The sequence below is a fragment of the Myotis myotis genome, unplaced genomic scaffold (genome assembly GCF_014108235.1).
Source record: "Myotis myotis isolate mMyoMyo1 unplaced genomic scaffold, mMyoMyo1.p scaffold_m19_p_10, whole genome shotgun sequence".
In the NCBI taxonomy this organism is placed as follows: domain Eukaryota; kingdom Metazoa; phylum Chordata; class Mammalia; order Chiroptera; family Vespertilionidae; genus Myotis; species Myotis myotis.
The window spans coordinates 35681675-35803570 of record NW_023416314.1 but is presented as its reverse complement, the minus strand read 5'-3'; the positions used below and the strand labels follow the sequence as shown (position 1 = coordinate 35803570).

General features: G+C 40.6%; 2 protein-coding genes across 4 annotated transcripts; one reads left to right on the top strand and one right to left on the bottom strand.

Annotated features, from left to right (window-relative positions):
* Window positions 1-2766: 2766 nt before the first annotated feature.
* On the bottom strand, window positions 2767-117732 carry NARS2 (asparaginyl-tRNA synthetase 2, mitochondrial). 2 transcript variants are annotated; one of them, XM_036324848.1, is made up of 14 exons: window positions 117281-117732; window positions 112440-112549; window positions 111930-112050; window positions 110167-110307; window positions 104565-104645; window positions 72959-73053; window positions 41610-41742; window positions 37068-37166; window positions 36916-36953; window positions 25808-25874; window positions 24257-24394; window positions 8297-8394; window positions 6328-6354; window positions 2767-3438 (listed from the first exon to the last, which is right to left on the bottom strand). In XM_036324848.1, the coding sequence occupies exons 1-14, from the start codon at window positions 117419-117421 to the stop codon at window positions 3294-3296; spliced, it is 1434 nt and encodes a 477-aa protein (XP_036180741.1). In that variant the 5' UTR covers window positions 117422-117732; the 3' UTR covers window positions 2767-3293. The 2 variants fall into 2 exon arrangements, with proteins under 2 accessions (XP_036180741.1, XP_036180742.1); XM_036324849.1 differs by lacking the exons at window positions 72959-73053; window positions 111930-112050; window positions 112440-112549; window positions 117281-117732 and having other exon boundaries at window positions 110167-110305.
* On the top strand, window positions 84892-88480 carry LOC118664588. Of its 2 annotated transcripts, none has more exons than XR_004970368.1 (2): window positions 84892-85014; window positions 88089-88401. XR_004970368.1 is itself a non-coding variant. In XM_036324850.1 (2 exons), the coding sequence occupies exons 1-2, from the start codon at window positions 84906-84908 to the stop codon at window positions 88465-88467; spliced, it is 678 nt and encodes a 225-aa protein (XP_036180743.1). In that variant the 5' UTR covers window positions 84893-84905; the 3' UTR covers window positions 88468-88480. The 2 variants fall into 2 exon arrangements, 1 of the variants encoding a protein (XP_036180743.1); XM_036324850.1 differs by having other exon boundaries at window positions 84893-85014; window positions 87899-88480.
* Window positions 117733-121896: the final 4164 nt, after the last annotated feature.

Below are 121896 nucleotides of genomic sequence, written 5' to 3'. Positions count from 1 at the left end.
GCAATAATTCATCTTTTCTTATGGCTGAGTAGTATTCCACTGTGTATATGTACCACTTCTTTTTTATCCAATCATCCATCAATGAATACTTAGGTTGTTTCCATTCTTGGCTACCACAAATAATGCCGCAATGAACACAGGGTTACATATTTTTATGAATAAATGTTTTCAACTTTTTCAGTTAGATGCCCAGTAGAGAGATTGCCGGTTATATGGTAACCCTTTTCTTAAATTTTTTGGGAACCTCATATTGTTTTCCATAGAGGCTACACCAATTTACATTCCTATTAGCAGTGAATGAGGATTCCCTCTTCAACACATCCTTTCCAACATTTGTTATTTCCTATCTTATTGATAACAGGCATTTTAACAGGTATGAGGCGGTGATTTATTATGGTTTTGATTTTCATTTCCCTTACAGGCAGTGAAGTTGAGCATCTTTTCAAATATCTGTTGGCCATCTATGTGTCCTTTTGGGGAAAAGGTCTGTTCAGGTCCTTTGCTCATTTTTATTGGATTTTTTGTTGTTGAATTATGTGAGTTTTAAAAAATATATATTTTGGATATTAGCCTGTTATTAGAAATAGCATTTGTACATTTCTTCTCCCATTGGGTTGGCTGCCTTTTTGTTTTGTTGATGCTTTCTTTTGTTGTGCAGAAAGAAGCATTTTAGTTGATATAGTCCCATTCATTTCTTTTTGCTTTTACTTCTGTTGCCTTTGGGGTCAAGTTCACAAAAGTTTTGCATCTATGTTTTCTTCTTTGTATTTTATTGTTTGAGGTAGGTGTTATATTCAAGTCTTTTAATTAATATATATATATTATACTAGAGGCCCGGTGCACAAAATTCGTGCGGGGGGTGGGGTGGGGTGTGTGTCCCTCAGCCCAGCCTGCACCCTCTCCAATCTTGGACATCCCTCTCACAATCCAGGACTGCTGGCTCCCAACCACTCACCTGCCTGCCTGCCTGATTGCCCCTAACCCAGCCGTGGGCAAGCTACGGTCCGCGGGCCGGATCCGGCCCGTTTGAAATGAATAAAACTAAAAAAAAAGAGACCATACCCTTTTATGTAATGATGTTTACTTTGAATTAATATTAGTTCACACAAACACTCCATCCATGCTTTTGTTCCGGCCCTCCGGTCCAGTTTAAGAACCCATTGTGACCCTTGAGTCAAAAAGTTTGCCCACCCCTACCCTAACCGCTTCTGCCTGCCAGCCTGATCACCTCCTAACCACTCCCCTGCCAGCCTGATCGACACCTAACTGCTCCCCTGCTGGCCCAATTGCCCCCAACTGCCCTCCCTTTCAGGCCTGGTCCCCCCCAACTGCCCTCCCTTTCAGGCCTGGTCCCTCCTAATTGCCCTCCCCTGCCAGCCATCTTGTGGTGACCATCTTTGACCACACGGGGGTGGCCATCTTGTGTTGGAGTGATGGTCAATTTGCATATTACCTCTTTATTAGCTAGGATATTAGATAGGATTGATTTCAAAGGGAGAGGGAGAGACAGAAACATCAATGATGAGAGAGAATCACTGATTAGCTGCCTTCTGCACACCCCACACTGAGGATCAAGCCCACAACCTGGGATGTGCCTTGATGGGGAATCGAGCTGTGACCTCCTGGTTAATAGGTCAATGCTCAATCACTGAGCCATGCCGGCTGGGCTATATTCAAGTCTTTAATTAATCCATTTTGAATTAATTTTTGTGTATGGTGTCAGACAGCAATCTAATTCATTCCTTTCCATGTGGCTTTTCCATTTTCCCAACATCATTTATTCAAGAGGTATTCCTTTCTCTATTGTTTTTTGAGTTCCTCTGTTGAAAATTAGTTGCTCATATATGTGTAGGTTTATTTCTGGGCTCTCAATTCTATTCTTTTGGTCTGTGTGTCTATTTTCCTGTCAATCCCACACCGTTTTGATTATTTTAGTTTTGTAGTATAATTTAAAGTCAGAGGGTGTGTTTGGTACCTCTGGTTTTATTTTTCTTAGGATTGTGTGGGCTACTTGGATCTTTTGTAGTTACATACACATTTGAAGATCTTTTTGTTCTATTTCTCTGAAAAATGCCATGGGGATTTTGACAGGGATTGCATTAAATGTGTATATTGCTTTAGATACTATGGCCACTTGAACTATGTTAATTCTTCCAACCCACGAACATAGACTATCTTTCCATTTCTTTGCGTCTTCATTTCTTTCAACAATGTCTTATAGTTTCCAGTATATAGGTCCTTTACTTCCTTTGTTAAGTTTATTCCTAGGTATTTTATTGTCTTTGTTGCAAATGTTAATGGGATTGTTTTCTTTATTTCTTTTACTGGTATTTCATTGATAGTATAAGAAAAGCAATGGATATTTGTACATTGATTTTGTATCCTGCAACTTTGCTGTATTTGTTTATTGTTTCTAAGTCTTTGGTGGAGTCTTTAGGGTTTTCGATATATAGAATCATATCATTTGCAAATAGAGTATTACTTCTTCATTTGCTTTTTGGATACATTTACAGTTTCGATCTCTTGCCTGAATGCTGTGGCTAGCACTTTCAGTACTATGTTGAATAATAGTGGTGAGAGTGGGCACCCTTGTCTTGTCCCTGATCTTAGAGGGAAAGCTTTCAGTTTTTGACTAATGAGTATGATATTAACTGAGGGTTTGTCATATATGGCCTTTATTATATTAAGGTACTTTCCTTCTATATCCATTTTATTGAGGCTCAACAGTTATTAAATGTCATTTTTTTCACCCAGTCTGATAAAAGATTTCAATTCAGAATAGCAGTTTATTAACTTAAGACCCAAAGAAGGAATATTTTCTTCTATAATGTTTAGTAAAACACAGAGAATAAGATGGGCATTTGTCATAGGTTAAATGGTAAGAAAGAAAAGGTCCAACAACATTTTATTTTTAGTTACTGGTTGTTTCTCAAAGGTCACACAAATCAGTGAGCTAATCATTAAAGAAAAAGTACACTATCTCATCCTTTTTTAGAGTTTGAAAGGACCTTTGAAACCATCTAGTTCAATTTCTTCATTTCTTCTTAATTGACATAATTGATTAGAGATTCTACAGTCTATAAGTACCTCTTCTTAGAAGAGTTCATCTTTCTATGAAATGCCTCTACTTTGTAAGAAAATCATGACCACTTATTTTTCATGTTATATGCTATGGTATAACAAGTACATTTTGAAAACTTCTTCACTTCTAAAATCCAAACATGCGTTCTCCTGTAGGCACATGTGTGTACAGCACCTCTGGCTTGCATGATTTCCCTTAACCAGTCTTCCAGTTACAAAATACATGAATGAGTAAATCTTGGAAAAGGGATGACATCTTTTATATTGTCAATTCCCAAGATGCATTGTAGATAGCGTTCAAATCCCATCCCAAAACCTCCATGTGGCACAGATCCAAATCGACGGAGGTCCAGATACCTGATTTTGAGAAACAGAGAATCATAACCTGTAAATGCCATATAGGGTCAGAGTTTATAATAGAATTTATGTTTCAAAGTATTTTGTAATCATTTATCATTCACGTCATTGTGGTAGACCAGTCTTTCCCCTCCACAGACAGATAAAGGACACAGAGAAGCTAAAAATGATCTGTCCACTGTTACCCAGACAAACAGTAGCAAATCCTGTCATTGATTCATTCATGGGCTTTAGTTACTTGACTCTTTTTCTTTTAAGTTACTTATTTAATTATATACAGAAAACTTACCTCATGAGGCCACAGGAAATATTCTAATAACTTTACTAATTTTCTTCAAAATATATTCCTTTCCTCTTTCTTAGTATGTTAATAGTGCTCTTTTTTTTTTTCCTTACCCAAATCATACTGTTCATACACAGAAGAAAGTGAAGAATTTTGCCTGATAAATTACAAAAAGGTATGTTCTACTAGATTAGGCTGTCAGCTACATCAAGGGAAGGACCTGCATTTTATTCACCCTTCCATCTCCAGTGCCTGCTCTGGAGTAGACACTTACTATATGAAGATTTATTGTTTGAAGGTACAAAAATATACTTGTGAGCACTGGAGTGAGGAGAAACTTCCAGTTCTCTGATTCACGCCTAGTGGAAGTTGTTCGGAGTCATTTTTCTGGAAGGTTGGGCAGCCTCTGAAGCCCATTCATAAACATTCTGTGCCCACTTAAGATGGCTAGAAAATGCCAATACGGCAACCTGGGATATGGTTATTTTAGGAAAGAAGAGGAGGAGGAAGATTCTGTAAATCTTATGTCATTTGGTGGGAGAATTCTTGAGTTACATAATATTGATTAAGACAAGTTTAGAACTTCTTGAATGATTTGTAAAATCAGTTCCAGAATAGAACTTCAGTGCCATAGCTGGGAGTCATTTGGCTCCTCCAGGATAAAGACTGTCACTTATTTTCCCACTGTTAACAATCATGGCTACATGTACAGGTATTTTATGTGGTTAAGATTAAGTACTTATCTTTCTAAAATAAAATATGAACTGCAACTAGGTGAGTTAGAACCAAGTGAGAGATCTACACACAAGAGCATCTAGCATAAAACTTCAGATCAGTAAGAGCTGTCAGGAATAATGGATGAACACAGTCTTCAACAATTGAAATGTTTGGTAGCTGGATTAACTTTAAGTTTATAAGACACAGGGGCAGGGTATACTTTGATTTAGTGAGAAAGTGAGATGAAGGGCATATCAAACCACTGCCACAAACACCTGCAGGATCTGAGCTGGCAGCTAGAACTCCAGCAAAGCTTTAGGTGGTTCTAAACTTCTCATAACTTGATGTCAAAACGCTGGTATGAATGTCTGGAAACGGAATTCAGCATTTTTCTTGCCTTTGCTTTATTTATTTGCCTTTGCTTCAATAGATGGAAAAATCCAGTTCTTAGAAACAAGTTTTCTAAAGAATATGTATTTGATGGATTGTTGTCTATTCTAGGGTAGCCAGATTATAAAAGAGATGGTACAGAATTTGTGGAACTAGTTACAGGTTTTACTTGCATATGGCATGTAGAAATAGGAAGTGAGTAAATTCTTAGACACCTGGTGTGGCCACTCAAAGTGGATAGAACACTAGCAGAGGTCACAGACTTGAAGATTTTGAAAACCCCTTCTATCTTTCAAATACTATGGTAACCATTTAAAAGGAAGAAAATTCAAATAATAAATCTTTATATTTAGAGAGCTTAACAGTTTGACAACTTTAGTTGGAAAAAGAATAGTACTGAAATTATCAATAAAGACCAGAAAAGGCCTAAACTTATTTAACCAATAATTAAAATTTGCATTTAGCTCGTTTTCATATACTTGCAGACAGAAACTGAGGTAAAATGCATACGCTTGATCAGTCAGGCTCATCTATCTAATAGCAGAAGTCAGAAGGACGGGGGTGGGGGAAGGGGGTAGCATTTACCGAGCTTCTACTCTATGTAGATACTTAACCTATATTGTCTCATTTCATCCTTACAATACCCTGTGAAATAATATTATCATTCCATCTTTTAGCCAAGAAAACCAAGACTCAGAGAGATTAACCATGCCTAAGGACATTCCTGGTAAAAAACAAGGCATTCAAGGCCCATTACTTAAACCCAATTTTAGGCTTTTTGCATTTCTGAAATTTAGTTCCTTCATTTCCAAAAGACAAGTGTGTAATCAAACCCTTTCTTCTCCTGAGGACAGGTGAAGAATTAATAATATTGTTGATAATATTATACCAATACCATGAAAGAGTCTATTACAGAAATATAAATTAAAATTCTGCATATACAAAAAAGTATCTGAAGAAAGGGTCTGAGGAAAGAAAACCAGAAAATTTTGGAGAAGTAAATGTACGAGTGCAGACAGGTGGTCTTCCCTAAGCAGCTTAGATTTCTAAGGTTGGCGAAGATCACTTAGGGGTCACTTAGTTCAAGCACCCAATTTCACATAGAGAGAAACTGAAGCATAATGGTTAGGAACAAAGTCCCAGCTCTATGCTTCTAACTGCTGTGCTCTTAGTTAAGTTAGTTAACATCTCTAGGCCTCAGGTCTGGAGGCACAGTTAAAAAGGAGCAAGAACAGTACCTAACTCACAGGGTGTTATGCTGTTTACATGACATAATATACACCTAACTGTAACACAGTCATCCAGCACACAATAAGTAATAAATAAACAGCAGCCATTATTATTACTATCTTTCAAGGACTCAAAAAAAAAAAGTAATCTTTTGATAACTTGTTCATTGTTTGTAACACTCTTTCACAGTGCTTTGGGAATACAAGTAAAAACCACGTAATGCTCGAACCAACAGCTAGAAGAAGAATCATTAGGGGCCTCCTTCTTACCATTGGTAGGCTTCTGTCAGTCCTGATCTGTAAAAGGAATACAACAGAATTCTTTCAGAGACTGTCAGTAAGGCAAACATACTAAACCACTAAACACTGTCTGGGTTGTGTGCTCTTGACAGAGAAGTGCACACTAACTTGTGCTCTCAAAGAACATGCAACCTAGCTGAGGGGCTGCACCTTTACTATATGGTCAGAAAGGCGCGTTCAACAAGAGTCCCAGGTGTTATCAAATAAGTGGCCTCGTCAATAAATGCTTTCGGAGGCAAGTAGGACCCCGGGGTTCATTTGGATGAGTGTACTGTCCTGTCACACAAGAAAAGCACTTTTACCGCTCTGAAGGTTGTTGGGAGGCACACACAAACAAAGGACACACAGACACACCTTTCACTCTATAACATTAAAATAATACAGATTCTGAGGCTACCTTCATAGTATGATTGCTAATTGGCTTTTGCCAATTAAGTGTTAAAAGGTTTTAGCTTTCAGTACTCATTAAAAGTAATTTCAGTCCTTTAAAAAAGTGTTTGGGACCAGTATATCTGAAGTGATCAGGACAATGAAAATGCAAATATACAAAAATACAGAACACATACACAGAAGTCACAGACGGATCAGAGAGAGATGGAAATGCATATCCATTTCATTAGAAAAGATTAATTTGGATGTTATCAGATATTAGGTAAACATTTAATGTTATGAGGAAAGGTTTCCTGAAGGAAGGAAGCAAGCAAAGAAAACAGAGCAATTAATCTTTCAACAGATGAGGTTTCTTGCCATGTGTGATTTTATTGTGCTTTAAAAAAGCCCCAAAAAACACACCCAGAGAATCTTTAAATTCTTTCCATCTAAGGAGTTTGACCTTTACTTCAATTCCACGATTTTCCCAGGACTTTCTAACTAACATGTTGGTTATAGTAAGGAGTCAGTACGCTAATAAAAAAGAGTCCTCCCAAAACATACTTATCCCCTTTCTTCTGGAACCTAACCAAATAGAGCAGTTCAAGTAAATAGAGTTACAAAACCAAGTTGCCCAACAGATTTATAGGTTGAGACCTTGGAAAACATCAACTTTTAAAGCATTTTTCCATTAGGTAAAGAAGGCCTTAGAAATGGCTAATTTAGCAGGCTATTTTCAAACAATTAGGGCTTTTCCAGGTTACTTTCCAGGTTACTCTGAAAAGTACCAGTATTATCTGGAGAGAAGGATTATGCCTTCAACATGGGAAAGGCTTTTTAAAAAAAATGTTTGGCACAGCAAAAGTGGAAAACCGTGGTTTATAACCCTGGTTAGTTTAGGAAGTCATTGTGGTGTGTTGGCAGACCATGCATATATGGAAGTGGTAGTTCAATTAGAAACACGATTCCCTATTTCTCTTCTTCAAAACATTTTCTGTGTGTTCACCGATTCACTTCCCAGGCCTTGGCCAGATAGTTAAAGTAAGTTATTCAAATAGCTAAATCAAGACCCTTACACAATGTAGAAAATCTGAGGAAGGGAAAACTGCTTATCCTAAATAGCTTAGCAGATATTTTTAGTATCTTTCTATTTCCATCTTTATCCTTTTCCTGGTTCAGAGTCTGTTTCTTTATGGCCCTACAGGACTCATAATTTATAGTAAATGAAAAGAACATAGAGAAGAGAAAAATAAAAATGAAGGGCAAGCTTTAATGGGGAAATCTTCCTCCTTCCATCATTAACTTTTTAAAAAGCCATTTCCATAGGAAGAGATAAATACAAACAGAGGGCAGTTTTCATTGTGGCCTTGTTTCATGTAATAGTTCCATTTGTTAAGAAAAGGAAGCTGAGAAAGGTCAAGTATCAACTTGCTCAAGGTCACTAGAATCTGAATTTCAGGTCTGCCAGCGGCTGCGGCCTGTGAACTGTCCTCTGTTACTTTGTCATGACTGCCTTTGAGTTTCCTGTCCCCAATTTCTGAATTTTGTTTCTTTTAGGTCTGACCAATACCTGGCCAGCCGCTGCTCTAAGAAATGGTATCGCTCCTCTCGGAGGCTTCCTCCAAAGAGCTCTCCAACTCCAGGAACCAGAAGGTCAACAGCAGCAACCTAAGAAGGAAACAAACAAACAGAACATAGACATTACACTTTCAGGGGCTTCAACAACTGTCACGTTCTCAAGCATGTGGAACTTTTAACATTTTGACAACTGACTAACTGCTCACCAGAATCTTATTTATGTTATTTGTTCATGTTCCTGTTTCAGGATCAAATGTTTAATATCATCTTTAGAATACATGCTACACAAATTGCTGGTGAATAGTTTCCTCTCCTCTCATGTACCCTTTTATGCAGTGTACTTAACAAAAATGTGTTTTCTTCACAAAAGTGATACAAATGTTAATTATAAAAAATGTGGAAAATATTAAAAATTATGAAATATTAAAAATCACCTATCACTACACAGAAGCAATTATATTCTGGCATATTTCCTTTCAGGTTTTCTTCTTCTTAAACATTTAAAGAGTATTGTAGAAATCAAATTACATATAAAAATTTACCATTCTAGTGTCTTTCTAACATTATAGAATAAATATTCTTCCTAAGTAAGTTAAAGTATTTTGCGACTTAATGTTTTAATAGCTGCACAGTTTATTGTTTAGGAGTATCATAGTTTTTATTGAACTGTTTTCCTTTTGTTGAACATGTAGGGGTATGTGCATGTTTGTTTTCTCTTATAAATAATGTGACAATGAAGATTTTTCTTTAATTTGTAGTATTTTGTTAAGACATGTAAAATATGGTCTGATTATTACAAAGAAGTACAAATTAAAACAACAAGATATCATTTTGGAGTTATCAAAGCGGTGAAGATAAGAAAACAACATAAACGAGCTGGACTAGAGAATGCATCAACCAGTGCTCTCGTACATTTGATACAACCTTTCCGTCAGCAATTTGGCAAAAGATAATCAAAAGCCTTAAAAATGCAATATGCTTTGACTCAGCAATAATGGTTGTAGGAACCAGTCCCAACAAAATAATCGGAGATGCAAAAATAAGATTAACAGACAGGACATTTATTGCAGCATTACTTATAATGACAAGAAATTCACGTGCGCATCAATAGAGACTCTTAAATACATTATAGCCATGAATAAGTAAAGAATGACATCTATATCACGAAATGTTAATTGTGTTGCCACTGTGACATCTTTTATCTGTATTTCCTTATTTTCTACAATGAAGATGTGTTATATTTTTGTAATAAAAAAACAAAAATATTTCTTTTCATTTTATGTAAACAGTTTTAGAATTGAAGGCATAGAGAAGCACAACCTTACTTTGTAGTTTATAAATAAATATTAAGAAAAAGTTCAAAAGAAAAAACAACAAAAACTTTTAATAGGAAAAAACAGTAACTTGATATTTTAATTTGTATTTCTTTGATTACTAGTAATGCTTGATTTAAGGTTGTTTATTTGCTATCTCTATTATCTTGTGACTTGACAATTCTTGGGGGGGCGGTCAGGTAGACATTTGTAAGGTCAAGAATACGAAGGCACAAAACTTAGAATGATTTATTGCAACAAACGAAAAATTAGGAATCGGTAAAACACATTTTAATTTTTAAATGCCACATTATAAGTTCTTCTTAAACTTTGCCTCACTTTACTATTAAGCCATCCCCTTGTTTTGATTTCAGAACTTTAAAAAAAAAAAATCCTCACCTGAGGATATGTTTATTGATTTTAAAGAGGAAGAGAGAGAGAGAGAGAGAGAGAGAGAGAGAGAGAGAGAGAGAGACAGGGGAAGAAAGAGAGAAACAGCAACAGGTTACCTCCTGTATGCACCCTGACTGGGGATCTAACTCGAAACCTTTTTGGTGACAGGATGATGCCCCAACTAACTGAGCCACCAGGCCATGGCTGACTTTAGAACTTTTGATTGAGATAAACTTTACAAATAATCGAGATTAATAAAGAATATTATAATTCAAGAATATGCTCTAAATACTATATACCTCATCCTTATCCTATCTAATAAAAGAGAAACATGGTAATTGGCGTACGACCGCTACCCTTCCCATTGGCTAATCAGGGAGATATGCAAATTAACTGCCAGCCAAGATGGCGGCCGGCAGCCAGGCAGCTTGAAACTAACATGAGACTTGCTAGCTTCAGTGACGGAGGACTGCAACATTCCCAGCCTGCCTTGCCGGGCTCTGAGCTGGCAGTTTGAAACATAGTTACAAAAATAGAAGCTAAACAAAACCCCAGAAACCAGCTTTCAGCTAGCCGGGATCTCAGACCTGGAGTTGATACAGAGTTTCGATTGTAGAACCTAAACAAACCAGATACCTGCTTTCAGGAGCAGAGGCCTAAGAGCTGGAGCCTCAGAGCTAAAGCTGGCTCAGAATAAAAAAAAAAAAGAAAGAAAAAAAGGAGCAGTTGGGAGCTTCAGTCCCAGCCTGAAAACAGCCCTTAGCCCCTCACCCAGACTGGCCAGGCACCCCAGTGGGGACCCCAACCCTGATCCGGGACACCCTTCAGGGCAAACCAGCCGGCCCCCACCCATGCACCAGGCCTCTATTCTATATAGTAAAAGGGTAATATGCCTCCCAGCACCGGGATCAGCTGAGCCGCGAGGTCTCCCGGCACCGGGATCAGCATGACAGGGGGCAGCGCCCAAACCCCCTGATCGCCCTGCGGCTGTGTGTGTGACAGGGGGTGGGGCCACAACCTCCCTATCGGCCCTGCTCTGTTCCTGACAGGGGAAGGCGCCCCAACCCCCTGATAGGCCCTGCTCTGTGCCTAATAGGGGGGAGCTCCCCAACCTCCTGATCACCCTGCGGCTCTGTGTGTGACAGGGTGCGGCGCCCCAACCCCTCCACCCCACGGGCCCTGCTCTGTGTGTGACGGGTAAGAGCCATAACCTCCCCATCGGCCCTGCCCTGAGTGTGAGAGTGGCGGCGCCCCAACCTCCCCATCGACCCTGCCTTGAGTGTGACAGGGGGCGGTGCCCCAACCCCCCAATCGGCCCTACCCTGAGCGTGACTGAGGGTGGCATCGCAACCTCCCAATCTGCCCTGCTCTGTGCATGACAGGGGGCGGCGCCCCAATTCCCCAATCGGCCCTGCTCTGAGCCTGACCAGGGGCTGCACCTAGGGATTAGGCCTGCCCTCTGCCATCCGGGAGCAGGCCTAAGCCAGCAGGTCGTTATCTCCTGAGGGATCCCAGACTGCGAGAGGGCACAGGCCGGGCTGAAGGACCCCTCCTTCCCCCCCGAGTGCACAAATTTTTGTGCACCGGGCCTCTAGTTATTATCATAAAAGAGAAAGCATTAGGCAGGATTTTTATCACTCAGCGGAATTAGAGTGAGAGGGAAGAGAAATGGTTCCTCTTACTAAGTCTCCTATACTCAATAAACTGGTGAGGACAAAGTGTACAACAGGCTTGCTGTCATGCTAACACGGCTTGTTGACCACATCTTAGTAATTCTTCTATGAACTTGTGGGGCCTACAATGAACAGGCAGGTATTTTAGAACATGGATTTGGTGACTGAGACATGACAGTAGGTAATGAAACAAACAGCTTTGGATAGGTGGACAAGAGAGGCTTACTAATGTGATGAGGAAATTCTCATAGACTCCAATCAGGACCCTGCAGTTACCCTTTCTATTCTCAGAGAAAGGAGAAGGTTCAAGGGAGTTTTTATGGCTACAGAAAGACTGGCTAATTTATTTCCTAGTATCCTGAATTTAGACATGGCTAAACTATGCTAGGAATTGAGACAAATGATGAAATATTTGTTCTGGACTTCAAGTTTTAAATTTAGAATTATAGGCAATCAGTGCTGGAAGAGGATAGACAACCAAGCAGCTCTCTGGCCTTTGCTTGAAAATACTTTAATTCTGGGAACCACTGCCTCTGAAATATAGCATTCCATCCTTGTGTAGGTCTGAATGTTAAGAAAGGATAAGTGTATCTAAAATCTATCATTTAGCCCTAGCCGATTTGGTTCAGTAGAGTGTTGGCCTGTGGACCGAAGGGTCCGGGGTTCGATTCCAGTCAAGGGCACATACCATGGTTGCAGGCTCCTCCCCGGCCCCAGCCCTGGTTGGGGCCCGTGCAGGAGGTAATCAATCAATGTGTTTCTCTCACATCCATATTTCTCTCTGTCTTTCCCTCTCTAAAAATCAATGGGTGCTCTAGCTGGTTTGGCTGAGTGGATAGAGCGTTGACCTGCAGACTGAAGGGTCCCAGGTTCAATTCCGGTCAAGGGCACATGTCTGGGTTGTGGCTCATCCCCAGTAGGGGGCATGCAGGAGGCAGTTGATCAATGATTCTCTCTCATCATTGATATTTCTATCTTTTTCTCCCTCTTCCTTCCTCTCTGAAATCAATAAAAAATATATTTAAAAAAATAAAAATCAATGGGAAAATATCTTCAGGTGAGGTTTAAAAAAAAAAAGTAATTTCTAAAAATAACAATAAAAAAATAAATAAAATCTATCATTTATTTCCAAAGTTTCAAAGTTGGGGTGATTCCAAGCCACAAAGGAAGGCAGTAATTGCTTGTGATTATAATTCAAGAATGCAAGTACATGCAAAGCTTTCAGAGGCAGAGCTAAAAAGACCCACTGCCTCAAAAAGGCTGCTGGAGAATCAGCTATGGTGGAAGAACAGGAGGTAGGTAGTCCTGCTGAGACTGGTGGCCAGTGAGGAGTAAACAAGGCTACCCTGGATGAGTTGTTCTGCTTTCTCTGTTAGTTCATAAGCATCAAACAAGAGCTCTATTTCTTGCTTGGTCTTGCTTCTGATACAACTAAAACAAGCAAAAAACCCTCTTTGGATCTTAGCACTTTTTGCAGGCCTAAATTTTATTAACTTTGGGACATAGCTTTTCAATGCTATTTTTAGAGGAATGTAGAAGACTCATATTTATCTTTGATTACAAAATCCCCTTATTTTACTATCTGAGTTCACTGGAGAACTCAACCTGACACTATACTAGTTTTTGACCTTTCTGCCTCGTTTTCGTTTATCTTGAATATTTGCATCTGCCCAGTAACAGTGGTGGAACTGGAAGCTTCTGAACCTTCTGAGTCACCTTCACACTCTTATGCCATAGTATGACAGCTACATTTTTATAACCTGGATTTCTTTCAAACCTGTCTTCCTAATAACCAAGGTACCTAACTTGTTAAACCCAACTATTTCTACATTGGCTATCATGAAATTAGTGTGGTAGTTGCTATAGTAGCCAGCATAAGTTAAGTTATGCTGTATTAATAAATTATCCCAGAAGCTTACAACAGGGTTTCTGAATCTTAGCATTAGTGAACTTTTGGGCCAGATAATTGTTGTGAGGGCCTGTCCTGTGCACTGTGAGACATTTAGCAGCATACCCGGCCTCTACCCACCAGATGTCAGGTGCACTCCCCTCATTGTGCCAACCCAAACTGTCTCCTGGGTGAGGACAGAATAACCCCTGATTGGGAACAATTGCTTTGCTTTTAGAAACTTATGCGGGATTCCAAGATGGCTGCAGAGTGGCTAAAAGCTCAGTCCATTTGCGCCCAACACCAGACCAGACTTGTGGCTACACTGCAGAGCATTTGGCTTGAAAAACCAGTAAAAGTGTAGCTGATCTGAAACACTGAGAGGAGGGAGCACGGAGGAGAGAAAGGAGGAGACATGAGAGGGCAAGCCAAGTTGCGTAAGTGCATGGCTAGAAAGCTGAGGCGATATTGTGGCAGTGGAGCCCCACACCATGAGAGTGTGAGGCCTCAGCTCCACCCAGGGATCCCCAATCCAGAGCAACAGAGAGGGAAGGGGAGTCCACATAGCATTGGGTGGAGGGAATCAACGGGGACCTGGTCCACTTGGGAGATTCAGACATAATTCCAGGCAAAGAGCGATTTCTTTGTTACAACACCACTCTGGGAAGTTCACTCTGCTCATTTCCCAGGGCAAAAGAAACAAATGAAAAAATAAACAAATGAGACTACATCAAATTAAAAAGCTTCTGCACAGCAAAAAAACCACCAACAAAATGAAAAGGGAACCCACTGTATGGGAGAACATATTCACCAATGATACATCTGATAAGGGGTTAATTTCTAAAATATACAAAGAACTCATACAACTCAACACCAAGAAGACAAACAATCCAATTAAAAAATGGGCAAAGGACCTGAACAGACACTTCTTCAAAGAGGACATACAGACAGCCAATACATATGAAAAAATGCTCAGTCACTAATCATCAGAGAGATGCTAATTAAAACAATGAGGTATCACCTCACACCTACCAGAATGACTACCATCAATAAGTCAAGTGTGGGCAAGGATATGGAGAAAAGGGAACCCTAGTACTTTGATGGTAGGAATACAGACTTGTGCAGCTACTTTATGGAGTTTCCTCAAAATCTTAAAAGTTTGACTCAGCAATCCCACTTCTGGGAATGTATCTTAAGAATCCTGAAACACCAAACGGAAAGAATATATGCATTCTTATGTTTAGCAGTGTTAGTTATAATTGCTAAGATCTGGAAACAGCCCAAAAGCCCATCAGCAGATGAATTGATAAAGGGATGTCGCACACTTAAACAATGGAATACTATGCAACTGTAATAAAGAAGGAACTCTTACCTTTGAGACAGTATGGAAGGACCTGGAGTTTATTATGCTAAGCAAAATAAATCAAAGACAAATATCACATGATTTCACTTACATGTGGAATCTAATGAACAAAATAAACTGATGAACAAAATAAGACCAGAAGCATGGATACATGGAATAGACTGACAGATCTTAGAGGGTAGGAGGGTGGGCTAAAAGAGATTAGCCAAAGAACATATATGCATATATGAATAGCCCATGGACACATACAATAATGTGGTGAAGGCCTGGGGTGGGGTGGGGGCTGGGTGGAGGGGGAAAGAAGAGTAGAAAATGGGGGACATCTATAATACTGTCAACAATTAAAAACAAACAATACTTATACCACATGTCCTGGCTTGAAGCTATTAAAAAGCTGCTTTCTGAGGTATTGCTGATCTTGTGTCAGATAGAAAAAAAAGGGCATGGATGACGATGTACTAAAGCATTTGTCCAGTAGTAAGGTATGTAGGTCATGTTTGCTTAAAAGCCTTTGGCCAATGCAAGTCACATGCAAGTTGCTCAGCTCCTATCGATGGGGCAGGGCAGTATAATTCCCCTAGGGAGGAGCAAGCAGCAACAATTTATGCATCACAGCGATTTTCAACTGGTGTGCCACAAGAATTTTCAAAACATGCAACACCTGACTATTTAGTCGGGGCACTAACCTCTTTTCCCTTAGATTGTCAAATTAAAAAATGACAACAGCCAACACAACATTAGCTGTTCAGTGTGAATGAATCAAAATTATACCTTTTTCTTTTTTCAGATTGGCAAAAAATAGAATATACTTTTTGGGGTGTTGCAGAATTTTAGTAATTATTTCATGTGTGCCATGAGATGAAAAAGGTTGAAAATCGCTGCTGCATCATAAAACAGTTTACCATGTTGCTTTCCGGCACCTATCTGGACTCTTCCACTTCCACGTGCCCACCAATTCCTTACTGTTAATTAGAATAAGGCCAGACTAATAATCCCCCTATTTTCTTCCTCTGTACTCTGGGAGAGGAACTATCAGTAGGAAAGAACTTCTTACCAAAAGAGTCTATTGTAGTTGAATAAAAATTATAGAAGACATCGAGCTAGTCCTACATCACTATTAGTTTTTTAATAATGAAGAAAGAACGCATATACGTCATCTATGCCCTTTCTCGGTCTAAATGGCTTGAAAATTCACATCCTCAGGCAGCTGAGTTTCCTGTATGTTTTCTGGACCTAGAGAGTAAATAAAGTTGCTCCCCCTCTTCAGAGATATTTCTTTTGAGTACAGCATTCCTTTACAATGCTTCATAACTGTCCCATGGCCAAAGGAAGGACAGATTGATCTCTTGTGAAGCAAGGCCCACCAAGCTTCATTCTCTCCTCTCCCCCCTCATAACCTTCTTCTCCTTTACTTTAGGGTTAGTTTCCTTTCCACCATGCCAGATACTTCCTGCTTTTCCTTCATAATGATATCCTCCTATCTCTCTAGAGATTATGCACACTTTCTGAGGCGCTAGAATATAAAAAATATTCCTCAACTATAAAGACATCTACATTTGGTATACACAGACCTGCACTTTCTTCTGATATGTTATAAAAAGTATTGCACCCGCTAAATATCACAATTTCCATTCCAGATAGGATTCTACTATATTGTGTCTCCCCCTGGTAACTACTGAGCTAATTACTACAGAAACTACCTGCTTCCCCATGGTTCTAGTGAAGGTAAAAGGAACATTGAAATATAATACAAACTATGACATAAAGGAACACAAAACGTAAAATGTAGAGGGACTCACACAACTTTGTTAAGAATGAGAAAAATCTGGGTGTTTGCGAAGTGATGGGCAGTGAGGGGCTTAGAATGCAAACACACTGGAAACAAGCAAGTTGTCTAGAACAGCGGTCGCCAACCTTTCAGACCTCATGGACCACCAATGGTCTGCGGACCACCAGTTGGTGACCTCTGGTCTAGAATGTTAGTTGTTGATCACAATTTGCCCTTATGTGTGGGCAGGTTTGTGGTTTACGGGAGTCTGAGGCTGGCTTACAGAGCCGGGGACTGAGCAATCCCGCCCTTGACTAGGGAAAGTGAGAATTCACTGGCTGCGTAGTCAAAGGTCCTCTTAGACACATTTGAGCATTCCTGGAACTAAAATCAAATCCCTGCTGTGTTCCAATGCAGCTTCAGGAGACTTGAAATAGGTGGAAGTGAAACCATGGGTCCTTATGACTGATCAAATTTAGTCTTAAATCCTAGCTCTAGGAATCATCCCTCTTTCCCTTTCCCTTCCCTCTTCCTTCACTGCCCCCCTTTCTTTCTCCTCCCCCACTTCCTCTCCCCATCACAGACCTAACCTAACAACCTCCCACCCCCGCCACTGACAGAGGCAGCTGAGGACAGGCAGCCTAGACCTGACTAGTGGTCACATGGTCTGTGACTAAAGATAACATTTTTGACCTACGTTATCTTTCAGCTCCTGAGCCCTAAGGTGGTATAGTCCCATGAGACAGGACAGAGGGACTCCAGAAAAGACCCCAGAGCTATCCTCAAGACCTGAAGAAATGATTCATCACCCTTACCTCATCTCTGACCAATTAGTTCCCAACTCAACCCCAAACCCCTAACCCACCGTTTTGTGATTTTGCTCTATACAGGGGTGGGCAAAAGTAGCTTTACAGTTGTTCATATGGAAATGCAATAATAAACAAATAATAATATAAGAATAAACTGTGTTTTACATACTCACAACTGCTAACCTACTTTTGCTCCATCCTGTAAAATTTTTAACCTACGTGCCATCAGGATGCTCAGGCTTTCGAGCACTAACTTCCTCTTCTTTTGGATGGAGCCATTCATAATAAAATACTCAGTATTTCTCCACTGCAATTCTCAGTGTCTAGTGTTAGGCTCTCTCATGCCGGGCGGACAAATCTTTCTGTTCCGTAACAGAAGGACTTCAGTTCTGCTGTCTGTTCACTCTCTTACACAGACAACAGTGAAGGCTAAAAATAATTCTACCACGCTCTCGGCTACCTTCCCTGGTCTTACACACAGCTTGTTTCGCTTTGGGCCCAACTTTTAGGCTGGAATGCTGCCTGGCACATCCTCCCAACTGTGTGTGGGTCTTGATTTGTTTCAGTCACACAGCTGCAGTGGCATGCTGTCTAGAAATAGTCTGTGTGGTATTCAAGCTGAACAAGCTCTGGTCTCTATTTATGACACTCCCTTTTGACTCTTTCTCTCCGATTCCAATCAATGCACTGAAAATAAAACTCAGACCTTGAATTAAAAAACAGACCTTGAATTAAAAACAAGCAGGCTAGATAGGAACAAGGCTTTTCATACATTACCTTTTTTCTATGCTAAGTTCAAAGAGAGGGGAAAATAAGTTTAATGTCCCTTCCTCCGATACCTCTCTTCCTACCTATATTACTGTTTTTAAGTACACAAATTGTATGGGCTGCTCACAGACTGCTACCAACAATGGAGCAATATTACATACTATTATAAAAGAAGAATGTTCCACAAACTAGGGAAACATGTCTGTGGTTTCAGCCGCTACGAGCTTTTTCTCTAACTGCTGACACAGTGTTTTGCCCCTAAAAATAAGGAAGCACAGCTAAGAAAGAGAACCGTCTGTGACAGTGCGAAGATGCAGATGGCTGCAGGTAGCAGTGACTGGAGACAGAATCTGGCCAGTAAAATGGCTAGCCTGGGAGCACGCTGGGTGGACTGAAATGCATACTTTCAACTTGGACTTAATATCCCAGGATAGCCATTAGTCCGAGATATGGGAAAATTGGGCAATTCCCTTCATCACTATTTCTGTTGATTTGAGGTTCAAGCTATTTTGATGCATGTCAATTAATTAGCTCCAGCCCAGAGAAATTCATTAGAACCCCTCATCCAGTATTCTTCCTTCCAAGCTGACTTTACAATATGTACTCTATTGAATGCCCACTAATGCTTAAATGTTCGTGCTTTGCTAAGTAATATTGATAGGATGTAAAAATGAGAACATATCTGGTGATCTTGGAATCTCATCACAAATGTTGAGCAGTCACCTTTTCCTAATCACACACGGTTGGAATTCTTCTCTGTGAAGCCATTTCCCGAGCTAAATATTTGTGACCTGCTTTGGGGGGACTTATTCAGGGACCCAGACTCAGGGGCATAGGGCATTTTTCATATTTGCTTAGATTCATTTTATTTAGGCCCATGATCTGTTTCCTTCAAATTATCAAATATGTTTTGGAATTTACAAGTTGTTCTTATATCCAAATGAGGAAAAACTTAGGCTATCTGAAATCAGAGAATCTTAGATCTGGTTGGTATCTTGGGAGGTTATCTAATCCAATTCTCTGGTTTTATGGAGGGAGAAATTGATGCTCAGAGATTGAACAGACTTGCCTAAGGTCATACAGCTAACTAGTCAGAGGGCTGAATTTCAAACCTATCACTAGTAACTTCTTAGTCCAATGCACTTTTCATTATAACAAAGTGCATACCTTCTCTTGCGTGCGCATGTGTGTGTGTTTGGGAGGGTGGGCGAGAAAGAGAAAAAGAGACTATAATTGTAAAAAGATACCATTTTACTATTTATTACCTCTGGCCAAATATTATAAGTGTAGGTTAAACATTTCCCTATCCTTCTCTTCTGATTCCCTAGAGAAGGCACCTGTGAAATACACCTGTTGTAATTGTTTTAGATTGCATCACACCCACTGGAGAAACTCTTGCAACCCTACCCACAACCTGCTATTACAGCCCTACAAGAGAAACACATAATCTAGGTATCTGGCCCAAAGCTTGTTCATTCACAACTAAAAAAATAAAGTAGGGTAGAAACAGGCACTTTATATAAGAGGGTTGAAAAGAAATCTAGGTAGCTAATGAATCAATGTTATGATCTATGTTTAATGTATATAATTGAAATAAATTATATTTTAATAATTTAGCTCTGAGAAGCTATGTGCTATAGTACTGCATAAATTATAAAATCTACTATAGTCCCGTTATAATGTCTTCAGGTTTCAAGCTGGAAGACATCACTAGAGACTGGTCACAAGGAAGACCTCCTGTGCTTCTAAGGTAAGAAATGCTGGTGGCCACCATCTATGAGAGAAATGCCTGTTAAGGAATCTTAATAGCATGTAAGAGCATGTTATGATATGGCAACACATACAAATATTTTAACATTCTTGTGCTTTATCACAGTAAAGATTTTATCAAAATTTAGGAGGAAAAGAGAGAGGGCTTCATATTTATTTACTACCTACCAACCCAAACACTATGCTCTGCATTTTTCATATATTACCTAATGTAATCCTCACAACTACAGAGAATGTTATCACCTTGTTTTTACAGATTGCAAAACTAAGACTCAAAGAAACTAGATGGTTTACCTGAGGTCACATAGTTTATGACTCACAGACTTGGGACTTGAACCCAAGAGTGCCTGATTCTAAAACCACTGGACTTCCCTTTAGATCAAACGACCCTTTCACAGGGGTCGCCTAAGACCATAGGAAAACACATATATAATTACATACTGTTTTTGTGATTAATCACTATGCTTTAATTATGTTCAATTTGTAACAATGAAAGTGGGGGTCACCACAACATGAGGAACTGTATTAAAGGGTCGCAGCATTAGGAAGGTTGAGAACCACTGCTTTAGATCGTGTTGCTATCACTCAAAAAATTTAGAGTAAAAGCTGCTCTTAAGCTTCCCAGAAATTTCCATAGCAAGCCAAGTCACTCACTCACTACTTGTCCACTGTGTGTCTAAAACTGTGTTGGGCTCCATTCACCCATCCATCCAATCATCTATTTATCATCAAATAGATATGAGGTGCCTGCTATGTCCCAGGCATTGCTAGGTACTATGGTTACATTGGTGAGTGAAAAAGAGGTCCTCAAGTCCTTTGGCATAGAGGAAAGAGTCAGTAATTAAAGCGTCATACAAATAAGTGTAAATTAAAACTGTGTTAAGGATTGTGATAGAGTAAGAGTTAGTAGTTCTGGGACTGAAATTCGATACGGTACCACTATAGTATCTAACAGAGGTGTCTGACTCAGGTTGCAAGGTTGCTCTGGGAAATGAAGACTGCATGGAGATCTGGAGAGTAAGTAAAATTACTTAGGTGAAGAAGAAGGTTGTAGATTGAGGGAATACAAAGATACTGTAGTGAGAGAAAATGCTACAAGTCTGTCTGAAGACATGGAAGAAGGGCAGTGTGGATGCAACAGAGAGAACAAAGGGGAGCACCACAGTGCATCCAGAAAGAGAGACAGGAGCAGCCAGGCTGCACTGGGGCTTGTAGGCCATGTGAAGGATTTTGACTTTTATTCTAAGAACCTGGCCTGGTAGTTCAGTTGGTTAAAGCATCGTCCCGATACACCAAGGTTTCGGGTTGGTAAGGGCACATACAAGAATCAACTAATGAATGCATAAATAAGTAGAACAATAAATAGATATTTTTCTCTCTCTTTCTCTCCCCCGCCCCCTCACCAATTAAAAAAGAAAAAAAAGAGCAGTGAGAGGCCACTGAATGGTTTTAAGAAGGGAGATAAGAAGGGAGATAACATGATCAGATTTACATTTTCTTTTTTCTTTTTTTTTTCTTTTTAAAAAATATATTTCTTTATTGGTTTCAGAGAGGAAAGGAGAAGGAGAGAGAGATAGAAACATCAATGATGAGAGAGAATCATTGATCGGCTGCCTCCTGCATGCACACCACTGGAGATTGAGCCCACAACCCAGGCATGTGCCATTGGCCAGAATCGAACCTGGGACCCTCCAGTCCGCAGGCTGATGCTCTATCCACTGAGCCAAGCCGGCCAGGGCAAGATTTACATTTTCTAAAAGCTCATGCACAACGGGGAAAACTGACCCCAAGGAGGAAGAGTAGATAGATACAGGAAGACCAGCCAGGAGGCTACTGAAGTAAACCAGGCAAGAGATGGTGCTGTCTTAATCTAAAAAGGTAAAAGTGGAAATGCAGAGAAGTGGATGGATTTGAGATACATTTAGGAGCATAAAAATGACAGAATTTAGAAATAACCTCAATATGGAAAGCAAGAGATACTTTGAAAATGTCTTGTTACCTGGCTTATACAATTAGATGAACAGAGGATACAAAAAGAAGATCAAATTTTGTCAGAGGACAGGAGAAGATCAGCAATCATGGGGTCCATTTGCTTATGTTAAGTTTGGGAGGCTTTTGAGATATGTAGATGACAGTAGGAGTCCAGAGCCCAGACAAGTCTGGGTTAGAGAGATACATTTCTGAGTTATCTGAAAATAAATAGCAAATTTGGGCACAGATGAAATCACCTGTGGGGAGAAAAGACCTAGGATGGAGCCTTGGGGAATTCCAACATTTAATGGATTAGTAGGTGAGGAAGAACCTGCATAGGAGACTGAGAAAGAAAAACCTCCTGAGAAGGGAGAAAAACTGGGAGAATGCGATGCCACAGAAGCCAAGGGAGGAGGAAGTTTTAAGAAGAGGAAAGTCAACGATACTGCTGAACAACACTGAGGGGAGAAGTCAGATAAACACTGTTAAAAGTGTGTTGGGCTGAATAACACGGAATTATTACTGACTCTAGAAAGTGCTGCTTCAGAGACAGGGGTGGCCGTGGGAAGGAGGAATGAACTGTAGGTCCCATGGTGGCTATCAGAAACTGACTCGCCATCCCAAAAAAGTTAATTTCGTTTCAGAAAGCAAAACTTATACAGAAGCTACAAAAAATAGACATAATGCTACCAGTTTTACTAATTCTTTAAATGCTATAAAAATCCAGAAAAAGAAGAATCAAGGTGACTGGGTAACCCAGGAAAATCTTTAGAGAAAGAAAATCTTCAGCAGGTTATAAATGGAATCAATGAAAAGGGCTCAATCTAGGGAAATTGCGCAAGAATACATGGTGTGTGTGCATGGGGGGTGGGAGTGGGATGTGATGGAATGATAAGAAAGCCAAGAGACACGGACATAGTCCTCCATTTTGAGATGTGGACTTAATATCGAGTTATTTAGGATCAAATAATATTTGCCCTATGTTTATGCTTTGCTGCCAACCTGTTGGCCAATTCATTTCTCAAAATCAATTATATCAGAGGATTGATAGGGAAAAGAAAAATGAGAATCATAAATCAATTGGGCTGTTCACTGGATTTGGATAATGCCGCGTGAAAGGTGGGGAGGAGTAAAATCACGGGCTAACGTGTAACTCGATGTTTGTGACTCTGAGGCAGTGAGACAGAGTAGAGAACACAGACCTCAGAGCCAGACAGTCAGGTCTGAATGCCAGCTCCATCGCTCACTGCCTTTGTAGTCTCGGGAAATGCAATCAATGCCTTTACACCCCTGTTTTTCATCTCTAAAATGGGACAAAGAGTAAGTTTCTTGGCAGGGTTGTTTCGGTACTTAGAGATGAGATGGTCATGCTTGCCTCATAGGAATCTCCTAATTGGTGGCTACTATTGTTTTACTAGTAGTAAGAGGAAACAGGAAACACATTCAAATAGACAACCTCGTACATTCTGAGATGGGGACGTTTTATTTACTGGTGGGCCCTGATTTACATTTTTCTACTGGCATTTATCTAAAGACAAGTGGAAAGCACCAAGTTTTTGGACCTTTTTTGAGATAAATATATTTATATCATAGACTTTTACAGTTAATGATGTTAAGTATGTAACTATTCAATAAATATATTCTTATTTTATATATTGATAACTTAGTAAAAGAGCAAAGAAGAGGACCCCCCCCCCCAAAGTAAACCAGAAAAATAAAAAAAAAAACAACTAAAGTTAAGGGTGAAAAAGAAGCCATGATGAGAAAGGCTATAGAGAACAGAGACAGTCGAATCAGAAGAGTCACCCAGACCTCCTGGATCCCTCAGAGCCCCTCACTGTCTCTATCAGACAGCCTCCTGCTCTGCCAGCTGGCTCTTCCTTTGCCACTGCAATGGCCTCTCGCCCAGCACACTCCCCCACCTCTATAGTCTCCTATCCAGCACTTAGCCTGGCAGTAGACCTGGCATTGCTATGCAGTGCTCTAGGCTATTTCCTCTTAGTTACTTAAAAAACAAAACACACCTACATGTGCATCTGCCAAATTAAGGACACCTTTGTCATAGATATGAGGGAGTACGTTTATAGAAAATTGGGATCTTCTTTGTGAATACTTTTTTAGAGATGCCTTTGAGAAACTTAATTAAAGAAAATATGCCAAAGGATAAATAAAATTAAGCCAAGGGGAAAACCCAGGCTCTGAGATGACTAATCCGATTTGTTTGGTCGTTCCTTACTGTGTGCGGAGGCCCATCTTCATTGTCCCTCATGTAGAAAGGCTTCAGTGCTAATGGATAATTAATGACAAAGACTGGTATGTTGCCACAGTGCTTCACCAGGTACTTTTCATGTTCAGTATGTAGATCAACACCCCACTGCAATGAGAAAAAAAAATCAACAAAGGAGAAGACAGAGCTGAAATATACAATGCAGGACCCTAAAATAACCTGTATCAGTTCTCTCCCTGAGGATCAGCGATGTGTGGAGCTGTCTGCTGAGCTTGCACAGATAACTAAACTAGAGAGGTATGTGTTAGCAAGAACATCCACAGGCCTGGAAAGATGAAAGCTGAAACGTGTAGATAAACACTATGCTCTCTGCCCCTGTCTGAGGGAGCAGCATTTAGCAGATGAATAGCATCTGCAGGGAAAAAAAAGTGTGCTTTCCACAGTGTATAAAAACTGACCTCAGGATCACAGTTTTATTAATATTGCCTAGAACGTCTTCTATAGTTACTGTTCCTCAGTCTCAGGAAATTAAATGATGGAAGATAATATTTTTAATATTGAGTCCATCTTTGGCTAGATGGCTTCTCTCAGTGAAATTTTTTAAACTAAAAGAGTCAACTGATATATCAGATGCTCCTTGATGAATATTTAATAACACTGTTCATCTATTTATTCAGCAAATACTAATGTGCCTGTTAAATCTCAGGTTCCATGCTAGGTACTGGATATAGTAAGAAAAATAGAACCCTTAACTTCATGAAGCTTGCAGAGTATGAAACAAACACTAAATACAAAATTATGCAAAGAAATTAATTGATTATAAATATAACTACTATAGAGGATCTGACTTAACTGGGGTTGGGACTGGTGTAAGGAATAGTTTGAAGACAAAGATATTACTGTACATTCTGAACATTATCTTATTACTCCCACTTGTCTGGCAATACCTTAATTATCGAGAAGAAGTACTGGCATAGGAATGAGGAGACTTGCCTCTAATATTATGTGCATGCTCACCGATGAATCATGTAGCCTCTCTGTACTTATACCTTTGCCAATAAAATAAAGGCATTCTTAAAAAAACCTACCCAAAAACAATTCAGTGTTTTCCAAAGTGGATCACAAATGGGGAGGCTCTATAAAGTTTAATAGGAAAAGAAACCTGTTCAATGTGTTGCTTAAACTTACTTGATCATTTAACCTCTTTTGTTTGCCACCTGTTAACATCATTCAGAATGTACTTTGGGAAACACTGAAATAGTTGATTTCTATACTAACAGTCTATGGTCGCCATTCTTTTAAAGGATTTTTGTCTTCCTACACTTGGGAAACTTCTGTATAACCCTTTAGTCACTGCTATTACAAATGATACAATTCTACTTCAAAATTATCGTTCATTATAAATATTTCAACAAGGCTGAGCAAATATAAAAAGCCAATGTACAGAGGAGCAAATCCTGCACCCTGCCAATAAGAGAAATAAGACTATTTTAAATAATAATAAGATAAGGATGAGGAAAAACATTTTGATATACACACATACTCAAACATAAATACTACCTCTGGGGTGAAGGTGAAGTTCTGGGACGCCTGCTTTAAGATCTCCACGGCTTCCGTGTAAGAAATGCTGGAGAGAAACCGAAAAGCAGAGGTCAATACAATCGGCTATTGTTAACTAGTCCACCTGAAAATGAGAAAAGATCTATTTCCATAGTCTCCGAGATTTAATATGAGTATTAAATGATTACGGAGTAATCAGGAAGTAAGGTTTACGTAATCCTATGGGCCGCCTATCAGCATGAAGAGAATGGCCATCCAATAACCCTAGTTTTGACCTACTTGTAGTGCACACAGAGCAGATAGTCACTAAGCAAGTAGAGATTTACTCTGAATTCATGCTATGCCAATGCTGTAATGAATGGTGTGAAATATAGAGGCTGGATGAGCAAAAATATTTTCCTAGAGCCATCATTCATTCATTCACCCAAAAACATACTGAGCACCTACTCTGTGCTAGGGATTATTCTAGGTACTGGATATACAGTAACTAAAAATGAAGCTCCTGCCTTTATGTAGATATTCGTGTGTGGTGTGTGTGTGTGTGTTTGTGAGAGAGAAAGAGAGAGAGTGAGAGAGATAGATAGTTAGGTAGATAGATAGAGAGAGAGAGAGACAGATATTGGGGGTACAGGTGGGGAGTGGGGAGAAAGATAAACAAATAAACAGAAATAATATGATGCCAGGGAGCTATTAGTGCTATGAAGAAAAATAAAGCTAGGTAAGAAGACAGAGGATGTTTGAAGGTGCTTTTTTAGAAAAGATGATGAAGAAAGGCTTCACTGAGTTGGCGACATCTTAACAGAAACCTACATGAAGTAAAGGAACCATATAAATATCTGAGGAGGTATTCCAGGCAAAAGGAACAGTGGGTACACAGGCCTGAAGTGAGGCCTGAGTCTGGCTCATTCAAAGAAGGAAAAGGTCAATGTGACCTAGTATTGAACAGGGGAAGAATGCCAGGAAATTAGAAAGGAAAGGTAGTCACAAGTCAGGTCCTATGAACTTTTTCAGGCCATGGTAAGGCCTCTTTAATATATTCTAAGCACTGTTTAAGACTAGGTTAAGAAAAATATCATAGGTTACCTCAGTAAGAAACCTCATGCCTAAAGCAAACCAAGCCAAAAATTTATATACATGATTTGAATAGATAATATATGCACATAGTGGTGTTTTTATTTTTTAAAGAAATCATTATGTATGAAAGAGTATACGACTTTCCATCCTGTCCCATAGAAACCTAATTAGTTCCTCTTCTCACACAATCACTGTTAGTGGTTTTGTGTATCCTTCCAGTGGGGATTTTCCCCCCAGAGGGTTTAAAACATCTGTAAGCAAATATCCTATCTAATAATAGAGACACATGGTAATTAACTGTAACTTCACTACCCTTCCCATTGGCTAATCAGGGTGATATGCAAATTAACTGCCAACCAAGATGGCGGTTAATTTGCATACGTAGGCGCCAAGCCACGGACTGAGGCTTTAGGCCTGGGTCAGGGAGGAACCTGACAGCAATTGTTGAGCCAGCGATGGTTGATGGTGGCGGCGGGGAACAGAGGCGGAGGCAGCCAGCGATCCTTGATGGTGGCTGCGGCAGGGAGCTGGGGGTGCCCTGGCCCAGGCCTAAAACCTCAGCCAGAGGCTTTAAGCCTGGGCGGGGCGGAGCCAGCCAGCGATCATTGAGCCAGTGATCATTGATGGCGGTGGAGGGGAGCTGGGGGTGCCCCGGCCTAGGCCTAACACCTCGGCCTGAGGCTTGGGCCGGGGAGGAGCCAGCTAGTGATCATTGATGGCGGCGGCGGCAGGGAGCTGGGGGTGCCCTGGTCCAGGCCTAAAACCTTGGCCAGAGGCTTTAGGCCTGGGCCGGGGCGGAGCCAGCCAGCGATTGTTGAGCCAGCGATCTTTGATGGCGGCGGTGGTGGGAAGCTAGGGGTGCCCCGGCCCAGGCCTAAAACCTTGGCCAGAGGCTTTAGGCCTGTGCCTGGGCGGAGCCAGCCAGCGATCGTTGATGGCGGCAGCGGGAAGCTGGGGGTGCCCCGGCCCAGGCCTAACGCCTCGGCCAGGGCTTTAGGCTTGGGCTGGGGAGGAGCCAGCCAGCGATCGTTGATGGCGGCAGCGTTGGGGAACCGGGGCGGAGCCAGCCAGCGATCCTTGATGGCCATGGCAGCAGGGGGCTGTGGGTGCCCCAGCCCAGGGCTAATGACTCACCAGAGGCGTTAGGCCTGGGCAGGGGCCAAACCGGCAACTGGTGTGAACTACAGAGGAAACACCTTTTCTGATTGCTGATTGGCTAAGCTCCCTGTATGCCATTGTTAATATTCTTAGTAACTTGGGTAATAAGAGTCCAAGTAGGTGATCTAGGGTTTTTTTTTTTACCACACTCCTGGAGAAAAAAAGGAAGGTCTGCTGCTGGAGAGTTAAGAAATGTCATATCCTGCCCTAGCTGGTTTGGCTCAGTGGATAATGCCTCGGCCTGCCCAATGCAGATTCTGGGTTCAATTCTGACCAAGGGCACGTACCTAGGTTGCAGGCTCCGCCTTGGCCCGGGCCCAGGTCAGGGCTCATGCAGGAGGCAACCAATCAAAGTGTTCCTCTCACTTTGATGTTTCTCTCTATCTTTCCCTTTCTCTTCCACATTCTCTAAAAATCAATGGAAACATATCCTCAGGTGAGGAGAAAAGAAAGAAAAGAAAGGAAAGAAAGGAAATAAAGGAAGAAAGAAAGAGAAAGAGAGAGAAAGAGAGAAAGAAAGAAAGAAAGAGAGAAAGAGAGAAAGAGAGAGAGAAAGAGAGAGAGAGAGAAAGAGAGAGAGAGAAAGAGAGAAAGAAAGAGAGAAAGAAAGAGAGAAAGAGAGAAAGAGAGAGAGAGAAGAGAGAGAGAGAGAGAAGAGAGAGAAGAGAGAGAGAGAGAGAGAGAGAGAGAGAGAAAGAAAGAAAGAAAAAAGAAAGAAAGAAAGGTAGGTGATAGCCTATGAAAGACATTTCTTGAAAATGCCTAAAGAAAGTTGTCATTTTTTCATGGTAAAGGGACTGGAGTCCGTGTTGATGAAAACACCTTGGTGGCTGCGGTGACTGGCAGTGGCTGCAACAGTGCGGTGATGGGGCTGGTGCTTTCCCCTGATCAGCCCAGTTGCCTCCCACAAAGGGAGGCCAGACTGTGGCTTAGGCCCGCTCCCCAAGGGGAGCAGGGAGCAGGTAGTAGGACATCCCCTAGGGCTCCCAGTATGTGATAGGGGGCAAGCTGGGCTGAGGGACCCCCCCGCCCCCTCCAGTGCACAAATTTTTGTGCACCGGGCCTCTAGTCCTATATAATAAAAGCCTAATATGCTAAGTGTCCGGTCGTCCAACCAATCAAAGCATAATATGCTAATGACATGCTAAGGCTGCTCAACTGCTCACTATGATGTGCAATGACCACCAAGGGGCAGACAGTCGACCAGTCGCTATGATGTGCACTGACCACCAGGGAGCAGACGCTCCAACCAATAGGTTAGCTTGCTGCTGGGGTCTGGCTGATCAGGACTGAGTGAGACGGGCATGCCCTGGAGCCCTCCCATAGTCCCTCCCCAGCCCTGATTGTGCACCGGTGGGGTCCTTCGGCCTGGACTGTGCCCTTTCGCAATCCAGGACTCCTTGGGGGATGTCGGAGAGCTGGTTTTGGCCTGATCCTGCAGGCCAGGCCGAGGCACCCCACTGGTGCATGAATTTGTGCACCAGGCCTCTAGTTAATATATAATCTCCCTATAAAAAATAGATGGCAGCCATAGCATACATACCATATACTCTTATATCATTACTTATGCAAAAATATACCTTGCAGATCTTTCCATATCGGAATATGAAAAGTTTCCTCATTTTTTGAACTATTACGTAATATTCTATTTTGTGGATGTATCCTAATTAGTTTTAGCCAGTCATCTACTGGTGGGTAGATATTTTAGCTATTTCCAATCTTTGCTACTATAAATCATTACTACATATACCTATTTTATGCTACAAATGACTCTCATATACTAATTTTGCAAATGAAAAAAAATGAAATTGTTGGATCAAAGTGTGTTGGCATTTGAGTTTTACATATTTTGAAAGATATTGCCAAAGATATTGTTTCCCTTTTATAGAGTTACACCAATTATGTCCACTAATATATGAAAATGTCAGTTTCCCTACGTCTTTTGAAACAGCACTTTGGATGATTAAAAACAAAAATCTATAAAGTTCCTCAAGAATTTCGAGCTCAAAAAATAACTTACCCAACACAAACTTATTCTCTGAAGCAGAAATGAAGTTCATACTATAATAACGAATTAGAAAGTTGTGTCTTACATTCCAAATAAAGCCCCAAAGCTATGCTTTGAGTGATAACTTTTCAAAGATAAAAATTCTATTCAAATTAAAAACCTAGTATTGAATACCAGGTAATTTCTAAGGTAAGAATGATGTTGGTGTTGGCAGTAGGAATAATTTTTAAACAAGCATCCTATAGAGGGGAAACTGAAACTTAGAAAGGATCAGTAAGTTGCCAAAAATGACTCATGTGACTAGTAAACCCTGATGTGCTGACCAGAGTCTAAGCTTCTAACTACTAAGATAATGCCTAAACCACTTGGAGTCTCGTATGTTCAATAAAAACAAGAGATGTGGGTTTTCCCTCTGACTCTACTATCACTTACTAGGTATGTAAATCACCACACCTTAATGGAAGCATTTTATACAATTTTTTGTAATGTGGTATACAAACATTAAAAATTATAGTGTTTTCACTTGTAAGCAAGGAGACTGGGTTATATTACCTAAAGTTCTTTCCTGCTCAGACAGCCTGTTGTTCTATTCTATCGTTACATGGTATGATCTACTTATCACACTGAGAAATGTAAGAGCAATCAAAAAGGATGTTGTGTCATTGCTATGTTACTGTTCCATTTCTAAGAAAAATGGTTCTCATGTCCAAATGTCTCTTGCTTTTTCTGGACATGCTGCCCTACTCCCTCCACACCTCAAGTTGAGGCAGAACTTTCAAGTTCAAATTACAGTTCTGATACTGGATATCTCTAATGGCCCTCTCAACTCTACTAATTTTTCTTGATATGTATACAGGTTATTTCCTCTCCTTCCCAGGAACTTCCCAAAGTGCTTTGAGGAGAGGAGAAGACATTGTGGAATTGCATGGTACAGTATCCAAACATCTTCGTTTCAATGTTTATTGTTGAATGAAGAAAACTACTTTAAAGCTGTAAAACTACTATGCTAAAGAGCTCATCAATAGCATTCTCATCAATAGCCTTAAATTCGCACACATGAATAAAGAGCAAGTAAAAAAAGGTAAGGATTCTATATTTTAAAAACCTCCATACCATAAAGGAAATGTAAAATAACTGAATTCTATTTGTGCTTGATAAAGGCTAAAAATTTAATTACTACATAAATTCCTTAAATAATATATTTTTACATGAAACAATTATAACAAATCATCAAGAATACACTGAAATCTACTGAAAAGATTTTGGTCATACTAGAGACCTGATGCACGAAATTCATGCAAGGTAGGCCTTTCTTTCTTCCTTCCTTCCCTTGACTGCCAGCACAGGCTTCCCTCTGACACCTGGGACCCTGGCTCCCCGCTCCCCACCCCCTTGCCGGCAGGCACCTGGGTCCCGGCTTCCTTCCAGCCCTGGCTTCGTCCGGAGGGCCGTCCAGAATGACATCTGGAATGATGTCCGGTCTAATTAGCATATTACCCTTTTATTATTATAGAAGATAGTATCTTGTGTGTGTGTATTTCAGAAAGTATCTCAATTCTAATTAATTAATCATCATGCCTAGGTCTCCTATCATGTCCTCTTGTGGTTGTTAAAATCCCTGGTTACAAAGACTGGCAACCCCCCTTCACCTCCACCTTGAGAATCCTCAGAATCATATCATTTATGCATATCCCTCTGGTGTTCAGTTCCCTCTTCACTTCTAGCTCCTGGAATTTCTTTTACTTTCTAGTGAACTCAACAATACATTTAAAAGGATTTTATAATACTTTAACTAGGAGTGTTTCCAAGTTATCTTGCCTGACAACTTGCTTCAGCAGTAGTCATTTGACCCTTTCAATAATATAAGACAAGTGACCACTTTACAGATGAGAAAACTAAAGTTCAGGAAGGTTAAAGATTTACTATTAATTAGGTTCATAGTTGTAATTAAATAATTATTCATGCAAATATCAAACTGTTCATCTTTTTCTCTAGATTTTACATTCTATAACAGGACTGATCCATAACTATTTTCACCACACAATCCTCAATGAGTAGCACAGTTTCTAACTCACAGTAGGTAGCTGATAAATATTAATTCATTTATTAATGGCTAATAAGTGGCAGAAGTAGGATTAAAATCCAGGACCTTTGAATCATAATTCACTATACTCAGTGTCTAAAGTAAATAGTGATAGGAGTTAATAGGAAAACTCAAGGAGAGGACCTAGTCTAAAGGAGAATATCCCCCCCCTCCCCCCATGGTTACTCACATGTCATTTATGAATTCACTCAGGTATTCAATAGGTTGCCGAATTCCTATCAGAGGCACTGTGCTAAGCACTGGGGGCATAACAGTAAACAAAATAAACAAGGCTCTGACCACATGGAGGTGACAGGGACTAACAAATAGTCACACATGTAAATTTAAGCCTCAACTATGACTTGTGCTGTGTGGGATGGATGATGGTAATGGCAATGAATGAAATGGCACTGACCATGAGGTTATTTCCTAACTTTAGCATTTTATGGACATAGACTCCAAAGCACGACAGTTAAGTGATACATAAGGGTCTTAAGGACAGTGGGGGAGTTACAACTATTCTAGCACTAACTCTAGAGCCCTTTCAAATACAGGAAGTATAGTGGTTGAAAGCATGAGCTTTGAAATTAAATAAATGAGTTTGAAATAAGTTTTAATCTCCACCTCTTCTTTTACTGGCCTACTCTCTTCGAGTTGATTCTTTATCTATAGAATAGCAATAAGAACTACTCACAGAGTTGTTGTGAAGGTAAAATGAATCATTAATATCTGTGAAATTTATCACAGGCTCATAGTCAATGAATGGTGGATACATTTTTCCCCAATCTAAGATCTAGTTCATTAAGTAGGAGCTACAGTACTTCTCTTAAGATCTTCTCCCTGGTTTTCCATCACCAGCACAAATTCCTTCAGATGTCCAAATTACTTCTTTCCTTATCTACTTAATTACTACTTGTATCAATACGCTTATGTCCAGAACACTCCTATAAACTTCACATCTGTGCATTCAAACGGCCTACCCAGCATCTACAACTGGATGTCTGAAAAGATTCTCAGTCTTAAAATGATTCCCAATGATCAGGATTTTGATACCATCCCCTTTCTCCCCCGAACCTCTGCAACTCTTATGGCTTTCCCAATCTCATTTAATGGCAACTCCAATTTTACAGCAGTATAGGACAAAAGCATTGAAGTCACCCTTGACTCTTCTCTTTCCTTCGCCCTCTCAGCAAATCCTGCTTGCTCTAAATTTAAAATATATCTAGAATAGAAAAACCTCTCTCTACCTCCATTGCCACTATCCTGATCTGTGAATGTTGATTTTATGTGTCAATTTGGCTGGGCTACAGTACCCAGATATTTAATCAAACATTATTCAGGAAGTTTCTGTAAAGGTGTCTTTTGGATGAGATTAACATTTAAATCTGTGGCCTCTGAGTAAAGCAGTTTACCTCCGTCATGTGTGTGGGTCATATCTAGTCAATTGAAGGCCTTAATAGACTACATGTTTAACTTACTTATCTTGTTTTTTAGCTATTATTACCTCCACCAGAAATGTAAGCTTAGTGAAGGCAGGGAGTTTTATCTGCTTTGTTCACTGCTTTAATACAGTTTTTATGGACCTGGCTCTGCTCTTGAGCAAGGAGGTTGTGGCGTCAGCAGGTTCCAGGCGATTCAAGCTCCATAAGGGATGATAGAGGTTGTTTACAACGACCGACCATATGGGGAAGAAAGAGCTCGTGAAAGTGCAACACTGATGACACCATTGGGGTCCTTAAGAAGCTGACTGTAGCCCAAACTGGTAGCCTTTGGAACAAGATTGTACTAAAAAGTGGTACATGATTTTTAAGGACCACATTTTTCTGGGATGAACCTGGAACTTTATTACCAAGAGAGCATAATCCCCCTCCCCGCAACCTGTCCCCTCTCCTCCTACCCTTACCTCCCACAACGGTATGGATGATTGTTTTTAAAAGTCACGTTAATAAAAACTTAAAAGCAGAAGAGACAGTTTTTAGATTCTAAAGCGATGCCTGGTACATAGTAAGTATCCTATCTAATAAAAGAGAAACATGGTAATTAGCCATAACTTTGCTACCCTTCCCATTGGCTAATCAGGGAGATATGCAAATTAACTGCCAACCAAGATGATGGTTGGCAGCCAGGCAACTGATGGGAACAAGAGGCTTGCTTGCTCCAGTGACGGAGGAAGCCAATGTTCCCCGCCTGCCGCTGCCAGCCTCTCAGCTGCTCTCTAAGAAACACTGTTACAAATATAGAAGCTAAACAAACCCCAGAAATCTGGTTTCAGTCAGCCAGGATCTCAGATCTGGAGTCGCAACAAAGTTTCAAATACAGAAGGTAAACAAAGTCCAGAAACCTGCTTTCAGCAGCGGAGGTCTGAACTAAAGCCGGCTCTCAGCTCCAGTGACAGCCATAGAAAGTAAATAAATCCCAGAATTAAAAAAAAAAGGAAAAAAGGAGAGGCTGGGAGCTTCAGTCACCTGCCAGCCTGAAAACGGCTCTCAGCCCCTCATCCAGGCTGGACAGGCACCCAAGCAGGCCCCCCACCCTGAAGGGGGTGTGACCAGCTGCAAACAGCCATCATCCCCTCACCCAGGCTGGCCAGGCACCCAAGCGGGTCCCCCACCCTGATCCAGGACACCCTTTAGGGCAAACCAGCTGACCCCCACCCATGCACCAGGCCTCTATCCTATATAGTAAAATGGTAATATGTCTCCCAGCACCGGGATCAGCGGAGCCATGAGGCCTCCCAAACCTGAGATCAGCGGAGCCGTGAGACCTCCTGGCCCCTGGAGCAGCGTGACAGGGGGCAGTGCCCAAACCCCCTGATTGCCCTGTGGCTCTGTGTGTGACAGGGGTGGGGCCACAACCTCCCTATCCGCTCTGCTCTGTGTGTGAAAGGGGAAGGCACCCCAAACCCCTGATTGGCCCTGCTCTGTGCCTGATAGGGGGGAGCCCCCCAACCCCCTGATCGGCCCTGCTCTGTGTGTGACAGGGTGCGGCGCCCCAACCCCACCATGGGCCCTGCTCTGTGTGTGACGGGATGGAGCCGCAATCTCCCCATTGGCCCTGCCCTGAGTGTGATGGGGGAAGCTCCCCAACACCCCCATGGGCCCTGCTCTGTGACGGGGTGGAGCCGCAAATTCCCCTTTGGCCCTGCCCTGAGTGTGACAGGGGGGAGTGCCCCAACCCCCTGATTGGCCCTGTCTGTGGGTAACGGGGCAGCGCCCCAACCTCCCCATCGACCCTGCCTTGAGTGTGACGGGGGCAGTGCCCCAATCCCCCAATTGGCCCTACCCTGAGCATGACTGAGGGTGGCATCACAACCTCCTGATCCGCCCTGCTCTGTGCATGACAGGGGGCGGCACCCCAACTCCCCAGTCGGCCCTGCTCTGAGCCCGACCAGCAGCTGCGGGGTAGGCACCTAGGGATTGGGCCTGCCCTCTGCCACCTGGGAGTGGGCCTAAACCAGCAGGTTGTTATCTCCCGAGGGGTCCCAGACTGTGAGAGGACACAAGTGGGGCTGAGGGACACCCCTCCCACCAGTGCACAAATTTTTGTGCACTGGGCCTCTAGTTCAATATAAATTTAAGTGAAAGAAAAAACCCTCAAAAGCTCTCACTTATACTTCATTGCCTTTCCATTCTCTATCACAGGATGGCTGACTATTTTCTTCCTTTCTGAGCCCACTTCTGCTGCCTCACTAATCATTCAGCATCAGGGACTCATCATCACTTTTAACTTATAGCCTGAGGGTCTGCCAAGCATGTCAAACTCAAAGACTAACACAGGCCAAATAAACAAGGCATGTGGCCCGCAGGCCTCGAGTTTGACATGCTTGGGCTGACACCTGAAATTCTCAACTCAGTCAATCTGCCAAATTATTATATTCCCCTCCTCAAAGATGGGATGGTGTCTTTATTAAAACAAAAACTTCCCGAACCTAAAGACTGCAAGTGAAGAATGTTATCAATTTATTTTTCAGAAGCAATTTTCTACTCTTCTAATGTCCAATTTCCTATACATACTGTAAACACACTGAATACTAAGTCTTATATGCCTCTCTTATTAATATGGTTGGTGAAATAAGTATCAAGTACTACTTGAATAGAATTATAGTGGAAATAAGGCAATAATATGTTACGCTTTTAAAAAGTGGCAAAAAAGTTTAGAATATATTATCAGATTTTAGCAAGTGATGGTAAAGAAAAGGGAAGACTGAGAGAAAAACAGAGACAGACATTACATGTAAGTATTTGAAGTGTTTTTTTTTTTCTTTTTAATCCTCGCCCGAGGATATTTTTCCATTGATTTTTAGAGAGAGGGAAAGACAGAGAGAAGCATACATGTGAGAGAAACACATCGACTGATTGCCTCCTGCACGAGCCCCAACCAGGGGCCAGGCTGGGGAGAAGCCTGCAACCAAGATACATGCCCTTGACTGGAATCGTACCCGGGACCCTTGGGTCCGCAGGCCGACGCTCTATCCACTGAGCCAAACCAACTAGGGATTAAGTTTGTTTTTAATGAGCCAATTTTGATTACTAAAGTTAGTATTAGTTTGAATTGCATTAATACAGTTAATAATTACTATGTTCATTTATATTGCTATAATTTATTCATGAAACATTGATTATCGACTATGAACCAGAAACAAGAGCTATAAAAATAATTAAAACATAGGTCTTTCATGAGTCTAGGGAGTGTGATAAGCCCGTAGATAAGGAAAAAATTTAGTACAGTGTGATAAATGATGCTAAAGTATGAGTAAAGTTCAGAGAAAGTATAATGTCTACTTACGTTAAAAAGTTGTTTTTTAGCATATGTTCTAATCTGTCCTTGGTAAGAAAAGAGAAAAAGAAAATTTATTATTAACTGTAATTGTATTCATTAGATGTCATTAACATATATAAAGAGTGGATGTTCTGGGCTTTATCCACCAAACGAATTACCTTTTGGCCCGGAGCAATGAACCTGTGGCAGAGCGCAACATCCTCGGGACAGCTGGCGAGAACCATCGCTGTTACGGACTTGAAGAGCCCCTCCATGACCTGAGAGCAATGACAGAACAGCCTGACTTGGGAGCCACTTTCTGTGAAGGACCTGTTGAGGGTATTGGAAGGCTTGCCTCCAGATTTAGCAACTATAAATTGTCAGGCCTCCTCATCCTGAATGCACTACAGCAAGTTCAGTTTCTCAGATTAATTAGAGGAGGAATTGCAAATTCTCAGAGGGGGCAAAATGAGAAAGAAAAACGCTTACATCTTTTGTCAACAGTTTCAATACTGATAATAAAGTCGGATGTCAAATAAACAGCTAAAACTGATTGATGCCTCTCTAAATTTCAATATTCTCACTTATGGAATCATTGCAATAACAGTACTTAGCTTACAGGATTGTTGTGAGAGCTAAATGAAGTAATACATGTAGAAGATTTAGCTTAGTACCCAGCCCACAGAAGCACACAACAAGTACTAGTTATGAAGAGTGGGGCACTTTGAAAAGTGTTTCATTCAGTCACTGGTAAAGGAAAGTAAGCCTTAAAAGCAGAGAGGCCATGAGATATGTCTGCACCTAAAGTATATATACATTTTTGCTTTTCTAAAGCATAAAGCAAAAAATAACACTAATCATTATATAACACAAACCAGCATATACAACTGTAAACCTACTTTTGCCTACCCCGTGTAAGAATTCATTCCACCAGAAGTGTCCATAGAAATCTCATAGGGAAAACTTGTTCGTAGAAGAAGAAAGTGATTGAAATGGAAAATATTTCTAAAATATTTTTAACCCAAACTAAAATTTTTGGCTTAAAGTCAATGAAATCATAATAGGCCCTCCAAATGTCATACTCGTAAAGATACATGCATTTATTCAGCACAGGCTGCCACAGAGGCAGGCTCCTTCCTTGAATCCTCTCTTGCATCACTGGTGAACCCTATCAGGGCTGCAAATGCAGGGAGTTTGTGTGTGTGTGGGGGGGAGCATAAGCGTTTACTGAAGTAATCTAATATGACCGGATGTAAGAAAGTACTTAATTACCAGTGACAACCAGATATATTTATATATACATAATACTTTTATATTTACATATACTTTACATTTTTATATTTGGAAATATATATGGATATATAATATAGAAGTAAGGAATAATTGGATAAAAGAAGAGCAAAAGGAGGCCAAAGATCTTTTACCTTGAGGCTGTATCTCCTTCAATCTAGCAGCGAGATAAAGAAATAACTAAGTAATTAAATGATTTATGAAGAGTCATATCTTCAATTACTAAAAGAAGCCGATGCATATTGGGAGGAAAAAAGAACAGGTAGGTTGGACAGTGCACCTGCACCGTTGAGGGACACAGTATACCTATCAGTAAGATGAAGACTTTGACCACTGGAGCTGTTAAATCGGTGTCTTTCATGAGCAGTAAATTTCCATTTGAAGAAGTAAATCATTGGCTTCTCTAACCTTGACTTTCAGACTATGCTCTATAAATATATTTGAAGGAAAAAGAAACTTAACTGAAGGGTCAGCATAACCTTCAGATGTTTTTAAAGGTATATTACTTAATGGCTCTAAAACAGTAACATGTAATTGCTATACCTCATGAGGAGAAAATCCTTTGTTACAATATTTTAATTTAATATTTAAGAGACTGCTCTTCATCAGGATAATAATTCCCACAGAATGTAATTTATAAAAGGAAGAAAAGGCCCTGACCGGTTTGGCTCAGTGGATAGAGCGCCGGCCTATGAACTGAAGGGTCCCGGGTTCGATTCCGGTCAAGGGCATGTGCCTTGGTTGCGGGCACATCCCCAGTAGGAGGTGTGCAGGAGGCAGCTGATCGATGTTTCTCTCTCATCCATGTTTCTAACTCTCTATCCTTCTCCCTTCCTCTCTGTAAAAAAATTAATAAAAAATATTAAAAAAATGATAAAAGTTAAAAAAAGCAGGAGATCACTTTTGAGGGAGCATATTTTTTTCACCTATATTTAGGAGAAAAGCTTATATTTTAAATAATCAAATCATTGAACAGTATATGTGCTAAGTCCCACTCAGTGTAGTACCAAATATATGTTATTTAATTATAGAATATATATATACATAAAAGGCTAAGAGACCATCTGACCATCCGACAGTCCTGACCACCGGGGGCAGATGCTGAACGCACGAGCTGCCAAGCTGTGGTGGCAGCAGTGGTTCTTGGGTGACACACCTTAGAACCAGAGAGGTGGGAGCCCGATTCCTCCCGGGGCCACGTGACTCCACCTTCGGTCGGGCCATGGGTTACATTGTTGCTGGGGCACTGTTAGCCCAGAACTGGTTTACTGCCAAGCTGCAGTGACTTGGCAGCGGTGGTTCTCGGGCAACGCACCCTGGAACCATAGAGGAGGGAACACGGCCCCGCTTCCTTTCAATGTGCACGAATTCGTGCACAGGGCCACTAGTAGAATATATAATTATGAAGCAAAGATTATAATGTTTAATAAATTCTAACATAATTTATGTATTGTTTTTGTAGCTGTTCCCTCTGGACTCTATTTAGGGGCAGTAGAGACAGGGTCAAGGCAGAAGAAATAGGAAGGTAAAAAGTATGGTTCTGTTCCTTATCATACTCTCATTGCCCAAGTGAAAGAGTAAGACAGAATTGGGTTGTGGGCTCAAACTGAAAGCAACTTAAGGAATTTACTGACTCCATGTGAGGCTCAGACCTGAATCTCTATAATCTAGAAAGGGGTTACTCAACAGTTTTAATATTGATATTCTTGGCCAGAGAATTCTTTGTTGGGGGGAGAGGGCTGTGCACTGTGGGATGCTGAACAGCATTCCTAGTCTTTAGTCACTAGGTATCATTAGCAACCGCTCCCAAACCACTCCTAGTGATCTAGAACAATAGTGGGAGATGTTAATGGGGTAGGGAAATGGCTACTACGGCATGTGGCCAGAACACCCCTTCAGAACCAAGAGCTTTCTCTGCTGGGAATATTAACTGCTGTTGGTTCATGGTCGAGTTCCTCTTCAGGAATGGTCCAGGCCAAGAGTGCTCTCTTACTGTGGTTACACCTCTTCCCAAGGATGGCCCACGTCCAATGACTGGTTGATGGGGGGAAGCACAAAAGCCCACCTCTTGCCTTCATATGGGACAACTATGAAGGACCATTCCAGCTCCAAAGCTCCTCACAGAGCTGGCTAAGGCCTCTAAAAGCATCACAGTTCAACTTCTCCCTCTGCCCAGTGCTGCCTTCTTCCTTTCCCTACAGGTGTTGTTCTCTAGAGCATTCCTCAATAATTCCCTGATGCTAATCTCTGCTTTAGAGCTTGCTTACTACAAAATACAACCTAAATCAAATAGTGAGTCCATTCTGTTTGGTGGTATATTTAGTATTTATGTTTTAAGTGGAATTGGGTCATTTACTGGGTGAATAAGAAGAGAATATAAATGAATGGAAGTGATAGCTGATAAAAACTGCTAAAATAAACATCTTGTAATTACAAATCCAAACTAAGATGTTAACCAAAATGCTACTGAGTAGAGAATTCATAATAACAATAGTAAATAATTTCTGGGTCCTAAGTAAGTGCCATGAACTATGCTAAGTACCTTACATATATTATCTGTCTAATCCTCTGAACCAGCGGTCGCCAACCATTCCAACCTCATGGACCACAGGTTGGTGACCGCTGTTCTGAACTATCCTATGAAGTAAGCATTATTATTCCCATTTTATAGATGAGGAAACTGAGGCTCAGAGAAATTAAGTCCCTTGCTTAAAGTCACATAGCAAGGAACTGATGAACAAATCCTGGTGCATTCCACTCCAGAACTTGTGTTTTCTATCTGGATTATGGCCACAACCTCCTAAAAGGACTCCCACCGCTGTTTTTATCTCACTCTAAATCATTTTTCATATTGCTGCTAGAGAGAATTTTCTAAATTATAACTTTGACCATGGCCTTTCCTACTGAGAACTCCTTCTCCTTTATCTTTTGGATTAAATTCAAACTCCTTAGCATGGCATTTCTCCATCCTCATCCCCTGCCTCCTGTGGATGCTTTCTAATACAGTTATATAGAAATTTCCCTAACCATAAAGATGTTTTATTTGTTTGCCTAGGAAATGACAAGGGCTACTATTTACTGAGCCTGCAATATGTCAGACTGTGTGCTTTACATTGTATACATTGTTTCTTTTACTCCTCACAATAACCTTATGAAATAGGTACTATTATTCTCATTTTACAGTTGAGGAAGTTAAAGATCACCAAGGTTAGGTAACATCAAAACAACGTTAAGGGCAAACCTGAGATATGAACTTAAATGTCTGGCTCTTGTACTAAAGGCATTCTAAGATGTTTATTAAATTAAGTAGTTCTCTATCTTCTTCATCCTATGAACACCTTGCGATGCACAGATGTAAAAATGTATACAGAAGCATTTTAATGTCACAGATGCCTGACATTTAGAATCTATTTTAAAATTTGTGTACCTACCTGCATGAGATCTTGAAGACTCTCAACAAAAGAGATCTCGGCTTCTACCATATAAAACTCTGCCAGGTGTCTCCGGCTCTGAGAATTCTCAGCTCGAAATGTTGGACCAAAGGTAAACACTTGAGTAAAAGCTCTGCAATTCAAGATTAAGAGTATAAAAATAGGATTCACATGATTAATTTTAAGTATTTAAAATACTCAGTGAGCTCTTAAAGAAAAAGAAAGTTTTGGGCCTCTGTCTTGTCCACAAATGCATACATATTAGCTGCTGTATTTCCTTAATGGTTGATAATAATAGTTTCATTAAAAGGGTTACATTTATAGAAACTATTTTATCCTGACGGAATTTGCAAATGCTTTACAAGCCCTATGGCTCACTAAATATAAAATGATAACCACCTCTGGGTGCACTCTACTGCAGCTGCCTTAAACAGCAGGCAACTACATTTCACAGCAATCAAGAGCAAAGTAAACAAAAAATACCACAGCCCACGAAGCTACACAGAGAATCTAGATAGTAACAGTTAAAATGAGAATTTCATGTAGATAAAATGGGTTTATTATTTTTTAAATATGTGAAAAAAGAGTATCAGATATGTATGGTGATTTGCCTTGTTCAAAGTCTACCCAACCACCCAAGTTTCAATTAATGCCAAGTGAGCACTAAAATGTGGAGGTAAGGGTAGATTTTGAAGAACTGTCTACTTGATCCACTGGTTTTCAAAAAGAACTATAGCTCAATAATGCCAACATGAAAAAGGTATTTTTAAATTCCTACAGAAGTGGACACTACACCTGAATTCATTCTTTAACACTTATAGTCTCCTCAGAAACAGGGCAACAACTGAGATTAGATCAAACATATAGGAAGTAATAATCATTTATTGAGGACTATCTAATCTTTGAATTTTAAGGTTTTGCTAGGGGAAAAGAAGAGGTGTGGGGTTCTTCAGCTATCATCCCTAGCTTTCTTCACTTGTCTGTCATCAGTCAAATAACATCAGAAAATAGTGCAGAGAATAAACACATTGTGAATATGCATACCAATTTTAAATTTATCTACCTATTTGAAGATACTCTGAGAAGCAAAACAGTAAAACAATTATAGTGGAAATAAAAAGATTTATGTTTTCTTTCACAAAAGGCCATTTCAGTTAAGGTCTAGTTGGTAAGAAGCTTAGCAATTTATGTTTTGGTTCTACAGTCATCTTACTGAGACCATGATCAGTTGACCTCTAAGAACTTTAGTTTCTAATGGAAAAATAAACAGTAAGAACTCAAAAATAATACTATGGCAACCTCTCTCCCAAGATTCAGATCCAGACTCGCCTATTAGAATGTCCTTGAAAACACTAAAACTACCTTGTCCCCATAAACAAACAAAAGACAAACAAACAAAAATGGACGATCCTGGTCCTAGCCGGTTTGGCTCAATGGATAGAGCCTTGGCCTGCAGACTGAAGGGTCCCGGGTCCAGGGTACATCCCACAATTGCAGGCTCCTCCCCAGCCTGGGCCCTGGTCAGGGCGTGCAGGATGCAACCAATCGATGTGTTTCTCTCACTTCAATGTTTCTCTCTGTCTTTCCCTCTCTCTTCCACTCTCAATGGAAAAAATATCCTTGGGTGAGGATTAAAAAAAAGGGACAATCCTGCTTTTCCTTTTACATTTCCCCCAATTCTGCTAATTTCAGTTAGTCCACCTACTCACTCCAACCTTACCCCCCACTTCTTCCCCAATGCCCACATTTTCTGTATCATTTTGATTGAGTACAACATTATATTGTTCACACTTCGGAAAACTCTCTGAAATCGAAAGACTTTTCTTTATCTCCAGATACTGTCTTGTGTGTAAATAACTCTTGTTTTGCTTAGAAACCTAAAACAGCTTTTAACTGGTGTTTCCCACCTATCTTTCTTACTCCAGTCCCAAACTACTACAAGTTTTCAAACTCAAATCTGATTTATCAGCCCTAATTTTAAAATCCTTCAAAGGATAATATTCAAACTCCTAACTTTGACTCAGCTGTCTTTCACAAAGGTTTTCTCCAATGAAGACATTCTCCTTACACGGCATGCCCTGCATGTTAGGCCTCTGCACAGGCCGTTCCCACCCGCTAATGCCCATCCTTGCTCCTCTCTCTCCAAATGGCAAATTCCCATCTATCCTTCAAGACTTGGCTCAAATGTCACTTTCTCTTTGTAACCTTGCGATACACCCCAGAATTTATCATTCCCTCCTTTTTATGACTATAAAAATCTGTTCATATATTTATTACACAGAACATATCACTTTGAAGTGCAAAGTGATATATATCAGTATCTTTCTCCTCCAATGAACTATGAAATTTTCCAGAGCAGGAGTCATGCTTTATTCATATTTGTATCTCTGGTGTCTAAGATAAAACAGGTGCTGAAGTTGAATGAATGAGGACTAATGATGATGACAGGCTTGCTCAGTTGTAAACTCAAAAAAGAACACATCCTCGCAAACAGCAATATTACAAACATGTACAGAAAAATAGTCAAATATACAGGGAGGGGCAATAGTAGGGTTACAGTTGTGAGTACGTGAAACACAATTTATTCTTGTATTATTATTTATTAATTATATTTTCTATATGATCATCTGTAAACCTAATTTTGACCGACCTTGTATTTTACTGTGGCTGTTACCCAGTACCTAAAATGGGTCAAATAATCCAGGTCTGTCCTAAACAATAAATTCAAAAATTACAAGGCCTTGGGTTTTCCAATCTATGATTACACAATCTCTAGGTAGATTGACAATAGTATATCTAAATAAATCAAATGATAATTTCTTTTTGGTACTGCACCATAAGAAATTTTATATACTGATGTTCACTAACAATAAAGGATATTTTATTGAGATTTTCCAGGGTATAAATAGAAATGAGATGACCTCAGCAAAATTTAGTTTGAGGGCTCTGAGGGAGATTACAAGAAATGGGCAGTTATATTCCGGAAATACAAGGAAGGCCAAGGGACTGCTGCTCAAAGGAGGCATGCTATTTGTATTATACGAGGCACTGAGAAAACAGTGATTTCTAAAAGATTGACCAGTTCAGTCACAAGGGCATCTGCTTCTCCCACAGCAATTCTATGTGGGGTGCTCTAAAATGAGTAGCAATAGAGATGTTTTATTTAACAATGGTTAATAATTTCCCCTAGCAATGCAGAGTAAGCTCTCTAGTATGAAATACAGAAGCAGATCAGCAATTTCCTTTTAATTACTAGTGACCTGGTGCATGGATTCGTGCACATTGAAAGGAAATTAATAAGAAGAAATATTTTAATACCGCTATTCGCCCTTTCTCTACAATAGAAGTGTCAACCAAATTCACGATCGACAATGACAGAGTGAAACACACGTATGCCATTGGCGCCACCAGCGAGAGCTTTATGTGTATCACACATGCACGAGTCAACTTAGCCTTTTATAGATACAGAATAAACTTGCTTAATTAGACCTGTTTTCTGATTTACTAGTAGGTAAACTTTTCCCAGCCCAGTGAAGCACCTCAACTTCTCCTTCAGGTAATTTTCAGCAGTAAATATCAACATGAAGCAGATCATTATTGTAGATCATGGAGGGAGAACAAAGGGTAAAATATTTAACTGCAGCAGTGTTTGACTATATTCTGCACAGTGAGAAAACCTGAAGTCATTTTCAAGGTTCACCATTTCTTACTTCTTTTCATTCGGGTCAAGTTTCTAAGCTTTCTAAATCTTCGTCTTCCAGCTAATGAAAATAGGATTCCACCGAGTATCATATGTACCTACTCCAGGATTTCTGTGAGGATCAAATGAGATGAGGCATGGGAAAATGCTTCACAAACATTTGGTTAAAGTGTAAAATGTTTGCACTTGGCTATAAAACAAGTCATGTTCCTGGGCTGAAGAAACTGCAAGGAGGCTAGTTGCTAGGGAGAGGAAGCCGGTGTTGCTACGTGACGTCATTACCCGGAGTTGCTACAGTGACCGTTTCTGGGCTGGGCTATGGGCCGCATTTTGCGTCATGGGGTCTCGGCAGCGTCAGCTGTGATTTGGTGGGCTGTTGCTCCAGGGTGGTTGCTTTGTGGGAACCAGGCCTGTAGTGCCCTTTATTGTTAAACCAGAGGACCGGTGTATGCACCGGTGGGGTCCCTCAGCCTGACCTGCAGGACCGGGCTGAAACCGGCTCTCTGACATCCCCTGAGGGGTCCTGGATTGTGAGAGGGCACAGGTCAGGCTGAGGGACCCCACCAGTGCATGATCAGGGCCGGGGAGGGACCATGGGAGGTTGAGCGGCCTGGGAGGGACTGTGGGAGGGCTCTAGGGCATGTCCATTTCACTCAGTTCCGATTGGCAGGACCCCCGCATCAAGCTAACCTACCGGTTGGAGCATCTGCCCCCTGGTAGTCACGTCATAGCGACTGGTTGGATGATGGGAGGGACACTTAGCATATTAGACAGATATATATATATATATATATTAATTAGAGGCCCGGTGCATGAAATTCGTGCGGGGGGCGGGGGGGAAGAGAGGGGTGTCCCTCAGCCTGGCCTGCACCCTCTCACAATCCAGGACCCCTTGGGGATGTCCAATTGCTGGTTAGACTGGCAGTTGGACATCCCTCTAGTGATCTGGGACTGCTGGGTCCTAACCACTCACCTGCCTGCTCGCATGATCACCCCTAACCACTCTGCCAGCCTGCTTCATTGCCCCTAACTGCTTGCCTGCCTGCCTGATCACCCCTAATTGCCTCTGCCTCAGAAGGATGTCTGGAATGACATCTGGAAGGTCATTCAGCTGTCCGGTCTAATTAGCATATTATGCTTTTATTATTATAGACTAGAGGCCCGGTGCACAAATTTGTGCATGGGTGAGGTCTGGCTGGCCTGCCCAATTAGGGCCGATCGGTCCAGGACAGACAGAGAGAGGGCATGCGGGAGGTTGGCCAGCTGTCCCTGCCTCCAATCTGGGTGGAGGGGCTGATGGGGTGGGAGTGGGGCAGCTGGTGGGGGGTGGGCGCCGCCAGCAGTTGGCTGGACAGCCCTGCCCCTGATTGGAGTGGGGGGGCAATTGGGGGCAGGGCCGGCCCGGAGGAGGGACCCTGGTGGTTGGCCGGCCTGCCTTGCCCCTGATTGGGGGGGGGGGGGGGGCGCGCGGCCGTGGGTGCTTGGCCAGCCAGCCCCGCTCCTGTTTGAACTCTTGGTTGAGGGGACAATTTGCATATTAGCCTTTTATTATATAGGATAAATAGTAAAAATCAGGCTCTAATTGAGGTACCCAAGAGTTAAGCATTATTCTACTAGGGTAAGTAAACACTGATAGCCATGGTGCTTCCTCTGAATTAAGAGAAAGATAAAATGAGCGAAGGTTTGTTGAAAAACTGCCTAACTCAGCATCTAGTCTTTGTGCAGACGAATGTTTCAGTCCTTCGGTAGTGATCCCCCATGTCAGTGCCCTGTGTTCTATCAGACAAGCAGGGATGGCAGGAGGAGCAGTGATAGTGGCTGCCATTAGTAAGCGCTCATTGTGGGCCAGGCATTATGTTTAAGAGCCTTACAGTTAACTCCTTTATAGTTACTCCAATAATGTATGTATTGCTATTTCTAGTTTCAGACTAAGAAGCTGAAGTCCAGAGAGGTTAAGAAGCTTTCCCCAAAGTCACAGAATCACAGCCTAATCCAAATCTGACTCAGCCTTAATTATGACATTAAAATAATGATGCTCCTAAGTGAACATTGACAGTCCCCCCCCCCCCCACAAAGATAACTAGGATAGCTTGTTATATTTCCCTTCCTTATGATGAGCGTCATTTGTTTTATGTGTTAAAAGTATAGCTCTCTAGGATATGTTGTCTTCATGTAAATAATGAGAATGATACATTTACATCAATAATTTATAACCTTTAGCAAGTCATTTAGCCCTTCTGTTCTTCAAATTCTTTCATGAGTGAAAAATGGTGGTGGTGGGGGAGCTTGGCATTAATTTCTAGTATCTTTGAAATGACTTTTGTTTCTAGGTTCCTGTGAAATTTCTCTTGTTTAATTTATGCTGATTTTAAAATCCACAGAAAGCCATTTGCACCAAGGCTTGGACCAACCAACATCTAAAATAAAATCTGAGAACAGGGCCATTTCCAAAATAAGATATAAAACCAGGTGAAAGGCCAGTGCTGAGAAGAAACCAGCAGAAAAAGAAAACACTCAGCACTACAAAGCATTCTTGTGCCAAATTATGGAGCGAGGAGAGCTATATTAGGAAAGTCCGCCAGCTTGGAGTTGATGTTTAAGATAACAAAAGGACACTCAAAACACACCAACCAAGACAGCTACGAAAATGGCTTTTTAAAAATAAAGACTGGTTACCAAACAAGGTTCTTCAAAGGCCCTTTCCTCCCTTGTGGGGCTTTTAGGAGGCCCTAAATTGGCAAGGGGAATACTATAAAATGAGCACTGGTTGCCTGGCCATTTATTCTTTTTGGCCCTGCAATTTAAGAGCTGATCTTTATACTTTGAAAGAGCAGAGGAATTATTTTTCTTTAGCTTGGGAAGAACTTAAGCAGCATTCGGCGCATCAGCAACTTTCCCTCGGGCCTAGCTCCCAACTTCCTATCACTTCTGTACTGTCAGTTCAGTAATGTTCACTGAACTGAAGTGAACTGCAGACAGCTTTAAAGTGGCTTTTAAACAACCTTTGTCTACTTTTATTTAGAAAAGGACTTCAGAAAATCATCACTGACTTTATGACTGCTTTGTAGCCACTGGATTATCAATAACGTGACGTATTTGTCATTCATTATTTCTTTCTTTTTTTTTAATATATTTTTTATTGATTAAGATATTACATATGTGTCCTTGTCCCCACGTTACCCTCTACCCCCCCACCCACCCCCTGCTCATGCCCTCACCCCCCCGTTGTCCATGTCCATTGATTAGGCCTATATGCTTGCATATAAGTCCTTTGGTTGATCTTTCCCCCTTACCCCCACCCTCCCCTACCATCCCTCCAAGGCCCGACAGTCCAATCAATGCCTCTCCGTCTCTGGATCAGTCCTTGTTCATCAGCTTATGTTGTTCATTATATTCCACAAATGAGTGAGATCATGTGGTATTTATCCGCTCTCCAGTTCCATCCATGCTGTGGCAAATGGTCATGGTTCCTTTTTCTTCTTCCTCTTCTTAAAGAATACCTTTCAGCATTTCATATAATGCTGGTTTGGTGGTGATGAACTCCTTTAGCTTTTTCTTATCCGTGAAGCTCTTTAACTGACCTTCTATTCTGAATGATAGCTTTGCTGGATAAAGTAATCTTGGTTGCAGGTTCTTGCTATTCATCACTTTGAATATTTCTTGCCACTCTCTTCTGCATGGTTTCTGTTGAGAAATCAGCTGACAGTCGTATGGGTACTCCCTTGTAGGTAACTGACTGTCTTTCTCTTGCTGCTTTTAAGATTCTCTCTTTATCTTTTGCTCTTGGCATTTTAATTATGATGTGTCTTGGTGTGGTCCTCTTTGGATTCCTTTTGTTTGGGGTTCTCTGCGCTTCCTGGACTTGTAAGTCCATTTCTTTCACCAGGTAGGGGAAGTTTTCTGTCATTATTTCTTCAAAAAGGTTTTCAATATCTTGCCCTCTCTCTCCTTCTGGCACCCCTATAATTCTGATGTTGGTACGCTTGAAGTTGTCCCAGAGGTTCCTTACACTATCTTCATATTTTTGGAATCTCTTTTCTTTTTTCTTTTTCAGTTGGGTATTTTTTGTTTCTTTGTATTTCAAATCTTTGACTTGATTCTTGGGATCCTCTTGTCTGCTGCTGGATCTCTGTAAATTATTCTTTATTTCAGTCAGTGTATGCTTAATTTCTAGTTGGTCCTTTTTCATGTCCTCCATGGTCTCACTATACTTATTGAGGGATTCATTAAATTTATCGGCGGTTTCCATAAAATTCTTGAAAAACCTTATAAACGTGGCCTTGAACTCTATATCCAATCGTTTGCTTTCCTCCATTTCTGCCATTTGTGACCTGTTTCTTTGCCTCCGCATTTTGGCAGCTTCCCTGTGTTGATAGAGTGGCCCTGTGCGCCAGGTGTCCTGTAGGGCCCAGTAGCTCAGCCTCCCCAGTTACCTGGGGTGGACACTCTTGGTGCACTCTTGGTGCCTTGGTTGTTGTAGGATCACTGGGAGGAATTGACCTCCAGGCCAATTGGCTGTGAGAATCAGCTGTGTCTAAAGTGGGAGAACTTCTGTGCTGAAGACACCCTTCTGGGGCAAGACTTGCTTCAGTGGGGCTTTGGTGCTCACTGAGTCTGCTCCCTGAGTGTGTCCCTTATGGATCTGAGGAGTTGCAGTCTGGATGGTCCCCCTCTGACCACTGGGTACAGTGGCTCCTGGATCTAAGGAGGTGCTAATTCAGCCTCTGCCTGAGGCCACACAGCAGGAGCCACGAAGAGGCTCAGCTGTGAAGCAATGCAAGCCGCTGCAGGGCCTTGGGCCTTCTCTTGGAAGTTCCGGGTCTGCCTGGCTCGGCTGCAGTTAGGTACATTCACATGCAAAAGCCTCTGCCGCAGCCTGGGTGGGGCGGGGTCTCGGGGAGTCAAAGGGCGGAGAAAGCAGCTATGGCTGATTCTCCGCCCGGAGTTGCGCGTCTCAGTGACCCGATAATTGCTGCAAGCACCTCTGAGGGAAAGCCGCCCTCAAGTTCGCCCGCTGCCGGACAGACCAGCCTCTCCCCGTATGAGTCCTGGGTCCCCAGAGACTTCCCGGAACCGGAGTTCAGAGCAGTCGGGAGCTTGTGATTCAAAAAGACAGCGGCGTCCTCAGGCGCCACCCCCTTTCCTCGCGCGCGCGAGCCGCCGTACCTCTGCACTTGTACCTCTGCACTTCACCTCTGCAGCTCCTCTGGCTCTCAGCGTGCTTTTCTTTCCTTCTAGTTGTAGAATTTACACTCAGCCAGCCTTCCTGTTGTTCTGGATGATGTTTGCTCAGTCCTTTGCGGTAATTTTCAATTGTTGTGTGAGGCGACAAATTCCCGGTGTTTACCTATGCCGCCATCTTAGTTTTCCGTTCTTGTCATTCATTATTTCTGCATGCTTAACGGAGTGGACGCGCACCTTTCAGCTTTCCCTATACCTCCATCGTGCAACCCACTTGGTGGAAGGGTATAAGAGAGTAGCTCTCACCGTTTCATCAATTCACATCAGGATGCCTTAGGGGGGAATGCACTCTAAAATCTAAAAATTCTTCTTTACCATTACTGCTAAACATTTCTGCAAAATTAATTTTCTTTAGCATGTCCTAAATAATTGATTTGCTTTGCTTGAGGCCCAAGCAAAATTTAATCTTCATTATATGATGAAATCCAAAGTTTGATAGAGTCTGACAAGAATCCTGCAAAAGGGAGTGCTGCAGGGGTGGCTACTCTTCTTTGAGATGACATCTGAACTGGGGAACGACATCCCAGCAAAGGAACACCAAGTGTACTCCTAAGGCAGGAGAGAGCCTGGCTTGTTAAAGAATAAAAGCAGCCCAGCAGTGAGATGGTAAGAGATGAGGTCAAAGACCTGGGAAGGTATCAGAACACATGGGGCCTTCCTTACAAGCCATGATAAAGAATCTGTATTTTATTTGATATGCCTTAAAATATTCTCTCCTCTTGAAATATTTAACACTCTATTCAACTAGTTTGCCTCCTATACTAGTTAGTATATCTGACGTCCATCCATCTCCGCATCCTTCTGCATTGTCCTCTAGCTGTTCGTTAAATACTAGCATTTCTCAAAATGTGGTCTTAGACCAGTGGTTCTCAACCTTCCTAATGCCGTGACCCTTTAATACAGTTCCTCATGTTGTGGTGACCCCCAACCATAAAATTATTTTCGTTGCTACTTCATAACTGTAATTTTGCTACTGTTATGAATCGTAATGTAAATATCTGATATTCAGGATGTATTTTCATTGCTACAAATTGAACATAATTAAAGCATAGTGATTAATCACAAAAACAATATGTAATTATATATGTGTTTTCTGATGGTCTTAGGCGACCCCTGTGAAAGGGTCGTTTGACCCCCAAAGGGGTCACGACCCACAGGTTGAGAACCGCTGTCCTAGACCCTCTTCTTTTCTCAGTGTATACACAATCCCTAAATCATCTCACTTCAGGCAACAATTTCAATTTAACTACCTATTGGCACATAATTCACAAGTTTATATCTCTGCCCAGACTTCTTCTCTCAGCTCCAGAGCATACATCCACCTGCTCAACGGATCATTTCACATGTCACAAGCAGGACCGTGCCTCTCCGACTCCCCACTTTGGCTTCATCTTCCTCCAACCTTCCTAGGTCTTTAATAGCACCATGTACTACTGTTCATAGCACCTTTCAAAATGAAAAAGTTGACATCTATAAATGTGATGAGGCTGTAAATTTCATAAGCGACCTTACCTGGTTTTTGGTTCATTATAGTGTCCTCAGTCTCAACCCAGTGCCTGACACACACTAGATATTTAAGATGTGTCAAATAAGCAAATAAGTCATTTTTCTAGAAAATATGCTGATCTCCCAAATGAATCTCTGAAACAGCGTTGGGATAGGGGTGAGGACAGAGGAGTAAGAAGAGGAAGATGGTAAACAGAATATTAATTACTAAGCAAAAAATTCTGCTATCCTCTGAAATAGTATTTCACAGAAGGCACTAGGAGATAACAGAATCCGTTTTTGGAAAAGTGACTGTCCACACACCAGTTTTGAATGTGCAGGCAACAAATAATCTTTGAAAAGGACTAGAGCAGGTGAACGTCTCTAATTAGCAGAGACTTTATTTTTGAGAAACTACAATGTTGCTACATGAAAAAAACTACCCTGTCTCACTCTATGCACACAGCAGCACCTGATTCTTTGGCTTCTCCATAGTGGACACTAGCAAGTTAGAACGATTATGGGCATTTTTATCATTCCTGCAATGATGGGCCCTTCAGAGGACTATTAATTGGTATGAGGTCTTAGAAAATAACATTTGCTTAAGGGTCACAATTGGTTAGTTATTCTTTCTCACTGAGTATTTATCTTCATGTTTCAATACCACACGAAAATCATCTTTACAAAAAAGATATATACATTGTGTCAACTGCATCTACTCATGCCTAGGTCATCCCTCTTATATTTCTCACATTTAGCAGTTCTTGTACTAAGGACCACTGAGGAGAACAACACAAAGTAATTTCATTTAATTAAGTGCACTACATGGTATTTACATAGTATGTAAGTCTACAAAGATTTCAAAGGTTACCTTTTTGGAGGCCTGATACTATAGAAGTAGATGAGTCATGATAGCTTTGAACTATCAACAATTTCCTAGGCTTAAGTCCTGTATACATTTATACATAACCTCACTTTTTAAAGGTTATAGCAGCGATTAAACACTCTATATAGACCTAAATCGAAATCCTGGCTCCTCCACCTATAAACTAGCCAAGTTAATTTCTTTGAGACTAAATTTCCCCCTGTGAAAATGGGTTAAGTACACACATATCATAAGGTTATTATAAAGATGAAATAAAATATGTAAAAAGTTTAACCTAATACTGACTATAAGTAAATGTTCAACAAATGGGTATAGTTGTTTGTTTTTGTCTCCTTCTTTTCCAAAGTTCTACAGTTCTCACTTGGTAGGTCTCAAGACCACTTTATACTTTTAATTATTGCAGATCTCAAAGAGATTTATTTATGTAGGTTATGTCTACCAATATTTACCATTAAAATGGATAGATTTTAAAATGTCTAATAATTCATTTAAAAACAATGACAAACTCATCATATGTCAAAAAGAACATTTTAAAAATAAAAATTCATAAGAATGGCACTGTTTTACATTCTTGGAAACGTCTCATATCTGGCTTCACAGGAGACAGCTGGATTCGCATATCTCTTCTGCATCCAATCTGCTGTGCTTTCACATGCCGTGAAGACGTCAAAAAACTTCACTGAACATTTGTGAGAATGGAAGTGAAAAAGGTAAATACTATCTTAGTATTATTATGAAAATAGTTTTATTCTCAAAGGACTCCCCTGAAAGGATCCCAAGGGGCCCCAGGAAACCCTCAGGCCAAACTTTGAGAATCTCTACCACAGGCAATGGTTCTTAATGAGGAATATTAACTGTGGGCTTTACCTGTGGATACTTCTATTCAGATAATCTAGAGAGGGTCCCAGCCATTAGTATATTTAAAAGTTCCACAAGTAATTATAATGTGACTCCTGATTAAGAACCAGTGCCCTAAAAAAGTTTAGAATCCCTAATCAATATACTTTTTAAGAAGTTTCTTGATAATAATGATAATTATTATAAGAATAAGAATAATAATGTACGTTGATGAAGATATGGAAAAACTCTCTGTACACTGCTGGTGGAAATGTAAAATTTTGCAGCTGCCTTGGCAAAGTTTGGTGATCCCTCAGAAAGCTAAACATAGAATTATCATATGACCCAGCAATTCCACTCCTAAGTATACACCCCAAAGAAATGAATAAAGGTGTTCAAACAAAACCTTGTATGTAAATTTTTACAGCAGCATTATTCATAATAGCTAAAAAGCAGAAATAACCCAAATGTTCATCAATGGATTAATGGATAAAATGTGGATATTATTCAGCCATAAACAGGAAAGAAGTACTAATATTTTCTACAATATGGATGAACCTTGAAAGTAATATGCTCAATGAAAGAAGGCAGACACAAAAGACCACATATTGTATGATGTCATTTCTATGAATCTTCCAGAATAGGTCATTCTACAGAGACGGAAAGCAGAAGAGTGACTGCCAAGGGCTGGGGAGAAGGAGGGATGGAGAGCGACTGCTTCGTGGGTACGGGGTTTCTTTTTGGGTGATAGAAATGTTTTGAAAGTAGAGAGTGGTGTTGATTGCACAATGTCACTAATAGTAAATTTTATGTTATATGTATTTTATCACAATAAAAAATTTTAATGTTTATTGAAACTAATTGTCCACCAGGCACTTTACACACATTTTATTTCATCCTTGCTACGCTATGAGGTTGGTGACTTCAATTCACTGTAGAACTGAAGAAACTGAAGCTTAGACTGGTTAAGAAACTATTGCCAAGTAGCAGAGCAAAGCTGGCTTTAACCAAGGCAGTTTGACTCCACGGCCCACTTTCTGTTGTGCTGCATGTATGAGCTCTCCAAATCTAACCAAGCACAGCACACTACCACCTGTTCCAGAGAAATTCTGTGCCCTTAATGCCACTGTTTCCCGGCTGGTTTTTGCCCTGCTACGTAACATGGTCATTCCAGTCTTGGTGGCTATTCCCGAAACACCTTTCTTCCTTTGCTTGCTATCTCTGCAACTGCCACTTCCCTACCATTATAGCTGCTTTTTCTGTCTTGTGCTTTTCTCCATCTATAGCCTCTTCTTAGTGGAAAGGGGATAGTCACTTATAAGCCTTGATAGTCAATCAGGATACATTTTCATTCCATTATAGGTTACAAAAATGTTAACACAGCCAGTATACTTTATAGCTCTTTTGCCATGGGTACTTTTGCTCAGGCTCAGGGATTTACCAACAAAGAATTGTTTTGTGGTATCCACCTACGCCCCTTCCTAAAGCTGCTTTCTGGTCCGGAGCCATCGTGGAACTTTGTGGAGCCTGAAAGGTTGGACTTGAGTAAAAAGAGGCTTTGTAATAAATGCTTACATGGTCTAGAGCTTTAGCATGCATTAGGACCCCTTGCGGGTTGTTAAAGCAGAGCTCACTGGACCCCATTTCAGAGTTTCTGCTTCAGCAGGTCTTGGGGAGCTTGAGAGTTTGTGTTTCTATAATTTCCAGGGATGCTGCTGGTTCAAGGACAACACTTTGAGACCCACCAATCTCTAAAGTGGCTCCCCATCTTGGCTGCATAGATTAACCTATGGTACTTCAAAAAACAATCTTGATGTCCAGTCCCATCCCTAGACCAATTAAATCTATTTTTCAGGGGGTATGAATTGAAATATGATGCATCTATATTTTTTAAAAGGCTCCTCAGAGCCCTGGCCAGGTGGCTCAGTTGGTTGGAGCATCGTCCTGTACACCAAAAGGCTGTGGGTTTGATCCCCAGTCGAGGCACGTATAGGAGGTAACCAATCAATGTTTTTCTTTAAAACCAATAAACATATCCTTAGGTGAGGTTTATAAAAATAGCTCCTCAACATTCTAATGTACAGAGTTAAGGACCACTGGTCTAGACTAATTACCAATTATGATTGAAGTAAAAGGCACAAATAATTAACACAAAAGGTATTATTTCATAAAAAGAATACCATGTACCTAGGTGCTATAGACACTGAATAAAATAAAAAATTTCTAACATCCTTGATGAACTCCAAATCAGAGCTTGGTCCATAAACACGAAAGCACAAGGGGACCATGGCAGACTAGAAACAAACACAAGCAAGATGCTTTTAAAGGAGCACTTAGCCTATATGAATAGTGCAGAAAATCTCGATTTCTCTGCACTCATTTCCCTGAATTCTACAAGAGGAAGAAGAGGAGGAGGATAGAGAGAGTAGAAGGAGGGAGGGGACAGAGGGAAGAAGGAGGAGAAGAAGAGGACAGACACACATAGAATACAAAAAAGGCCTGGGCTCAGCAGCAAGTGTTTCACATATGTACCCAGTGATACATACAGGAATTTCACAGATGCTCTGTATACAATAGCAAAATGTGGAGGAGGGGGAGGGAAATAGCCATCAGTAATAAAAAGGAATACTTGTGGCATACTCATACAAAGGGATACCCTAGAGTAGTGAAAATGAACAGACTATACAACATGGATATAACTTAGGAATATAATGTTAGGTGAATAAAGTCAGTCACATACATACATACAGATGATGGCACTTATATAAAATTCAAAAGCTTGTAAAACTGAACAATGTACTGTTTCTAAATACACACATATGTGATGAAACTATAAAGAAAGGAATGATAAACACAAGCTAAAGGCTAGTTCTCATGGGTGGGGAAGGAGATGTGATTAGAAAAGTATACACCAGAGACGAAAGAAATGAACCATTTTGGGGGGACCTAGGTGTTAATCTTTATACTTTACCTATAGTATATCTATTTAAAAAGTTAATCATTTTTGTATCTATACAACATTTAGAAAGTAATAAAAAAAAGAGTCAAGATGAGCAAGGTAATGGAACACAATAAAGAAGTTAAGTGACAAAATTATACTAAAAGCTACGGGCAGGGATTGGCACCAAAAGAGTTCTTCAAGCTTCCTACCTTTTCCCTCTCTCTGACAGTCCACTCAATATAATTCAACAAAGATTAGCCATAATGAGTACATACATAAGCCCAGAAACCTCCAAACAGCATTTGACATGGGGACTGCAGTGCTTTACAATCTGGGCAGAGGCCACCTAAATCTGCACTGTCCAGTATGGTAGCTACCAGCCACATGGGGCTATTTAAATGTATTCCAATTGAAATTAAATACAATTAATAAAAATTCAGTTCCTCAGTCACACTAGTCCCATTCCAAGTGCTCAATAGCCACTTGCAGCTACTGGCTACCATACCGAACAGCATGGACACAGAACACCGCCATCACTGCAGTAAGTTCCACTGCACAACACCGAAGTAAACTATAGAAACCTCAGTAAGTACAGAAGATATCAACTGAAAACAATGTGTGTTCAGACAATGGGACATAAAGAAAGAGAACAATGGAGGACAGAGCTGATGGGTACAGCTTTTGAATTTGTTCCAGTGCCTAGTCATACACATTCCATTTTTCCAACAGCTATTGCTCTGCCATGCCAGGCCTCTGTGGCTCCCCTTCTCTCTCTCACATCTGCTGCTTTATCAAACGAATGCCCCACTTCTTCATGTTTTTAGGCATAGCTTCCCCTTTCTGATAAGACAGCTCTCTTTCTGAAAGGCATTGACGCACAACCCAACAATTTTAAAGTAAAACATATTTCCAGCTTTTGTTAACTTTCCAACAATATGAACACATGACTCTCAGAATCAGGCTTTTCTAGGCTCTTAACTCATCCCTGGGCAAACTATAAGCCATCTTATTCATCATGTTCTAACGCTGAGGATGAACCAACTGTTCCCGAATGATCCTGCCTTCACTTATAAATATGCCTAAAGGCCACAAAGAAACAGTGCTGTGCAAATACTAAAAACAGATATTCTTCATGACATGGATCATGGTATGATCTACACAACAGGTAGAAAATTTCTGGATTGAACTATTTGAGCAGTTATCCTCAAATTCCCAAGTCACACCAAAGCCTCAACAGCTATGTATGAAATACTACTATTAACAAATCAAACACATATTTTGGCTATAAGAGGCATGCGTGAAAAATGTTGAGATAATCCTTTGTACAGGAGTCCCTAAAGTGCTATCTGACTAGAGTTCAAATGTACTCATTAAACCTCATGCTATACTGCCCTGAAGCAGAATTAGGAAGAAGCACAGAATAATGACCCAGTTGAAGAAACCAAGTAAAAGTCACTAAATGATGTTCCAGATACAAAATCCTTTAGGTTTTAATCTTTATCTCACAATCTGTATCATGATTTATACATTAAATCTGCCTCTTAAATGTGAAATAAGGCTGGCTCAGGTTTTGCATATTCTCTAAATTACAGAGATTTATGTGACACATCTATTTATCTATCCTATGTATCTGTTTCAAATGGCAAAACACTGGTTTCAGTTTTTCAGTGTAGGGGTAATAAAGTATATAAAAATAAATAAAAATAAAGTAAATATCAGCCAATATATGTGACTAAGCTTATGTGTTACCAATTCATACTGGTGAGAAAGAAACAAAAACCGTGGCTGAGTTCCTTTATTAGCAATTTCTTTGAGAGAGCAAAGATGAAATTTTCTTTTATTTTGTGTAAAAGAAAAGAAATTTATTTTGTTTTTGTAAAGTAAAATACACAGCAGTGCTTCAGGGATTTCTATAATGTATGCACATAGATTACAGGTGAATTTATTAAATTCTGATTTTTGTTTAAAGAAACTTAATTTTCTAAATTCATGCAAAGAGGAATTCTTAGCAACAACATGGAATGTAAAATTAAAGTTTACTTTCATATATAAGGGTACTTTAAAATATCTAAATAGACCCAAAATAATATTATTCCAAGCTTGTTAATGCCATTTTCTATGAAGATTTTTCTCCCAACTGGAATAGATAGATGAAATAAGTCAACAGCACAGAAGTAATTCAAGCCCATAGATTATAGCAGTCAAAAAGAAATAGAGAGAGCAGCCTACAGCCTGGCTATATGTCCTTATCTTACAATTACCATTATCTACCATGAAGTCATATTCTTTTATTTCTTCATCAACAAATACTTATTAAACCCCTAACCACTATGGAAAATATAGACAGAAATAAATCAGGCATAGTATTAACTTTAAGGAGCTGATTGATGAGTAGGGGAGATAATAGGCCTAAATGTACAAGCTAAAACTGTAACATTGCTAGGAAAAAATTAGAACAATTTTGCAACCTTTTGAATAGGACACAAAGATCACAAATCACATAAGAAAACAATGGATAAAGTATATGCTAACAAAGTTAAAAACTCTAGTCTTCCAAAGACAGCATTGGAGAGATGGAAAAGAAAGGCAGCACTGGGAGAAAATATTTACAACACATATATCTGATAAAGGGTTAGTATCCAGGAAATAGAAAGAACTCTTAAAAGTCAATAATAGTTAAGGTAAACAACCTGTAGGTAAAAAAATTGAAAAGGTAGTTCATAAAAGATATTAAGAATGGCCAATATGCATGAGAAAGAGTTTAACAATATTAGTCTTCACAGAAATGCAAATTAAAACCATAATGAGCTATCATATACTTATTAGAATGTCTAAAAAAATACTTGATAACACTAATTTTTGTCAAAGATGTGGAGCAAATGGAACTCTCGTCTATTGCTGGTGGGTATATAAAATAGCATAGGTATTTCACTGTCAACATAATTAACCACAGCTCTGAGCAGATTATGACCTAATCTGCTCTTATCGTTTATTTCTGATTCAATCTTCACATTCTGACAGGTATCTTATTTCTGTATCCCAACCCCTGTCCTTTGTTCCAGGTTTAATTTTATGTTCTCACCTATCTCGTGAGTCCTGAATCCTGGCAGAATCACTATTTGTCCCAATTCTCTGCTTTGGGTAAACCACAGGTCTGCTATTGCTGTAAAACAACTTCATTACTGTGTCAGCTGTTCTTCCTGGGTATACCACCTTGCCTTCTTTCTTTGGCTAGTCCTTTATAATCACCTTGGGCTCTCCTGATCTCAGTTATAATCAATACCATCACCATAGCACTTACCATTTCATGTCAAACTGAGATAAACACTGGGCTTTACAAAGTTTCTAATTCTCACAACAGCTCTGCAAGTGGCCATTATAATTTATCTTTATAGTTAGGAAGAGGAGGCTCAGACATTATGCTTATAAAACTAGTATGTAAAGAAGCTAGAATTCCACTTTATGTCTTTCTGACTATATTTCCTTCAATTAACAGAACCATTCACTTGGACAAATTCAGTACTTGTGGCAGGGATAACTTTATCCTAGTAGCCACTTAACTCTGTTAACAGCACTGGTGAACTTCATATATCAATGATTGGGGCTTTCCATATTTTAACATTCTCTTTGGTGTCCAACACAGTCACGTACCATACAGATGAACATAAAAATTACTGCTGGGTCAATAAACACCGTAGATATTTTTAGGAAGAAGAAAACAAGCCAGGGGAAAACAACAACAACAACAGCCAAAGTGACATAAATTCTCTTTGTCCCAAACTCAACCAAAATTCTGCAAACATGTAACAAACTCAGACTCCCCACTTCTCCTAAAAAAGTAATTAAAAACACCAGAATAAAATAGATTTGGATAAGGTTAGACAGTAACTGAAAGAAATTAACATCAGCTTTGCTTTTTGTAGCTTCAATTACTATCCATATTGTCAAATTACCAAAGATTAATTTGATGTCTCACTATAGTAACCTGCATTTGCTTTTAGACAATGCCAATAGGCATTGCATTTCATGCAAAATGAGTTCTATTTGTATCGCTACTCAAAGGATTAATTGGGAATTTAAAAAAACCTTACATCAAACTTGCTTATTCCAAAAACAGTCAATCCTTCAGATATTGTTTGCTTAGCCAGACCTCAGCAAGTTAGATAATAGAAGGGTGAGGCTATTTTCCCATATACTTAAAGGGGGGGGCGGGGGAAGGCAGGCTAGTCATCTCCCTCACCAAGGAATGCATGCTAGAAATGGGTAGAGAACCCATGTTTAGATTTCTAAGGTAGAATGCATATACTGCATAGTTAGAAATATTAGACATTAAATTACACAGAGACACTAAATCACCAGGCAAGCAATGCATAACCTAACTAACAATTAAAGAAAAGTAAATTAATATCACTCAAGTTAGTGAAAATAAAGTTAAAATAGTGAATTACACACAGATATTTATATTCATTCCTTCCTGAGACAATCCTATATAATAAAAGCTCAGCGACCGAATGGCGAACAACTGGTCAACCAGTCGCTATGACGCACACTGACCACCAGGGGGCAGACTCTCAACACAGGAGCTGTCCCCTGGTGGTCAGTGCGTTTCCACAATGCAGCAGCTCAGAGGGAGGGTCCACAGCTGCTTGGCTGATTGGGATGAGCGGCGCTCCCAAAGCGGGTCGATCCCCAAAGGCCACGCCCCCCACCAGTGCACAAATCCCGTGCACCAGACCTCTAGTCTTAAAATAATCCTATCTAATAATAGACAAACATGGTAATTAACCATACCTCCGACACGCTTCCCATTGGCTAATTAGGGCGATATGCAAATTAACTGCCAGCCAAGATGGCGGCCGGCAGCCAGGCAGCTGAAGGGAACAGGAGGCTTGCTTGCTCCAGTGATGGAGGAAGCCAAGGTTCCCCGCCTGCTGCCGCCAAGCTCTGAGCTACACTCTAAGCAACTATATTGCAATTATAGAAGCTAAACAATCCCCAGAAACCTGCTTTCAGCCAGCCGGGATCTCAGAGCTGGAGTTGCAACAGTGTTTCAATTATAGAAGCTAAACAAAGCCCAGATACCTGCTTTCAGCAGCCGAGGTCTCATAGCTGGAGCCGAGCCTCAGAGCTAAAGCCGGCTCTCAGCTCCAGTGACAGCCATAGAAGGTAAATAAATCCCAGAATAAAAAGAGAAAAAAAAGAAAGGAGAGGTTGGGAGCTTCAGTCACCTGCCAGCCTGAAAACGGCCCTCAGCCCCTCACCCAGACTGGCCAGACACCCCAGTGGGGACCCCCACCCTGAAGAGGGTGTGACCAGCTGCAAACAGCCATCATCCCCTCATCCAGGCTGGCCAGGCACCCAAGCGGGACCCCCCACCCTGATCCAGGACACCCTTCAGGGCAAACCAGCCAGCCCCCACCCATGCACCAGGCCTCTATCCTATATAGTAACAGGGTAATATGCAAACTGACCCTAACAGCAGAAGGACTGGGAATGACTGGTCACTATGACACACACTAACCACCAGGGGGCAGACACTCAATGCAGGAGCTGCCCTCTGGTGGTCAGGGCGCTCTCACATGGGAGGAGCTCTGCTGAGCCACAAGCCACGCTGATGGCTGCCAGTACAGTGGTGTTGGTGGGAGCCCCTCCTGCCTCCTCAGCAGCACTAAGGATGTCCGACTGCAGTTTAGGCCTGCTCCCTGATGGCAAGTGGACATCCCCCGAGGGCTGCCAGGCTGCCAGAGGGATGTCTGATTGCCATCTTAGGGCCAATCCCCCGGGGAGTGGGCCTAAGCCAGCAGGTGGTCATCCTCTGAGGGGTCCCAGACTGCAAGAGGGCACAGGCCGGGCTGGGGGACCCCCTCCCCCCGAGTGCACAAATTTTTGTGCACCAGGCCTCTAGTCTACACTAATAAAAGAGAAACATGCAAATTGACTGTCCCTCTGCTATACCCACCAGCCAATCAGAGCGATATGCAAATTAACCCAACAAAGATGGTGGTTAATTTGCATACACAGGCGCGGAGCGAAGACTGAAGACAGCATAGAAGGAAGCCAAGCACTGTAGAAGGGAGCGAAGTGGCAGAGAAGGGAATGGAGCCGAGGCAGCAGAGATGGGAGCAGAGCTGAGGCAGCAGACATGGGAGGGAGCGAGGCAGCAGAGACGGGAGGGAGCGAAGTGGCAGAGAAGGGAGGGAGCAAAGCGGCGGACATGGGAGGAAGCAAGGCAGTGGAGATGGGAGGGAGCGAGGCAGCGGGACCGAGGCGGGCTTCGCTCCCTTCTCTGTTTTGCTCTGGTCTCAGGAAGCCCTATTCTTGCAGGAATAGGCCTGAGGAAGCCCTATTCTTGCAGGAATCTTCCTGCAATGGGCCTCTAGTCTATAATAGAGGAATATGCAAATTGCCTGAGACGCTGTCACAATAACAGTAATGACCAGCAGGCTGCCTGGGGCGACAAGGCCAGCAGAGGGGTTAGTGAGGGACGACCAAACAACTGAACAGCAGGCTGCGTGGGGTGACCAGGTCGGCAGGGGTGTTAGTGAGGGACGACTAGATGACTGAACAGCAGGCTGCATGGGGTAACCAGGCTGGCGGGGGGAGGCAGTTGGGGGAGACCAGGTCGGCAGGAGGGGTAGTAAGGGATGACCAGGCCGGCGGGGGGCGGGGGGTGAGAATTAGGAGCAAACAGGCCGGCAGGGGTGGGGGGAAGTTGGGGGTGACCAGGCCTGCAGGGGGGCAGTTAGGGGCAATCAGGCCGGCAGGCAGAGGCGGTTAGGGGTGATCAGGCTGGCAGGAGGGGGACAGTTAGGGGCGATCAGCCAGTGGTCCTGGATTATGAGAGGGATCCCAGATTGGAGAGGGTGCAGGCTGGGCTGAGGGGACCCCCTTCCTCCTACACAAATTTCATGCAGTGGGCCTCTAATAATAATAATAATAATAATAATAATAATAATAATAATAATAATAGTAATAATAATAAAGAAGAAGAAGAAGGAGGAGAAGGAGGAGGAGGAGGAGGAGGAGGAGGAGGAGAATAAGAAGGAAGAAGGAAGAAGAAGAAGAAGAAGAAGAAGAAGAAGAAGAAGAAGAAGAAGAAGAAGAAGAAGGAGGAAATTAAAAGAAAAAAAAACAGGAAAGGGGCCTTCAGTGGACACGAGTTCTCAAGATATCTGTGGAGATGGCTGAGAAAACAGATGGCTGAGTAATGACCAATGTGTCAAAGCCTGGAAGCCACTATTTGAAATATGGAGTATGCTGTAGCAGAAAGGAGGTGACCTGAACACAGAATCTTGGTAAGGCTGGGGATGGGGGAAATGGAGATTCATGGAGAGTTTGCATACCTAACTGACAATGCTCCCCTCGCTCCTGTCAGAATGGCTGGAAGTCAGATGTCCCCATCAACCAGGGAACAGGAGGTGTTTCTCTAAAGCAGTGGTCTGCAGCAGCATGCCTGGTAGGTTTGCTATGACACACTGCTGGGTCCCACTCCCACTGTTTCTGATTTCAGTGGTGTTTGCTGGGCCTGGGGAGGGAGAGGGATGGGAAGTGACTGCTAATGGGTAGGAATTTCTTTTTGAGTTAGATAGTGGTGATGGTTGCACAACTTTTTGACTATAGTAAATATTACTGAATTGAACATTTTTAAATTTTATGGTATGTGAGTTAGAGCTCAGTAAAGTTATTCTTAAAAAATCATGTACTCATTTGCACACAGGGCTCTCACAGAAGCCCACCACAAAGATTTGAACCATCAAATCATGTCTCCCCTTTATCTTCTCTATGCTAAACATACTCAGTTTCTTTACCCATTTCTTTTAGCCATGACATCCAGATCCCTCTTATCCTGGCTGTTATCAGACAGAATGTAAACTCACAACTGTTTCATATGCTAGTAAAGTCTAATAAAATATTCTAAGTATTTAGAAATGGACAAAGGAACAGGACAGAGAAACTAGAGAGTTTTCTGGCTTGTGATAATTTGGCTAAATATAATTCATTCAAGGATAATGTATCAAACATAACATGAAAATACCAAAAGACATCCCATAGCCAAATAAACATAGATAATGTACTGGGTTAACTGAAAGATTATACACTATGAAATGCTCTATAACAAGCATGTCAAACTCAAAGGCTAACACGGGCCAAATAACAGAGGCATGCGGCCCACGGCCTGCGAGTTTGACATGTTTGCTCTATAACAATGGGGAGAAAAAGTACTAACTGGGTTTCTATTGTTCCAAGAATAGAAAAGCAATAGAATCCAAACCAAGTATAACAGCCAGTGGTCATTAAATATGAATGACATTTTAAAATGCACTCTCATGTAACCATTCTACTGATAAAGTTACCTCTAAATTCAATTCAACCTAGATAAGGTGAAATTCCCTTCCATATGTTCTTCTTGCCCTCAGGACAATCTTTTTTTTTTTTTTTTTTTTTTTTTTTTTTTTTTTATAATAGCTAATACATTTCTAATTTCTTATTTACTGTCTACTTTGCTCATTAGAGTCATGAAGGTTGGGATCTTATCTGTCTTGTTCATCTCTGTATCCCAGCACCTAACCTAGTGTTTGGAACACAGTTGGCTCTCAACAAATACTTAATTGAATTGAGATTGATTTCTGAGTTCTGAATCAGTCATGTGGTAGTAACTGAAACTAAGAAGATAAAGAGGAACAAAATACAGTTTGAAGGAATTTACAGACTAATGGAAGATAAGCAAAACAAACAAACAAACAAACAAAAAACCACCCCAAAACCCCCAGAGAATGTCAGTATTTTTTAAAAATAGAATTGACAGAAACCCATTTCTAGGTGTTTAAGAATTTATTCTGTATTAAGTAACAGATTTACAAAACTAAATAAAATTCCTTAAATTCAAAAGCTGAGAATCTACGCTATAGAAAGAAAAAAAATCAATGATTCCAAAATAGATACAAAATAGATAAAGCAACCTGGACATATATGGTAGAAGAAGGGCATTTAACAAGAAAGACGTGCTGCTGGTGTGGATTCTGGGTGAGATCATTTTTAAGCTGAGTTTAGATTGATGGGCAGGGGTTAGCCAGACAAAGGTACGGGAAAGACATTCTAGGTAAAAAAACAACACATGCAAAAGACCACAAAAATGTGAAACAGGATGATGTGATTAGAATATTTTAAGCAGTTTTGGATAGCTGAAACAAAGGGAAGAGGAAGCAAATGACTGAAGAAATGCAAGGGGTATGTAAAAAGAATTTGGAATGATATCCACATAGCTGCTTTGATAAAAGGATGAAAGTGCATTTCCTACATAGGGAATTGAGAAGGAATATAAACAGATTTAGAGACCAAGATGATGAATTTAGTTTTGAACATGTTGAGATGGTTATACAGTAGACAATTGGAAAAGACAGGTGGAAGCTGAGCAGAGATTCCATGTTAGCCACATAAACTTCACAACGGTATTTTTATTTTTATTTATTTTTTATTTCAGAGAGGAAGTAAGAGGGAAAGAGAGAGAAACATCAATGAGAGAATCATGGATCAGCTGTCCCCTGCACGCCCCCCACTGGGGATTGAGCCTGCAACCCAGGCAAGCGCCCCTGACCAGAATTGAACCCGGGAATCCTCAGTCCACAGGTCGAGCTCTATCCACTGAGCCAAACCGGCGAGGGCACAACAGTATTCTTTACCATCACCTTCTATTCATCTAGGTTTTTTACTCCAGTATTTCCATGCCAAAAATCTCACTCCTCATTAAGACCTCCAATTCTTTAACTTCACCACTTTTTCCATCATCACCCTTTACTACTACTTCCTCACTTTGCTCCTGGCCAAAGCATAGATTCCTTGATCTATCCTTATAACCTTCTGTACCTATCTGCTTCCAACAGATTCACTTGGCAATACCCAACCCTTGTTTGATCTAAATATTCACCTTCTCTGTATTGTCTACCAAGTAAGCTAAATATTCCTACTAAAAAGCCTCCACACTTGCTGCTCAATTTGCCTGAGATGTTAGTCTCCTGCCTATATCATATAAATAATGAAATTGGTAAGGTGATAATGAATAAAGTTCCTGAGTCATACCAGCAGTCTGTTAATTCATATTTCTATCTAAATAGGGTTAAATTTTAACATAAATAATACACTAAAAAAACCCTCTGTTTTCAAGGTCCCACCTTCAAGAAAACAGCATAAAGAACCATTATTATTCACACACATACAGGAAACAAGAAGATAATTACAGATCTCAAAATTTCATTTCTAAGAAATACAGCAAAAGGAGTGATTAACCTTTACTTAACTCCTGTTGTGAGCTCAACTTTAGAGTAGAAAAGGCAAAGCAAAATTTTAGAAGAATGATAATTTGTGCTTTACAAATCAATTTAATGATATTACTGAATATTCTTAGTAGATATAGCTATTTAGAATATTTATAACCTATGACAGACATATATGAAAAGAACTACAAACTGGCTAACTGTTAAAAACAAGAGGAACTCTTTTCCCTTTAGGACAGGAAGTAGGTAAGTACTATAAGAGAACAGAAAAAGAGAAAAATAATTTCTATTGAGAGGGAAAAAAAGGAAGGAGTCAAGAAGCAGGTAATATTTCAGCTGAGCCTTGAGGAATGAGTTATGGAAAAAGGCATCTAATGTTATAGGGAGGAACATTGGAAAAACACAAGTATATGAAAATGCATGGATAAAATAGCCACAGTCAGAAAGATTTTGAAAATCAATGAGTATAAATGAACAAAGCTCAGATAAACATCTAAATATCAAGTGGGTGAAGGATGCAAAAGTCATATGGGACAGGAAGACAGTTTCACACCCAGTTACAAGGGTACCTCAGTTTGACTCAGGTTCACATGCTGACATTCTGACCACAAGCACGGACTAGGATGGGCATCCTGAGTATGAGTATTGTTTGGCTTCTGAGCTCAGCATCTGAGTTATCAGATGAGATAACCCATGGGGATGAGTTCAGAATTGCTCACATCAAGCACAAAGCAACCAGTTAATCAACCTGGAATGAAATCAACTCAAAGTCCGAACTGATTCCACACTCCTGGCCCCAAATGGAAATACATGTAGCTAATTTTTTCTCATTATAAAAGTAATAAACACTAGTTTTTCATATCTGAAAGAAAGACAAGTTTAAGAAAGAAAATAAAAATTAGTAGAGTTAGCCATTGCTTACAAGTTGAATAATGGTGATTTTTCTAGACTTTTTCCTACTTATACATACACACATATTGTAAAAAACTGAAATTACATCTACTTTCTTTTTCATAACCACTTTTTTTGTGCTTCTTTTAACAACATGATGTAAAGTTTTATCATCAGTTTTAATGGCTGTACAGTAGATTGTTGTTTGGTTGAATCATCATTAACCCTCAGTTTACTGCCAGGGTCCATATGTAGTTTTAATTTTGAGTTTCTTTATTGAGCAAGTCATGATTTAGAAACTGTTACAAACTAGAAGAGAGGGGGGAAACGTGACAACTAAATGTGATGTGGGACCCAGAATTGGATTCTGGAAATGAAAAAAGGTATTGATGGGAAATTGGTGAATTACAGATTAGTTAACAGTAATGTACTAACACTGGATTCTCAGTTTTGTCAAATGCACTCTGGTAATATAAGAGGTTACCAATGGGGGAAACTGGGTGAGAGGTATAAAAAAAGTCTGCACTATCTTTGCAACTTTCCTATATTTAAAAATTGTTCAAAAATAGAAATTCTTATTTAAAAACAACAAAATTAACCTTTAAAATGGAGCCATAAACCCACTAAACCGACATAGATATCCTTTTGGAAAATGTTAACCTTCTAAATTTAACTACCATTTATTCCATTTTAAAAGTCTGTTAAATAAAATTTAAAAACAAAGCTGAGGGAAATAAAACTAACAATTTCTTATTGGAGACTAAATCATGCATTAATCTGAGACATGATGTACTGTATATTAATAGTCCTAGAACTATGCATATTAAACTAGGAACATTTGACTGACATTATTAGAAATAGTCCATAATACATTAAAAAATACAAAACCTCATTCTGCCAATTTAACCTTCTGTCAAGTTTCACTGTACACTGTGTTCTACGGTTCACTACACTTTACTGGGAAAGAGGGAACATATTTAATCCACTAGTGATATTATAATAGAGAAACCAATGTTTCGTAAATGTACACCTTTCATGTATATGACATTTCTGAGGGGAAGATACTTTGCTCTAACTCTATAGATAAAACAAATGAATACCAAGAGGCTGTTAAGAAAGGTTATCCAAAACTTGGGTATAAGGCCAAAAGGTGCACAGCGTGTCCTTTCAATGGGACACAGACCCACTCAGAGGTTATTTAATTACTTAGGGGAAAGTACTTTGCTCAATTATTTTATTTACTACTAGAGGCCTGGCGCATGAAAATTCATGCACTGGAGGGGGGGGGTCCCTCAGCCCGGCCTGCCCCCTCTCACAGTCCAGGAGCCCTCAGGGGTGGGAAGTGACCCGGCAATCAGGGAAAGGCGACACCCCCATCACACCTCTGCTGCTGCCACTGATGGCAGCGTAAGCCTCAGCCAGCCCTGGTTACCTGTGCCTTGGGTCGGCCCTGGGTGGCTCAGGGGCTGAGGGGACTGGGGGACTCCAGAGGTAGGCGTGCGGCAAGGCCGGGCCTGCCTATGGGCGGGCCCGGCCTTGCCATGTGCCTGCCACCCTGGCAGGGCTGAGGGGACTGGGAGCCACCATCTTGTGGCTGTGGGGGCTGCCATCTTTGAGGGTGTGGCAGTCAATTAGCATATTCCCTCTTTATTAGATAGGACTAGAGGCCTGGTGCACAAATTTGTGCATGGGTGGGGTCCCTTGGCCTGGCCATTGATTGTGGCCTATCGGGGGGCAGGTGGGGCTGGCTGGCAGGGGAGAGGAACAGCAGGGGGTGGGGAGGAGTGGGGCTGTGGGAGGTTGGCGGTGGGAGCACACTGACCACCAGGGGGCAGCTCCTGCATTGAACGTCTGCCTCCTGGTGGTCAGTGTGCATCACAGTGACTGGCTGACCAGTCAGTCCGCCATAACTGCCGCTTAGGCTTTTATATATATAGATTGAATTAAATATCCATATTAACTAAAGTTTTAAGTTAACTTATAGATTTTGTCCAGTAAAGTTGTAAATCATTTCTGTCAGGTATAAGACAAACTTCCAAAGGTCAGGGTTTATTGGTCTGTGGGATATTAGCCAGTTTGTAACTAACCAGGCAATCTTATTTTAAAAATTCCTTCATTAAATTATCTATGAATACACAACTCTTCAAGTGCTCTTTGAACTAGCTTTACTATTTTACTGTTTTCCTCAGTAATTAATGAATTGAATAAAACATTTGATACATATTAACTTTGTATTTATACTAGAGGCCCAATGCACGAAATTCATGCAAGAGTAGGCAGGCCTTCCTTCCCCTGGCTGCCAGCACCAACTTCACTCTGGCACCCGGGACCTGGGCTTCCCTCCGGCCGCTGGCTGGCACCCGGGACCCGGGCTTCCCTTGCAGCCCAGCTTCATCTGGAAGGATGTCCAGAAGGACGTCCAGTCTAATCAGCATATTATGCTTTCATTATTTTAGATGAGTCCTATTTTATTTTTTAAAAGTATAATTTGGCAGGCATAAGAAAATGGTCAATTACTGGAGGCAAGGATAAATAATCAAGTAAAGACAGTATTTTCAATAAGTGATGCTGGGAAAACTGGACAGATACATGAAAAAAATGAAATTGGACCACTTTTTTGACATAGAAAAATAAACTCAAAATAAAGACTTTAATGTGAAATCTGAAACCACAAAACTCCTGAAAGAAAACACAGGCAGTAAACCCTCTGACATCACTCTTAGCAATAACTTTTTGGATATGTCTTCTTGAGCAGAGAAAACAAAAGAAAAATAAACAAATGGGACTACATCAAACTAAAAAGATTCTGCACAGTGAAAGAAACCATCAACAAAACAAAAAAACATCCTACTAAATGGGAGAAGATATTCACCAATGATACATCTGATGAGCAGTTAATATCCAAAATATATAAAGAACTCATACAGCTAACACACACAAAAGAATCCACGCCCAAAGCAACAATAAAAATGAGATGATCTGATTAAAAAAAGGCAGAGGAACTGAACAGACATTTCTCCAAAGAGAAGATACAGATGACCAACAGATATGAAAAGATGCTCAACATCACTAGTCATCAAGAAATGCAAACTAAAACCACAATGAGATATAACCTCACATCTGTCAGAATGGCTATCATCAATAAATCAACAAGCAACAATTGTTAGAAAGGGAACCCTTAGACACTGTCGGTGGGGCTGTAAATTAGTGCAGCTACTATGGAAAACAGTATGGACATTCCTTGAAAAATTAAAAACAGACCTGTCATTAGACCCAGCAATTACACAGATGGGTATTTATCCAAAGAAAACAAAACACTAATTTGAAAAGATATTTGCACCCCTATGTTCACTGCAGCATTACTAGTAATAGCCAAGATATAGAAGCAACATAGCTGTCCATCCAGAGATGAATGGATAAACAAGAGGTGGTATATACTATTAATGTACACAATGAAATATTACTCAGCAATAAAAAAGAATGAAATATTGCCTTTTAGGACAACATGGACAAACCTAGAGGATACTATGCTTGTAAGTGAAATAAGTCAAAATGAGAAAGACAAATATTGTATGATTTCACTTTCACGTGGAATCTAAATAAAACACAAAACAAATAAACAAAACAGAATCAGACTTATAGATGTTCTTTATATTTTGGCTGATGGTTGCTAAAGAGGGTGGTGGTAATGAAAATAAAATTTAAAAAATTAAAATTTCAAAAAATTACACTTTGACAGGTGTTAAGTTACTTTCCATGACATTCCTGACAAGGCCTTTCCCACATACAGCTCTGCAGATCCTATAATCTCATGGGGCCATATGATGATAGTTTTTCTGTACAGTATTCTAATAATATTGTCTATTATTTGATTATTTGAATTGTTTCTGCCTCAAAGATAAATCAGAAAAGAATCTAAGTAAAGTACATGTTATTTTTAAGATCATCTTTATTCCACCACTTTCCATCCTGACAATAAAGTATGTAACAAGATAAACATGAACACTATTCTATTATATATCCCCCAAGTTTCCCCACTTGTACATTTTAAGAACAATGGGAAACACATAAAGAGTCCCTTGCTTTCACTGGAGCCATTTCTTCAGTCTGCAGACCAAGGCTCTATCCACTGAACCAAACCAACTAGGGCTTCAAGAGATTTTTTTTTTTAAAATATGTTTTTATTGATTTCAGAGAGGAGAGAGGGTTAGAAACATCAATAAGAGAGAATCATTGACCAGCTGCCTCCTACACGCTCCCTACTGGCGATTGTGCCTGAAACCCGGCATGTGCCCTGACCTGGAATCGAACCGTGACCTCTTGATTCAATGGTTGATGTTCAACCACTGAACCACACTGGCCAGGCTCTTCAAGATGTTTTTGAGCCTCAAGCTCTATATGAGAAAACAAAGATATATAAAAGAAACCCAGTACTTGTTGAATCGGCATTAAGAAATTACTCACAGAATCACAGAATATAAGACTTAGATAGAACTTTAAAAATCTTTCTGTCCAATTCCGTTTTAAGGAAAAGGAAAGTTGGGCCAAAAGGAGTATAGTGATTTTCCAGAGATTTGAGAATCGCTAAAATTAATATGACCTGCCCTTCTAAGACTAATTTGTCACATGTCTCTCATAATGGTTTTGTGGGTTAATTTCCTTATGTAAACCAATTATTAAAAATATTTTTCTCCTATTTGTTTCAAGTACCTTTTTTTTTTAATGAAATGGGCTATTTCCTGGTTTGGGTGGGAATTATAACTTTATTTTCATAATATGATTAATTATATTTAAATTTTCACCATTTTTAAAAAAGATTGGTCAAATTTAAAAAAATCACAACTTCATATTTCTAGTGCTACATTTTTCACTAAAAACAAAAGTCTAGACTAACATGATTTTTTTTTTTTTGAAAAAACTTACTAAAAAAAAAAAAAAATGACATTTGTCATATCATTCCAAATGTACTTTTGGTGAATCCAAGTGGAGTGATTTCAATTTTTAGATTTTAACATTGGGAAAGGAAGCATTATTTCACTCCCACCCAACCCATAATCAGTAGTCCATTAAAAGAAAAGCGAAAAGAAAATTCTGTACCCTGACATCACTTCTAGGTGAAGTTGTCCCGAGACAGTTAAGAAAGCAGGAACATCAAAGAAATTCTCTTCAGGTACCTTTGCTTTGCTTGAAGGCTGCAAATGAAAAACATAAGCCACAAAAAGCTATTACATGCTTTGCTCTGATTTTCACACTTACGTATGTGCCACAACTAAAAATCATAACACAATTAAACAATGTAAGGCCAGGTTATGCTCATAAAAATAAAAACCATTCTCAGTACATACCTAACAGAGAAAAGGTCTGCTTGGGAAATGCTTAAGTCAATGAAGTTTACTCCATATTTTCAAAACATACAACAACCAAAAGACAAAATACTTTTGTCACAAAATAAACTTCTCCTGAAGTGTTTCTGATTGAGGGGCAAACCAAGGCAAGAGATTCTGAATTCAAATTTTTAAATATGAATAATTATAGACTCTCTTAAAATTTTGACCCATGATTAAGATTTAATTTTTTAAGGGGATGGTCTTTAGAACTGTTATTAAGTTATTAATAATAATGCTCTTAATACAGATTTTAATAAGCACATTATAAACTTTTAAACATATTATTCCATTTAATTTTCTCCACTACTTGGAGGTAAGAAGAGCAGAACCCTATCTTTAAAAGACATGATAAATAATTAGATTTAAAAATATTTAGTGTCATTATTCCATTTGAAATGGGTAGCTAACAGGCTAGCCAACATTTATAACAGTCAAGGTAAAAAAATTATTTAGAGTTCAAACACAATTTAAATAGTATAATCAACAAAGCTTCTGGATCAAGTTATGACTATTATACCTAATTTTTTGGAAGAAAAAACTCTAACACAATTCTAACTAATTTATCAACCTTTGTATTTCAAGTTGTGCATTTAATTGAAAACTAGAGGCCCGGTGCACAAAAATTTGTGCACTCGGGGGGGAGGGGAGGGGGGTCCCTCAGCCCGGCCTGTGCCCTCTCGTAGTCTGGGACCCCTGGGAGATAACAACCTGCTGGCTTAGGCCTGCTCCCGGGTGGCAGAGGGCAGGCCTAATCCCTAGGTGCAGCCCCTGGTCAGGCTCAGAGCAGGGCCGACTGGGGAATTGGGGCGCCGCCCCGTCATGCACAGAGCAGGGCCGATCAGGGGGTTGGGGCGCCGCCCCGTGTCACGCACAGAGCAGGGCCGACCAGGGGGTTGGGGAGCTCTCCCCTGTCACGCACAGAGCAGGGCCGATCAGGGGGTTGGGGTGCTGCCACTGTCACACTCAGGGCAGGGCCAATGGGGAGGTTATGGCTCTACCCCATCACACACAGAGCAGGGCCCGTGGGGTGGGGGGGGTTGGGGCGCCACCCTCTATCACCCACAGAGCAGGGCCGATCAGGGGGTTGGGGCGCCGCCACTGTCACAATCAGGGCAGGGCCGATGGGGAGGTTATGGCTCTACCCTGTCACACACAGAGCAGGGCCCGTGGGGTGGGGGGGTTGGGGCGCCGCACCCTGTCACACACAGAGCCGCAGGGCGATCAGGAGGTTGGGGAGCTCCCACCTATCAGGCACAGAGCAGGGCTGATCAGGGGATTGGGGCGCCTTCCCCTGTCAGGAACAGAGCAGGGCCGATAGGGAGGTTGTGGCCCCGCCCCGTCACACACACAGCCACAGGGCGATCAGGGGGTTTGGGCGCTGCCCCCTGTCATGCTGATCCCGGTGCCGGGAGACCTCGCAGCTCCGCTGATCCCAGTGCTGGGAGGCATATTACCCTTTTACTATATAGAATAGAGGCCTGGTGCATGGGTGGGGGCCGGCTGGTTTGCCCTGAAGGGTGTCCCGGATCAAGGTTGGGGTCCCCACTGGGGTGCCTGGCCAGTCTGGGTGAGGGGCTGAGGGCTGTTTTCAGGCTGGGACTGAAGCTCCCAACTGCTCCTTTTTTTCTTTTTTTTTTTTTTTTTTTTTTATTCTGAGCCAGCTTTAGCTCTGAGGCTCCAGCTCTTAGGCCTCTGCTCCTGAAAGCAGGTATCTGGTTTGTTTAGGTTCTACAATCGAAACTCTGTATCAACTCCAGGTCTGAGATCCCGGCTAGCTGAAAGCTGGTTTCTGGGGTTTTGTTTAGCTTCTATTTTTGTAACTATGTTTCAAACTGCCAGCTCAGAGGCCTGCAGCAGCAGGCGGGGAACGTTGGAGTCCTCCGTCACTGAAGCAAGCAAGCCTCATGTTAGTTTCAAGCTGCCTGGCTGCCGGCCGCCATCTTGGCTGACAGTTAATTTGCATATCACCCTGATTAGCCAATGGGAAGGGTAGTGGTCGTACACCAATTACCATGTTTCTCTTTTATTAGATAGGACTAGAGGCCCGGTGCACAAAAATTTGTGCACTCGGGGGGAACGGGGTTCCCTCAGCCCGGCCTGTGCCCTTTCGCACTCTGGGACCCCTCGGGAGATAACAACCGATTGGGGAGTTGGGGCACCGCCCCCTGTCATGCACAGAGCAGGGCGGATTGGGAGGTTGCGATGCCACCCTCAGTCACGCTCAGGGTAGGGCTGATTGGGAGGTTGGGGCACCGCCCCCTGTCACAATCAAGGCAGGGTCGATGGGGAGGTTGCGGCACCACCTCTTGTCACGCACAGAGCAGGGCCAATCAGGGGGTTGGGGCGCTGCCCCCTGTCACTCAAAGAGCAGGGCCCATCAGGGGGGTTGGGGCTCCGTACCCTGTCACGCACAGAGCAGGGTCGATCAGGGGATTGGGGAGCTCCCCCCTGTCACGCACAGAGCAGGGACCATCAGGGGGTTGGGGAGCTCCCCGTGTCACGCACAGAGCAGGGCCGATCAGGGGATTGGGGAGCTCCCCCCTGTCACTCACAGTAGGGCCAATAGGGGAGTTGGGGCACAGCCCCCTGTCACTCACAGAGCAGGGCGGATCAGGGGGTTGGGGTGCTGCACCCTGTCACACTCAGGGCAGGGCCGATGGGGAGGTTATGGCTCTACCCCGTCACACACAGAGCAGGGCCCGTGGGGGGCGGTTGGGGCGTCGTCCTCTATCACTCACAGAGCAGGGCCGTTCATGGGGTTGGGGCGCCGCCACTGTCACAATCAGGGCAGGGCCGATGGGGAGGTTATGGCTCTACCCCGTCACACACAGAGCAGGGCCCCTTTGGGGGGGGGGGGGGTTGGGGTGCCGCACCCTGTCACACAACAGAGCAGGGCCGATCCGGGGGTTGGGGCGCCGCACCCTGTCACACACAGAGCTGCAGGGTGATCGGGGGTTGGGGGAGCTCCCCCCTATCAGGCACAGAGCAGGGCTGATCAGGGGGTTGGTGGGCCTTCCCCTGTCATGAACAGAGCAGGGTGGATAGGGAGGTTGTGGCCCCACCCCCTGTCACACACAGAGCCGCAGGGCGATCAGGGGGTTTGGGCGCTGCCCCGTCACGCTGATCCCGGTGCCGGGAGGCCTCATGGCTCCGCTGATCCCGGTGCTGGGAGGCATATTACCCTTTTACTATATAGGATAGAGGCCTGGTGCACGTCTGGGGGCTGGCTGGTTTGCCCTGAAGGGTGTCCTGGATCAGGGTGGGGGTCCCCACTGGGGTGCCTGGCCAGCCTGGGTGAGGGGATGATGGCTGTTTGCAGCTGGTCACACACCCTTCAGGGTGGGGTTCCCCACTGGGGTGCCTGGCCAGCCTGGGTGAAGGGATGATGGCTGTTTGCAGCTGGTCACATACACTTCAGGGTGGGGGTCCCCACTGGGGTGCCTGGCCAGTCTGGGTGAGGGGCTGAGGGCTGTTTTCAGGCTGGCGGGTGACGGAAGCTCCCAACCGGTCCTTTTTTTCTTTTTCTTTTTTATTCTGGGCCAGCTTTAGCTCTGAGGCTCCAGCTCTTAGGCCTCCGCTCCTGAAAGCAGGTATCTGGTTTGTTTCGGTTCTATAATCGAAACAATGTATAACTCCAGCTCTGAGATCCCGGCTCGCTGAAAGCAGGTTTCTGGGGTTTTGTTTAGCTTCTATATTTGTTACAATGTTTCAAACTGCAGGCTCAGAGGCCGGCAAGGCAGGCGGGGAACGTTGGTTTCCTCCATCACTGAAGGAAGCAAGCCTCATGTTAGTTTCAAGCTGCCTGGCTGCTGGCCGCCATCTTGGCTGGCAGTAAATTTGCATATCACCCTGATTAGCCAATGGGAAGGGTAGCGGTCGTACGCCAATTACCATGTTTCTCTTTAATTAGATAGGATGTTTTATTGCAATGGTGCAGTTACTATAAAAGTAACAAAGTCAATTTTAAATATACAATAGAGGATGGAGACTCCTTTGAAGAGAATTATAGAAACACATTGAATGAAGGTATCTTATTCAATCCCACTGGTTGTTCTAAAAATACTACATATCATGTTACATATCATGTATAGGTATGAATGTGTATTAATGAGAAATCTAGTATAAAAATTACCAATTGAAATAATTTTCTTATTCTGTAGTTGCCTATTATTTTTCAATCCTACTTTGATATTGGTTTTAAATGCCCTATCATTGCTTTTTAAATAATGATTACATAATGATATTAAACGTACCAAATTTTATATATTTTTTCTAATATTTATCAGTTTTTTTTAAATTAAATTTATTGAGGTGACATTCATTAATAAAATTATATAGGTTTCCAGTATCCTATTTGTTGTTGTTATTAATCCTCATTTAAGAATATTTTTCCATTGATTTAAAAAAAAATTTTATTTTTTAGAGAGAGCAGGAGGGGGAGAGACACAGAGAGAGAAACATCGATGTGAAAGAGACACATCAATTGGTTGCCTCCCACACGCACCCCGACCTGAGCCTGTAACCGAGGTACGTGCCCTTGACCAGAATCAAACCTGGGACTCTTTAGTCTGCAGGCTGATGCTTTATCCACTGAACCAAGCCAGCTAGGGCTATTGTTGCTTTTTATTTTATTTTTAAAATATATTTTATTGATTTTTTATAGAGAGGAAGGGAGAGGGATAGAGAGTTAGAAACATCGATCAGCTGCCTCCTGCACCCTCCCCACTGGGGATGTGCCCGCAACCAAGGTACATGCCCTTGACCGGAATCGAACCTGGGACCCTTGAGTCCGCAGGCCAACGCTTCATCCACAGAGCCAAACCGGTTAGGGCTATTTTAAAAATCCATCTTTAAATCCCATCATCACTGAAAGAATATTGTTTCTAAGGACCTAAATACTCAAAACTAAACTATTTGACCTAACATGTGTTAGAATTTCAAAAAAAGATATGTTCTCTGATATTTCTTCACTATTTACTAATAACTATTTTTCAAATAAGGCTATATATACACATATATACCTATACCTATACCTATACCTATACCTATACCTATACCTATACCTATACCTATACCTATACCTATACCTATATCTATATCTATATATAAAAGCCTAAGTGACCCTTACAACTGGATGACCAGATGACTGGATGACTGGCTGGTAACTATGATGTGCACTGATCACCAGGGAGCAGACACTCAACACAGAAGCTGTCCCCTGGTGGTCAGTGCGCTCCCACAGCCAACCTCCCACAGCCAGCCAACCTCCTTTGGCCCCTCGCCCACCCCCACCCCGTGCCAGCTGCCCAATCGCCCTGATCAGGACTGGGCGAGACAGTCCCAATCAATCCCGTTGCCAGCCAGGCTGAGGGACCTCACCCATGCACGAATTCGTGCACCAGGCCTCTAGTATATCTATATGAGAAAGTATAGATTATACTTTCTCCTTTCCTTCATCTCTTTAGCCTATAATTTGTATTGAAATTTTATTCCAATTTCTCTTTTATTGTAGATACAAAAAGTCTAGTTTTTTATGACTAGATTTTAGCCTTTCATTATTAGCATTTGTACAAAATGGAATCTGATCTTTTTACATCTCTTAAATCTAACATATTTATTAACCTTTTTTTGAGAGGGAGAGGGAGACTAGGGAGGGAGAGACAGTGAGAAACAGACATCAATGTGAGATCAGCTGCCTCCTGCACACCTCCTACTGGGGATTGAGCCTGCAACCGGGCATGTGCCTTGACCTGAAATCGAACTGGCAACCTCTTGGTGCACAGGACAACGCCTAACCAACTGAGCCACACCAGCCAAGGCTAACTTATATTTAAATAGATACAAACACATCAGTACTTCATTATGCCTTCCAGTGTCATGTGTAATATTTTACATACTGAGATTTATACTGCTTTTTTATGAATTGCTTCCTTTACTTCTCATTTATATTACAATTAATGCATTACATTGATTTTTTAAAAACTGTGTGTATTAAGTTATATTACCAATATATTTTATTTCAGGATATTAAAGGGAAATGATAAAACATTTGTTTTAAGAAGTACTTGCTCTATGCTAATAAGCCAGTAGGAGAAAGATAAATATCACATGATCTCACTCATATGTGGGATATAATGATCAACATAATTTGATGAACAAGAATAGATTGATTCTAGAGACAAATGATAGGGGTGGGGGGGGTTAGAGAGCAACTAAAGGACTTATATGCATGCATATTAGCATAACCAATGGACACAGGCACTGGGGTGGTGGGGGCTTGCCTGAGGTGGAAATGGCTGGGGGTGGAGGGTCAGTTGGGGAAAAAGGAGACATATGTAAAACTTTAGACAAAAAAAAAATGCATTTCATATAAACATTAAAAAAAAAGACATACTTGCTGAGAGTCGTGCCAGCAAAAATGGTAGGATAGGTAGTTCTGAAGTCTATCCCTCCACAGAAAAAAACCAAAATGATCAGTTAAAACTATCAGAATCAACTATAGGAACTCAAATAGTCAAAGGTTTATAGTAACCAAACAAATGCTGAATCAAGAGGAACCTTTAAAATGGCAGACTCCACCTAACAACAGCAGGCTGCGCACTCTTCTCAAGTGCACATGGAACTTGACTGTCCAGGGTAGACCACATGCTAGGACAGAGTACAAGTTTCAATAAGTTTAAACGATTGAAATCATACAAATTATCTTTTTTTGCCTAGGATAGAATGAAACCAGAAATGTAAAATGGTGCATTACTTGGTATAACAATTTTGGTGGTTCCTTATAAAATAAAGAATCCTATATAACAAAAGTCCAGAGACCAAAACGGCAGAACAACCAGAATGACCAGAGACCAGAATGACCACGGCCCCTTGCCCCGGCCGGCCCTGCCGCCAGCGGGGAACCCCAACCTGATCGGGGGTGTGCCCAGCCTGAAAACTGCCCATGGCCACTTGCCCTGGGCCTCTATTCCTTCCTATATAGTAAAAAGGTAATACGCAAATTGACCCTCACAGTGGGACGACCAGAACGACCGCTGGACCAGTCACTATGAGATACACTGACCACCTCTCAGTCCCTTTCCCCAGCCGGCAGGCTCCGATCACCCAATGGTTCCTGGAGCTTTTAGAAATGCCCTCTCTCAGAAAAAGGAAGGAAACCAACGAAACTGATACACTTCCTTTCGTGTTGTTCCATTCTAAGGAAAACGATGAAATGGACAAAAAAAGTAGTGCTGTAACTTATAAACTGTGGACTTTTCAATTCATTTAGAGTGTACAACGTCCTCAATCGACAAGCAAAAATGAAGTATTAAACAGTTTCTGCTATCGGTGGCGAGAAACTGGATAACGGATGACAATAATGAAGGCTCTCTGGAACCAGAGACAAATCTGTCCAGTCCTTCCCCTGGGGGTGCAAGGAGAGCACCTCGTAAAGATCCACCCAAAAGGTTGTCAGGTGATATGAAGCAGCATGAACCTACGTGTATTCCAGCGGGTGGAAAGAAAAAATTTCCTACGAGAGCCTGCAGCGTTTGTACCGCCCATGGAAAAAGGAGCAAATCTATATACTTACGTAAATTTTGCATGGTCCCTCTTCATAGAAGAAAATGTTTTACGCAGTACCGTACATTAAAAAAGTACTAGGAACTTTAATTGTTTAATTGTTTTGTAAATAAAAATGTTATAATTATTGAAAAACAACACCTAAAGTGCATTATGATCTGTGGTTATGATGATTTAAATAACGTGCAGTTTGCCCAAAAACGTGCGGTCCCTGGTGTATGTCTTAGAGATTTCGATGTGGTACTAAATGTGTTAAAACTCTTAAAAAGGCAGTTTTTGTTGCAGGGGTTAACAAGGTTTAAGGCACTGTAAAAATTGATAATTTACTTATGAGACCCAAAGAGTATTATGTTTCTATGAAAAGTATTTGCTAAAATACTACTAAAAGCCTGCTAATGTTATCTTTTGTTCTCTAATTTTTCTATTGCAATATGCAACACACATGAAGAAAAGTACAGTAATGTACAGCTTGACAATTTATCACTAAATAAATGCCTATATTACTACTTCCCACATCATAAGATAGAACATAACAACAACAACTGGGAAGACTAGTGTCCCATCCCTCAATAATTCCTCTTTCCTCCCCAAAGGAAACTGTTAACTCTGATCATCAAAACACTATATTACTTTTCTAAGAAGAACAAACTAAGCCCAAAGTTAGCTGAAGGAAAGAAATAAATATCTGAGTGAAAATAAATAAAATAGAAACTAAAAAAAATAGAAAAGATGGATGAAACCAAGAGCTTTTATTTTTGAAAAAGATATAACAATCCTTCTCAAACTCTTCAAAAAATATAATAAGTAAGAGGAGGGAACACTTTCAAACTCATTTTTCAGAAGGAGCGTTACCCTGAAAATACCAAAGCTAGACAAGGAAAATACAAGAAAAGAAAATTACAGACCAATATTCCTGATGAACATAGATGTAAAAACCCTTAACAAATATTAGAAAACCAAATTAAACAATACATTCAAAGGGTTATACACCATGAACAAGTGGGATTTATTTAAGGGACCCAAAAATGGTTCAACATCTGCAAATCAATCAATATGACACAGCATGTTAACAAAATGAAGGGTGAAAATCATATGATCATCTCAATAGGCTCAGGAAAAGAATTTCTCAAAACTCAACATCTTTTCATGACAAAAAGTCTCAACAAATTGGGTTTAGAGGGAATGTACCTCAACACAATAAAGGCCATATATGACAAGCCTTTATGTTATGACAGCTAATATCATACTCAATGGTGAAATACTAAAAGCCTTTCCTCTAAGCTCAGGAATAAGATGAGGATGCCCACTTCACAATTTTATTCATCACAGTACAGGAAGTTCTAGCCAGAACATTTAGACAAGGAAAAAAAAAAGGCATCCAAATCAGAAAGGAAGTAAAACTGTCACTATTTGCAGATGACATGATATTATATATAGAAAGCCCTAAGGACTCCACCCAAACACTATTGGAACAAATAAATGCATTCAATAAAACTACAGGATACAAAATCAACATATAAAAGTCAATCCTAACTGGTTTGGCTCAGTGGACAGAGCATTGGCCTGCAGACTGAAGGGGCCCGGGGTTCGATTCCAGTCAAGGGCACTCATCTCAGCTGCAGGTTCAATCCCTGGCCCCATTTGGGGCGGTGCAGAAGGTAACCAATAGATGTGTCTCTCTCACATCAATGTTTCTCTCTCGTTGTCTCTACCCCTCTCTTCCCTTCTCTCTAAAAATCAATGAAAAATTATCCTCAGGTAAGGACTAACAATAAATAAATAAGTAAGTAAGTAAGTAAGGAAGTTTCTATACACCACCAACGAACTATCAGAAAGAGGAATAAAGATAATGATGGTTTTTTAACGTCCAGTGTAACAAAACGGGAAGCACACATACAGCACTTGTGCTGCACACTAAAGTGTAGTTCCTGTCTCAAGGAAAAGCGCTGGTGTGATTGTGTGAACTGAGAGTTGGGAAAGCTGCTTTGTTTCATGGAACATGAATTTTACTTGAAAGAGTGACTGACATGATTATTCAGTCTGGATATTTGGCTGACCTTTCCTCAAAACTAAATGAAGGGAGCTTATCACAGCAGGGAAAACAACTGACAGCATTTTTAAACAATGATAAAATGTGAGCTTTTTAAACAAAAATTGGGATTTTGGAAAATGTGAATCTATCTACCCTTATAAACTTGATAGCTTCCCAATCTTTAAAGACTTTTTAAAATGAGATTGAGAGTGTTATTAATGAATGTGATTTTTTGATACTGTATAAAATGAAATGCATCAACAATTAAAAGGTCTGTGCAACTCAGATTACCAATATTATCCAAGTGTATGATGCTACAAAATCATGAATGGGTAAAAGATCCACTCAAACTGTAAGCTACACAAAGGATTTCAATGTAATGGATTATGAAAGGATGAAAATATATGTTATAGTAAGAACTGGGAAGACTATTCCAGGCACAAGCAACAGCCAGCAGAGAGATCAGTATATTATGATGCTAGTACAGATTCTACATTGCATCTAATCTGTAAGAAAATAATTTGTTGAGTTGTGGTATCTTATCAAAGAACAGACACAATAATCTGAAAAGGCTGTTAAAATATTCTTTTCCAACTACATATCTATATGAGGCTAGATTTTCTTAACATACTTCATCCAAAACAAAAGACTGCAACAGATTGAATGCAGACAGAAGAGAATCCAGATGTTTTATATTAATGCAAATATATAAAATACCACTTTTCTCACTAATTTTTTATTTTAGAAAAAATATATTCATCTTTCATAGAAATATTTATGCTAAATATAATGAGCTTATTACAATTAATTTTAAATGAAGTGATAAATATTTAAAATGTTGTCTCAGATATGATTTCTAATATGCAAATATCAAGAATAAAATTCATGCCCTAACCTGTTTGGCTCAGTGGATAGAGCATCGGCCTGTGGACTGAAGGGTCCCAGGTTCGATTCCGGTCAAGGGCATGTACCTTGGTTGCGGGCACATCCCCAGTAGGGGGTGTATAGTAGGCAGCTGATCGATGTTTCTCTCTTATCGATGTTTCTAACTCTCTATCCCTCTTCCTTCCTCTCTGTAAAAAAATATATATATAAATAAAACTCACATAAACAAAAGCTCTTCAGGGTCCTTTTTAGTTTAAAGGGGTAGAGAACTACTGTACCAAAACACTCATCTCCCCCAACAGAAAGCAAAATGAGTTTCTTAACACAATCAAGGACTACACAAAGCCTTAATAAATAGAAGGTGGCCAATGGAAGACATTACAGGCAGAGTCTCATGGTCTTCAATACTTCTGAAAACCTCCAATCAAGCCTTAAGCCTTCTGCCAAGTGATCTTTATAAAACTGAAATTTTGATTATTTTAAAAACAGTGCAAAAATCCTTTGATGGTTCCCCATAGCCTCCCTTGAACTAGTATAAAAGAAATTTCATTTTCTGGCATTTACCTCTCTAAAGCTTTCTCACTCTAATTCATACTCATATCGTACATTCTAGTCATGTTTAACTGTAAAATGTTCTCATTGCCCAGCTGGTGTTGCTCAGTGGTTGAGCACTGACCTATGAACCAGGATGTCACAGTTTGATTCCTGGTCAAGGAATAATCCCAGGTTGCCAACTCAGTCCCCAGTGGGGGGCGTGGAGGAGGCAGCCAATCAATGATTCTTTCTCATCATTGTTGTTTCTATTCCTCTCTCCTTCTTCCTTCCTTTCTGAAATTATATATAAAGTTCTCATTAACCTCTGGTCTTCATACACAGTATACTGCTCCCTCTCCCCAGAGGGCCATCCACTCTGTGCCTAGGCTAGGAAAGATGACCTTTCTATGTACTTCCATACTAACCTGCATATACCTGTCATTCATTCATCCAGGCACTGTACTAAACTGTGGAGAAAGAGTAATGAATAAGACAATTCTCTTTAAGAGCTTCCATTGTCTAATGGGGAACAAAGAAAATGAACATGCAAAGAAACAAGATGTTGGGATAAGTGAGTCAGGGATGGGTGGAGTGGGGAGGGACAACTCTCTGAAGCACCAACATGCAAGCAGAAACCTGAAGGATGAGAATACATTTGGAATACTCTGTACTGGGAAGAATATTCCAGGAACAAAGAACAGCCATGAGAACAAGAGGTGGAAAGGGGGCTTCACATATTCGAGGAGTAGAAGGTAGGTTACTATAGCTTGAGAAGATCAAGCATTAGTGTGTTAAAAGACTCTGTTGGAGAGGTAAGCAGGAATGAGATCACTGTAGTGCCTTTATAAATCATGATAAGGAGTTTCGATTTTAAGAACACAGAGTAACCACTGAAATGTTTTAAGCAGCGTTGTGGCATATGTATTAAGATTACACTAGTGTCTGAGAAGAGAATAGATAATAGGAGTAAAGACAGTGGCTTGAATTAGACAGGTAATGTTGGAAACAGAAATGGAGGGGCTGAGGATTTATGATTAGCTAAGTCAATAGAATGTACTGATAAATTAGATGTGGGGTTAGAGAAGACAGCAGGGGAAGCATGAATTAAGTTTCACTTCTAGGTTCGTAAGCAATTGAGGAGGTAGCAGTGGCTTTTACTGAGAAAGACGAGAAGCCAAAGAGGCTTTGGAGGGAAGAAACAGAATTGTACTTAAGACATATTATTTTGAATGCATATTGGACATAACAGAAAAAATGTCAAATAGGCAACTGCTTCGACAAAACTGCAGCTCAGAAAGAGGCTGGAGCTAGAGGTAAAAATGTGTCTCAGTGGTTGAATATCAACCCATGAACCAGGAGGTCACGGTTTGATTCCTGATCGGGCACATACCGGGATTGTGGGCTCGATCCCCAGTAGAAGGCATGCAGGAGGCACTGGAACATCATCATTGATGTTTCTATCTCTCTATCCATCTCCCTTCTTCTCTCTGAGTAAAATCAATAAAAACTTATTTTAAAAAAATTTAGTTCTCAATATTTAGATGGTACACAAAGCTTTGGAACTGGGTAAGATTACCGGGAGAAAGATGACAGATTAGTGCTTCTCAATGGTGATGATAATGTTCCCTAATAAATATACTGGAAATTTTAAGAGCATTCAGTGGGCAGGAGTCAAGGTTGTCCTGTAATATGTACAAAATCCTACATAACTAAGACTTTTCCTGCAATCGCCCAACTTTCTAATGTTCTGCTAGAGATTCATATAAATAACGGGTATAAAATTATCAACCAAACAAATACAGTTTGGAGCTACCTGATAAACAGAGTCATTATTTTTATCTAATTTATATATTGGATCTTGGCATAAGATTTTGTTTGGAAAAGACTTCTGAGCAAAAACATTTGAAAATCACAATGGATGATTTTAAAGTCATTCCCACTCCCATTCAACTAAACTTTCCCAGATTATATACAGTTTATTAGTGCAACACAATTTAATGTAGTCTTTCTCCATTCTGTATAAGAAAAAAAAAATCTGGCCAGTTTTTTTCTGCCACTGGCAAACAGAAAATGCAGAGCCAAGGAAAAGGAAACCAGTAACTACCAAAAAATGTTTAAATGTGTGTATCCCAGTGAGTTTCATTATCATGAAGGTCTAAAATCCTCCTGTTTCTTTGAGGATTTCCAAGAAAAGATTAAATAAATATTTTGAATTGCCCTCCAGTTATCTATCTGTTCTCATAGCAGAATATAGCTGAGTAATGTTAAAATCTCAAGGGAATGAAATAGAAAAAGCCACACACGTCTGACTCTGCCTTGTGTAAAACTGCAGCAGGGGAGGGTAAACAGCAATTAACTGAAGAGTGGAAAGGAATATAATCAACAATGGAAAATTCATTTGATTGCCATAGGTACTGATGCACCCACATCTATTTTATCTCCTTTTACTCTTTTTCCATCTTCTACTTTACCCTCCCACCCCCACATTTGTCTCTATTCTATTTGCTCATAATTCCAGAAAGGAAAAGTTGACAGCAGAAAACATAAAGATGAAGCATGGCACAGAAACCTAAAAGGTCTAAAATCAAAACTGCATGCCGTTGCCCTAATCTGCAATTTCCTTTAAAGAACACGAGGGAAAGGAGAGTACTCACCACCTGTAAGCTCCACATAACCAGTGAATATCCTCATTTCTTCCTTTATTCCACCTGGGGGTTTTATAGAGGCCATGCCTTTCATGATACACATGATAAAGAATTAAAGAACCTTTGAGGTAGATGAGAACTTAATACAACTTTCCTTTTACCTGTATTTAAAAAGGACCCTGAAGCTTTAAAATGTCGTGTTAAACATTAAGCCCAATGGCATACGACACCAATTTTGGCAAGACCAGTCACAGAATCCAGATTCTTCAGCTTCTAAAACAATCATCTTCCTAATATACCAGGCTGTTCCCCTATTTTTTTTTCCTTGTGTGAAAGGAATAATGCTACTGGATTCAAAATGCTTTTATAAAAAAGTATATCAGTCTCTCCTAAGTATGGAATTCTGATCATGTAAAACAAACATAGGCTCCAAAGATTTGTCGTTTGGTCATTTTATGTTCCCCATCGAGTTGTGTCTCAAAGGGGGCTGCTATCACACTACAGAACTTGCCCAGGCATGCCGTCAGACTGTATCTCTCTTATAACTATCGCCTAGGAAAACAGGCTCCATAAACTGCATTCTACATTGCTGGTTACGTCAGTTTTGAGACTTTCTTATTATTAACAAGTTATGCAAGTAGGCCTTTTGCTGGTCCAATAATTTCTAATGTTTCCATACTTTGTAACCATTACAAATGTGTGTGTATGTACACTGAACTTCTAGTATAAAAATAATCTTTCTTAAAATAAGGATCCATTTACATTCCAGAACACCCACTAACCAGAACACCCACTCTCAGCCCTGAGAAAGGTTTCATTTGGGCAACTATTTGGTCAGCAGGAAAGGAGCTGTTAGCTCAGACTATTTGTAAACAGTCTGCTTTCCTGCTGAGAAAGTGAGAATGAACAAGGCAAGGGACAACCAAGAAAAGAACCAAGGGCACAGTGAGGCTGGAACAAAACAAAAGGTGATTTTTTTTTTTTCTTTCAGAAAAGAAACAATGCAAACTGCCAAAAGTCAGATTTGCTGCCAAATGTGAAGGGGCACGGAAAAATGTACCAAACGTTTTCCTCACTATCATTCACAAAATATTGGTTTTGGCTTATCAGTTGTCAGGATGGGTTAAAGATGGATCTGAGGTGTCCCAGACCATTATCTATCTTCTCACCCCATTTTCTAGCCCCTTCCGTGAGAAGGGAAATCTACTGTCCAGAGTCAAGTCCTGTGAAAGTGAACAAAGGAAACCTTATTTGAAATGGAGTGGGGAGGCCATAAAGGGACACTTCGTTGCAGCTTATGGAACCAGCAGGAAGAAGGCCGTTTCTTCCCTTCTTGCCTCAGCCACAGCAACTGCCCTCTCTCTGCTCATTGCCAATAAGAATCTGCCCAAACTTCAAACTCTTGCTCTCCACCAATGGACTCCTGTTCAAAACACCCCTCCCCATTTCCTCCTGGAACTCAATAATAAAACTGATTGCCCTTTTGCCTCTTCAGACTTGCCTACGGTTTGCCATAGTTTACATGTCCCAAATTGCAATTCCTCTGTTATTCCCAAATAAACTCACTTGTTCTTTTAAGGGTGACAGCCCTAAACCACTTGTATATATCAACTAAATGAATATTTTCTCCCACTTATTAAGATGAAGGGAAAAAATGAGAATCTTGGGAGGAAGTTGTAAGAAGGAAATATTCAAGCAGTCACAGCATATTTGGAATATTGCTTATCAAAAAAATTCCCCCTTTAGTCCTTTCTGATCATGAAGCGTTGGTTCATCTTTTCTTCATCTTTAACACCTAAACTCTTTTATTTTGTTCCGTCCTTTCTATTTTTACAATTACTAACAAGACCCAGTGCATATCACTTACATCTAGATGTAATACCAATGGCCTCCTCTCCTACCACTTCCTCTTCTAATCTATTCTTTCTGCCTTCATCAAGTCTTTCCCAAGCTTACAAATCCTCATTGGTTCTGTAGTATTTCTTCTAACCTACCTTACCATTCAGGGCTTCCTTCCCACTGTTCTCCATTTTAAAAACACTCAAAAACAGAAAAACATTGATAATACCCTTCAAATTCAACTGCTCTTGTTCCCCACATTTCGCCTTAATCATTCTTACTTTGTTTGCTTATGCTGTATTTCCCCTCCTAGAATGCACCTGCCCCCTCCCCAAGAAATAATACTTTACCAATCTTTTATCACTTAATCATATATTGCTTTATATTATTATTCAACTGTGTATGTACCCATCTCCTCACTGGAATACAAGCTCCTTCTTGGCAGCAACTATTTCATATTTCTTTTATCCCCCCTAAACTCAATACATTTTTATAAAACAAAACTGCATTAAGCATCTTAAATCCTTGTCAAATATCCTTTGATGAAATCTCGTCCCTTATTCCCATACCCCTCCCAAAGTAAAAATTGAATCCAACAAACAATGTCAAAGGTAACATTTTCTTGCAGTTGCTGCATGGAGCAAAGCAAGATACTGATACCTGAAACAGTAGGCTTAGTGATCCTTCACCTCTGGCTGTAGTGCTTAAGGATAAGCTATTATAAGGCATTGAGGCCCCGTGCACGAAATTCATGCACTTGGGGTGGGGGTGGGGTGTCCCCTCAGCCTGGCCTGCGCCCTCTCGCAGTCCGGGACTCCTTGGGGGATGTCTGACTGCTGGCTTAGGCCCGATCCCCCCCCAGGGGTCAGGCCTAAGCCGGCAGTCGGGGCATCCCTCTCGCAATCCGGAATCCCCCACTCCTTACTGCCCGCCTGCTTGCTCCTTACCGCAGGCTCCTTACCTCTCGGCTCGCTGCTCCTCAGCACTGCCATGGAGACAGGAGAGGCTCCCGTCACCTCCGCTGTGCTCACTAGCCATGACCCCAGCTTCTGGCTGAGTGGCTGTTCCCCCTGTGGGAGCGCACTGACCACCAGAGGGGCAGTTCCTGTGTTGAGCATCTGCCCCTGATGATCAGTGCACATCATATTGACTGGTCGTTCCAGTTGTTCCACTGTACTGGTCGCTTAGGCTTTTATTATATAGACTAAAGGCCTGGTGCACGAAAATCATGCATGGGTAGGGCTCCTAGGCCTGACTGGCAATCAGGGCCAATCTGTGGGGCATCATAGTGACTGGTCGTTCTGCCATTTAGTCAATTTGCATATTAGGCTTTTGTTATATAGGATACTGATATAAATTTAACCACTTTGATGATACTAAAAATTATCCAAAAAGAGTCATATCTTTTTTTGTGATCAAAGTACCTCCTGAAGTCAACAATGCCGTGGAATGCTTACTTCAAGGATGGCATCCATAAAATAAAATAAATGTCCAATTTCCAAGAAAAACCCATTCCCCAAAACTTGGCCCTAAAGAGCATAAGCTCAAAAGGCTGTCTGGTGTCTAGGAAGCTGACATTTTCTTTTCATTTATGAGTACTTACCTGAATTCAAATGTCTGAACGGGCATCATGAAAGTTCATGTTAAACACAAAAAGGGAAATTTACTTTCTGCTTTAATTAGCAATGGAAACAACCATTTGCAGAAAACACCAATCCCCCCATATTAAAAGTTCATAGGTCTCTAACAGTTAGCCAATGTTACTTTTGGGAAAACACAGGCAAGCAATGAAGATAATTTTTAAGAAATGTGCCCTAGTATTGACATGCATAGCTAATTTCTAAATAGATCCAGAATACAACCACATTTTAGGATTTACCACTTCAGCTTTGGTCTAAACCACTATCACTTGTCCACCTGGATTACAGCATCAACTTTGAACTGTTTTGTCATCTTCTGTACTTACCCACCCACTATTTACTCTCTATGCAGCAGCCAGAATAATGTCATTAAGACTTATGTTACTCATCTGCTTAGAACTTTCTGACTTTCTATCTTTCTCAGAGTTAAGTTCTTACGATGGCATGCAAAATCTTACATCAGAGGTACTTAGTAGGAATGTTTCTGATGATCACAATGACTAGAGAGAAGTACTGGAGTTTAATGAGTACCACCAGAGTTTTGAATATCCCATGGAATATCCGCATAAGTGAATTATATGAATTCTTTCAGTGTACTCTGACTTTTACAGAATGTGTCCTCCATGTAAACTAAGGAAAAGCTACACTTTATTTGCTGTAGAACTTTATCAATATTTTTTTTACCATTTCATAAAACCCCATCATCATTAGTAACACTGTTCATGATACCTGAGTCACCAATATAAAACACCTGTGTGCACTGGAAATATAGGGGGGTGGGGGCACACACTTTGTAAAGCATATGACTGTCTAACACATGAAACTAATACAATATTGAATGTAAACTATAATTGAAAAAAAGGACACCTGTGTAAGTCCTAATTTATAGCTCTCAAAGTCAGCAACTTATATAAAGGCTACTTGTATTCTAAACTTGTCATTCTATAGCATTTACATAATTAAATGACATTACTTTCGTCTTCTTTATATTATGTTCAGAACATTGCACTATTTTCTTTTTTAAACTGAGAGCATAGAAAGCTTATATCATCTATTCATTTCAGGAGAGAAAAGGGATATTACAATAGGCTGGCTATAGAGAGAGTGTTTACTTTATAAAGCTGAAGGTCGCAGCCCCATATAATCTGCATTTACTCCCACCTCCTTCTACCTGTGTGTCCTCAACTCCCACAATTCTTCCCCTCATCAACTATGCTCCATCCACACTGGCCTTTGTGGTAATATCTTGAAAACTTCAGGCTCCAGCACAGGGCCTCTGTCCTTGCTGTGCCTCTGCCTGGAAAGTACTTCCCCCAGGAATCACCATTACTTCCTCCCTCACATCTAACATGTTTCTGTTAGAGCACTAGTATCTTCTCAGTGAGGCTTCCCCTGACTGCCCAATATAAACCTGAATCTCTCTCTCTGGTAATCCCTATCCTCTTCTTCCTGCTTTGCTTTCCTCCACAGTACTAATCACCATCTGCTCTAACTATCTTTTCCTGGGTGACATATCACTACAACTTAATGGCTTAAAACAACCATCTATTGCTACTTTTCATGATTCTGTGAGCTGGGTGGGTTCAGCTGGTGGTTCTTGTTTGGGGTCTCTTATTTGATTACAGCTAAATGGGCCTTGGGACTGAAGTCATCTGCAGGCTTAACTGAGCTAGACGACCAAGATGACTTCTTCAACCACATGTCTGGTGCCTTAGCTGGGATGGCACAAACAGATGGGTGCCGGCCAGGAATCTTTGTCTCACTATTTAGCTTTCCCAGACGACTAGTTTGGGCTAGCTCAAAGCACGGTGGTCTCCTGGTAGTCAGACTGCTTACACGACACAGGCTTCCTCCAGAACTCACATTCCAAAAGACCAAAGTCAGAGTTTGTGAGGTTTACGACCTCGCCAAGGAAGCTTCATTTCTACCTTGTTCTGTTGGTTACACAGAATCTGCCTGAATGAAGTGTGGGAGGGGACCACAAAGGGTATAAATACTGGAAAGCAGAGTACACTAGTGAGCTATCTTCAGACTATTACCACAATACGTAAAATGCTACAGCTTTTACTTTTTTATTGTAAATATTTCATTTATTGTACCTCCCTTTCCACAAAGATATACATTCTCAAGGAAAAAGATGTCTGTGTACTTTTTCACGACTATATTCCTAGCACATGTTATGTTCTTAATATTAATTTAAAAAAAGGATTTTTGCATTAGGTAAGTGATATGCATAAATAATTCACCCTATATGCTTACTTCTCACCCTGGGTTTCTCCCTTACTCAAACTCCTACCAATTTAACTTTCTGGAAAGGAACTTGGGTAATTTTGGAAGAAGAAAAGTGAAAGACAAAGTTGAAGGCAAAAATCAAAGACAGAAATATAAAAAAGGGTCACAAACTGCTTACTTTGCCCATGCAGACATCTCTGATCACTACAGCACCTGAAAATTCTCCTAGCACACTTATAAAATGAGCCAGATTTTATATTTAGTAATTCTACATAAATTATTCTGTATAATTACCCTTATAAAACCCAGTTAAATAGTTATGCTGTCTATAATTTCACGTGTCGGCTTTGTCTGTTGGATAAGAAATAATTTCTTGAGAACCAGCTCATTTTAATTTTTAAGAACAAATTTTAATTCAGAATTCTCAACATATGACATAATACAAATCTATGCATACTAGTGTTACAGAAAAAACTGAACTAGTTAGTGAATTCTTCTAGTTGGTAGAGACAAAGTAGCTGTGACTATGTGGTTAAAAGGGTGTTGGTCATGGTCACCTCACTTTCTAAGCCTATGTCTACACTTGATGTCATACATTTAGCAGTTTCTCCAGGGGCTGTAGCTTTCAATACTGACTGTATATTAGAAGCACCTGGAAAGTTTTAAAAATCCCCCATGCCAGACTACATCCCAGACTAATTAATCTGAATTTCAGAGCCCAAGCATTCATACTTTTTAATGTTCCTTGGTGAATTCAATATACAGTCGAGACTCAGAATCATTGTCTTAAACTCTCCCTTCTCCTTTACTTCATCAGTCTCTTCTAAACTAGTAGTAGGGGGAGAGGGGGAGGAATAAAATGAGAGAAAAAACTTTATTTAAAAAAGACAAAAAAAGGAGGGAATATTTTAAAAGAAACAAAAGAATAAAAGGCACAAAATAAGATGGTTAAAAATCAAAATGCCTAAGCCCGTGGTTGGCAAACTGCGGCTCGCGAGCCACATGCGGCTCTTTGACCCCTTGAGCGTGGCTCTTCCACAAAATACCACAGTGCAGGCGTGTGTACAGTGCGATGGAAACTTCGTGGCCCATGCGCAGAAGTCAGTTTTTGGCCTGGGCGAGTCTATTTTGAAGAAATACTATTGATATTTGGCTCTGTTGACTAATGAGTTTGCCAACCACTGGCCTAAGCAATCACAATAAAGATTAGTGGACTAGATTAAATAGTAAAAAGGGAAAAGACTAAGAGCTACAGCAATTACATTTTTAAAAAATCTGAGCTATATGCTATTTCCAAGATACACATTTAAAACACAAGACAAAAAAAAGGCTGAGCAAAAGGATAAGTGGCAGTAAAAAAACAAGTCAAACAAATACTGATTAAAACCAACTATGGTTAAATAATATCAAACAAAACAGATCATAAGGGAAAAAGCTGTGCTTGGGGAAAAAAAAAACACACTATAAAGTTAAAGTTTTATTTGATCAAAAAGTGATTCCAAAATTGTATATATCCAATAACATAGTCTGAAAAATATATAAAGCAAACACTATGAGAAAAAAATTAAAAAATATACCAGAGAATTTTAATACAGGAGTAAATGGCAGATAAAGAAGACTAAATATCAGTAAACATACTATAGATTTGTATATAAAATTAATAATCTTGTTCTAATACATATATATTGAAGACTATACCCAATAAATGAAAAAGATACTCTTTCTAAAGATACATTTATAATATCAGAAAAATATACAGTATCTAGAAATAAATTTTACAGAGGTATTCATAATATTTATGAAGAAAATTATTAAACTCCATTGAAAAACATTAAAGAACTCCTGAATATATAGAATTCTATACCATGTTCAGGGATAGGAACACTCAAGACCATAAAGATACCAGTTTTTCTAAACTGATCTACAGAATCAATGATATTCCAATTAAAAACGAAATAGGTTTTTTTAAAGCTTGCTAAGATATAGTTCATAAGTTTACATGGAAGAGAAAAGGATCAAGAATAGTCACAAAACTCTTAAAATTAGGTCAAAAGATTTACCTTACTACATACTAAGACTTACCGAAGAGCTCCAGCAATTTAGAGAGTGAAGTGCTGGTACAGGGATATTCTGATAAACCAATGGAACAGAGTAGAGCGCACAGAAATAGACACACATATATGTAAACTTAATTTATGACAGAGATGACAATTGTGATTACAGGAAGAGAAATGATCTCTTCAATAAATTGTACTGGAATAGTTATCTATTTTGGGGAAAAAACTGGACTCTTACATCATACTCAAAACTCAATTCCTAGTAGATAAAGGACATATAAGTGTAATGTATAAACTATAAAACTTTTAGGAGATAATATAAGAAGGATTACTTAAACAAGATAGAAAAGCACAAACCATAAAGAAAAGGACAAAAACTTTTCTACATTAAAATTTAAGAACTCTGTTTATCAAAAGGGAGTATAGAGAAAGAGAAAAGGCAAGCCACAAACTGGGAGAAAAGATCAGCAACAATATACTCAACAAAGGATTAATGTTATCCAGACTATAAAAACACTGATACGTAAAGACAACACAATAGAAAATACTATAGAAGAGAAAAGGAGTGGCCAACAGCCATAAGAAAATATTGCCAATCTCAACAGTTATTAGAGCAAAGCAAATTGAAAAAATCACATCAAGATCCCATTTTACATCCACGACACTGGCAAAAATTTAAGACTGAAAATATCAGGTGTTGACAAAGATGTAAAACAGCGCACCCTGCTGGTGGGAGTTTAAATTCTTTCTTCACTTCATGTAAAAATTTGGATTTATCTAGCAGAGCTGAGTCTATGAACATGGACTTCTACTATTCTGTATATACCCTTGAAGACACATTCAAATCACCTGGAGACTCTTTTTTATTTAATTGATATTTAGAGAGAGTAAGGGAGAGAGAGAAAGAAAAAGAGAGAAGCCCTAACCGGTTTGGCTCAGTGGATAGAGCGTCCGTCTACGGGCTGAAAGGTCCCAGGTTCGACTCCGGTCAAGGGCATGTACCTGGGTTGCAGGCACATCCCCAGTAGGAGGTGTGCAGGAGGCAGATGATCGATGTTTCTCTCTCATCGATGTTTCTAACTCTCTATCCCTCTCCCTTCCTCTCTGTAAAAAAATCAATAACATATTTTTTAAAAAAAGAAAAAGAGAGAGAAAGAAATAACAATGTGAGAGAGAAACAACCATCGGCTGCCTCCCGAAAGGGCCCCAACCAAGTACTGAGCCCACAACCTGGGAATGTGCCCTGACTGGGAATTGAACCAGCAACCCCTCTATCTTGGTTCATGGGTCAACATTCAACCACTGAACCACACCAGCTGGGCCGAGTTTCAGTTTTATATCCCATATACGAGTGAAATATGGTTCATAGCTTTTTCTGACAGATTTCGCTTTATCTGACAGATATATGTACCACATCTTCTTTATCCAATCCTCTATCGAAGGACACTTTGATTATCCCCATGTCTTGGCCATTGTTGAGGACCTGAACAGACACCTCTCCCAAGAAGACATACAAATGGCCAACCGATATATGAAAGATGGTCAATTTCACTAGCTATTTTGGAAATACAAATCAAATTCACATTATTTTGGTGGCATTTATTATTGTAGAATTTTGTTTTTCCTATTTAAAAATATCTTGCAAATTCATGTTTCTGAGAGACAAAATGGAAATAACTTTGTAAGTCAAATAGCACTAGCACAGTACTTTTAAGAAAAAAGCAAGGCTTAACAAATATTTACAGGCTGAATCAAATAGTGCAATTTTATTCCAGTGTGTCTGATGGGGATTAGATCATTTTAAGAATGTACTCCATTTGGTGGATACCAGAGGATGGAAGAAATAGTGCAGTCTTCTCAATAGGAAGCAGCAGCAGCAGGCTGTATCAATTCAGAATCTAAGGGAATTTTTTTTACCAAGATGTTAATTCACAAAATCCTCACTTCATAGTGGAAGTGGCAAAAACACAAGATGAGTGAGAGCACACCAGCTTCCAGGTCAGTTCTCTTCTCAGTGCTCTTGAAAACAGGTTTGCTTCTCTTAGTTCTACTGTGGCACTTTCTCTTTTCATTGAAAAAGCAATACATCAAATCAAAAAGTTTTAAATGTTGGCAACGCACTCTGACAGCTAATTCATATGTAACAGCATCACACATATTGCTGACAGAGTTTGGTACAAACTCTCTAGATAGCAGTGACCGTCTATGGGAAAGAATAACGGGGTAGCTGCAAGTCAGGGGTGGAAGGGAAACTAACTTTTGTAACTTCTGAACAGTACACTACCTTTTTGTTGTTTTTAAGTAACACAAACCTATAATAAAAAAATTCAAAGAATCTAGAACAGTAGGCCCTATGCCCAGGGGCAAACATTATTGTGAGTCTCTTATCTATCTTCCTAGATAGGACCTACGCATTTTTTACCTGCACATGCAGAAACAGGGCCTTAACTTGAGCAACAAACATCCTCACAGAAAAGAAAATGGCAAGTCTTAAGGTTGAAAATTCTGCAAATGAAAAGAGCTCACAGAAAATAATAATTAACAGGTACCCAAATGTTCCACCTGTGTCCAGTGGCACAGAGGACACAGTTCTTCCCTGTAAGGAGCTTACAATCTAGATCAGAAACAAATTGATGTCAAGAAACCATTAAAGAACTAAATATTAAAACAGGCCACAAGTACAACAGGAGCTGGAAGAAGGGAAAGATTAAAATTAGTTGAAAAAGAATTGTTTTGAAAAGAAGCTTGACCTGGGTTAGCCCTCATACCATCTAAAAAGTTTAAAAGAAACAGGTAAGAGTATTAAAAAGTGAAAACATCAAGCATAACCAAAATGATGTGTGTCATAAATAACATAACAATAAAATTTGCAAGCATCAAAATCTGTCCAATAACTTCTAGAATGCACAACAGCTTGGAAAAGAAACTGGGTGCTTACATCAGCCTGCTCCTGCATATTAAGTTTTCCTTATTTTTGAATAGCTATTTTAAATATTCATACATGTTCTTTCCATTAATTCTTATGACCTATAAGCATAGTGTTAGTCATGTGGTAGGCAGTTAGACAGACATGAGCAGAGCAAGGATGATGGGCCAGGTACAGAAGGTTACCAAGGTGAAAAGTCCCAGGTGCCTAGCCAGGGACAACTGTAGGGTGGGACCTTGCTCCACAGTACCTTTTCTCACCTAGCATGAGTTTTGGACCCCCTGACCTTTCCTCCCTAGAGATAACATCAGTTGTATTTCAGCTCCAGGCCCAGAAAAGCAGCACAACCAGACCAGCAAGGCAAGGCTGACCTCAGGACCAGCTGCACTGAATAACGACCCCACCCTGGTGCTGGCCAATCAATCAGTGGAGACCTAGACCCTGAAAGGACATACCTGGAAATCTGTGGAATATTCTATGGAGATCTTCTCCTGGGACCTCCCATAAAATCTCTACCCTTAAAACCCTTAGGACAGTGGTTCTCAACCTTGGCTGCACATTAGAATCACCTGGGAATCTTTTTTAAATCCTGATTTCTGGGCCTCATCCTCCGGAAATTCTGTTTCTTTGTTATGGGGTGGGGCCACAACATTAGTAACAAAGAAACAGAATTTCCGGAGGATGAGGCCCTGAAATCAGGATTTAAAAAAGATTCCCAGGTGATTCTAATGTGCAGCCAAGGTTGAGAACCACTGCCTTAGGGTGAAGGAGCTAGTGAATTGTACACTTAAAAATGGGTAAAATGGTAAATTTTATGATATATACACACATACACATATATAAATATATGTAACCAAAATAATTAAAAATGCAAACCAACCTAGAGCCAAACTTCAGACACAGTATGAGATTTCAGTATAAAGCTCTAGGTAGGAGATTTTTCACAGTCTAAGATTCAGATATAAAATTGCACATGTCTCTTTGCATTCCATTAAACAGCCTTACACCTTCAGTTCCTTCTGCACTTTATTTTTTTTTTTAATATATTTTATTGATTTTTTACAGAGAGGAAGGGAGAGAGATAGAGAGTTAGAAACATCGATGAGAGAGGAACATCGATCAGCTGCCTCCTGCACATCTCCTACTGGGGATGTGCCCACAACCCAGGTACATGCCCTTGACCGGAATCGAACCTGGGACCTTTCAGTCTGCAGGCCGATGCTCTATCCACTGAGCCAAACCGGTTTCGGCTCTTCTGCACTTTATAAAGAACTTCAGTGTATGAATAAATTCTAGACTTGAGCAGTGTTCCTATTATATGAAGTACTTCTCTTAGATTTTCCTCAGTCTAATTGAATTTCATAATGTGTAACCATTTACCTATCACATGCTGGCAAAGAAGAATTGTAATTAAAAGCTTAAATGTGAATAACACATTTACATATATATTGTAAATGTTCAAAAGCAAAAGACAAAAAGCAAACCTACAGTTAGCTCTGTTGGTTGGAGAGGCATCCAATACACCAAAAGGTGGCAAGCTTGATTCCTGGTCAGGGCACATACCCAAGTTTTGGGTTGGATTCCTGGGCGTGTGCAGGAGGCAACTGATCAATGCGATGTTCTTTCTTTTTCTCTCTTTCTCACCCCCCTTTTCTCTTTCTAAAATCAGTTAAAAAAGAAGAAAAGAAAACCCACAATAAGATACCACTTCACACACTCTGATACGGTTATAGTAAAAAAAAGAAGGGCAATAAAAATGTGGCAATGATGTAGAGGAACATGGCTGATGGGAATGTAGAATGGTGAAGTCACTTTGAAAAATGGTTTGGCAGTTTCTCAAAACAGAGTTACCATATGACCCAGCAATTCCACCCAGGAGAAATGAAATCATCCAAATGTTTTCACAAATGTTCATAGTAGCATTACTCATCATAGCCCAAAGGTGGAAACAATCCAAATATACATCATCTGCTAAACGGATAAACAAATGTTGTATATCTATACAATAGAATACCAATTGAATATAAAAAGTAATGAAGTACTGATATATGCTACAACATGGATGAACCTCAAAAACTTTATGCTAACTGAAAGAAGCCAGACACAAAAGACCATATGTTCTATGACCCCATTTATATAAAATGCTCCAGAAAAGGCAAATCTATGGAGTAGTTTTAGGTGACCTACAGCTGGGGGTGCATATGGGAAGGAACTTCTAATGGGTACCAGGTTTCATTTGGGGGTGATGAAAACGCTCCTGAATTAGATATGATTCCTGCACAACCCTATGAATATACTAAAATCCATGGAAATGTATACTTACGTGATCAATCTCCTCATTCTTATAGCTACCCACCAATATGAACCTTCCAATCCATCCATCCAGATTCCAATGAAAACCCTGCTACTTCACACTCAAGACGCTGCTCGCATTGTTCCCCACCTGGAATACTCTCCCCGGGGTACAGCCAAGTCACATAATTGTTTTGAAGATTTTTCTAACCAAGTCAATCCTCGCTATCATAATTTTCCTCTAGATTCCATACCACTTACAACTTGCAACACTGTAACCTCAAATATAGACATAAGGCAGTTTGACCTATTTCCCATCAATCTCCAGTTCTTCCTTTAGTCTCTTTTATCTTCTCAGAGACAAACTAGTTACTCCAGTATCGTAAAGACCAAACATAACTGGGGACTTGGGGCCTTAAACAAAGAGGAAAACGTGTACATCAAGGCATATTGTAAGACTAGAGGCCCGGTACACAAAAATTTGTGCACTTGCGGGGGGTGGGCGGGGGAGGGGAGGGTCCCTCAGCCCGGCCTGTGCCCTCTCGCAGTCTGGGACCCCTCGGAGGATGACCACTGCTGGCTTAGGCCTGCTCCCAGGGGATTGGGCCTAAGCTGGCAATCAGACATCCCTCTGGCAGCCCGGCAGCCCTCGGGGGATGTCCACTTGCCAGCGGGGAGCAGACCTAAGCTGCAGTCAGACATCCTTAGTGTTGCTGAGGAGGCAGGAGAGGCTCCCACCACCACTGCTGTACTGGCAGCCATCAGCCTGGCTTGTGGGAGCGCACTGACCACCAGAGGGCAGCTCCTGCATTGAGCGTCTGCCCCCTGTTGGTCAAAGTGTGTCATAGTGACCAGTCATTCCCAGTCTTTCTGCTGTTAGGGTCAGTTTGCATATTACCCTTTTACTATATAGGATACTTTCCCCTTCCTATGTATTTACCTTAACTGATAACTTACCTTGTGTTGTTTAGAGGCCACAATACACATACTGTAATTAATTATTTAGTCTTGTTTATGGTAGCAAAGCAGTTATTTCCAAATTTATCACTTTTTTAATTAGTTACAGATTTTTTAATTTAATTTGGATCTCTTTAATAATTCCCTTCTTATTGGTAAAAACAAAACAACAATAACAAAAAAACCCTTTAAATTATACCTTCCATTCACTGTCACTTACTTTTTAATATTTAGTGGTTTAGGGATTATAAAAGATATTTAAGGTAAATGATTCTTCTTCACTTCAATATTCAGAACAAGGTGCAATATTCAGTTAAATTGCAAACAGAAAACTAATAACACAAACACCTAGAAAAAATGTATTTTTATAATTTATATATACACTCTCTCAGTATCTGCAGGGGATTGGTTCCAGGACCCCCAGCTGATACCAAAATCTACAGATGCTCAATTAAGTCCCTTATATAAAACTAGAGGCACGGTACACAAAATTCGTGCACTGGCGTGTGTGTGTGGGGGGGCTCCCTCAGCCCGGCCAGCACCCTCTCACAGTCCAGGACCCCTCACTCTTTACTGCCCGCCTGCTCGCTGCTCCTTAGCACTTGGCTCACTGCTCCTTAGCGCTCTTTAGTGCTGCCGCTCCTTGTGCTCATCAGCCGTGAGCCGGCTTCTGGCTGAGTGGCGCTCCCCCCGTGGGAGCGCACTGACCATGAGGGGGCAGCTCCTGCGTTGAGCATCTGCCCCCTGGTGGTAGTGCGCATCATAGTGACTGGTCATTCTGCCGGTCATTCCACTGTTCGGTCTATTTGCTTATTAGGGTTTTATTAGCCGGTTTGGCTCAGTGGATAGAGCATAGGCCTGTGGACTGAAGAGTCCCAGGTTTGATTCCAGCCAAGGGCACATGCCCAGGTTGCAGGCTTGATCCCCAGTAGGGGGTGTGCAAGAGGCAGCCTATCAATGATTCTCTCTCATCATTGATGTTTCTATCTCTCTCTCTCTCCCTCTCCTTTCCTCTCTGAAATCAATATAAATATATTTAAAAAAAATAAAATGGTGTAGTATTTGCATATAACCCATGCACATTCTCCCATATACTTTAAACCATTTCTAGATTATGAGTAGTATCTAATACAATGTAAATGCTATGTAAATAGTTGTCATTCTATATTGCTTAGGGAATTATGACAAGGAAAATGTCTGTATATATTCAGTACAGATGAAACCATCATAGGCCTAACGACATAATACATAGCAACAACAGAACTTTTTTCCTGAACATTTTCAATCTGTGGTTGGTTGAATCTGTGAATGCAGAACCTGTGGATACAATAGGCTGAATGTATCATTTGCTACCTTCTTTGAACTCATATATACAGATGCTAACACTCACTTTCTTATTCCATATACAAGACTAAACTCAAAACAGATTAAAGTCTACAATTTAACACCTGAAAACAAAAAACTTTTAGAAAAAACATAGCTGACATTGCTGGTAGCAATACAAATATTTTTGGATATGTCTCCTCAGGCAAGGTAAATAAAAGAAGAAATAAACAAATGAAACTATATCAAATTAAAAAGGTTTTGTACAGCAAAGGAAACCATCAACAAGACAAAAAGACATCCTACTGGATGAGAGAAGATATTCACCAATAATACATTCAATTAGGGGATAATATCCAAAATATATAAGTACAACTTAAGACATTCCCATACACACAAAAGAAACAATCCAATAAAAAATGGGCAGAGGACCTGAATAGACATATGAAAAGTTTCTCAATATCACTAAATCAAATCAACAGAGAAATGCAAATTAAAACAATGAGATATCACCTCACACCTGTCAGAATGTCTATCATCAATAAATCAACAAGCAAGTATAGGTGAGGATGTGGAGAAAAGGGAACCCTTGTGGACTGTTGGTGGGACTGTGAGTTGGTGCAGCCACTATCAAAGCGTATGGAGGCTCCTCAAAAAAAGAAAAAACAGAACTACTATATGATTCAGCAATTCCACTTCTGGATATTTATCTGAAGAAATCCAAATACTAATTTGAAAAGATATATGCTCCCTTATATTCACTGCAGCATCCTATATAATAAAAGGCTAATATGCAAACTGTCCCCTCAGGAGGTCGACTGGCAGACGGGGAGTTCGATCACTCGCTATGACATGCGCTGACCACCGGGGGGCGGCGTGAAACATGGCGGGACATGATCACCAGGCAGCGGCAGGGTGCTGAGGGAGTGAGGGAAGGAGGAGGCGAGGAGGCAGGGAGGCCGGGAGGCCGGGAGGCAGGGAACCTAGTCTACCCTGATCACTGGCCAGGCCTAGGGACCCTACCCATGCATGAATTTCATGCACCAGGCCTCTAGTTATTTATAATAACCAAGATATGAAAGCACCCTAGTGTCCATTGATAGATAATTAGATAAAGAATATGTGGCACATATATACAATGGAATATTACTAAGCAATAAAAAAAGAATCTTGCCACTTTAATGATATGGATGGACCTATAGGGTATTATGCTAAGAAAAATAAGTCAGAGAAAGATAAATACCATATAATTTCACTTATATGTTGAATCTGAAAAACAAAATAAATGAACAAACAAAACAGAAACAAACTCATGGGTACAGGGAACAAATGGATGGTTGCCAGATGGGAGGGGGGTTGGAGGGCTGATAATAAAGGTAAAGGAATTAAGAAATACAAACTGCCAGTTTTAAAAATAGTCCCAGGGATGTAGAGTACAGCAGAGGGACTACAGTCAATAGTATTGTAATAGCTATGTATGGTATCAGATGGGAACTAGACTTACTTTGTACATTATGTGAATGTCTAAGTACTAAGTTGTACGCCTGAAACTTAATAGTTAATTTTATATGTCAATTGCAGTTAAAATCCTAAAGAAGAATGAAAACATACTGAACTAGTGAGAGCAGTTATATATGTCTTGTGTGAAAAGAATCTTGACTTCTCAGAGATAAAGAAATCAGTGAGTAAATGAAAGAAATAAAAAAAGCTACTACTCATCCACATCTATTTCTTTTTGTCCATTATACTACTGGCCAATGATTTTAAGCAGGATGGCAGACTGGTAAATGAAAGGGTTTTCAATTGCCCACAAGTAAAAAAAACTGGTAAATTTTAAATGACCTTCACAGGCAGGCTGACAATGCCTGGAACTTATTAGGAGCTCAAAAAACGATTGCTGAATAAAGAATTAAAATAAGAGCCTTTGTGAAGTGTATAGAACATGAATCATTTCTTATGAAAAATGTAGTTTTTAAAGACCTTGAGAAAGAATATACTCACATGTATACTTTTCTATTTTAATTTATCTTTTAAAATATGACATATCCAAAAATATTAACTGGGGGTTGCATTTGCGCAAAGGATATCTCAGAATCTTTATTAATCTCTTCAAATTTCTTCAGTTCACCAATTCATAGATATATAAGAAAAGCAAATGGAGTACTAGACTAAAAATCTACTTATTTTAGTCACAATGTAAGTAATGAAGCTGGTAGGACAGGAATTAGAGAAGTTTGAATTTCTACCTATGTCTTTTTAAGTATTATTATTGACAAATTTTCAGGTTCTGGTCATGGTCTCTCCACATAACCCTTATTAAATGTAAAACAAACCCTCAGATGAAAAATATCAGAGAGCAATATATCCCCTAAGATGGGAAGCACAACTTACTTCAACTTGAAAGAGCTCTCCAGCCCCCTCACAGTCATTGGATGTGATTATTGGAGTATGAATATGCACAAAGCCACTGTCCTGCAAGAAAGAGAAAAGCCACTCTTTTCAGTATATTTGTATTTGAAAAAATTCCAAGAACACAGATCATACTATTAAAATAGCATTAAGAGAATGCCATATCAAATTCCTCCCTAACTCCCCAAATAAAACTACTGAAATATCAAGCTGTTTTTACTATGAATAGAAGCACAAATAATTTTCAATTAAAAAATGAGTTAGACGTTATCTAGTCCAATTTCCTAATTTCAAAGATAAGGAAATTGAAGTCCAGAAAGATTTAATGAATTGCCAAGTCACACAGCTAGCCAGTGGCAACCCAGGACTGGAACCTTGGTCTTCAAGGTCTCCCTCTGGTACTATTTCTTCTTCCACTTTTTGAAACTACTGGTAATGATTTCACACACACACACTAACCCACTCAAGGTTAATGTATAATAATGTTGCCCACATTGCTAAAGGAATACAAAGTGATCAATGTAAAGTTCAATTATTTTGCAATGAGATCCTAAATTGTAACAAACCACTGAAAAGGAGAAAAATTAAGGTTGACAAATAGGGACTAAAAAAATGAACAGCAAACAAGGCAGAAATGATTTTTAGGAAGTCTGTCATTAAATTGATGGCACAGAGAGCTGTACACAGCACAGGCAGTGCACTTCCTTTGCCTCAAGGAAGATTCTGAGCAGCAAATCCATCCATTACTGAGGCGCCCAATTGAAATTTTTCCGCTCCAAAGTCTGAGACTATTTCCATTAGTGAACCACAAAAGCTGATGCTAGTAGGTCTGAAATAACCCAACAACTTCAAGGTTAAGCTTCTTTCATTTTTGACTATGGATATAGGCAAAAGGTTACATTCAGCATAAACAGTGCAGGGTGGAGATGGAGGTAACTAAAGGGGACTTAGGCTGCAAAGGCAGAATAGTATGTGTTTCATGGAAAAGTTGTGGTCTTGAAACCAACACAATAAATTCATATAATACACTTCTAACCTCTGCTAAATTTTGCCTATCACTGGTGGAATATAAAATGTCTCAGGCTGTTACCAGAGACCTCCCAAGTTTGCCCCGCTCCTTCATAAAAAGGTTAAAGTATTCTGGCTAACATACAAAGTATGGAGTTAACAACTTGCCTTATGATGCAGAAAGATTAAATATTCAAACTCTAAATTAGGAGTTTTAGAAAGTACTCAAATATGTACTTAATCTGGGAGCAACATGCCTAGAGGTGCTGCAGGGCACATTATAGAGAACGAATGAAAAATAATCAATAACAACATTACTGCATAAAATTTTTATCTATCAGGAGCCAAGAATTATGGACATGAATCATTTATTCCACACAAATGCAGGCAACTACAAGCATGAGCTCAGTAAACAAAGAAAGGAAATGAAAAATCCAAAGGAAATGAGGGTGGGGAAGAGGGAGGAGAAAATTTAACGGTTAAATATAATCACCAAAGTTAGAACTGGTCAACTGCCACAAGAAACAACACTGTAAATCTTACGAAAATAACTGTATGAGGTTTTTTTTTTAAAAAAAAATCACTTGAGTACTGGGAATTATTCTTAATACTTAATTAATGCTAAACTTTTCAAAAGGTGTCACCTAACCTTTTAAGGCTTAATGCTGTAGCAAGGCTTATCGTATCAAAGTCTGTAACATTACCGCCAAAAGCTATAAAGGGTACAAAGGAAGAATAATAAAGCATTGAGAATAAAGTCCAAAAATGAAAAAGGAGATAGGGAAGCAGAAAGATAAAATGGAAAATAAACAGCAAGGAGTGAAGGAGCCTTGCCAGGAGCTGCTCCAACGAGGGTCCAGTGTGAGATACTGACTCTCCCACAGCAGAGTGGTGCCTACTTGAAGGTATGAAGGCCAGACAAGGAACCAAAAATAAAAGCACTTTCATCCAATTTTTCAGATTGCACCCATTACCTCTAAATACCTAAATATTTTGAAAGATACACATTGTAGAACCAACTATGTTATAAGGCACTGAGCATTTGAAAATGACAGGTAATGATTTCACACACACATTGGTATACTAAGGCCCACAGACACCACTCAATGACTCATGGACTATATTTTTTTTTCACACACCCCAAAATAAGTATCCTTATTTATCAGAATGAACAACAACAAAATATGGCAACCAATGCTAGTTACAAGCACACCACTGGCAACTAAAAGTAAAAGTAAAAGGAGAAAAAAAATCCACAGAAAGCAATCACAGGAATTCAAAGACACAGTAGTCAGGTCATTCAACACAGGGGCAAGGAATACTCCTCCACACTGGGCAGGCTTTGAAAGCACTGCCATTCAGAAGAGGGAAAAATCTGATGCTCAAAGGAAGACCCTTGACTCATCAAGAAAGGGCAAGCGTTTTCTGGCTCAATTTAGGAAGCCAGGGAAGTATGCAACCCACTGGAGGAGAATAACCACTGCTATTTAGAAAAATTGGTGCCTCAAGAGATAATCCTGTTATTTGAGAAACTCGGTTCTTCTAAATAACTCATTTCTTGAGGATTCTAGATAGCCAAGTTTTAGTACACAGCAAATGTGTCAATTTTATGAGAAAACCAAGTTATACACAAAATACTTTTGATATTCAACCCCAAATAAATAACTCTAGATGCTTAAAGTACCCTAATTAAAAGGTACCACTCAAGTTTATTTTTTCCTATATTTTTAGATTTGAAATTTATTAAGATTTTACATTTTAAGCTTTTTAAAAAAATATATTTTATTGATTTTTTACAGAGAGGAAGGGAAAGGGATAGAGAGTTAGAAACATCGATGGGAGAGAAACATCAATCAGCTGCCTCCTGCACACCTCCCACTGGGGATGTGCCAGCAACCAAGGTACATGCCCTTGACCGGAATCGAACCTGGGACCCTTCAGTCCGCAGGCCGACACTCTATCTACTGAGCCAAACCGGTTAGGGCTACATTTTAAGCTTTAACATCTTTTTTGGGAGCCTAAACTAACAACTCACAGAAATAGTACTAAATATTAGAAAACATACAACGATTATTTAATATGACTATTGCTCTCCTGTGATTTCTTTAAACAATTCAATCCCCATTGTCTCACGAACAATGGGTAACATTATAGGAGTTGGTATCAGGATTATATTTTTCAGATCTTTACAATAAGTACCTACTTTATAGCTATTACCAGCAGTGCTAAAATTTCTTTTCAACTACTTAAAGTATCTTTTTTAAATTTTATTTTGCTCATTTTTTTACTTCAGATTTTTTTCTAGCTTCTTCACTTATTTTTAAATTGCTTACATTTTTGCAAAAGCTTCAGTAAAGAAATTATATATAAAGTAGGTAAAGCCCACTTGTCAATGGACTGCCAATACCACCACCTAGTGGCCAAAATCTATAAAACTTTCAGAATTAAAATGGTCCAACTTTACCAGCTGTTAAAGCCATAGGAGTGGAAAACATTTTAAAATCTGAACCAATTTTCTGTTCTGTGGTTCAAGGACTACTGAAAAACTATATGGCAGTTGTATAAGAAAGTTTATGAGAATATATGTAAATGCCTCCTTTCAAACTAGAATGGGATGATATTGTATAATGTGATTTATTTTCCTTTATTCAAAAGTACAGTATATGCTTTAAAGTCATGATGCTCCTTAGCTTTTTTTTTTAAACCAGAAACCAACTTTGAAGGAGCTTATTAAAGTGCAAGGACTCTCCTGGCATGCTACAATACGTCAAGGCCTGAATTTGGATACAAGGAAGGGTATGCTATTAAACAACCCCTGCAAATTAGCTGGATCTGAAGAAGTGGCATAAGAAGAGTTCCAAAGCGCATGGAATAGCTTAGCTTTATCTTCTGGATCACTCCTTGCCTTTTGCCCGCCCCCCCCACCCCCCACCCCCCCACCCCCCGCCCCAATTCACAGGGGAAGGGTCCCTTCACCTCAGCAATTTACCAAAGACATTTCACTGTGGCTTTCCCCAGTGGGGGAAATGGCAGAAAGGCAAAACCAAACTAGACAAAATGTCTTTTAAGTCATTAGATCAATCTACTTGATCAACATCAGTAACTCAAAATCTGCGCTAACTATATATATAAAATATGTCTATGACCAGGATGGAGAAACGGGCCAGATTTACTCTCCTACCTGAAAAACCAAAAAGACAAAAACAAAACAAAAAAATCCTACAAGAAAACCACATGAAAGAATGGTTTTCGAGACACTGAATATCAGACAACAAAGGACAGTGATTTCTGAGAGATGGAAACAAGCACAGTGAACCCCACCAGCAGCCCCGCTTACTATCTTGAGGTTTTCCAGGCCATGGCAGGGAGAGGGGTTAATAAAGTGGAGCCCAGCAGACTCCCTGAGAGTCTCAGGAGACAAAAGTGGCTAAAATTCAAGACAGAGTACCAGAGAGGAGAGAGTTGTGCAGAGAACTCCAGAGATGTGTAGAGGCTCACCTGGAGTATCAGGTACAGGAATGATAAAGCAAATGCTCGATAGGGAAACCATCCAAGGCCAGAGAAAGAACTACCCAAAAAGATGAGAGGAAACAGTACCTAGTGTTCACGTGTGGCTGAAAACTGTGTCTGAAACCACAAGCCAGATTGGAAAAGCTCGTAATTCCCATGGCATTAGGTAGAGACCCAGAAAAGCTTTGCCTCTGTGGTGGGGAGTAATTAGTCCTAAACTGAGAACTTCTCCAGTTAAAACCAAAACCCAAAGCATCAAACAGTTTTCAAATAACCGCATACTAGAATAAAGGGTAAGAAACTTGAAGTTTACAATGTCTAACACCTAACCAAAGATTTGCAGATATGCAAAGAGGCAGGGAAACATAATCCATAATGAGATTAACAAATCAAAATTGACTCATAACTGACAGATATGTTAAAATCAGAAGAATAGGGCATAAAAACAGTCCTTTTACTGCATTGTATATGTTCAAAACTATATTGAATATGTTTAAAAGTTAAGTAGAGAAATGGAAGATATATATTTTTTAAAGGGTCCAAATCAAACATCTAGATATGAAACCTACAATGTGTGAGATAAAAACACAGGATAGAAATAACAAATTAGGTGTTGTAGAAGGAAAGATAAATAAACTTGAAGGCACAGCAATACAAATCATCCTAAAGAAACACACAAAGAAAAAAAGAATTTTAAAAAAGGAAAGAAAAGAACATCAGTGAGCTCTGGATATATCATCGAAGGGTCTAATATTTGGGTAGCTGAAGTCCCTAAAGGAGAAAAGAAACATAAAAAATTTTGAAAATATAATGGCTGAAAACTTTGTTGAAAATAAAAAAGAATTGATCCAAGAAATTCAACAACATCAAACACCAGAAACATAAAGAAAACTGCACCAAGGCACATCATAATCAAATTGCTCAGAACCAGTGACAAAGAAAAATTTTTAAATCAACCCCCCAAAAAAGGACCATGTGAGTAAAGGGTATGGTCAGGATAATATTCCAGTGTTACCATTATTCAATTTCATTACAAGGCAGACCACTGAGAAGCAAAACATCTTACCTTAAAGAAAGAATGAATAGCAGCTGTGGCCTCACTGCGAACCCTCAGTATAGAACCCAGGGCATTAGTTCTACATCGAAGATGAGGAAATTGTCTCAGATACTCCAGAGGAGGTCTGTCTTTATATTTTAAAGGGAAATCCTGCCAATAAATGGGGAAAAAAAATATTAGAAGCTATAAAAAGATAGTTTCCACGGCATTTTCAAAATAGTAGTGCTTTAGAACAAAACTAAGATGTTTTCCTTCTTTATTTCTTAATATAACTGAATATAGACCTCATTCATTCCAAGTAGAATGGTGGTGGGGTGGAATCAGGGAGATGAGGCTTTGAATTCTACTCTACTACTTATTAGCTGTGGAACCATGGGCAAATCACTAATGTCACCGATGCTAATCTGTTATTTACCAAATTTCTATCTGTTAGCTATCAACCACTACTTACAATTAGAGAGATTAGGATATAAATATGCAAAAGAATCTATTTTGGCACACAGGAGTTTATAATATTGTAGATATAAAGATATTAAGTACACACTGCTGGTATTTATTTAATTTTAAAATCACCCAAATGTCTTGAAAGTCCGCAATCATTCATAATCAATTGACACAGTTTAAGCACTGTTTACCAACAGGCACTGCTATCTAAGTATATGAGGAAGGGTCAACAGCTTTCTGTCATCTGGCAGAGTAGTGTATATTTACAAAACTTCTAAAGAAAATTATGATTTACCTAGAAGTATTTCCACTCCTACCCATACTCATAAGATTAAGACAGAAACAAATGTTCAGATCAAAACTACAGTTTCAACAAAGAAGCTGAGTAAGAGAGCTACACTGGTAGCCTATTAGACTTGTCTATTCCTTTTCGGCCTTGTGCACATATTAATTTACACTGTATAGAAATCAGCACCACAGTTACTACATTAACTACATTATATGACCACATTAAGAGAAATCTGGGGGCTGTTAGGGGTTCAGAATTCCTTAATATCTGAATACTTAAAAATGACCCAAAAATGAAGGGAAGGAGAAGGTGAAGGCATCAACACCCGCAGAAGACAAGGGAGAACAATTTAAGAATAGTAAAGCATATGGTAAAATGTTAATAGCCATTAAAATTTTAACAGCCATTAAAATGTCCCCCTAAAAAAGGAAAAACAAAAATTGTTATTATTTCCATTCCTCTCTGAGTTCCAAATTACTTCCAGAGTTTCTTTGTTCAGCCCAAGCATTACAATACTCTAGCACTGTCCAGTAGAATTTTTTATGATAAATAGAAATGTTCTGTATCTGTGCTACCCAGTATGGTGGCCACTAGTTGCATGTGACTACCGAGCACTTGAAATGTGACTAATGACCCTGAGGAATGGACTCTTTTATTTAATTTTATTTAATATTAAACAGCCACAGGTAGCTAATGGCTACTGTATTAGATGTAACGATTCTAGATAAGAATGTGGTCTGCCCTGGTAGGTCTCTGTCATTGGGCATGCTTGTAAAAGTGGCAAGTTTCAACTGTGACAAGCACCACAAAGATGCACAGACTAATATTTAGCTCTCACTTATCAGGCTCAGCCATCTACATATATACTTTTTGCTACTCTCCCTACATACCTTAAGCTCTACTGCCTGTTTCAATTACCTGGAAAGTCACAATCAAAACACATTCTAAGTACCTTCTTCCCAATAATCACACTTAAAACAAATTGCTAATGTTTTTAATTAAGCCCAAACAGCCTCCATAAAAGTGTCAGAAAACATACCTTGGGATCACAATTTCCAACAACTTCAATTTTTTCTGCCTTCAGTTCCACATTTTGCCTTTTGGATGGACTTTTTACCAGCTGCCCTTGAACTTCCACAGAACATCCAAAATTTAGTTCTCTATAATAACAAAACACAGCATAAACTAGATAGCATTATACCCAACCCGAATTATGATATAAACCTTGCTATCAAAATATTAAAATATTTAATGACATATAAGGGTAAATATTCCATTTTACCCTTAATTAGATTAAAAACTGCAGGTAGTTAAGAGAGACTGAAGTAAAGGAGAGGTGGGGGATATTGTCACATGAAGATGCTAGAGGAGGAAAGGCCCATGCTTGAAGGATCTCGATTCTGAGTATATGAACTTGAGCCTCCACGCTATGTGAAGCAGATGTGTTTAGAAAGGTCACACAGGGTGCAATGTGAACACTGGACTGGGGAATGGGAGCAGATGACATGGGAAAAAAGAATCAAAGGACTCACTTGAAGAAACAACTCACCTACTCTCTAAGTTTGAATCTGCTACAACCTGAAGGCTTTCCAAAGATGACCCATCATTTACATGCAGGAACAAGACTTCCTTCTGGGATCGGACTGAACGAACCCATCCCTAATGAAGAGAAATATTTCTTTCTAAATGTGAGTTTAAAGCATGTTAACATTTTACATTTTCGTTACACATACCCATAGAAAACTAAATGAATGCAGGGGAAAATGTCCTCATAATCCTGCCTTAACAAATCAGTTGCTTTTAGTTCACTCATATCTATCCATCTATATAAAAGCCTAAGTGACCGGTATGACCAGTCGCATGAACGACTGGTCACTATGACGACGCACTGACCACCAGGGGGCAGATGCTCAATGCAGGAGCTGCCCCCTGGAGATCAGTGTGCTTCCACAGCCAAACTCCCACAGCTGGCCAACCTCCCACAGTCCTTCCCCCCTGGCTGGCCGGCCCCGATCAGCCCCGACTGGCCCGATCAGCAGCCAGGCCTAGGGACCCCACCAGTGCACGAATTCGTGCACCGGGCCTCTAGTGCATATATAAAATTGATCTGGTTCTTATCACAGTAAGATAGAGCTTTGGCATGCCACCTTTTGTTTCCTTTTGTTAATAAAGCTCATCATTCTGAATACATGCCTGACATTCCATTAGGTTGAGAGCCTAATTCACATAACCAATCCCCCCAATATTTGCTATTTCACATATTTTCTCCTGTTCCTATGCCCCCTTAACTGGGTTATGAATAATAGGGCACTTATTTTTGTCTCTTTTTCCTTTTATATCAAATTCCAAGAAGGGAAATTATGTAGTTATAGACTAGAAGCATCTTTATGGGATTTTTTTTTCCCTTTACAAAATACCACACAACGCATTCTCAAGAAACTTCTCCGTATGAACACATTAAGTAGCACACAAATTTTCAGACACTCTGAATTTAAATGACAGGTTGGTTTGAATACAAATGAAATGTCTTCAGGTAGGCCAATTAACATTGAAAACAGCTCTCTCACCAATCACATTTAGCTTAACTTTACCTAGCAGAAAAGTTAAGGGGGAATATTCCTCCAGTAGTCATTGAGTAATTGTGAAACAATTGATAGTGTTTGATTAACTATCAAACAAGCCTGGGAAAAGCAAGATGATCCTATTTAGAAAAACTGTGCAATCATGTACCACTTAACGACAGAGATATATTCTGAGAACTGCATTGTTAGGCAACTTGTTTATTGTAAGAACATCATAGACTGCACTTAAATCTAGACAATATAGCTACTAAACACCTACATGTTATTGCACAAAACAACAGGAGATTAAATCAAGCACAAAAGAAAATGATGCAATCAAGAGATTTGGTAGATGGAAGATGTATGAGGCTGCGGCAGGTGTAACATGACAACAAACTTTTTATAAGTAGAAAAAGTATTCTACAGCAAACTTTTTATAAGTAGAAAAAGTATACTCTAAAATAACAATAAAAGTATAGCATAGTAAATACATAAACCAGTAGCATATTCGTTTATCATCCTTAGAAGTATGCACATAACTATATGTGTTATACTTTTATACAACTGGCAGCACAGTAGGTTTGTTGACACCAGCATCACCACAGACACAGGAGCAATGGGTTGCCTTACGACTGTTATCAGGTTACCAAGTCTCTAGGTCAGTGGCCAGCAAACTGCAGCTTGCAAGCCTCATGCAGCTCTCTGGCCCCTTGAGTGTGGCTCTTCCACAAAATACCAACTTCTGCGCATGGGCCATGAAGTTTCAATCGCACTGTACGTGCATGCCCGCATGTGGTATTTTGTGGAAGAGCCACACTCAAGGGGCCAAAGAGCCGCATGTGGCTCACGAGCCGCAATTTGCCGACCACTGCTCTAGGTGATAGGAATTTTTCAACTCCATTATAATCTTACTAGAGGCTCAGTGCACAGATTTGTGCACTGGTAGAGTCTCTCAGCCTGCCTACAGGGATCAGGTTGAAACCGGCTCTCCAACACCCCCCGAGATGTCCTGGATTACGAGGGCACAGGCCAGGCTGAGGGACCCCACCGGTGCACAATAAGGGCCAGGGAGGGACCATAGGAGGACTCCAGGGCATGTCCAGCCCGTCTTGCCCAGTCCCGATCAGCCAGACCTCTGCAGTAAGCTAACTTACCCCCTGGTGTGCATCACAGCAACTATTCGAACCAGAGGCTCAGTGCACGGATTTGTGCACCATTGGGGTCCCTTGGCGTCCCTGGCCAAAACCAGCAGTCCAACACCACGTGCTGCTCCTGCTCATCCCGGCCCCGCTGAACCTGCCACCGTCACCAGTTGATAGGCTCGCTGCCGCTCTGCTGCTCTCTCTGTGTGACTGTCCTAGGGTGATATCAGCGTGCCTATGACCGAGAAGCAGCTGCAGGCTCCTGCTAGTCAGTCCTCATCCTGGTTCCAGTCCGGATGGGGGAGGGGCGTGCAGGGGGTGTGTCTACGGGAGAGGCTTGTGCTGCCTCAACTGAGCTTGCCAGCCGTGAGCCCTGCACCTGGTGCACATCAGTCAGCTGAGTGGCACTCCCACTGTGAGAGCGCACTGACCACCAGGGGGCAGCTCCTGCATTCCCTCTGGTGGTCGGTGCACATCATAGTGACCAGGCCACTAGTCGACAGTTCACATAGGCTTTTATATATATAGATGGGACCATGCCTTTTATGTGATCTGTCATTGATGAGAACATTATTATGTGGGGAATGACTGTACTGACCCTTACTTTCTGTGTCCCTACCATACCCTATAGACAAAGAGCCTTCCTTGACCCCCTCACACAGTTAAGGACTTCCCTTGCTGTTTTCTCCAAGTTCATTATTTATGCCACTAATATCTATCATATTGCTGTAATTACTTGTTTTAGCCATCATACCAGGACTGTCCAACAAAAATATAATGTGAGCCACATAAGTAATTTTACATTTTCGTAATGGTCACATTAAAAGTAAAAAGAAACAGTCCAGCCAGTGTGGTTCAGTGGTTGAGTGTCCACCTATGAACAGGAGGTCACTTTCAATTCCTGGGCAGGGCACATGCCCAGGTTTCAGGTTCAATCCCCAGTGGGGGGCATAGAGGAGGCAACCGACAGATGATTCTCATCATTGATGTTTCTCTCTTTCTTCCTCCCCCTTCCTCTCTGAAATCAATAAAAATGTATTTAAAACAAAATAAAAAGAAACATGAAATTAATTTAATAACCCCCCCTTTCTTTACTGCTTCCTCTGCAAACTCAGTTATTCTACTGACTTAGGCTTTTAGAAACAAAAGTTAGAAAGGAAGCCTTGCATCTACTGCTTTCTGATTTGCTCTCTAGCTCCTTCAAAGAAAAAATACCCATCCACCTACTTAAATGGGGGAGGGAGGGAGATGGGAGGAGAATAAATCCACCATATGTACGTATTGCCAGATGTTTTCTAACCAAACATATACAGTATTCTTCTTCTACTTGCTTCATCCTCAACCCAGATAAATTAGGCTAGATTGCCCCCTCCCCATTATTTCATTCATTGTAACTATGAGCCAGGCTCAGGAAGAGGGAGCACAGCTTAGAGTTTAAGAGCCTGAGCTCATCAGGCAAACTGTGTTCAAACCTCAGGTTTGCACCTGAAATGAATTTTAATACTTTACTTAACCCATTATGCCCACATTAACAATATGTAATCAATACAAAAATACTTTGCATTCTTTTTTGTTCTTCAAAATTGGCATTTATTTACAGCACCTCTCATTTCAGACTAGTGACATTCTAAGTGCTCAGTAGTAGAGCAAGTGTCAGGCGGCTACTACACTAGGTTGCACAGCACTAAAATGAAAGCCTCTAACCTAGGCACTAAGTCCTTTTCACCGTCGAGACCTTTTTAGGCTAGCACATAAAAGGTATCATTAATGTATGTATGTCAAATTAATAGGTGAATTCAAGAAAAGATTTTGATTTGGATCATGGAAAGAATATGAAACCCAAAGAAACGCAGAGGGGTAGACTGCTCAAATTGCTAAAAAACCAAGCCCATGCGAGGACAACAAAAGTAATTGTATCACTGCATTTCAGCCACCAGATACGCAAACCACCCTGCTTGGCCTGCTCCTATAAGAGGAAATCTAGGTGCAGCTGCTGCAAATATTATTAGCAAGGGAAATAATAGCTAACATTTACTGACTAGATCTCACTCAAGGACTCTTACTACCTTCATTTTTATAAGAGGAAACTGAGGTGTAGGCCACCTAAGTGATATGCCCATTAGATTTAAATCTAGGAGGCTTGACTCCACAACTCTTTCAAGCTGCTACACTCCACTTTTTCCTAATTGCATTCGATATGCAAAGCCTCGCTTTAGATACTGAGATGGCTACACGTCGAATTAAAGGTATGGTAGTTGGACAAATATTCACGGTCAGCCAGGCGGGAAGACCAGGACAGGTAAGATGTGCTTTCTGGTCTCAAGGAGCTAGCTCAACACAACCACCATACAAGTGTGGGTGTTCATTGCCAGGGCAAAGGCGAAAGGGGCTCCTTCGTTTATTTCGCTGTATGACTAACAAGTTTACAGGTAATGCCCTGGTACCGAGGGAGCAGAGTTCCCGCGCTTTACAGGCACCGCAACAGTTTTTGGGGAGAGTAATGGTAGCCAATGAGAGGAGAAAAGTGTGAACGCACAGGATTGCCTGCCTGCATTTTCTAACTTCCCCTGCTGGTCGCTCTGACCCGACAGTACCAGGCAAGCCTAGATGTGGAGGTGCCATATAAGTCACTAAAAAGAGAAACACACACACACACACACACCATCATCCCCTTCCCATTCACCAACCTGAACCTTAACGCGCTCCCCACTCGCGGTCTGGACCCTGAGAGCGTCCCGCACGCTCAGTTTGGCCGAAGGCTTGGGGCTCGGGCAGGGAGCAGAGGAACAGGAGCGCAGGGCTCGCAGCAGGCACCGGGCCCCGAGCATCGCGGGTGGCCAGGCCCTCCCTCCTCGGCACCAGCCCGGATCCTAGCGGGTTCGGACCCTGCCTGCGGGGACCCTCCCGGCTCAGCCACTCCCCAGTTGCGGGCTGCAGCCCGGCCCTCAGGGGCTCCGAAGCTCCCAGGTGGCTCCCTTCCCCTTCGGCGGCTGCAGCTCCGCCCCCAAAGAACCTGTCCAGGGTCCCTCTCCCCGAGGGGGCGGGGCGGAGACAACACAGTGAGCGGCGCGAGCCCAAAGGAAACCACGTGCCGCAGACGGGACGCCCCACGGTCCCGCGTGGTTCCTAAACCTACGCCTGACCCCCAGCCAAACGCGAGCAACAGCCGCCATACGTCACTACGCCAACGCTAGCGTCATCACGCTACGAGGAGGCTGGGAGAGAGCATGCGTACTCGCGACTCCAGCTTAAAGAAGAGGCGGAGCGAAGGAAGGGGCGGGACCAGGAGATGAGATGGGGCGGGGCTAAGGCCTTAAAGTCATAGGGGCTAATGGCTGAAGGAACAACGGAGCCCAATGGGGCGGGGTCTGAGAGTCTTAATTTCTAAAGTTTGCAGGCGATGAGGAGGAACAGTGAGAGGCAAGGAGTGACTGATGAAGGGGGAAAGCGTTCAGGAGACTTAGTTGGTGAGAGCATTAGCCTGAGGTTATCAGTCGTTCCTAAATCTGAGCACAGATATAGACAAGACATAACCCCTGCTCGATCCCAGTTGTGTGGGATTAAAGAGACAGGTGCCTAAAAGGGGGATCAGTCCCCTGGCAGAGCCTAAGTGTGGGATGCCAGGCGTGGCTGAAGAAGGTAGCCCTCTCACAAGGAAGAGCAACTGAAGAGACTGTGAACATCACGGGAGCGAGCAGGCACACAGCGTGAAGACGCTGGAGAGAGCCTGCTGGGATGTTCGCATTGCCTGCCAGAATCTTCAAGTCTCTCTTTTTTTACCCCAACAGTTATCTGCATTGGTTTGACCTGGAAACATTGACCCTTTTGTTTATTAGGCTACCTTTAAAATGTATCCCAAAATATATATTTTCCCTATAACTCAGTGAAAAGGTTTCTAATTAAAAGAAGTAAAGGCTAGTTACTTAAATTTGCCACTACTATTCGGCCCATTTTACACATAAGGGAACTTAGGCACAGAAGAGTTAAATGACTTGCTCAAAGGTATACATCCTGTAAGTGTGAGATTTAAACTCCCAAATCCTGGCTTCATGTGCTAAACTAGCATGCTATGCAGTGTCTCCAAGTGGGAAATAAAATCACGGTCCCTTCTATCAAGGAGCTCATGGTCTAGAGATGGAGACTGGCAAGATACGATTGCAACATGAAATTAATGCACATAAATGGACCCAAGTGCCATAGTGGCCTAAAGAGGAAATAATTCAGCCAAGTTTTTGAGGAGGATCAGAATTTAGCCGGTGTGAGAGTAAGAAAGAGTATTACATGCCAGAAGGCAAACAGAACAGGGTGCCAGGATGATTAACAGCCCAGAAGAACTGAAAAATTGTTCTCAAGGGAGACTGGAAAATATTTCCCATGAAAATACTACCACAGTTGTTGGGCCCTTTTTGAACCTTGAGAAAAGAAATATGGGACTTCCAGCCAAACGCCTTCAGAATTATGTAGTTATGGGCTTTAAAACACAATATGCCTTCAACCTATTGGTGACAGAATCTGGGGAATGGGACAACCTGGGGGGCACAGCAATGATGTATTTCCCAGTTCACATCTCTTTGAATCCACCTACCTTGTTCAGGGATCAAAAGTAGTGACCAGTTGGTTTACTTCCTACAAGAGCATGTGTCTATGTCAAATCATATCATCTTATTTTTATTTTCAAGTTTGGAATGGCATGTCCCTTTTAGATTCATCACCTTTCAGACAATAAGCAAGAGTGATCTTTCCAAAATTAATATAGTAGCATGTCAATAATAATATAGACTGCTATACGCCAAGAATTCTTTACATGTTAACTTATTTAAACTTTACAAAAGCCCTCTGAAGCAGGGTAGGCATCCCCATCCCCATTTTCCAAAGGAGAAACTGAAGCTCAGAGAATTTTCAACAGCTTGTACTGTTGTACTGGAAGCCTGGCACCAGAGTCCATTTCCTTACCCACTGTTACTGCAGCGATTAAATAACCTCCAATTGCTCCCTCTACTACACAAAGAGGACTTGCCTATCAGGCTCTCTAAGATCCAGGAAGCTCCCTGAGGTATCCTTGTTGTGAGGTACAGAAGTGAAACAGCCTTATTGTTACCTTAAATATATGTATTTATATGTATACATATATATGTATACATATATATTGATTTCAGAGAGAGAAACATCAATGATGAGAGAGAATCATTGATTGGTTGCCTCCTGCACGCCCCCACACTGGGGATTGAGCCCGAAACCCCGGGCATACGCCCTGATCGGGAATTGAACTACGACCTCCTGGTTCTTAGGTAGACACTCAACCACTGAGCCATGCGGGCAGGGCCTGGTTGTTACCTTTTGATACTGCAGGTCTGTGGAGTGGACACTTCCAGCATTACTGGCCAGCTTTCGGGGAAGGTTTTAATCTGGCGGGGCATGACAGGTTTCAGCGTAACATGCAAAAACTCAGTGCTTCGAAAAGGTAGGTATTACTCTGATACCCCATGTGGTCATGGAGTACATATAACACAGTGTTCAGGGTTTTCATTACGCTTGAATTTACTCAATTAGTGTTGGATAAGAAAAAGTGTCTTAGTGTTTTTAGAGATTCTGTGCTTTTTATTCCCTTCCCCCCCCCCCACCTCAAAATTCCATTTCACCCACAACCCCCATCATGTTCAACAGCACAGGGGAAAGGAGCATCTGCCTGGCAATCAAAGTCCTGGTCCAGATCTCATTTGCATGACTCACTAGCTGTGGAATCTTTGGAAGTAACTTAAACTCTAGATTTCCACCACAGGGCTGTCGACAGTATTACCTGAAATGTTTTGTGAATTTTGTGATAGAGAAATGTGCGTGTTGTATCTGACTGAACACTCCCCATCCTTCGTGAGTTTTGTTTTAGAGTTAGGGAGTCCCCCTTAATTTTATCAGTCAACTCGATGGAAATCCCAACGTAGAAGGCTCAAGATTAATTTCATCTATTTTGGGTATATTTCTTTTAGGCAGAGTCCTTCCGTGTGTATAGGAATCCCCCCAGCAGAGCTTGTTAAAATGCAAATTCCTGGGTCTCCCACCTGATGATGCTGACTCGCTTTGAGAAACACCACTTGCTTCGTAGTTGGATCTGAAGTTTCTTCCTTTTGCTTTCAGGAGGCCCTCACTTTGAGACTTGAACTTTTCTTTTTTAATATGTATTTATTGATTTTAGAGGGAGAGGAAGGGAGAGGGATAGAGAGATAGGAACATCAATGAGAGAGAAACATCAATCAGCTGCCTCCTGCACAACCCCCACTGAGCATGTGCCCCCACCAACAGGGAATCAAACAGGGAATTCTTGGTTCATGGGTCAACACTCAACCACTGAACTACACCGGTCGGGCCTGAACTTCTTTTCTTACATTATACTAGAGGCCCAATGTATGAAATATGTGCAAGAGTAGGCCTTCCTTCCCCTGGCTGCCGGCACCGGCTTCCCTCCGGCACCTGGGACCCGGGCTTCCCTTGCAGCCCCAGCTTTGTCCAGAAGGTTGTCTAGAAGGATGTCCGGTCTAATTAGCATATTACACTTTTATTATTATAGATTCCTTGGTTGATTCTTGTATGTGCCCTAACGGGGGGCAGCGGGTGGAACCGGCAACCTTGGCATATCAAGATGATGCTCTAATCAACTGAGCTACCCAGTCAGGGCTCCTGAGCATCTTTCAGTGTTTGTTTTCATTGGGTTTTCTTCTTTGGTAAGTTGATTAAGTCTTTTGCCCATTTTCCTACTGAGTAGTCTTTTTCTAATTGATTTTCTTTTTAATCTATACAAGTTTTTACGTTTATATTTTAGTTATGAGCTCTTCTAATGTTTTTATGTTTATATTTCAGTTATAAGCTTTGCAAATATCTTGACCCACTCTGTTGGTTGCCTTTACAATGGTTAATGGTGAGAAAATGGCTGAATGATAGCGAACCTTGATATTATTTTGTCCTTTGCTTTAGAAATGGTGTTCAGTTCTTGAAGAAAATTAACTCTAAAAATTACCCTTTCAATTTTTTTTCAGCAATGTAAGACCAGCATTTCTGTCACTTTTCCAGTCACTCTTATTTATAAGTGGATTTTTTCCCATTTAAATGTTTATTTTCTTACTTTTTTTTGAGTTGCAGCGTTAATGGCCCCCTGTACAATTTCTGCTGATCTTCAGGGAGAAATCCTACAGCTTAGAACTTCACTGTATGCTGTCTGAGGCTGATTCTGGCTGTTTACAAATATTTCTTGTGTATAATCAACCTCTTTAATTTCACACCAGAACACAAGATAACTCATATAATAGGCAAT

Excerpts from the sequence above, each read along its gene's own strand:
- LOC118664588 (XM_036324850.1), top strand. The coding sequence starts at position 84,906 with ATGAGAATACATTTGGAATACTCTGTACTGGGAAGAATATTCCAGGAA. Across the intron at positions 85,015-87,898 it reads ACATATTCGAGGAGTAGAAG|AAAAGAAACAATGCAAACTG; the intron begins GTAGGTTACTAT and ends TTTTTCTTTCAG.
- NARS2 (XM_036324848.1), bottom strand. The coding sequence starts at position 117,421 with ATGCTCGGGGCCCGGTGCCTGCTGCGAGCCCTGCGCTCCTGTTCCTCT. Across the intron at positions 112,550-117,280 it reads GGGAGCGCGTTAAGGTTCAG|GGATGGGTTCGTTCAGTCCG; the intron begins GTTGGTGAATGG and ends TCTCTTCATTAG. Across the intron at positions 73,054-104,564 it reads GAGAGCTCTTTCAAGTTGAA|CCTTCAAGCAAAGCAAAGGT; the intron begins GTAAGTTGTGCT and ends TTTCATTTGCAG.